This window comes from Myiozetetes cayanensis, unplaced genomic scaffold, assembly GCF_022539395.1.
Source record: "Myiozetetes cayanensis isolate MyiCay16 unplaced genomic scaffold, myiCay2020 scf5-8, whole genome shotgun sequence".
Classification (NCBI taxonomy): Eukaryota; Metazoa; Chordata; class Aves; order Passeriformes; family Tyrannidae; genus Myiozetetes; species Myiozetetes cayanensis.
The window spans coordinates 24,888,043-25,005,963 of NW_026087742.1; the positions used below are offsets into that span (position 1 = coordinate 24,888,043).

At 46.2% G+C, this 117,921-nt stretch overlaps 2 protein-coding genes across 2 annotated transcripts; both read right to left on the minus strand.

Annotated features, from left to right (window-relative positions):
- Positions 1 to 534: 534 nt before the first annotated feature.
- On the minus strand, positions 535 to 17,697 carry LRRC58 (leucine rich repeat containing 58). The gene is made up of 4 exons (XM_050331691.1): positions 17,196 to 17,697; positions 7,858 to 7,986; positions 6,265 to 6,542; positions 535 to 4,837 (listed from the first exon to the last, which is right to left on the minus strand). The coding sequence occupies exons 1-4, from the start codon at positions 17,663 to 17,665 to the stop codon at positions 4,629 to 4,631; spliced, it is 1,086 nt and encodes a 361-aa protein (XP_050187648.1). The 5' UTR covers positions 17,666 to 17,697; the 3' UTR covers positions 535 to 4,628.
- A 2,806-nt stretch (positions 17,698 to 20,503) lies between these two features.
- Positions 20,504 to 74,229, minus strand: FSTL1 (follistatin like 1). The gene is made up of 11 exons (XM_050331693.1): positions 74,099 to 74,229; positions 73,942 to 74,001; positions 35,983 to 36,087; positions 34,637 to 34,766; positions 33,449 to 33,481; positions 31,575 to 31,705; positions 27,974 to 28,092; positions 27,095 to 27,207; positions 25,790 to 25,900; positions 24,071 to 24,168; positions 20,504 to 23,787 (listed from the first exon to the last, which is right to left on the minus strand). Exons 1-11 carry the CDS (start codon positions 74,099 to 74,101, stop codon positions 23,743 to 23,745), a joined length of 948 nt encoding a protein of 315 aa, XP_050187650.1. The 5' UTR covers positions 74,102 to 74,229; the 3' UTR covers positions 20,504 to 23,742.
- Positions 74,230 to 117,921: the final 43,692 nt, after the last annotated feature.

A 117,921-nucleotide genomic window follows, 5' to 3' on the forward strand; every position in this document is an offset into this window, starting at 1 on the left:
TTTGGCAATAGATCACAAAACTCTTCAGGATGTAGGAGGAAACATGGGATTACTCAAGAAATGGGAACACATTACCCAGTTAACATGATCAGAGAATTAACATTCAAAAAGTCACTTACAGGTTTCAAGGGCTAGCATATTAAGAGAGAAACAATTCAAGAAGTTTAAAACTGTTGTTTCCTATTGCTGGAGAAGTCCACCATGACACCACCTTCTATTGTTTGTGTATTTATCTTGTTTATGAGTTTCTTCTACCTTTAAAAAGCAAATTTCTGCAACACTACACCAGAAGTAAAACAGGGTCTGGTTCTGTAACACACACCGGTCTTTCACAAGTGGGCTCCAGAAGCCAAGACTTTTAGCAGTCCCTTTGCAAGTCTCACCTACTCTTGCTTTTACACAGCACAGGTCAAATCTCATCTGCTCCCCAACCACGTACAGCCCCATTTTAATGAATACAGTCCCACAGGGGTTCTGCCTGCAGCAACACCAGAATTGAGATGTCGGCAAATAATGGACAGACAACAGCAGAAGTAACATTTTTAGTTTAGTGTTTGCAATTTGTTTTACAGCTTATAGTGAAATACTGTTAGAGATATTCTACATTCATATGTTTCAGGCAAAATGCAGTTTTAAAATCATAAGGCACTTTAAGACTTCCTAAAACAAATGCTCATGATAAAAATTCAACAAGAGGGCTGGATGAGAACCCTTTCTATTCTTAGTGTTCTACCCTCAGGTCAGTAAATGATCAATTCTCTAGTCAGGTAGGCAAGTGAAATAATCAATAAAAGGTTTCCAAGACAAAGTTACTGCTGTATTAGTGTGCATTCTGAAGCAGTCTATTTGAAGTGTCTTCAGTTGGGGAAGGAGGGCATGGTGTGAATAAGATGCATTGAAATAGTTCTTTGAACTGGGCAACAAAGATGCATTGCAAGGATTAAGTTTCATTACTTTCATTGGATTAAATTCCTTCCATTCATTATTGCCAACAAGAGTAAGGAACAAAAAGGAGCTGGTTCTCCCCTCCCTCCCCCCCACTCCCATTATAATTCAACACAAGATTTCAAAGACTTAAAATGACCAGGACAGAAGCTGATGAAAAACTGCATCTGGCCACTTCAGAGTATGTTTAAATATTCATTACTGACTTCCTCAGGTCTCACCTCTTATTAAAGAAAGAGAAACATAAAAGAATTGGCAACTCTCTAAGTTGCTTCCAGTCAAATTGATATTTTGCTTCTTTTTAACATGACCCCACTGTTCACATCAAGTACCTGCATTCAGAAAGGCACCAGCAGCTCCCCTTGGCAGAGGATGGCGGGGCAGAGGATGAATGCAGGCAGGACCCTGGGCCCCACGGGGAAGGAGGAATGAGCAACTTTGCTTCACACACTTGTGTCTCAGCTTAAGAACAGCTTCAAAAGCTGGACATGCTGGGCTGCTGTAGCAACAAGTGGACTGATACCAAAACACTGTCTGAAGACTTCACTTGGAGATGCATCTGTAGGAACTGCAATCTGATGAAAACTGACAGAAAGAGCTACAACGCTGGCAAAATCGCTGTGTGCTTCTCAGGGCCCCAGAGAAGGGAACAGTAGGAACTAGCCCCTACCATCCATGTATTTTCAAGTTGTGAATACCTATTATATTGCCCAGTACATTTTCGAGTCTTTTGGGACTAACAATTGCTGAAAAACTTGACTCCAGGGGGTTCAGTGTGTTAGGCAACACAGCACACACCTGCATCCTTAGTCCTCTCAAATATAACCTCTGAGGGAAAAAACCCCAAACCTAACCAACCAACTAACCAATCATTTGTTTTTCCTCCCAGTCCTTGATTGTTTTAAATTCTGACTTACTTGAATTGCACTTCAAAGTCCAGCAGCAAAAAGAAAACTTGGTAGCTATGTTCAGGAATATATATAAATTTTTAAGAGACAATATATGTTATCGAGTCTAAATATGCATAGATATATCAACTGCATAAGCTGTCAAGTTTTGACCTGGCTACTGTGAAGAAGCTGTGAAAAAAAAATTAACCTAATAAACCATAAAAAATTTGGGAAGAAAGGGGATGCCTGTTCAGTTAGGAAAGAAAATGCAGTTAATTATCAAGCTAAATTAGAACCAGCCACCATTGGTCTTAATTCATCACACACAGAGGTGCTACTGTGCAAACAGGAGCTGTGATGAAATCTAAATTTGTGAAGTGAAAAAATGCATGACTGCAAGGCAGTTGCTGCTCAAGAGAAGAAAGGGAGGTGGTACCTCATGGCCCTGAGCTCAAAAGATCTTGAGATCTCAACTTGTGTGGCTCATTTTCACCGGCAGGAGAGTCAAGCTCTAGATCACTCACTACTGTTATACCAGCAGGCAATTTAAAACTGTGGCTCTGGAATCAGCTTACTGTCCTTCAGCATTGCTGGGACGAGGTTCTTGTGGGACAGGAAAAAGCATCTGAAAGACAAGATGAACAAAACAGGCCACTCTCTGACTTGCAATTTAATGAGCAGCATGCAGTTGGTTTCTCTCAAAATCTGGGTTTTTCTTCCCATGCAAATCTCACAGAACTTGCTAAAGTGACATCCAGTTGCTTGGTACATATATCTTACTGTGTCTTAAAAATATACCTTTAAAAATTATTTGGAAAGGCATAGGCACATGCAATTAGTTCCCTACAGATCTGTGCATGTGGGGACCAAGTTGCAATGATTAACAAAGGACAGGGTAAAATTTTACAACTAGATCATTTCTTTCAAATTCCAGTTCTTTCCAAAGGAAACTGGGGAAATAAGGAATGCTGTCAAAGAAATGCAAGGCAAGAAATTCAACCTGCACATGAAGACAGACTGGAACATAAAAAGTTTCACAGACCTTGTTCTTCAGGTCACATGAAAGGAAAATATAGTCTAATTAAAAAAAAAAAATCACTAAAGCTAGTTGTAAAGAGTAGAATTATCAAAGTGCTTTAATACATAAAGTGTCAAAGATAATTAAACAGGACCATTAACACAGAGCTGCCCTAAGATGTTCAAATAGGTACATGTGTTTTCAGAATACAGGAGGGGAGCACAGGTTTTTAATTTCCCCTGTAGGGCCAAAGTGGGTTAAAAGAAGTTTTTCTTGTTCATTTCAGCTTCTTAACATAATGTTTTTTGCTCTGTTCATGCATTCAAAGGCACAGTTGGATTTGCTCTATCAGAAACTGCATCAAAAGGATTGTTTACCATGAAATATTAATAAAGGGGCAGCTCTCACTGAGCAAAACAAACAACAGCCTCATAAAGTAGATTTATAGATGCCTCTCAATTAATAATATTAATTTTATAAGGAATTTCTTGATGCATAAAAATTGTGAGCTGTTTTATGCAGCTTTCCTTTAAACATAGTTTAAGATAACTGAATGTGTTACTTGAACCATCCAACAGACTCTGCCACAACTATTAAACAAGAGCAAATGCAAACAAATAAATAAGGAAGACATTTCAAAACCACCTCGCGCAAGATGCTCAGACAACGTGCCTTTGCTTCCCTACTGGCTTTTCCTCTCATGTTCTGAATCAGGAGAAAATACACTCTCCACAGCACTTCCCTTGGTACTTCCATTAAGCTGTTGTGTATCTTAGTCAGATGACCTAAAAGACGGACAGTAACTCTACCAAGCACAGCAGAGCTAAGTGCAGCAGGGGAAACGTGGCTGTTTATAAACAAAGACTGTCAGTCAAGACCTTTCCTGCAATTCACAGATATAAAAGCAGACCTGCTCCGGGTAAGCTGAGGCTCAAAAGTGCAACACAGAGCACCACATCTGGTCCCTTGCACAGGCACACATGGACACAAGTCTTGAAGTGATACGAAGTCTCAGCAGAACAACTTCTCTGTTTTCTGAAGACATCATAAAGACAGCAACACTCCAGGTGTAATGGGAAGAGGCAAGGGGAAAAAAATAACAAGTACAGTTAGAATGAGACACTAAGAGTAGCTTAGTATAACAAGGGAGAAGAAAGGTGGTTCAGTTTTCTGATGGCTATAACACCTATAACAGTACAGAGATGCTAGACCTCTAGCAAAGGAAGAGTAACCAGGGCTTGAAATAGTCCTGAACAGAACATTTCAACTTTCATTTTCAGTGGATGGGTGTAAAATCTGTAACTGAAATCAAAGGAGACAGAAAAGAATGGAACTGCTGTACAGAACACTGGGGTCCATACATACTCACATGGCATCATTAGCCTGTTTTTGATTTACCACAGTGTTAAAGGATCTGGACAGTCTCCTTTCTATGCAGGATGACCAAAGTCCAGTGAAGTTTCGTGTATTAAAACCCTTCTGAATCCGCCAGTGAGAACAAATCCCCCTCCCCTGCCCCTCTGAGGGAGGGAGGGTGTCTCCCAGTCAGGAGACATTCCAAACAACCCCAGGCAACCTACAGGCAGTATGCTACTGAGTTAGATCTACTAAGTAGCACCGCACCAAGCAAGTCTAGGCTTGCTAAGATGTTCTGCCCCTTGCATGGACTTGAGGACAATTTCTCATGAGCCCTTCAGGCCAGTGACTCATGCTTCGCTGTTCCATTATTGCTTTTCAAATCTGTTTTCCTTCCTGTCTTCCCCTCTCGCTCCCTGTTATCCCAGAAGGACTTTCTGCATCCTGTGCGCAGCGACGCTGGCCTCGTCCTCAGAGTCAGACTCGCTCTGGGAAGTAGAGCTCTGGGAGGCAGAGCTGTAGGGAGAGGAGCACTCCGGGGAGCACAGGTAGTGCATCAGCGGGAGGCGATACTTCCCACAGAAGTCAACGAACTTGATTTGTCTGACGCAGCTGTCAAAGTAGACACCTGTAGGGGCAGAGGGAACAGGAAACACACGTGAGATCCCATGCCAAGAGACCTGTAAACTCTGCAAGGCTGTTGCGGCTGGTGCATGTGCCTCAAACTAGGATGTCATTGACATTGCGCTGGACACAGGAACACAAGGGATACTGAAGGAAGACAAGGGACCAGGATACCTCTGGAAAAGTAAAATTTCTGTAAAACTGTATTTGGTAGGTGATTCAGAATGGCACACTCTTCATGAAAAGACACAGGGCAGTTACTTCCAAATAATGTGGAAATTTCTTCTAACCATTAGGGAGAAAATTCAGGCTGGGACTTTGCAAACTTTTTAACTGCCAAATTAATTCATGCACTCTATTTTCAAACTTGTAAAACCTCTTCTACCAGCTAGTAAAAATGCATTCACAAACAGACCTTCACAGCTCTACTTTTCTTCTGCTTGAGTGAAGTCACCATGCTGAGCTTGGATGCTACTTTCCATGGCAACAGTCTTGCCGTAACACACAATTATGTTCTCTTCCTGTCAAAGCAAGTGATTTTAGACGCTGACATATTCAGAGCTTTCCAGCAGGGTTTTAAGTCCTAGCTGGTCAGGAGTAAGCTTTTTTTCCTGCAGCGCTAGAGCAACGCTGCAGTACTGTGCAAGTTCATAGGGCAATGTGAAAAAGCACAAAATCAATCCACTGTTATCCAGGCTGTGCAAAACTCTAAAAAAAAGAAACTTTTCTCTCCCTCACAACACAAGTTCCAGCCCTTCTGTCTTTGCTTATGGAGCATGCTATTGATATTGTAAGGAGATAACAGCCTGCATTATGACTGCAGGGTAGATACTAATTAATGATGTTTTTTCCTTAATCTTCTAAAGGCTAAATGCACAGATCGTTTATTCTGGATAAAGATTAAGCATTGAGCCAAATTAAACCCAAGCATTCCAGGCTTTTTTATGAAGTCCTTTCCTTCCAAGAACTACATGCTCGTAGTCCCAAGCTAGAGATAAACAAGTTGCTCCTGAAGACTGCTAAGCACTAGAGCCACTCTCCTCTTTTTTGACCCAGAAATGATGCTTGCTGTTCAGCAAGAGCGCTTGCAAAAGTTCTCATGTCCATTACTTACTCTGAATTATTTTAGGGCAGAAGGATCGGAAACTTCAGACCATAAAACCACAGAGGATTGCTGGGATGAGCTACAAAGACTCTGACAGAAGTGCTGTCTGACATTCCCATGCAAATACAGTAAACCAGCACAACAACTCTGAACACTGTTCCTCAGTGAACAAGGTTCCTTAAAGACAAGTTTGTAGGAAACCTGGAGCCAGAATGTGGACGCAACAACACATCGAACCTGACAGAGCTACTAAAGTCATGGCAAGTCAGAAGGAAAGGAAATCCATCAGCTAAAAGCAGGAAGCAGAGCTGTAAAGGTGAACTTACCCCCGCATTTAGGATTGGGACAGTTGCTGGCCAAGCTCAGATACCGGACAAGAGTCTCCGGGAGATCGCTGGGAGTGTAGGGAACATTGCGAGTTTTGACTGTGCGTCCTGCAAGTTCCTGAAGGCTCGGGGGGTTGTAGGTCAGGTCACGGACAAACCGAACCACCAGCGGGTTCCCACGCAAGCTCAGCTCCTCTAGGTGAACCAGGTTAAGGATCTCTCGAGGAAGGTAAGTCAGAAGGTTATTGTGCAGGCTAAGGGAACGCAAGGAATGCAGCCTAAGGATGGATGGAGATGGAAACCCAGTCAAGATGTGCAAGCAAAATTGTTCCACAACTGCATTATGCAAACCTGATTACTCTCCCCTCTTCCACCAATTTCTTTTTCTTTGGCTTCTCTCCCCTTTAAAACATAAATTCATGCTGTAAGAGCTGCTGTTACTCCAGCACTCGCAATGCACTAGAAAACTTGGCTCAGCTCCAGCATACCTGTTAAATAAACAGTCTTAAATATGCTGCTGTCCCTGCCAGTGTTCTCAACAATCCCCCAAAAAGGTAACTCAGAATAAAAGTGCACAAACTGAACAATTTCAGGGGACACAACACTTCCTTGTACCTAGTGCATGCATCAAGAGCAGTTCCATGCAATACTCTGAGTAAGTCACCTGCTTTCTCTTGTGCATTAAAGACGATTACTGGCAGGCAGCCAGCCCTGGAAAACCCCGTGTTTTCATTGCTTGCAGCTGCACCACCTTGTGCTGTGATACGACCAGATCCCAAAAGCTAAGCAGGGTCAGGCTGGGTTAGTGTCGGCACAGGTGACAAGCAATTTTTTTGGCTTTTGGAGGAGGCTTTTCCCTCTCAGGAAGCAAAGAGCAATACTTCAGCATGACATCCAGGGATCCAGGGATGCTCCCAAACCAGTCCAAGTTATAAGACAACTAGACATTTTCCATCAAGAATAATCCCACTACACCATCGAATTCCAACTCAGAAAACTCCATGTTGCCATTCAATTGCTTTTGAGGTTACAGCTACACCTTCCACCTTCACTTCCCAACTCAGGCTGCCCATACAGAGCTGCAGTGTCCTCTTTCCCCCATTACGAACAGATAAAGCAGGAACTTAGCCCCTAGAACTGAGCTGTAGGATTTAACAAACACTAAAACATTCTGAGATCCTAGAGTAAGGAATGCCAAGGGAACACATGGGATGGTACAAGACAAAAGCACACATAGAACGTATTGAGCATTCATCACTAAGAAAACGGTAGCATTCTTACTTCTTACAGTAGCAGTTTCTCTTTTCTGAGTTGCCCAGGTACTTCTTAGGGCCCACTATACAAATCTATTAATTCACCTTGAAGTGTAACCTAGGTGACATTTTTTTTCCATAACCCTTTGATTGAGTTTTCCATATCATATATTCATGGTCTGCCTGCAGTGCACCATGCCAAAGATTTTCTCATTCAAGGCTAGTCACATTAACAAACTAAAGGACAAATAGGTCCTCCCAGGTGCTTTTATCCACACACGCAGAAGAAAAAGTTCAAAGAGTTAATTACAGCTGGTGGCTAATGACAGTAAATACTCACTGTGCCAGCTGAGGTGGAATGCTCTGGATCTTGTTGTCACACAGAACTAGATACTTTAGAGAAGGCAGTTTTGCTAATTCAGGTGGGATTGAAGTAATGAAATTCCCTCCAAGGTATAGGAACTCTAAACTGAAAAAGAGAAGAGAAAACAGTGCATTATTTAATTAACATCATTTCAAGTTTCCTTTAACACCCAAGTCTTCACATCTCCTGCATTTCGTAAATAAAACTTACAGATGACTACATATGAGATAATTTGCTGAGAGAAAGGAAAAAAAAGGCTGAGTTGCACATAAAAATTACAACAGAGCTGCTGTTTCACAACAGATAATGTTGAGATTTACCTCCAGACTCCTGCAGTCACCATTACATTTGAAGGTAGGCACCAGACAACTGTGTATTCCTACACCAACACCATATGCAAAGGTCCTACTCCTTCCTGGTCTTCCCAGGAAGAACAGCCTGCACAGCCAGGGTCTGCAGCACCGACATAGATCCTGCTGCAGCCAGTGGGAGCTCTCAATTTCGGGAGAGTGAAGCAAGAGAGCAGTGTCTCTCCCTGCACAAGCACCAGTCGCTCTTTATGGTATCATTTGACTGCTCAGTGACTAACTGGAACCCTTCAGCATTAATCAGAGGCAGCCAGTCCCCCTTTGACACAGTTTGCAGATCAACACCACCACAGCTGCCACAGCACAGAGTGCACCCAAGTCACACAAGTACATGCACATAATTTCTCAGATCGGTTTCAGTATACTGAAGTCATGAAGCCCAAAGCTACCAAAACCATTAGCTGGACTTAACTGCACTTTGGGCCTAAATGAAAGAAAAGAATCGTTAGATGTTCTGCGATGGGAAACAGGATCAGAGAGATCCACTAGTTCCCTTCTGCCAGGTGGAGTAGCTGGTATTTGCTGTGGAAGAAGCAAATCTAGGAAGTAAAATTGGCAAGCACTTCTCTTCAACATAAGTTTCAAGTCCCTATTTCAAGAATTCAAATAGCTTTCCTTCCCTGTTCTCAGATCTTGTCTGGAAGAGGAGAAAAGGTAGGTTCAATCTGGGTACTTCTTGCTAATCACAGTCCAGACAAGGCTGTTTCTCATGCTTGAAAAAGTTGGATCCCACAGTCCTGGTTCAGTATCTCCAGTACACACTCAGGTTAGCTGCCAAACTACAATGTACATTAGCCTTCTCTGATCCACCAAGTATTCCTCACAGGTCAGGGAAAGTGAAGTCATCCAGGCTCCATCAGCCTTTCTTTATGAACAGGTTAAGCCTCCTCGGAATAGGAGACACATTCATCTCACCCCAGCAACTGAGAAATGGATACAACTGGCACAGAAACACATGAACAAAGCATCCAAGGGAGATGGTGGTCAACCCAGAGAAGGTTTGAACCCTGCAAGTCTGTGCCAGAGCATATGTGGAGCGCCACAGAAGCTCCTCCCTGAGGCTTCCCCTGGGATGGAGCAGAACAGTACAAAGTGTCTATTTGTGCAGTTCTTGCAGGAAACTTGAACCCCAAAGATCCAATAACAGCATCTGCTTGGGCTACAGAGGCCACTAATGCAGCACAAAGGTCCATCTGCCCAACAGCAGAGAAGAAAAGGACAGACCTCTGCCACACACTAGGAGATGCTCACAGAGCGTAACCTCCCCTGGATTCGCTTACCTTTGTAGAGTATGTCAAAGGCAAGGTAAATAACTGAAATTTGATGAAATGGCTATAAAGCTAAGCCTTAAACTGAATTTGATAATATGAAAGGAAGTAACTACACTTTCTTCAGCTGAGAGACACATTTGGAGGTTACTCTGAACATGCAAGAAAGTACACAAGGAAAAACTACCACCAATCCCCACTGCTCAAAAGCAGCCTCTTTTCTACCCTGACAACCTGTAGGTGGAGCAGGGGTATGAGGAAGGCTGCTGTGCAGAGACCACGTCAAGTAGAGATTATTTTTAATTAACTTTTGATCCCCTAACAAAGCCCTGAGTTTTAACCAAAATTCCTCCTTCAACCTCTATTGTTTCCCAAGGTGGATTTAAGGCTGCTTGGCTCTCATTAGGGACTTAACTCCTGACCAATCAATTCTTAGGCATATTTCAACTCCATGCCCTTGCTGGAGCCCACACCAAAATCTGTTGGACAAGGGAATTCTAGTAATGTGGATTTCAATATTTAAACAAGGTTTGGATGTGTACAAGTTTACACTTGTTACAAAAAGTGAATAATTAACTCCTCATTGGTGTTTCAGGACACCAATGCCTGTAAAGCCTCATGGCACAAAAACACTACCAGGGAAGGAGAAGAGGGGTGCAAACTATACAGTATAAATGTTTTGTTCAAGGCATAAAATGTGTAAGTTTCAAAAGCAGCTTACTGCAGAAACTCAGTGTGCAAAACCACTGCCTACAAACTACTTACTGCTTCAAATCCATTCTTTGTAAAGCCTGTGTAATGAGAATATTCTGTCATACCAGGTAGAATATAAAGCCCCAACATCAGAATACAAACTGTGTCTAACTGAAAATCCACAAATAAGACAACTCCTTCAGTGGCAACTAAGTGCTTCTTAAAAATTGTTTTATTTTTACGTATCTTCTGAATCACTTTTTTGAGGTCAGCAGATTATCAACTCACTGGGCCCAGTTTGGTGCAGCAAATTCAGAATTTCCACATCAACTTAAGATATTAATTATATGGTCATTCATTAAAAAAACAGATGGAGAAGGTTTTGAAACTATAAAGAAACTTATTGAAAACATATAAAACGTATTCTTATAGCTTCCACTGAAACACTGCTCAGTAGGCAACTGAAATCCATAACTCCAGTCCCTCAAAATACTATTTGCTAGAAAGAAGGATCTAGCCTAGTCTTGGCTAAGCAAGGTAAAGAAATTACCAACAGGCATTTCTGTATCACATTAAGTGTCAAGAATCATCTGAGCAATGCTAATCATGACACAGGAAAGGCTTTTCAAGAGACATGACCCTTTTATAAAAAGCACTGACCACATCACTGGGGCCCAAGGGTTGTTCCCAGCTCATCTACTTCTGGTCTGATTTTCACATCATACTAAGCCCGTATCTAGAGGCCAAGGTGATGCTGGCTCTCCAGCTGTCCTACTTGGGGCGGGGCAGTTTGTTGCTTGGTCAGACCAGCAGAAGCACTGCTGAGCTCTGCTCTCCTCAGATAAGGGCCTGTAGCAAGGCAATCTACAGCATTAATGTTTTTTCAGGACCACAGCAGAGATGGGACTGAGCTTAGTGAATACTTGCCTAACTAACCTTTCACACTAAGTCCTGGTTCTTCTGACAATCATTAATCTGTACAGTCACTTTGATCCATCAGCTAAGGCCTCACGCACGGCTGTGTACACAAGAGGGAGAGCTGGAATTTTTTCTGCACTTTCAAAAGTCAGTCCAGAAACTTCAAAATGCCAGAGAGCAACAAGTCTTAAACGAACACAAGCTCAGTTCCTATTTTTGAACCTAGAATAAATGATGTACTTCCAACCTGACACAAAGGCCCTGGCTGAATGAGTTTTAAGAGGGTACAAACACTAACAAAATCAAGCAACAAAAAAGGAAAAAAAACCCAACAACCATTTGACAGAGTAACTAATGAGGGTTGACACTTTCTCTCCTGCCTTTTAGCAATGTTTACAAATACACTAATAAAAGGCCAGAGTCCCTTTCAGCCTCATACCCAGCAGCCCCCTGCTCAGCACAGCCAGTAGTAATTGCTGCCAAGCAGCAGCCAGCCCACAGAGCCCATCATGTGTTGTTCCTTTCTAGCAGGGTATTTCACACCATCGGGCTGTAGTGTCGCAATGAAAACCCTTTTACATACTAGGAAAGGAGTGGAGAAATGCTCAAACAACTATGAATCAATTCAGGTAATGACAGCAAAGTTTAACCTGTCAAGAGACTCTTGCTTGAGTATGTCCTTGACGTTTTTGAGTCATCATACACCACAAATCAAACCAAAAAGCCCCAAAACATTCAGTAAACAAGAAGAGCGCACTCTGAGCACTAGAGCACATTTTTGATGCCCTGTCAACTACCACAGCACTCCCATAGTCATGTTTCAAGGGGAGAATGTCTTCTGCCATAGGAGATACTCAAATTTTCAATCCACCCTCTTTGCCCACAGATGCTTCTTTGAATAAAATCTAACAGCTGACATCAAACAGATGTATCTAAATAGGTAATCTAAAAAAAAAAACCTAAAAAAACAAACAACACACACACACAAAAAAACCAACTAACCAACAATGGTGCCTGAAATAGCTCCGGGTCTTTTTAAGATAAACTTTTAGCAAGAAATTTCCAGGGCAGTTTTGAGGCTCATGCAAGGGAGGAATTTCAAAGCAGCCAACAATACACTCCTGTTAACCCTGTTCTACGATTTGCTAATTCCTGAGAGAACTGCATAGCCTTTGCTGACACGCAAATTTAAGATCAAACGGTCGTCTAAAAACTATTTGCAAAACGTTTGAAGAGGGGAAGAAGAAGGAGGCAGCAAGCAGATTTCCTAATGCTGCATCTTTATCAAAGCTCCACTTGCCCTTTTTCCCACACTGTAACAGCCGTCCTTTAAGCGTATGCTTGTCTAACATGCTTAATACTACCCACGAATGAAAGCAAACACTCTGGTTTTCACTGCATCTAAGCCTTTACACAAAACCTGGATAAATCCAGTTAGGCCTTTGAGGTCTTTGATCTAAGCCCTGCACAACCAGGCTTTATTAGAGGAATACAAGCAAGAAGGAAAGGAACACGCACAGCTCTTCTCCAAGCTCTTTCTGCCTGCTCCTGGTGCTCTGCTGGCCATGAGAGTATTCCCTATAAGAGTGCAACTGAACCTGAAATTCACATCAGGAGGTTCAAAGTATTGACTGCGTTTCACTGAGCTCTTGAGAACTGTTCACTTTAAGGGATACTTGCAGGATGTTTCCCCAAGCATGCACACTCCATGCACCCTTCAGCCAAAAGACAACACTGCACGGTGAATTGCACAGAGCTGTCTTTTTACCACACTTGCCACACAACTTTTGTCCAGAATGGGCACAAGTAGATGTCCATGTTTCTAGCTCACCAGCTAAAATACACATTAGCCCGTAGTGCATCCCCAGCTGGATCAGCAGAGGAAGGATTTGCAGAACCAATACAGCAGTGGGATCTCTATGCAGATCACAGCTCAAGAGCTGCTGTGAATCGAGTCCGAGTGACTGATTACAGCATCTCCCACTGAAAACACAGCAAGGTCAAGAGGGAGAACTACAGGAAAGATAACACCTACCAAGCTCATATTTTATCCGGCAGGAGACAGGAAAGCAATGCAAAGAGGGCTGCTCTCACACGTCTGGTGCATTCACCACTCTATATTCACAGCAACAGCCAGTGCTCAGGTCTTGCACTGTACAGACAGGCATGGCTTCAACATGATTTAAAAAAGCGGGGCAACCACCCCTTAGCAGGGGCAACACCTACATTTCTCACACGAGGTTGTTGCCTGGCACCCTAGATGCTTGCAGTGGAATTAGGATGAAAGAGCATTGCATTTTCCTAATGGAAAACATGAAACAAAGGCTATTCATCCCTGGTGCCAGCAACCTATGATCAGCATCATCCTGCTGCCATCACCAGAGCAGTCGTGACCATACACTTATGGAAGCCATATGAAGAAAGCTTCAAGCATACAGGTGGTCATACCTCAGCAGCCTAGGAGGCAACTGATAGTCAGGACACAGCACTCACTTTCCACGCAGGATCTTGCACTGCACACAAAACATTTGTGTGGGCAAGAATGGGGCAGACGGCTGAAGCTGGAGGGAGTAAGACATGACGGCACAGGACTGGCTGTGGTTCTTATCACCAAGTTCATTAACTTGCGAAACCACCGGGAACATATGAGGGAAGAGTTTTTGCACAGAACACCTGAACCAACCCCCAGCTTGCTGTAAAATGGTGGATTTACTATCTTCCCGTGAATAGGAACGCATGGCATGTAATTCCCGTTCCAGGGCCTTTGCATGTGTAGTCACCAGCATCCAGTCATTCTCCTTTGGTTGATCAGACACATCAGCTTTGTATTCTTTCAACTTCACCACATACACAGAGTCCTTACCTGCTACATGTCTGGTCTTCACTAGAACTGATGTGCCACCCCTTCAAAAACTACAATAGGAAACTATGGGGTGCAAAGACATGAGGCTTAGTTATCAGGAATATTTTTTTAAAAAATCTCATCACAGGTCAGACATTCCCTGGAAACATTCAGAAGTATTTCTAGATCTCTGCAACTCCAGCCTGCTCAGTGACTGGAGCAAATGGGGAGCTTCCAGGGTTACAGGAGGAGAACAAGTGGCCTGAGGAATTCTGAGTACCAGCAGGAGGAACATGTCCAGTGAAAGTGCTGCCTGCATTCCTCTGTGGTCTCAGAGACCCCAAGATATAAGAAAAATTTCTTTTTATGGGAAGTTGCACATGGAAAAAGGCTCAAGGTCTTGGCTTGCCAGCAACAGCAAGATGGACATTTGCAGCTTAAGCTGTGACTTTAACAGGAGCCACAACACCACTTCCCACTTCCAAGTTCCAGAGTTCAGAAACTAACGGAGGTCTCCACGTTGCCCTGCCGTAACAACTGGCTCTGCTCTGTCCTTGCTCGGGCTCGTTTTACCCACTTTGACACCATGCGCACTCACACTGAGGGCACCTCTCTTGTTGGACGGCAGGAACGGGGTCTGGTAGTAGTTTTTCTCCAGAACATATTCAGTATGTTTTTGGCAAGGTTGTAAGGTCACTGCTTATCTGGCTCCCAATGAACAGATTCAGGATTCCCTGTAGAGGAACTTTAGATTATAAGGTACTGTTTTTCCCCAGTGCTGGCAAACAGTGCGGCTCCCTTTTGTTACCTCAGCAGTCCCAGATACAGAAGTCACTGATGGCATAGTGGTAAAGAAGCTTACAATCCTGGTGGGGCACAGATTTGCTATCTTGAACTAAAGTTCAATTATATTATGTTGACATGTTAGCAGAAGTTCAACGAGTTAGCAGTGGTGACGTGGGCAGCAGACACAATCTGGGTCTAGTCTGACTTTTCCACCTGACACATCACTTTGTAACGATAAATGGACAGTTCAATAGCCTTGTCCGAATTTGCCCTCTCAGAACTGTCATTCTGGGGGTTTCAGCACGACCAGCCCAAGAAAAGCTGCAGGACAGGACAAAGAGGAGCCCTGCCTCAGGGCAGGTCAGAGGAACAAAGCAGAGTAACCATGCAGCAGCAGTCTGCCAGGGGAAGCACAGTTCTGAGCCCGCTGGGGCACCATGTGCAGTGCTACACAGCCTGGTACCTTCCTGGGGACAGTGACATAAGGAAAAGCAGGGCTGAGGTTTGGGGGGGAAAAGAGAAAAGGGAGAGAGAAAAACCACAACCACAGACTGAGATCATGTAAACAGCAGCAGGGAGCCTTTGCCTCAGAGTTACGTGCAACAGTTGGATCCCAACCACATCCTGGATGCCACCAGACATGTTATGGAGACAATGTGCATCATCTTCCTCAGACAACTGCCCTCTTCCACTGGGCTCCTCTCCCATGAGGCTGGTGCATCATTTCCTTCTTGAAACATTTCCTTCCCTGAAGCAACTGCTCTTGGACAGAGAAAAAGCTGAGCTTCCACCTCCTTGTGACAGCCCCAACCCAGGGTGCATCCCAACTCTGCCAAGAAGGATATGGGCATTCTCTATCCCCCAAAATGCCTCGTAGCACCACTCAACCCAGAGAGTTTAGCCCAGAACTGATCCTCAACATGCATGCTATGCCACCCGGAGAAAAGCCACATACCCAACTGTATTATACTGCAGCAGGCAAAACCATTTCCCAATAGCAATGAAGCAGTTCTGGTACTTCCCACTTAGGCCCATGGGAGACATCACTCCACAAAGAACATCCTATGCTTCCACTGCATGCAGCTCTGCCGAGCCATCAGAGTGCCTCCAGCTACTTAGGGTCAAGGTTGCTGGAATCTGCATATGAGAGGCTGCCTCTGACAAGTCCCTTGGCGAAGAGCTGGAGCAAACAAAATTCAGATCCAAAGTCTTAGCACAGGGCCACACAGAGGCCAGCCTGAGGCTTGAGAATCCAGCAGAACGCACTGAGGTGCCTGTGTGTAACACTTAGGACACAGCACAGACTCTTGCCCGAGACAGCAGGCTTCAGAAGTACCGAGCCCAGGACAATGCAGGCAGCCAATACCCACTGCCATCTAAGGCCTGTGTCCACCCCATCAGCGTTCCTAACTGCTATGATTCAGCCACAGGCTTTTGTATCACCAGCCTGTGGTGGATGGATACCCCTGAGCCCGATGTACCATTGCAGCCGAGCACAGCCGAGGGCTCCACACTTTGGGTCTGTCAGACCTACAAAAGTCGATGGGTTGAGAGAAAAACCACAAAACCCCACCCATGACAGCAAGCGTCTCCCCTCCCAGATGAGACTGCAGCTGTATCAGCAGAAAGGCCCTATTGTTTGCATGAGCCACAAACACATCTTTATTCTCCCGGGCAGCCCATCATACAGCTGTGAGCTACATGAGCCCAGGGGGTCACCTCTGTGTCACCTAGAGATCTGCATCAGAGCAAAGCCACAGAGCCTTCCACATGCCAACACTCACACTGACCACACTGTCACCGGGAGAGCCTCCCCAGCACCAGGGCAGCCCAGGGACCGGGCAGGCCTGAAAGAGATGCCCAGTTTGCAAGCGCCGAAGGCCCATCATCACCTGAAGAATACAAAGAATACACAAGATCGGTCAGGTTGCAAAGGACCTCAGTGGGTCATCTAGTCCAACCACCCTGCTCAAGCAGGGTCATCCTAGAGCACATGGCACAGGATTGCATCCAGAGGGATCTTGAATATCTCTAGTGAAGGAGTGTCCACAACCTCTCTGGGCAATCTATTCCAGTGCTCGATCACCTGCAAAGTTATGATGGAACTCATGTTCAGGAGAAACTCCCCGTGCAACAGTTTCTGCCTGTTGTCTCTTGTCCCACTGCTTGAAAACACCGAGAAGAGCCTGGCTCTGTCCTCCTGGCACCTCCCTTCAGATACTTATAGACACTGCTGAGGTAAAGAACGTGCTGGCAACTCAACCTGCCGAAGGGGAAGAGCCACGCTGGCGGCAGCAGTGCTTTGAGACACCTGGGGCCGGGCAGGGCTGACCCCCGAGGGGGTTGCGTGGCACGGGGAGCGCTGCCCCGCTGCGCGGCAGGAAAATCCGGCCGGGTTTGCCGGGGCCGTCCCTGTTCCCGCGGGGGCCCGTCCCTCACCTGCGGAGCTCCTGGATGTCGGGCGGGATGCTGTGGAGGCGGTTGCCGCCGAGGCTGAGGCTGCGCAGCCCGCGGAGCCGCAGCAGCACGGGCGGCACGTCGGCGAAGCGGTTCCCGCTCAGGTTCAGGACGCGCAGGGAGCGCGCCAGCGGCGCCTGCCCCAGCCCCTTGGGCAGCGACCCGGGCCCGCCCAGCCGGTTGTTCTTGGCCAGCAGCGTGTGCAGGCACGGCAGGGACAGCAGCTCCGCGCCCATCTCCGTCAGCCCTGTCCCGCTCACGTCCAGCACCTCCAGCGCCGGGAACCACTGCGACAGCCCGGCGGGCAGCGGGCCCGACAGCCGCCGCGGCGACAGCACCAGCTGCCGCGTCTCCGCGCTGCGCCGCGCCGACAGCTCGGCCGCCAGCGCCAGCTCGGGCTCCGGCTCTGGCTCCGGCTCGGGCTCGGGCGAGCCGCGCCGCGGGGGCTCCATCTCCGGGCCGCCCCCGTCCGCCGCCGCCGCCATGCCGCCCGCACTGACCGACAGCCCCGCCGCCACCCGGGGGCTTCCGCGCCTCGCCCCGCCCCGGACCGCCCCGGAACCTGGATGGACCCGCCGGCCCCGCGCGGCCTCACGGCGTCATGCTCGATCCCGGGCGCGCAACCCGCGGAGGCGATAGCTGCCCCAGCGGGCGGAGGGGAGCGAGCGCTCCTATGCAGGTTGCGGGGCGCCCGCGGGTGAGCCCTTGGGCGGCCCCGGAACGAGCGCAGGGGTGCGGCGCGGTGGGTGTGGGAGCGGCCATGGCCGCGGGTCGGAGCTCCCAGCGGCGCTGATCGCCTCAGGGCACCGCCACAGCCCGCGCACGGCCCGGCCTGCCGCCTGAGGGAGAGCCGCTGGGTGCTCCCTGCAAAATGTGTTATACCAGGCTCGCAGGAGCCAAGACACCAGAGCTCCGAGCCCCTCTAACTGAAACATTAAATAATAGCTTTCCCCCTGCCCCTTTCGGTCACCCCTCAGAGTCCGAAGGAGAGGTGCTGCCTGGCCCCGTGTGCCCCAAGGGCTCTCCGTTGTGGCTGGCCCAGCATCCCTGGCCAGCCGGTGTTCCATCCAAAGGTTGATCTGCTTTGATCCTGCCCATGCCAGGGGAGTTTGGAACTGGGTATTCTTTAAGGTCCCTTCCAATCCAAACCATTCTATGAGAGCTGCTGCTGGCAGAGCACCGAAGGGCCTCCCAGAATTACCTCAGTGCGTGTCCCTGCCAGGGTGTGAAAAGACGGCATTAATCTCCCCTGGACACAAGTTAATAGCAGTGTAATCAGTAATCATAGGAAGAAGCAGCAGCAGCAATGTGTGATGAGAACGAGAAGATTCACAGCCCAAGGGAACTTCTGCCCTTAAAAAGTCCAGCCTTAGGAAACAGACTTGCTTCCTTGTGATGCATAAGGGAGCTGAAAAGAAGGCAGTGACAACCTCCCACCCACTCAAAACACTTCATATCCACAAAAGTCTCTATCATCTCAGACTGGAGGAAACAGAAGGAAATCAGTCCGCTTGTACCAGCCAAGAGCTTAAAAGTACATATGAAGTAGCAAAAATGATGAGTTCAAAGGTGTCCAGAACACTGGACAAAACCCATGGTCCACTTGCCCTTCCTTTGGTGCTCCTATGAACCCTGGATTTTACCACCACAGATATTTTGATGTGACAGCTCCTGTTCCCAAAAGCAAGAAGTTGCCAGGGCTGTGCCCAGCCTTCAAAAAAGTATGCCCCAGTGGGTGGGAATGAACAGGTCACCTTCCATTGGACTTGTTTCATTAGTTTTCCAAGCTTCTGTGGATTCACAGATGTAAGCCCTGATGTGAACCCAGAGACAGCTGTAGAACAGACATTGTACTGGTATTGTTATTTCTTTTCTACATAATTTTTTCCACTCTGCGAAGGTTGTGCTGTTTCAGCTGGATCAGGATAGTTTTAGGAGAGTTTATGTAAGCACAAGAGTAAGGTCATCTGGATTTAATTCTTGTCTTCTGCAGTGCTTTAATCCTGGTTGTCCCAAAGGTGTGTCCTGTGAACTGGTTCAGGAATCGAGTTTTATTATAGATCAGTTTCCTCCCATCCTCAGAACTAAAGTTAATAAATACCTTACAAATGCAGTTCAGAGTCTTGATCAACCACTTAAATAGCCTGTTTCTCAGCTTGAAGCTTAGCAGTGCTGGAGAACTGTGAATTGATTAGGTATATGTAGCTACAGTGCAGCAACTTAACACTCAGATGTGCTTAACTCTATAAAGAGGTCAGAGTTTTTCCCAGGCCTCTGCTAGCAGTGGGCAAAGGAGTTTTTTCTTTTCCTCTCTCCCACCTCAAAAACATTTTGCTTCAGTAAGTATGCATGATGCACAAGGCAAAATATTTATAGTGCCATCTAGCTAAATTTGTGTCTGATGCTTCCCTTCATTCCTTCTTAAAATCCTGGGAAATTCTGGCAGGAGAAATTGAAGTAATAAGGCAGTCCCACTTTGCAGTTGAGCAGTGAATGGGCAGGCAGTGCCACAGGAGACTGCAAGTGCAGCAGGTGCTACATGCTAAAGAGGCCATTTGGTGTGAAAAGTAACATGGTGAGGCAACATTAGTGGGTGGGTTTGGTTTTTTTTACACAGCTTTGGAAGGAGCACACCAAGGGAAAATAAGTAAGGCATCTTTCTCTTCTGTTGGACCAGCATTTACACAGAAGTGCTTACAGTAGTGGCATTACAGTTATGGGGGAGATGGATGGTAAGACATTATCCTTCTGTTATACACCACCATTAAAGGCTGTTTCATCATTCAGTTCAGCAAAGATGACATTAGCCTTTTAGCTAAGGTCATATTAGAAACAGAAGGTCTATGCCTGATAGCTGTTACTCCAGTATATTCTTAAAATCCATACAGGGAGGAAGTCTGTGTAATACAAGTCTGCGTCTTCCGGTTATTTGCTGTCCTTTGACATTCAGAAGCATTCCCTGATGTGTCCTCTGGATCTGTCTTGACTGCCACAGCTGAAGCTAGTGTCCCATCCACAACAGCCAGATGGGCATGTTCATCTTGGCAGCAGTCTCCACCTGAAGACATTTAGATCTTTCCTTCTTAACTGTCCCTATGGCTTTTGATCTGTCCTTGCAGGGCACATTTTCAAGGCCTTTAGTTATTATTTTTACTTGCCTATGGGTCCTTTCCACCTGATTCCTCAGCTATAAAAGAGAGACAGTCATGTTTCACATTTCTCAAGCACATTGAGATCTGTGTATGAATGTGCAGACTATTTTTTTTAAGAGAAAAATGAAGTCACATGGCTTGTGAGAAATAAATCAAACATGTATTACTTTTTAAATTTTGTTTCATTTATTTGGCAGTAATATCCAAACCCCCAGGCTTCAAAAAAAAAATTACAAAATCAAGTAAAATAAGTGCACTAAGGAAACCTACAGAATACTGATAAATTTCACACACGTACAGGAGGGACTATAGTGGGAGGAGTGGGATTTTTTTGTTGGTTGCTTAAATTTGGCTTTTTGGGAAAAAAAAAAAAAATAATGCTTTCTTCCCTGCCCCTTGTAGTCTGTACAGCAGTTGTCCCAGAGGGCAATGGCTGAAGTTCAGCACTCCCTTCCCCAGCAGCCACGTCACCCCGCAGGAGTTAGCGACCAACCAGCCTGCAGCGAGGTATAGTCTGGGCATGGCTCAGCCTGGGATGTCCTTCCTCTCTGTGCAGGGAGGCGAGATGTTTCAGTCCCCTTTGGCAACTGTAGCCCTTAGAATGGGCATCGCTTTCCACAGCTGCACATCCCTTTGGGGGCACGAGAAGGAGGGAAAGACTCCACAGGCAGCAGCCCTTTCCATGGAGGCGTAACTGCTGCACTCCCACCCTGCGGCCCCAGGCCACCCTAGGGTGTGTTGTATGGCTTCTCAGAGAGCTCAGCTTGCCTTGCTGGAGATGGCAGCCCATCCCTCCACCTTCAGTGCAAGAGCAAGCTCTGTAAACCTCAACTACCAACACACGCCTCTCCTTCTGCCCCCAGCAGCCACCCTTGTTTAAACAGCACATCCACAGCAGACAGGGAATGGGACTAGAGAACATATCACATAGTGCAGCCTACAGAAGCCCTTAAGCCATGGATTCGCCTTCCCTTCCTGTGCATGCTCTGGTTCTTACAGTTGGAAATATTCCTGACTGAACAAGATGTTATCCCCATCCACGGAAAGCCCTTAAGGCAAGCTGTTGTGTTTTCTCTAAGGCACTTGAATGATACAAGCTGGAAGGAAGAGAGCTGGGAGGCACTAACTTTTAGAGCAGGGTCAGAATAAAGCAAAACATTTATTAACAATATTCCTGTGACTCCAGATCCACCACATGAAGCCCTTTCACTCATACTGTTGGGAAGGAGCAAGGCTACATCTAATGGGTGCTCCTATTTCACCAAGCACTTCTTCCAGTGCCACTAGAACACAAACAGTGACTTCATCCCAGCGTAGCATTGCCCACATTACCCTCAGTTCCTATGGACTCATTCCCCTCACCTGCACAGATGACAGATCAAAGGTAAATCCAGGCTGTCATGAGAAAAAACCCCGAGAACTTCCTTCTGTATTTATGATGCCAGAACCTCTATAGCGGGGTACATCATGGTTCTCACTGGAAAAGTGGCACTATGCCAAAGTCAATGGAAGTCCTCTGGGTTCACATCAGGAAAAGAGCTCGAAGACCAGACAGCCTTTAACACATCTGGCTCATGGGAAAGAGCACAGGAGGGACCAAGCTTTCTTCTTTTCCTATACTTCTAGGTACCATCTCATTCTTCCTCTCCAAGGAAAGCACCGTGCAAAAAGGAGAAGGTTGGGACAAAAGTCCTGCTGATCTTCACTCAGGCAGGACATGCTTTTGCAGATGCAAGCGGAGTTCTGCTGGAGTAAGCACCAGGGACTGAAGGTCACCCAGCACAACTGCTGAAGTTGCTCACAAACAGAAAGATGGAAGTCATGAGCAGTCATCTCAGGGTACATGCAACTGCTTGGGAAGTACAGCAGGGGCATGAAGGGAACGTGGAGGTTCAGGTGTGGATGAAGTACATTTGACAATGGAGAAAATCAGCCAGGCTTGAGGCTACAGAGCTGATGATCAACCAAACACTGTTTCATTTATGTCTAGGAGCAATGCTCTGAGAAATGGGTCAGACGACACTAACCCATGAAGGGATGGGAGAGTGGTCAAAGACGGTCTGATCAATGACACTGTGAAATGTGTCAGTAATGAGGCTTCCAGCCCTGACTCCAAACTCATACCTGGAATCAAAGAATAATGCTACTGCCTCACCCCAGAGGAAGACGAAAAGCCCTAGATGGCGGTCAACGGCACAACTAAACAGTTTTCTATTAGGTTAAGCCTTTTAAGACACTCTACTGATGGGATTGCCTGGCCCCTCTGTCTCTAGACTGTTTGCAATTCCCTCTGGGCAACTTAGAGAGGCATGAGCAGACTTTGAGCACATGGTCAACGCTAGCTAAGGGAGTGAGAGCTAGAGAGCTGCAGTGTCCATCCATGTCTGGTGAAACTAATTACATCCAGCTCTGTCTCTTCTTCCCATGAGGGACACTGCTATCCCCAGCTGGGGAATACCCTGTAGTGCAAGGCTCACAAGTTGCTCATGGTGTGTGTGGTGGCCGAGCGCAGTGCGATACAAACTGTGCATGGGCATTACAGCACTGTCAATAACAAAAACCCACACGCTGGGTTTTCTTGAAACATCTACAGCTACAAAACATACAAAAGCTGAATTACTACCATAGGAAACAAAATAATAAAAAACCCAAAACAAAACAAAAAGAGGGAGTCAGCATGTGAATGTGATAAGAAAAAATTAAGATAGCACCTCTAAGGAGGGGGCAGGGAGAGTAAGAGTGAGATGAGGTCAAAAGGAACCATGTTGTGTTGGAGCCCACGATGTACTGGAGGAGCTGCTGGGGACAGTCTGGTGGAAAGCAAGGAGGAATGTGCTGGACTCATGCCAGCAGCATGGCACCACGGCTCCCAGGTGTCACACCAGGCTGACCAGCTTTGAGGAGCTTGAACCAAAGGGTAAGATCCTTGGCTGATGATGCCCTGCAGCACATGTGCTCAGCCACAGAACTGTCTGTATTTCTGCAGCCAAGGTTGGTGCTGACAATGGTACTGATTGAAGGCCCCCTTTTCTGTCCAGCACTGACCTCCGTCCTTTCCCCAGATCCAGGGGAACAAGAAATCCCTGTTAGTTCTTGGAGGGAGCAGCTGTCTGCTCTGCAGAAGGGTCACAGAGGCTGCTGTGAGTCCCTCCCAGCCTTCCAAGGTCCCAGCAATGAAGCTCCCTGAACAGGTGGGCTCTGCTCCCCTTCCCTGGCCCCATTCTCTGTGTATTACAAAACAAATAACCCATCGCTATACATGTAAATATCTGTGACTGGGCAACTGTAGTAGACACTTGTGCATACTGAGATCAGCACTGGAGGACAGGGTGGCAGGTTGGGCCCATCCTCCTGGGCTCTTCCGTTGTGGAGGCCCCTTACATCTCCTTGGTGCTCATTCTCTTGGTCTTCTCAGCCGTCTCCTAGAGAGAGAGAGAGCACAGAAGTGAAGCTCTGCACTGACACAGGAACTGGTAGTGCTCTGAAACCTTTGGTCCATTCACAGGCAATGCCAACAGTGCTCGTACCTCAAAGCCCCGCACCTGTATTTCTCCACACAGGCAAGAGATCCCCCTTTACTGTGCTCTCCTCTCCACCAGAAGTCTCCAAGTGACAGAAGCAGAGGGAACTCTTCTAGCAAGGCTCCTCTAGCAACTCCTCTAGGTAAGGCTTAGTGCAAACAGATCTTCCCAGCCTCACACTAACCTGGTGCTTCTGCAGTTCCTGAATGTATCTAGCCACCTCCTCCTCAGTCAGATCTTGATCAGGTCGGTGTCTCTGAGCAGGGCCCTTCTCATTCCTCCCTGCAAACAGAAACAGAGTTTACTACCATAAATAGCAAATGCAAATTTCAGAGGCTGAACCAGGTAGAACCAAAAGAGGCAGGTCTGCCACAGCCTCCCCAGGCTTAGGAAGGCTTTGCTGGAGGAAGGTATGGGTTGGCTTCTTAGGCAGAGAACAGGCCTTGCGGCTGCCTGAGACTTCAAAACCTGGGTGTCCAGCCTGTCCCTGTCTCTCCCACACACGATTGATAATAAAACCACAAGGAAGAGGCAGCATATTATTTAAAAAGAAACACCTCTAATAAGTTCAAACACCTTGGCCTCTTGTAGAGAATAAACGGAAGCTCAGTGCTATCCAAGTACAGTAACTGATGCCTAATGAAGAGCTAATTTTGCTCTTTTGCAACTTCCTGACGTATTTGAGCTCATTCTTCAGTTTCCTTAACAATGGCCTCTAACCCCTCTGCTGCTCTGACATGGACAGAAAGTCAAGGAATTGTTATCCCATTGCATGCTTCTGCCATGGATGCAGGGAACAAAGCAGGCAGCAAGAACAGGTGTTGCATAGCAACTTTGAACGTGGTTTCTGGGGAGGCAACAAAAAGAGTCTCTGAGACCTACCCACAGCTCCTCTGGCAGTTCTATTAATATTACAGTTATCTTTTCTCAGGTGAGTTCCTGCTGCCACAGCCAAGTCTGGGCTGAGGTGATCCTGAAGCCTCTGCAGCAGAAGGCCAGATAAACATGAAAAACTCTGCACACACCGCTGCTGTTCCCCTCTCTTCTACTCTGCCCAAGCCACTGACTATAAATGTACTGCTGACAGCTCCTGCACAGCACTGAAACAAAGCTCATGCAAGGGGCTGGTTTCTAGGGAAGAAGGCCAGAAAAATGCAGCACAGTACTGAGAGGATGGACGTGGCTCCTTGAGAAGAACCCATACATTTCCCAAGGCAGGGGAAACGCGGCTTTGCGCTGGCTCTGGGACTGTTTGTGAAAAGGCAAACCAGAGAGTTGTTCATAACAACACCATGACTTCTCACAATTGTAACTGGGCTGTGCAAACTTAAGAAGGGCCTCCCAAAGGAGAACAAACAACCCTGCCTTACTAGGAACACCACTTTCCTTCATCACCATTATTTTCTTCTACAGTTTCTATGACAAGAAGCTAAGGTGTTTTTCTGGGCATTGGATGGTTTCCTATCTCCCCTCAGGGGCAGGACAGGACCCTAGATCCTGCTTTACAGATACCATAAACACAGATACAGTGAGGATACAGCCACTTATACAGGAAAGATGACTTGTTCACACCTACATGTATGGTTGCAGACAGTGACTTATTTGGTCTGCACGTGCCCCAAGCCAGCTGGATGCAGAGTAGCTCTGGTCTGGAAGATTTGGCGCTGAATTTTCATGACACCAAATCCAAACTGCAAAGCCCAGCAGCATTGCTCCCAACCCAGTTACACACTTACTGACCTCTGGAACAGAACCAGTTTGGGTTTGACTAACCACCCATGGAGAAGCTGAGGAAAAGCTGGAGAGAGAAGAACCTGGATAGCTGGTGCCCTCAGACAGACAGAGAGTAAGAATTCGTTTTGTACAAAACCAAACACAGTAATTGTCTGGAGAGCGTACGGACCCTCGCACGTCATGGCAGTGCACACCCAGTTCCCACAGGCACAGACGCAGCGGTTGCATTCCACCTGGGTCTCTGCTCCGTCCTCATAGGTTTCATCTTCCAGGGCACACTCTAAAGAGGCACAAGACAAGGGCAGTGTTTGTGAGACAGCAAGCAGGCTAAAGGCAACATACTTTGGAGATGCTTTAGGAGAGAGAAGAGGTATGAGGTTTTGGGGGAAGCCTTCCTTCCCTTAACCACCAAAAGTTTCATAATGACTGAAATATTCATTCTGAATATGCTGTGTGAAATCAGCCAAAAAATAATTTGGGAAAGTCAAAAACTTCATTTTGCTTACTCAAAAGAACATATTTCAATTTCTCAATTCCACATGAAATGTCAATATTGATTTCGTTTGAATCTCCTAATATATTATACAAAGAAAAGAAATGAAAGTTTGGGTTATTCTGAAACAATTCCTGTTCCAAGCTGAGGTCAGCATTTCTGATTTCCATATTTTCTGTTTCCTTGAAAAAGGAAGGGGAAAAACACCAAGGTTTCTCATTTCAGCTCACATTTTTTCTTACAGTTCTATTATATGTTTAAGTCAAGGCTCCCAAAGCACTCAAGGGCTGTATGGTGTTAAGTGATAACCTGCTGCTGATGTTTTCTGGAGGAGGTGCAGCATCCCCACTTTCTCACTGAAACAGGCAGCAGAGGGTTCAACTTAATAGTCCACAGAAAGCATGGCCTCTGTCTGCTCCTCAGTGCCACTGCAGTGGGATGTAAATCTGGCACCTCTGGACCAGCACCCCCTGAGGAGACAATGAGATGACTGGCTAGGCATGCCTGCTCAGCAGAACACTAAGCTGCTTTCACATGAACTGTAGCACTAAGAAAGATTTGGAAGGATAGTGAACTTTGAGATGTTCAGAGACAGTCTCTCTGTGAAGACAGAGCATAGCAGGACTTTGGTCTGATCTGACTTTCGTAAGTAATCCAGGCATGAACTCCTCATGTGATTCATCTCTGCACTGCTAAATATGTGTCTTGACTTTAAAAGCATGCCATACGCATTCGACCTATGTCCTTGCTTCTAAAATCCAAACCTTTCTCATCATGAGAAATGCAAGGGCTCTGGGACAGAAAAAGCAGTACTTTGGACAATGCAGGGACAAGGCGTGCTGTTGGATGAGGCAGGCATATATGAAAATTATCTCTGGGAGTGGAGTTACAGCATCCCATGTCTGGCCCAAAGCTGGTCTCTTTTCTTTCTTCGCTTCTTAGGACCCCTTTTGTTCCCCAATATAAGTGAAGAGTTCCTACTTTTCTCTGGTGGATTGAACGATGGGCTGAGGCACTTGAGAAATTCATTGAAGCTGAGCTTCCAGTCAGCATTTTCATCTGACAGCTCGATGAGGGCATCTACGCAGAGTCCCCTGAAAAGAAACACAGAGGCATGTTCTACACAGAGCTCTACTAGGCTGGTCCTTGCTCTGCTGTCTTCAGAGTACGGATGAGTAAATCCAGTAATAACTAGGAAGGCTTCGAGATGTCTGGCAGAAGTGGCTTCTCTAAGGAAACCTCACTGGATCCATAGAAAAGAAAAACAGTCACAAAATACTTTCTGTCTGGCAACGGGCTGGGCAGTGGGGGGATATTCAGAACAGCAGGAATAGGACATCTTCATGTGTTCACATCTACATGCTGTGACAAGACTAGAGATACAAGCCCAGCATAACCACCAGCAGCCTTTTCTCCTCATTGTCTCACACACAGTGCTGCATGCAAAGAAAAAGGGAAACCTCTCAAACTATAGGCTGTGTATAAGTGGTGTTTTCCCACCATCTCTTCCTTCCACTAGATCTAGCTATTAGGCAAAAGGTGAGTGAAGTCCACTGGAAAGCAAATTTATTAAGAAATAAAAATAAAGAAGATAAATTTTCTGTCACCCAACTCACCTTTTGGCTGCACATATACTTGTTTTAACACAAAAGAGGGTTGGAATACATGCCTAATGTGAAGAGTAGGGGTGGGACTGCCCCTCTTGTGGTGTTCACACCTAATTAAGTGAGAAGCCACTTCACAGGCAGTTACCTTTGTTAGTGAAAACCCTAACTAATATTTACCATGAGTGGATTTTCATGCCCCATTCTACCACATCTGCCTCCTGTCCCTCCTTCTAGCATCCTATCCACCACCCACCTGAGCAACTTGTTGGTCTCCTGGTCCATGTAGGTAGTGATGTTGACAGCAGTCTCATTCTGCTCCACAAACTTCAGGAATTCAGTGGAGTCCAAACGAGAATCACCATCATCAAAGCTCTGTTGGGGAAGACGGGAAGATATAAGAGAGTCTGATATCAGTTCAAGATGCCCCTTATTTTCCCCTCTTCCAAAATTAAGCTTTAGTGAGACAGGCTGCATCATCCCTGTTTAGCAAAAAAAAAAAAGAGACTCAGAGAAAAGCTGCAACATATCCATATTAGCATCAGAACAGGAGAGATATGATCCTAGCCTTGTTCTCACAGATAAGCTACGCTGCCTCTCATTCACCTCCTGCTGCTTGATTTATGGCTCTAACCCTATTTCTTCTCTTTGTTCCAGTCAGCTCTTAGCCTTCTTACATACCTCCTGCCTTAAAGCAGACCAGTTGCATTCAAGGACGTGTCAGTTTTCCAATATGTGTAAATCCAAGGCTGTGCCTGAACTCTGACAGTGACAAAAGGGAAAAAATCACAGGAAGCAATTTTCTGTTGATACCAGAGAAGAAACAATTTAATGCAATAGCACAGCGCCTCATCACCAACTTCTTAAGCTCCTGACAGGACTTCTGGCACTGAAGAACAGCAATTTTAGCCCCAAAATCCTGGCTGTACTCCCAAAGAAGTAATTGCATTTTGCCTTCCTGTTTGGAGATGTGACACCACATCACACAGTGATGAGTGCCCACAGTGTTGGACACTCAGCAGGAACTCCTGTGCTCCCTCAGAGACAGCTGCATTGCTGTGAGGGGAAAATTAATCCTGCACAGACTGCTGCCACCTAATTTTTGCTGTGTGACTTGGGGCAGGTCACCGTGGCTCCTTGTGCAGTGCTTCCAGGAATGTTGAAAGAGACACTGCGTGTTGTTATCTCTATGTGGTTTAGAAGAAACCTGTAGGGCTAAGGAAATTACTCTGTATGCTGCATAACTCCTTCACTAACATGTCAGCTTACTACTAGACTTTGAAGCCTCTTGTCCAGCTATTTCTTGTGAAAGCAGCTGCAGCTCTCTTAATGACCCAGACAGTTAAGTGAGTTTTCTTGCCTTTCAGTGCTGTGTTCTTCATTAAGGTGTTAACTCTCCAAAACAGAGCAGCTTCCCACTACTGGCCTTGCTTGAAATAATGCCCTTCAAAGTCATGGCCTGCCTGATGAGCAATGCACATCCCAGTGATCCTCACAAGTCAGGCTTTCAGGAGGGAAATATCTTAATGCCACATCTACAAACCTACCCATCAAGGAGAAAAGGGAAAATCTTCATGCCATCTGTGTCTCCAGTGTTTAATACATGCAGGACAGGACTTAGGCCATTTGCAGAGCCCTGCAGCTTGGCACAACAAAATTCCTCCAGTGACAGTGGACAATCATTGGTGACACAAATCTGTGTGTGTTTGAAGCCATTTAGTTTGCTTTGCCTGGATTTGTCCCAAGTTGTTCCAAACCCTGAATTCTGCTTTAAAAATATTTTAAAGCTTTAAGGGCTGTTGGTATGATGGATTACCACCCCTGAAGAGAATCATAGAATCCTTAAGGTTGGAAAAGACCTCCGAATATCATCAAGCCAAAGCTTTGATTGAATACCACCTTGTCATTTAAACCATAGCACTAAGTGCCATGTCCAGTCCTTTCTTGGACACTTCCAGAGATGGTGACTTCCTGGGCAGCCCATTCTAATGCCTGACAACCCTTTAAGTGAAGAAATTTTTCCTGATGTCCAACTTGAATCTCCCCAGGCACAACTTGAGGCCATTTCCCTTTGTCCTGTCACTAGTTGACTGGGGGAAGAGACCGATCCCCACCTGGCTACAACCTCCTTTCAGATAGTTGTAGAGAGAGATGAGGTTCCCCCCTGAGCCTCCTCCATGCTAAACAACCCCAGCTCTGTCAGCTGCTCCTCATGGGACTTACTCTCCAGTCCCTGCACTGGCTTTGCTGCCCTTCTCTGGACTTGCTCCAGCCCCTCAATGACCTCCTTGCAGTGAGGGGCCCAGAACTGGACACAGAACTCGAGGTGTGGCCTCACCAGTGCTGAGTATATGGGGATGATCACTGCCCTGGTCCTCCTGGCTACACCATTGCTGATACAGGCCAGGATGCCATTGGCCTTTTTTGGTGGCTCATGTTCAGCCACTGTTGACCAGCACCTCCAGGTCCTTTTCCACCAGACAGCTTTCCAGCCACTCTGCCCTCAGCCTGTAGTGCTGCACGAGGTTGTTGTGACCCAAGTGCAGGACCTGGCAATTCATCTTACTGAATCTCATACTGTTGGCCTCAGCTACAGAAATTCCCCCTCTGTTCCAAGTAAAGGTGTTTCTTTGCCGTGGAAGTTTTCATCCAGTGGCTGGGATCAGTGCTCCCAAAAAAGTGGGACTGTACAGAGAACATGGGCTGCCTGCCTCTGAGCTGTGGCCACGGGACTTCACCAGCACACTGACAGGCATGGGGACAGTGGGTGTGACTGAGCTGTGCGGTCACAGTGGAGCAAGCCTGTGGCTCATGCATTTTAGCAAAGCCCATGAGCCGGGGAGACTCTGCAGAAGTGTCTGGGGCTGAGCAGCTGCATTCTGCAGGACACTGCAGCTTTTGGATGCTGGCCGGCAGTGACAGGAGTGCCTGAGGCAGTGGGCCACAGGCGGGTTTGCACAGACAGAGCAGCATTAATGGCTGCAAACGTGAAGATGCTCTCTGGAGCGAGGGGACCAGCTCTTCTGTCTCACCAGAGGGTGCCATTGCCATGGCAAATTTGCTCACAGTGCTAACTCCTGTCAGGCACCATTAATCTCTTGCTGTCAACAGCTTATGATTTAAACACTCTTCCCTTTTCCCCACCTGCTTCTCCAGCTCCATCCTGAATCCTTTGAAGTCTTTATCAAGAGCTAGCTGTGAGGGGGAGGGACACAGCAGTGAATGTGGCAGGAGCAGGGGATCTGCTGGTTACAGAAGGGGGTGGGCATGGGCTGAGGCACAGACTGACAGAGAGCAGGAAAGAAGAACAGGATTATTGCAGGGCCCGAGATTTGGGGTGGCTCCGCTCATGCTGCAGAGCACTAGGGAACTGCCAGCTCTCAGCCACAGCTGGGATGAAACCCCTTAAAGCCCCCCAGCATCCCCTATACCCATCTCAACATGGCTTTGGGACTGTCTGGAACAAAGAAACAGCAGCCACTGTCCCAGCTTCCTACATTTCCATCACTTTCACCCACCTTTTTTCCTCTGTCTATCTGTTGTCCCCAGAGGTTAGTTCTCTACCCTGCCACAGGCGCACCCGGTCTGCCCTTCTCCTTTTCCCCAGGGCAGGTCAGACACCAGGAGCCAGAGATGCTCCAGGTCTGGTTGTCACGAGCCATGCCAATGGCTCTGTCAGCAGCTGCTGCGGACAGCCGGTAACACATCAGGCTGTAGGACATATCAGACCTCCCTGGCCCCCAGTTTGACAGGTACATCACACACTGGAGCCTCGTGGTTGGGGGCACAGCGGCTGTTTTTCATCAACAAGGCAAGAAATGTTCTCTAGGCTTTGAGGCAGCTACTGCTCTACTTGCCTTGAAATACTTGTCCAGGACTTCGCTGTAGTTACTGCCCTTGGAGAACCACCCGTCTGGGATAATCTCAGCTTCCAGCCACTGGATGACGCGGCGACGAAGCTCGTCCCTGTCCGACTGGTAGCAGACAACTGTAATGGGAGACAATGCAGCAGAAGGAAAAACAAGGGTGAGACAAACAAAGTCGGCAGGGAGACCACAGAGAGAAGACTGGAAACAAAAGCCAGCCAGCCCGCCCTGATGGCAGATTGCAGCCCCTCTGTCCTTGGAGATACACCACTTGCAGAACCAAGCAGAGGGGAGCATGTGCTGACTGGTGGACGGGCTGCGGGTGACACCATGTGGCAAGGCTGGAAAACAACACTCCTGCCAAAGCTCTTTTTATTTCCTCTCCCGGAAGCTCGTGGAAGAACAACCCGGAGCTGACTCATGTTGGTGTGAAGAGTCCCAGACTGAGGGAGGAAGGTGACTGGAAGTGTCCCCAGACTTCCCACTGCTATTCAGAACTGGCATTCAGCTGTCAACCCTCAAACACCAAAACCTCTATCCTCTGCAAGGGCAAAGACTATCCTGAGCAAGCCTTTCTATCATGCTGTTGCCAAGTCTTGAATTTTAGGGCCTGTTATCTCGGGAGATTTTATTTCTTTAAAGTCCTATTTTGTCCACTCTGACTGGAAATGAGAGGGGGTCAAGTTAGGCTTGTTCACTCACAGTGTTTGCCAGTGTCACAGGTTTCTCTAGGTGGCCATCACTTTGTGTGCCAGTACCAAACCATGCATTTAGAAGCAAAATGGAAAGCCTAGATATGCATTGTCATCCCTGCCCAGAGGTCAATGAAGCCAGTACAGGAATCAGTGTCCATTCATGTCACTTACACACACTAAGATCTTCTGAATCCAGTGACAACAATCACAACCAGATGGACACACAGGAAAAAAACAATTCTGCAAGTTTAGTTTTAAAACTGCTTTAAATGGTGGCCGTGCTCTGACATGGTCCTTCCTCTTAAGTTTGTATGAGGGTTTGCTCTCATCTGTCCAAGAAGTTGATGATTATACAGCTCTAGCACTTAGAGGCCATGAATGGGAAAAAGATCCCCTGATGGAGGCACAAGTCATGACCCTAAAATCCATAGTTATAAGTTCTAAATTCATAGTTCATAGTTCTAAATTCATAGTTCTAAGTACACATGGTAATATATAAGGGGGGAAACCACGCACAGGGAACCAAAGAGACTTATCACTTAAATGATAAATCATTTAGGCGACATAGAACCATTTAGAACCATTTAGGTTCTATGATCTTTAAGATCAGCTATGATCTTTAAGATTATCTTGCTGGCTGATGAGGCAGTTCAGCTGTACTTCCTGACTCCCCTGAAAATGCCCCATTCATTGCCTAATGCTGCCTCTCTGCCTCTGCACCCATCAGTTCATCATTCCTAAAGCAAAGTCTCCTTTTAAAAGAGTGCTCTTGAAGTTGGGGGCAATAGTTTCACAGTTATTGTGCCTTAGGTCCCGAAGGAACTAGGTAAAAGGATTGCTCCCTCCCTCAGTCAGGGTGATAAGCACAGGTTGTGTCCCCAGGGACAAACTGGATTTCATTGCACCTTGTCCACGCTGAGTTCCTCAGACATCCCAGCACAGTGAAAAGCCCAGGAAATGTACGAGCTCTGAAAGGTTACCCAGGAGTAAAGAGCGGGGAAATCATATTTCAGCTGATTTATCAACTCAGACTCTGCTACAGCCAGTGCAGAGGAGTGAGTGACTTCTACACAGAGCTGTGCAACCCCTCCCCAGCACACCTTCCTGCCCATCTCCCAGTGCATACAAATGGATACAGAGACCTCAGCCAGAAAGGAGACAGCTTCTTACCTGGGCTTGCAGCTGGATTCTCAGACTTCTTCTCTGTTAACAGAAAGACAGAAGAGGATATTTCTGATGCAGTATGAAGCAATATGAACCTCTTCCCACCCTGGGTGCCACTTGGGCAAAAGCCAAGGAATTTGGGAATCTTTGGAAATAGGAGGGCCACATATATTATTAAGAGACTGGAATCCCCTAGACGTAGAGGGGAGCTTGAGGACAGTTTAGACTGAAGAAGAAAAGGCTCAGGAGAAATCTCATCAATGTTTATAAATCTAATGGAAGGAAATGAGGAAGACTGCACCAGACTTTCATCTATGGTATCCAACGACAGGGCAAGACACAGTGGGCACATATTTTAACACATGAAAATCTGAACACGAGAAAACTGTGCAGCTCATCTGGGTGTGAGTTAAACAGCCCCACTGATGAGGCAAAATCCTGCTCCTGAAGTTCTCGAGGTCCCTCATGAGCACGGATGATGGTATGGGCTTTGGGGGTTTATCCTGAGAGTATGACCTTTTGTCAGCAGGTAAAGTGAGACTCTAACTTGTCTAAATCCACAAGCTCAGAGAGAGGCACGCAGGAGCAAGAAGTTGCCCTGCTCTCCTGAGTGCTGCCCAACCCCCAGGGAGACAATAGCTCCAGGATCCCATCACAGCCACGGTATCAGGGTTTTGAGTGCACTTATGAGGGTGTTAATGGCCCTGCCAGCCTCACCTAGGACCTCCATCCACACTCTCTACCCATGAGCTCCATTTCATCTGGGATTATTATGTTGTTATTATTATTATGCCTGTCTCCAGGTTTGTTGCAAGCACTCTTGTACCTGCCATAGAGCCTGTTGATCCAGGCCCTGACCTGGTGTCTTCCCACCTTGATCTCAGCCCTGCTATAAACTGCATCACTATGGACTTGTCTGGTGATTACTGGCCTGTGTTTGATTCTGGTTACCATCCCCAGACCTAATTTCATGACTCAATTTCAGGCCTACTTCATCACTACCAACTTGCCTGGTGATCTGGACTCTTGGTTGAACCTAACTATTGCTCACAGGCTTGCCTTGTTTACCCCACTCAGCAACTGTGGGACAAGGTCTCGGCTGGTGAGGCCTCTGCCCTTCCTTGTTATCCTTCCAACTCTTCCCTTCCAAACTCTTCATCCCTTCGAGTAGCCAGCCCTCATTGCCAGGGTTACCTTTGCAGTGGCCATCATAATCCACCTGGATCTTGGAGCCAGTGAGACAGGCATCACGGTGCAGCTCACAGTGGTTCAGGTATGTCTTGCCGTTGCTGCCGCACACAGGCCTCTTGTGAGGTTTGCATTGCTGTGAGAGAGCCAGAGGAGACGAGCGTTTTACCTGCCTCCTTGAGACAGCTACAGGGAGGCAGGTGAGTCCCACCATCATCCCAGCTCCACAGAAGCCCTTGGCACAGCCCCCTTGGGCCTGTGTTTGGAACAGGCTGAACTCATCCATAATCACCCCAGAAAAACCTGCACAGGAAAGTCTGTGGGTGTGAGTTCAAAGGTTTGGCTCAAAGGAGTTCAAAGGTTTCAATCACCACTAGCACACCAGTTGTCTTTCCTAAAGCAGACCCCTGCAGAGAAATCAGAGTGTAATCCTGCGACTGCTGCTCTGTGTGCCTTGCATATGCCTGCCCAGATGTGTTTCTGTGAGTCTGGTCTGTGAACCTCTCCTTGCTTGGCTCCACTGCATCTTTTTGTAGACTCTGCTCCATCTTTCTGCAACCGAATGCAGAATAAACCCTCGGCCATGAACAAACAGCTCAGCTACAGCAGAGAGTGAGTTCACCAGTGCCACCGTTCACCTGTGGGCTTCTCTCTTCTGTTCTTTCTGGTCTGGCCAAGCGTATGCAGAGTGACACTCTCTTCCTGCAAACAGAACATTTCACTATCCAGTGCCCTGGCTGGCCATGTCTGCAGGCTCTGACGGGAGTGGGAACAAAGTGCCCATTCCCAGGAGCCAGGCAGAAATGGTTTGAAGGCATGGGGCAGAGCAGTGTAGGGAGACATTGTGTCTCTACAGCTGTGAAAGACTCTTCTAATCATCTCTGGCTCCCTGCTGGAAGAAGCTATTCATCCTCACAGCACTCTACCACAATTATTTCCATTTTACAAAAGCTGATTTTTAGTAGGGTGCTTGTAACCTCCTCAAACAAGATGCCTGTGAGGGCAGGCTGTCTTGGAGCTCGCAGACAACTGCCTAGAATGCCCTCGTAAGCCAGCTGTATATCTGTATCCTACTGGGCTTTCCCAACAAAAGACCCCCATCCAAGTTTCCTGTGAGTGTAAAGACCCTAGGCAGTCCTTCAAGCAGCACAGCTGCGAGCCCCAGACAATATCACAGGGCTCTTCCTCGACACGACACTGGAAATAATTCTGTTGTTTGAAAAGCTGCTGTGAATTTGCATCTGCTCCAGAGCAGCCACAGCCTTATTCCATCATGAGATTGTTTCAGCAACAGAAACCCAGCTGGGGGGTGACGGTGACACCTGTCCCAGACACAGAACCTGCCCCCATACCTCAATGCAGAGGCAGGTTGGCTCTCCCTTCTCAGTCACTGCACACTCCCGACCAGCTCCACAGAAAACATTGGCACAGATTTTGGATTTGCTCCTTAGCTCTTCCTGCAAGATACAAAGTAAGAGACACAAAATACATCGTTACCCAGAAGAGCAGCAACACAGCTTTAAAAAAATTTAACTGGTATCAGGACCAGGGAGCACCAAGGTGGTAAGAAGATGACAGAACAAGAGAGACATGACTGCAATAGATAAACAGCTCAGACATTAAGCAGGAGTAGACACAAGAATGAGGGCTACAGTGCCAGCAACAGAGGGCTTCCTTGAGGTCATTCCTGGAAAATCACCTAGGAGAATTGGAGCAAACATGAGCAAGAGGAAATCTAACCAGAACATCAAGAATAATTTGCTCATGTGAAGGACTGCTGTCTTTAAAATTTTTTTTCACGGAGGGTAGGGAGCAGAAATGTCTTTGCTTGAAACATTTAAGAAGTAGGTGAACATATCCCTAGAGAAAGGTGTGATAGCAAACAAGTGGAAGAACTTGCCATGAGGCGTCAGATAATGCTCTTGTCATAAAAAAAATTAACAAAACCACAGGACCCATTATCTTGCTTCCACTGGTCAAGATTAAACACTTCAAAGGACGAAACACTGTCAGAGATAAGATAATTATACAGTAACCTTCCCATAGCGAAAATTTCTTCCTGGTCCCTGACAGCCTGCAGTTGACTTATGCCCTGCAGCACAATTTATACGCTTCACAGTTTTCTCCTAGCCAAAGTCATCATGACTTTTCTTTTTTTTCCTGTAACTGTCAAATCCTTTTTATTTTTTTTTTTTTTTGAGTCCCACTTCATTCCTAAACTAGTGACAGCTAGCATGGAAGACTTCCACAGGTTAATCATGTTTTCAATAAAACCACAATTTACTTTTATCAGTTTACTGTCTTTTTTTTTTTTAATATAGACTTTTAAAAGAGAAGATGGTTCCAGGGGTTTGGACTTTGGAGACCCTGTTTTAATTCCCTGCTTTGTCATTAATTTCCTTTGCGACTCTCATTTCATCTAACATTTTCCATTGGCACACTGAGTATTTGGCTCAGGCTAGCCAATTGTCACAGTTTTGTATCACAGAAAGAACACTGAGGAACGTAAGATCATCAGTGGGGTAGGTCAATCACATCTGCTGTGTTTCTACCCTATAATACACAAAGGCTTTTTCACCTTCTCATCTATTATTCTTAACCTCTGCTCATTTGTGGTACCTTTGTACCTCCATAATCTGCTTTTGAAAGTAGGTAATGAAAAAAGGAGCAGAATATGTTTGAGGAAGAGGCATTATTGATAGATACAATGATAAATTCTGAGCACATTTTTTCTCCTGTTTCTTCTTTATCCTAATTTTCTTTTCCTTTGTTGTTATTTTACTTTTAAACCACAATTTTACAGTGAGTTGCTGTCTTTACTGAACAGCTCACAGAGAGCTGATCATTTTTTGAATGACCTTGCCCTGGTCTTGAGAATAGTTTGTCTGCTGGTTTACTGCACAGTTCATCAAGCCCAAGAAGGTCTTTCCAAAGCACTGCAGGATTCCCTCCAGGTCCACATAGTGACAAACACCTCTCCTACTCTCTGCAAGCATTCCTACTTTGCTGCTCATCCTGTAAAATACAGTATTCAGACATACCAGTCTTAGCTGAGAAAGGTACACACCCTGTCCCAGGCCTGCTCTCCCTATGAGCATCGTTTTCCTCTCTCTGCCTTTACATATCCTTTCATATATTGTTTCTGAGCTACAAAAGGTACACCATCCCTTCTCCTGCATCCACCTCTCTCTAGTCTCCTTGCGGTGGAGGGCTGAGGTAAGTGATCTGGGCACTTCTGGGGTGGGATGGGGCAACACGAATGCTTCACTGCACAAAGTGAGCTCATGCAACTCAGGACAGGGAAGGAAGAATAACTCATTTTGCAAAATGCACAAAATAAAACCAAATTTTACCAGGCTGTAGTCTGACTTAGGGCACTCAGACACCTAAAATGCACTGTAGCCACCTAAGTGCTGATCCATTTAAAGGGTTTTGAACCATGTGTCAATCCCTTCACCCAGCCAAAGACCACAAAGAAAACCAGCTAAACACAGCTTTAAATTGCCACTCTGTAATCCAGGTGCTTGGCAATAGATGGCAGTACTCTGCCTCTCCCTACCCATGGACAGGCAGGACTGCCAGCAGCAATCTCCAGTACATGCCACCGATGCCAAACCTGGCTCTTGACTCCTGGGCTGATACTTAACAGCACTGCTACAACTGCAGCCGGCTCAACAATCATCCACAATGACCTAGCTCAAGACTCCTCTCCCCATGCCAGCTCACTTGGAAACCTGGCCTGTGATGTGGCTGTCTTGGCCACAGCGCCCTCCCCAGAAGTGCCAGAGGCCAGGAGATATCCCACAGCTCTTCCACTGGGATGTGGGCCAGGGATGCCAGCAGGGTGACACCACCAGAACAGTTTCTGCATACAACCAGCCACCTGCCATGCTACAAGACCACATTGCTCTGGTTTTTCTTATTAATCAAGCAATACAATTTGCTGGTTGATTCTTCTTGTTGCTTTAAGCCATCCTAGGCTGGCAGTGGGTTGGAGCTGGTTGCCATTTTCAGCCACATTCCAGCATGGCTTTCTCCACCTCAGGGTTCTGCCAGACAAAGAAAGGAATCAAGCTGTTCTGCTTGCCTGCCCTCTCACTCCCACAGGGTTTCTCAGACCCAGCTTGCTCCTCCTCCCTCCTGGTATCTCTAACTTTGACACACACACACTGGGCTGTGTGCTGGCTCCACCTTTAGGGAAAACCACTCTCAGCTTCCACCCTAGTTCCCTCAGTTCTCTGTGCCTCCCTTCATTGCAATGCTGACCCCATAACCTATACTTTATCCATCTACAACCTACCAACCATAGCCCCTTATAGGCCTCTGCCTTCCTCCCAAAATCCTTTAGACCCTCACCTCCTTCCTTCACCAAACATCACATCTCCTACCAGATAACTGCACCTGACCTTGCACCTGCAACCTGACCCACTGTGGCACTCCTCTGCCAGGCACTAGCAGCTGCTGATACATATCCTGCCCTCACCTCTTGCCAGAGCCAGAAAATCCTTCCTCTCCACCAGCGTGCACACAGATGAACTTAGGAGTTACCACTGCTCCTGGTTGGTACAGCCACATAGCTCTGAGGTGGTTTATGGCACACCACGTGGTGGGAGCTCTCTCTAGCTGCTCCTTCCCAGCAAACACTGGAGTCTCCTGCATGTAACTGGGAGTGTAACAGAGATGGTAGTGGGTGAATGGACAAGTATGGTGGGGGATCTGTGAATGAGCCTTTATAAACTCCCAATTCTCCGGTGACCTTCTAGAAGCTACCAGCCAAAGCAGATTCTTGTGGTCAGATATTTTGGTCTTACCTTGGACCTTGCCATGCTTGCTTTTTATCAAGCTCCATCTGCTGGAGTCATGTAAGTGAGGATGGCAGCTGCCACTTTAATATTAAATAGCTGATGTTTGCCCCTGCCATGTAAAAGCTTGAAAATATGAACTGCAAAGTTTTAAATGCAAGGTCACACACACACACAGACACACACACACACACAGACACAAAAGACTCCACAGTGTTTCAGTGTTGTTGCCCTTAAATTAATTAATGTCAGGATTCAGGGGCTGGAATCACAGTTTTTACACTACTTCCTCCCTGAGAGCTGCCACTGCCTTTTGTGTCACCATGGGCTTGGGAAGTGTCACTCGTTCCAGCAGACAGCGCGCTCGGGCAGGCGGAAGGGAAAGGGCAGAGAGTCGTTATTAATTGCTGCACGGTGGCATTTACACCACAAGCCTTGACAAGGCAGTCCCTCTCTTCTGCCTCGAGTGAGATGCCCAAGCTCTCTCTCTGTCTGGGCAATGCTTTTACTTACTCCTCTGCTGCCCAGAGAGCAAGTGGGAAGGTGCATGAGCAGTGAGAATGAAGCCGGGGCAGGAGTGCAGCTCTGGAGTGTCTGCCATGGCACAGGAGCACTCCAGCTTTTCACCCCACAGCCTCCACAGAGGGATAACCTTCCCAGACATCTTCTCTGGCAAAGACCACAGAGAAAGTTGTTCCCAACGATTCAAGGGCAGTGTCATGTATGCATAGACCAGCTTATCTGCCAGATGGGGATGGGAATGCACACCGCTTTTGGAGCGCTGGGAGATGTAACTGATGAAGGTTCTTGCATGTGAGTGGGCAAACACTAAGCAGAACACCTGAACAGACAGTGCAGCAAGCCATGTGCAATGCTTCTGCCTCAGCTGTTGCTTCCTGGGGAGCAAGGAGGAAAAAGAGACATTTCCAAGGCACCAGCGGGCAAGAAAGCGGAAGCGCCGGTGGTGAGGGATCACCATGGCAACCAGCAATGCAGGGCCTCAAGGTGGAGAGCTAAAATTAGGAAATTGGGCAGCGGAAAGGGCTGTTTCTCATCTCCAGCAGCATCCAGTGCTTAGGAGTTGGCTCCCAACACAGAGTAAGTGCAGATGTCAGGAGCATTTCCGAGTCCCTGCCTGCACCCAGATGTCCAGAGCCGAGTGTGACTTGACACGCCAACATGGTGCCACATGTGGGTCTGCATGGGGTCACAAGGTCCTGTGAGGTGCTGGGCCTGCATGGAAGCAGTGTGGTGCCTGCAGCAAGAGTGATTGTACATGTGACAGAAAAGAGGCATCGTGACTCCTCGCCTTGGTGAGGGAACTGCTCACTGCAGCTCTCCCTTGGCTGCTCCCACCCCTGGCGCCTGCTGAGCTATGGCTGCTGTCACTTGGCGGGAATGGGGACTTTCCCAATGAGCCTGTGAAAGCTGAAACCATGAACAATTCAGTGACAAAACACCTCTGTAAGGAAGAACAAGCTTCTACCTACAGAGAAGAGCTGTACAACTAGCTCCATGTCCACGGAGTCCCACTGCCCAAGGGGAGAAGCAGGAATTTCTGCCATTACACATATTCTGGGAAACAAGCAGCACCCTGCTATGAGGTGGGGAGTTAACATGCTTCAAAACAACCCCTCGGATGACTTTCTCCTTTCTGCACATCTTTCCATTAAAAATCTCCTCTTGGAAATCTCAAAAGTTTTTTTCTCAGCAGCCTACACTGCTGGAGAAATACTATGTACCATCATACTGCTACTGACACAAGTAGAAACCTTTTCTGCTATCAGCAGTGATGGCAGGTTTTTTGCCTCTTCTGGCATCACTTTGTGGAAATCCATAAAATGACTTGGCCCTCACATAATTCTCCGTGCTGCTTGCTCTAAAATCAAGGCTTTGTGTTTTTGCCTTGTGTGGTGTGCAAGGAAATCAAAGTGCTCTAAAGCTGCAGCACTGAAAGCTCCTGTGGGAGGCAATCCCACGTATCATATAAACTTCCGTACTACACAGATAAGGCAAAACTAAAGGGCACCAAAATCATGTCTGGTGTTGCAAGACATACACAAATTCTCATGCCTCAGGGAAGGCAGCAGCAAAAGCTGGTGGGAAGTTTTCAGATACAATCAGTACAATTCACAATAGGCTCCCTCCATGCAGACAGGGAGAAACAAGCTGTGCAGCTAAGTATTTCAGTCAGTCCAGCCTACATCTTTCCATCCACATCCCTTTTGCCTGTTCCCTGCCATGACTAATGGGAGTAGGGATACAAGCGGTCTCCGAACATGCCAAGATGCCACCTATAAATAGCACTGCCTGCACAATTTCAAAACCAACTCAACATCCAGCCATGAAATCTAGCACTTTATCCAGCTGTTGTCTTGGCAATGTTTGCTTCTCAATGCTGAAAGATTTGGAGACACAATGCCAACAATGGTCAACAATGCAGAAAGCTGAAACGAGAAACTATATCTCCTGACTCCCAACCCTCGCTCCTGTTGTGGGGCTGGGAGGAAGAAGCATTGCATTGTGCTGCAACATTCAAAAGGAGAGGACTGGGCAGCAGAGCAGCTCAGGGGAGTCAGGAAAATTTAGCAACTCCTGGCACTGAGAAAGCATTTGGCTTCTGCATTTCATCCCATTACCCAAGTGTGCCTCCGGGCAGAACAGCTCTTTCAGCAGCACGCCTTCCTGCAGAGCTCCAGGAGAGCAGATCCCATGTTTGCTGGAGGGCAGGAACAGGCAGCCAGCTTGTCACCTCTGGTCATTTGTGCAGCTGGTTCTGGCAGCACGTTTATCCTGTTGTTCTGGCTTGCAACGAACAGGAAAAGCATTCGGCCCTCCCCACAAACCTGACCTAATTCCTGTGGCAGCTCCCTGGATCCGCTAACACTCTGGTGTGATGGGGCGGAAATTTGGCAGCAGCATAAACTGAGCAGATCAGCGTGAAACAAGCAGGCACCCCTGACATTGGGTTTGCCATAAATAGATAGGTAGGGCGAGCATTACAATTTCTCTTCCTTTGGGCTATTGCCTCAGGATATCTGTAGACTCTGGAAGAAAACCCACACAAATTACCCGTAATATCTTACTTGGAAGGTTTGAGATTCATTTAGCAAAGAAAAGATGGAGATAAGCCCAGCTAGTGGGCATTGAATCATATCTGATTCCCACTTCAGCTCTCCAATAAAACCTACATCCCAGGACATCATCACTGTAAGGATGATACGGTAGGCTTTGAAATGATCCATACTCTCTACTCTCAAGGAAAACTGCTGTCAGGGGTTGCTGAGCAAACTGGTGCAGGCTCATCCATTGCACACTTTCTCTGGTCTGGTGTTATGTGGACTCGAAGTGGCACCTTCTGGAGCTATCCCCTCCCCTGCCCCAGGAGTTCCCCACCCTTGCATCTGGGAGGCACATGGTACCTGTCCTGCTGCTCAGACCAGCAGAGGTATCTGATGGGCAGCTCAGAAGGCTTGAAAACAGGTTGTCTCCAAGCTAGTTAGTTAAAAAGGAAGAGATGTTTGCCAGGCAAAGTCTAGTCCAGGGCTGGATTCCCCAGGAGACTGTGACCAGACGCTTTGACTACATTCCCAATGCTAACAATATCCTATTTGAAGGGTGTCAGCGTGAGGCCTGTGATGGATGCAAAGGGGTCCAGTGCATTTAAACAGCATGATTCTTCTTCCCCCAAATCCTAAAACCATCCTGCAAGCAGCAGAACTAATGAAGCACAATTTCCAACAGCTCTCTCTGCACGGCCTGTCTGCCAGGTAGTTACAGGGCAGTTCATGGACACCTTCTGCAGGGGAGGTCTTCACAGGCCCCTCTCATTAAGCCAGTCACCTAGAGTCACAAAACCAGCTGGATCCCATTATCTCGGAGGCCTCCACCGCTTTATCAGCTGTGGCGGAAACAGGCTGATAGAGTCAAGACTTGCTGGAGGCCAGAGACAGGCGGGGCAGACAGGCAGCCTGCTGACATAGCTTTGCTTCCTTAGGGAACCTGGCTGTAATTCCCTTGCAGAGCCCCACAAAGCAGTTCTGTCTTAGCCTCTATCTTGACAGACTCAACACCACTGCTGCCTGCAGTCCGGAGGGCAGGTTCTCACTCCAGCCCCCGCCCCGTCATGAATCCAGGCCCCTTGCAGTCTCCCCACCACTGACTCTTGTGCTCCCTCCCCAGTGTTTTCCTCGTGTTGGAGGACTGACCCCATCTCTCTTCTGCCCCCTCAGAGCTCCCATCGCTAAGGTATTTCAGCCAGCTGCAACTGAGGGCTGTGGACAGCCATCTGGACACAGTGCCAGGAGCTGCTGCACTCCCTGCAGGATGTCTTCCACAGAGGAGCATGTGCCCCAAACAATCAATCCCCCCCCCCAAAGACCTCAGACATAACCCAACCCTCTTACCCAAATCTTTGCCCATATCTCCTTCTATTCTCAACTGACATTCAGGACAGGCCCTTTAAATACATCACACAACAAAGTGCAACCCTGTAAAGGCTTTTGAATGCTTAACAGATGAATATTTAATGGTAGCTGACTTTTGCTAATGGGAAATAAGCCAGAGCATACCTCTCTACCCATGCAGGGAATCAGGGAGTGTTCCCAGAAAACCTGGATGCAGAGACACACAGGCAATAGAGGAATGGAACTGCAACTCCCAGAGCCTGGAGGAGGTTCCCTCTCTGCAAAACCCGTACCTCACCCATTTGTGTGTGACTTTCCCTGACTTACTGGCTGCTCAGTCCATGATCCATGGACTGGATGTGCCCATCACATCAGAGCAATGAGCAGGAGAGTGGCTGAGCTCTGTGATAAAGGGGGCCCATCAGGACAGTGACCTCTGCATGGGGCCATGGAAAAACAACATTGCTCGTGGAAGCCTGCATGTAGGAATTTGTCCATGGCTCTATCAAGGAGATGAAGATATCTCATGCTCATACTGCTACAAAACAGACTGCCTGGACAGCACTGCCTTGCGGAGATTGGCAGGGTGGATACAGAGAGCTCTGCCTCCCCACTGCCCCCATGGGTACATGGCCTGGACCCCTGGCAGGGACTGCAGCCCTAACACACCAGCCGTGGCTTTCTCACGTCGCACAGTGAGCAGGCAGAAGTTGGTGCCTGCAAAGAAAGGGAAGCAGGAATTGGGAGGAAGGAGGCTTTTCTCCCCACAACCTAATCAAGAGCAGAAAGGCATCTGCCAAACAGCTGATGTCTCTTACAGCATGGTGCTGTTACCAGTTACAGAGCCAGGCACACCTCTCAGGGACTCCACTGTGCAAGGACTCTGTTTTCCTTTTTAAGCTGGAAGGAATGTCTGTGCTCTGGCCCTCACAACCTCACATTTTCCACCACAAGGCAATGACTGGTGAGGCCCCATTAAGGGAACAATGACATGAGAGTCTGGGGAAGAGGAAATCTCTACTGCAAACAAGTCTGGAAAATGGCTGCTAGAAGAAAGGGAGCTTGCATCTGGCAGTGCTCTGTGCTGCAGCCTCACTCGGCTGCTTTCACAAAAACACTCCTCATACTCACAGCTTCCAAAATGTCATGGCCCAAAACTACACTGTCTCTTAGCACTGTTCCCTCCACCCATCCCTGCAGCACTTCTGGAATAAGGAGCTCAATTCCCTCCTGCTGCATCATGCGGTGAATCTGCCAGCTTTTCTGCAACCACCAGGATCTTTCTTGCTAGTGCTGGCTCCCAGCAAGGCACGGAGGCAGGAGTTCAGAGACTGACTGATTTGCATGTGCCAAACCAGCTGAAGATGCTTCAGCTGTGAGCAGGGCAGAGCCATTCCCACAGGAGAGGACGTGGTGCTGCTGCTGCACCCTGGTTCTTAGGGGGAGGAATCCACTTAATCACTTTGTATTTGGATAGAAGAATAACCCTCGTGCACAGGGAAGCATCTCAGTGCACATGAAAGGTCCTAAATTAAATAAGTTCCACAGTACCTTTGGGATGAGATGGGTATTATCCTCTTCATGTGACAGACTGAAAAAGAAAGGTCCAAGGGAGAAGACACTTGCTCAAGAATGACCAAAAGACAGCAGCTCAGCTCCCTCTGCATTCTGGTCTGGAGCCAGGACCACTTCACAGTCTAATACACAAGTCATACATACTCTTCACTGGGGCACGACTTTCCTTCCCAGATCCTGACTGCCCTGGGCCAGGCTCTGTTTTGCCAAGGCTGAGCTCCTGGGAAATGCAATTCTCCATCTTGTTTTGTTTAAAGCAAGAATAAAACCAAGACCAGCACTGACTCCTGAATTTCAACAGGAGGGGGCCATTCTGTATGTGGCAGCACACAAGACAAGTCACAGCACCTCAGCAGTGGTCAACATGAGAGTGTATGAAGGAGGAGGATGAGGAAGAATTCATCCTCATGGCAGGCAGGCAGAGCTTGAGCACTGTCCCTGGCCTCCAGACCAGAGAAGAGCTGTGGACCACAGATTACTGTTAAATTAGCAATTGAACATAGACGCCATCAGCTCTCTCTAAGCACACCCAGGCTCAGCTGTAAACGGAAGGTTTCTCTGCCAGATGGCATTTTCCCAGTGGCATGCATCCCTGCAGGATGCAAGAAGTCAGTCTGCAGAGCCCAGCACTTCAGCCCTGAGATCATCTGCCCCATTCTGAGGTGCTTTCACTCTGCTGCCCCCCACCCCGCTCCCGTTACCCAAAGTGAGGCAGTTTGTGTCATACCAAGCCTCAAATTTTCCCTTTCCACCCATAATTCTGTGTTGACCCACAGCTCCTTCTGTATCACGGCAGTCCCCCTTTTGTCATCCTTCATCCCCCTAGTTTCCCACACTCTAAAGTCCTGCAGATTTTTACTCATCCTGCTGGTAAGTTTTGTTGCCTCTTTTTTTCTGACCAGGTGGGATGACTTATTTCTGAATGGGATCCAAATCTTGGCATATTTTTCAGCCATCACCTGGCTCCAACAGAAAGAAGGGAAGAGTGAGCTAAGCAGTGGGAGGAAAGTTAGAATTTACAACCCTATGGCATATCCACACCTCTTCCAGTAACTGGATACACAAGAGGAATGTAAATTGCAGGAAATGCTGAGGTTTACCAGCAGCATCCAGCTTCTTGTGCAAGAGACCTCAGTGGTTTTGTTCCCATCACTGGAATGGCAATCCAATTGCAATGGATTTGATGATTCCTCTTCCAAACTGTGACCCTTAGTCCTTCTTTACTTGCCTTCTACCACAGCACATTGCAAAAAACACAAATGGAAATCGCTACGTGATTGGAGGGAAGCAATGAGTCAGCCTCAGAGTGGGAGAGAGAATGAGAACAGAACTGGACATAGGCCAGTTTTGCACTTCCTAACTTCTAGTCTCGGTGAAGAATTTGCTCAGCTCCTTGTTAATATGAAACAGCTTCAGGGCTGCTCCACCCAGTGGCTCTGCTGGAGATGGCTCTGCAAGAGCAGATCCCCAGGGGACAGTGCTCTGTCACAGTCACTCCTTTCCTCTGAAGCTTCTTTACCATATGGAAAATCATGAGATCCCCTTTACACAGTGGGAACAGTGAGGAAGGGTCAGAAAACCTCCCATTATTAAGCATTATTTTGTCTAGACAACTCTTCTTGGCCTGTGGTATTGACAGAGCACCCTATTCCTGAAATCATATAGTCAGGAATAGTTATCAGACTAACAGGAACACCTGAAAATAGAAGTGATGTAAAACAAACCTGCAAGAGGGGAAAAGTTTGGGTAGGCTGGGGAACAAACCTGGAGGCTGCTCATCAGTGGTACATCTGCCAAAAAGGCACAGCCCCATCAAAGGTTAAACTGTGTCCCTACAGTCAGAGGGAGCCGAAGGTAAGTCTGCCAAAGCTCTATCATACTACAGTCTACAAAATGCAAACCAGCATTTCAGGAAGCAGACAGACACAAAGAAAGCTCTCTAGGTTCTTGTAACCTCAGTAACCTTGTAACCTGAAGACCTGATAACTGGCAGAAAAGTGTGTGCACCTGAGCTTATCTCAGTTGGTTAGAGCATGGTGCTAATAACGCCAGGATTGTTGGTTCAAATCTGGTATGGGCCATTCACTTTGGAGCTGGACTGGATGATCCTTGTGGGTCCCTTTCAACTCAGAATATTCTGTGAGATCTATGAAATTTGTACTGAAAAGGGAAGAAAAACACTGCTGTAAAAACTAAGTGAAAGTCCTTGCTGCAAAAAGGAACATGGGAAGGGCTGCACAGGCACACAGGGAGAGATGTGCATGTGTTCTTCTCTACTCTCAGAAACATCACATCAGCAACAAGAAAATCCCATTAAACTGCAAGGGTAGTCACCCCACAGCCCCACACCGTGACCAGAGTAGCAGTGTTGGGCCATCCAGGACCCATCACAAGGGGAACTGTGACCCCTGAGTTATGATCAGCACATTCTTTTCAACTCCTGCTGCCCCTATTATCCTTCAGAAAGCCTCCAGCCCACGCACTAGCACCTGAAACCGTCCTGGTGTAGAGCTAACACCATTTCACACCTACCTTGGAGAGGCTTCCCTCTGTGGTAGGGAAAGCTCTCTAAGTCTCTCTGACTTGTGCTTAATGGCTGAACTCTTTACTGAGACAGCCAAGAGGAAACTCCAATAAGGCGAGAAGGCCATGAGAAAACTGGCAGCATCACTATGAAATATGCTACAAAATCCAGTCACTATGGCAACTGCCACAGCTGGAAGGAAAGAAGAAAACTTCCAAAGTCCCAGGCTATCCCTGAGGAAGATGGATAGTATTTGCCCCCCTGACCTGTTAGCTTATGATCTGTTGCTTGCAAGGTATACCTGTTACAACTGTAATCCCTCTCACAGCAGAGGAGCAGTATATACAATGAAGGGGAAACAAAACTGAGTGGCGAAAAAGCTCTGCTGTGCTCATTATAAGTGGCACATCCCACACCCACAACGTGTCGTCTCAAGGAAGCAGACTCATCACCCCCACTTCTCCCAGAGCAGAGCCTCCCTTCTGTCCCCATGGCCTCTGTGCCAGGCTGACAGCACAGACTAGCCAGCATTTGCAGCCTGAGGGCAGTTCTGTGTTTAAGAAACAAGAAAAGTCACTATTGATTTCCTATAACTGCTAAGTAAGGCTGAGTAACATTTTTCAGACAGAGAGCTAATTCACTAGAAAATGCAATCTGAGGTAGACCAAAACTATTTGGATTTTGTGCCTAGTTTGGGGAACAGTTTTGATTCCAAAATTATTTATGAGATGAAGTGAACTATTTTCCCTTTTTTGTTATTAAATATGTTTCATGAAGTTATGCATGTAAGCTTAAAGGTCAAAGAATAGAAACATGTTTTTGTAAGCTTAGCAACTTCTTGTTTGCCCAGTCCTTTTTTTTCCCTGTTGAGAATAAAACATGAGTTTCAGCTGACCTGAAATGAAATTTTTGGTTTGATTTTGTCTGATTCAGCTAGGAAATTAAAAAAATCCAAACCAATAAGTTATTCCAATGGCTTTACTCCTAAAACACTGTTATTTGGTGTCTAAAGAAACCTATTCTTCTCATTCTTTCATCTTCTTCCATCTGGCTCTTTGTGACCGTGTCTGGAAATAACGAAGAACTGTTGCAGACATCTCTCTCCCGCCTCTCTCTACAAGCATGGAATTTTTTCCTGTCTGGTTGGGAAGACTGCTGATGCTGACTCCCATGGCTTGGTTTTCAAAAACAAACAGAAAAACAAAGCTGCTGCTCCATTTGGTGGTTACGATAACCCAGATAGATGCTGCTTCAGGGAAAGCATCCCCTCCTCTGAGTCACTCCAGCAAAGCAGTGATTTAATGAGGCAGCTCCCTGTCAGAACTGTACCAGGGCTTCAAACGCCCCTCCTGCTCTGCTCTGGTCCCCTCTCAAACACTCAGTCCTGTCCCATCGCTTCTCAGCCTTTAGACCCTGAGGAGCCTGTGCCTGCCTCCTGGCTGACACATACAGTGAGCGCTGCAGTTGTCAGCGGAGGAGAATATCACTGCCCTGCTGGCACCTCCAAACCCAGCTGGCAAGCTAATGGGTGTCAGGAGGTTTGCATGCAGAAACTGAAATGGGAAGCCGATACCCACCCTACAGAGCTACTCAGGTTTGCCTTGAGAAGCAGAATGTACTCAGGACTCATGCAGAGACAACACAGCCTGTGGCTGAAGAGCAGGTGCTGGGGTCTTCTTCCAGCTCTCATTCCCTGATGGGCAATTTGAAGAGACACTCTCATCGCCTCTACAAACACCCAGAGGTGGCTCAACCTGCAGAGATGTAAAGGACCAGAGTGCATCACTGCAGTCACTTAAAAACGGGGCTTTTGAACTTCAGTAGCCTACCTGGCCCCAGACCAGTAAGGGCAGGAAATCGGTGCCAGCCAGATGCAACAATGACAACCGACAACCCGAGCACTTGCTTGTCTCTCTTTTCTCACTGCCCTGGAGGCAGTGACAAGGTATTAGGGACTTGCTACTAGCTTTAGTAATGCCCTGGGCTAGGAGGAGAGGGCTCCAAGCCCTGCTAGTGACCCTGAGGCTCTCCACGCCTCCTGCAGCCTGCGTTCCTAGAAAAGGGATCACTGCTTGAATCATCTCCAAAAGCATGAACTATTCTCTAATACTTCCTGAGCTCTTCCCAGGACATTTTGCTTTCTGCCTTGTGGCCTTGCTGGGCCGCATTTCAGAGATGAAAGGCTGTGAGCTCGCACAGATGCCGGCATCCTTACGCATTCCTGGCTCCAAGGCTTTCCTCGAAGCAGCTGCTGGTGCACTGCCAGGGAGGAGCAGCTGCCTCCCTGCCCAGAGAGAGGGCTGCCACTGTGCCTGCTGGCAAACCTCAACTTGCCAGGTATGCTGCAAGGTCCCAGCACAAACGCCTCTGCTCTGGGGCCAGCTGTGAGCCCCTGGGGCCCCCAACCAGCCCAGCAGAAAAACCAAGGCAGCTTTCCTGTTTTTCTTAAGGGCTACAACTGCCTTAAGGAGACCTGGTGCACAATGTAGAGGCCATGATGCTATCAGCACGCAAACTTGCTCAATAAAAACATGTGTTTCTCATCTATTTTTCCCCATGGCTCCTAGAGCACGTCACAGATCAGGCATGTGAAGCATCACTGCCCACAGCTGGGAAACGTGTGCTATAGGGAGGAAACCCAAAGAGCACTTGAGGTCTTGGGCAGAAAACTCAGGATTTGTGCAACATCAAAGCAGTCAGCAGGCACTGGGGGACTGCAATACAGACATCTGCATGCATCCCATCTCTAACGCAAGCCAAACCAAATTCCCAATCCCAAACACTGGAGGGAAGCCTGCTCACAGTCTCAGTGTGCAGCTCAGCCCCATCTCGATGTTAAAGGGAGAGTCTGCCCGTGCTCTGGCAGAATATCAGCCCAACATACTGTCCCTACCAGTGGCTCCCACTTAAATTCTGGCATTGGTGCAGGAGCTCAGCCTTGACCCTCCAAAACCAACAAGAGCAGGGACCTCCCTGGATGATGGCCTCCCCTGCAACCCTCCGGACCCACCCCTTCTCTCTGACAGGGAGAAGCTGGCACAGCTCAGGAGAGTCAAAGGCAGCTCTCAAGAATCACAGCAGCCTGCAGCACAGGCTGCTGGCAGAGATAAGCTCAGAGTCTGGGTGGAAACTGCAGCCCTCTCTCTCTCACACACACCAAGACAAGGAACACATCCTTATTAAGGAAAACAACAACAACAAACAAACAAAACCACAAAACCACCAGAGACTGTGGAAGAGTTTGGATCCACTGCTGGATCCAAAGGGAAACGTCTCAGCCTCACTGAAAGAAGAGGTGAAACTCCTTCTGTCTTGTGGGGATCTCAATGCCCTCCTTGCTTGGTGCATGCAAATCTGAGGCACACCAACACACTTGGGGCAGGGACTGCCTAGAAAATCCATGGTATTCCCTTAGCAGGCCACTATGTCCATTTCTTTGTGCAAGGGAGCCCCTGTCACTGGGGCCAGCCTGTTCCTGATGCAAGTGCTCTGAAAAGCAGTGTCCTTGCAGTTTCTGTGTATCTTATGGTTTGAGGAAAGTGCTCCCCTATTTCCCTCCACTGTCATGACTCAGATAAGCACACAAGACAGACTATAACCAGTAAAGGAAGAGTGAGTAAAGAAGTGGCTCTTTTTGGGTGTCCTCTTTAGGCAGGTCCTTTCTGCTAGTACCTTCACAAGACAATTATCGTTACTGTTTCACACCACATGGGCAGTCAAATGGCCCTGCTCCCACACCACCTCACTGAAATTACAGTGCAAGAAAAGGTGGCTTTGTGCCACCCAGCTGATCACTTACACTACTCATGGCTGCTCTGGGAGCTGTGGCTGGCACAGCCCTCCCTGTCCCTGCATCCCAATGCCGCTGAAACTAGGCCCCCTGGCACCATCCTTTCCACTCCCAGTGTTGCCCTGGACAAAGAATTCCAGGCAGGAGCAGCAAAGGCACCATTCCAGAGGAGATATTTGTTGTTTCCTTCACACCACAACTGCAGTGTGAGGTTTTCAGCAAGGATGCTCTTGGTAACAAACTCAATCATCTGGGGTGTCTCTCAGCTACACAACCCTTTCTGCTGTCCACAGGCTGTTTAATTTCTCTCTCTCGAGTGCCAGACTTCTGTTCATTAGCACTGAACTTTTTCTAGTTGCCAGCAGCTCTCATTGCTCTGTGTTGTCAAACTGAAGACTGCTTTCCATCCCATACCACCCCCTGTCCTCAATCTCCATCCCCTCTGTGATTGATTTTTCACTCCTGTAACTTTGTACTGATGAAAAATTCAGTTTTCTCAAGGTGTTTGGGCTGTCATGATCTTTGAACTCTTTCTAATGCTTTGGAGTAAGAGGTCTAGCTCCCCGCTCCCTGCCTGCCTAGATGACTTTCCTCACCCCTTTCCCAACACGCTGCTCCTACTGCCCTCTGGCACTACTCTCTATCTCCAACACTTGCCTTTAAGCAACACTGCAAAGTTCCCAATGGGATCACACATGTGCAGGAAGCACACAGGACTGGGAGGCACCTTGTGAGTCACCAAGTCCATCCCCATGCTACCAGTGTTCCCTCTATGTGCAACTCCACCTACACAGTACTGATCAAGGGCTGTTATTTTTGGCTGTCTTTGACCCACTGAAAGCCTGGTCACAAAACCCTGTTATAGTTAGAGCCTTCCCCTAATGTCAAGACTAATGGTATTCATGGCCAATTCATACCTGTTTATTAACACTGGCATAGGAATACATACTATGCTTTAACAACTTATATTTCGTTCCCTTGTCCTGCCCAGCATAAAGGAGGAAAAGAGAAAGAAACAGCAGATGTCTGACTTAATCAATAATGCTCTTTTAAAAAAGTAATTTCTGTTCTAATTGTTATCAACAACAACTTTTAAAGAAGCATGAGATCCAAGAATCTTCCACTGCAGTGGAAATCTGGGGAACAGGCCAAACCAGGGATGAAAATATGCAGTTGAACACAATTTTGTGGCCAGAATAGGGCAAAGAAAAGTTTCAAAACTGAATTTAATATTTTTGCTACAGTACAAGCTTAGCCAGGATTATAATCAGGACAGTAAGTCACGATCATCAAATTCCTGTTCCTTCCAGGGAAAAAGAATCCTCTGTACAACAAGATGTGACATGCAAGATTAGGGATGGAGACAGAAAGCATAACGCATTTGCTCTTGTTGCATTAGCCTGGGAACCAACAGAACAACATGAGGCAGCTCTAGCTGTGTTTCAGAGAGGGAGCAGCCCCCTACAGAACTAAGTACCCGACTGTTTTGAAGCTGCTGATATCCATTATTAGCCATGCTGCTATTTCAACGGGCACCTGAAAGACAATAGGCAGCATTTTCCCCACATTAATAACCCTCTCCAATAAACCAGGGCTATGTTAATATGGTCTGTAATTGCCTGTAAAACTGCAATTAAAAATACCATGCTATAGGCAACAATTGCCATGGATGTTTGGGATCTCTGCAGGTATCTAAATGCTTGTGCCCCCACAGCTGGAGTATGCAGAGGGCCCAGGAACAATTCCCAGGAGAGAGGGAGGAAGAGGGTAGAGGTGCTGGCACAGACCAGCTCGTATTTGGCTCTCCCAATTTGTTCCCCTAGCTTTAATTCTCACAGAAAGAAACAATTCTTTTTGTGCAGCCTTTTGCAAAACATCTTCAGCATGAACACACGTTCATCCTCCTTGTTCCTTGAACAGCCCTTGTGACCCTGCTTCCCAGAAGGATGGTTAAGCACAGATGGATTGAGTCATCCTTGCCAGCCACAGTCCAGGAAGGCATCCAATGCTTCTCCCAGCATGGGGACCTGACCCTGAGGAGCTGGAGACCTCCAGCAAACCCTCTGCTTCTGCTGGCATCTCCAACAGAAGGCAGCAGACCACACAGACTTAGCTGTCCTCTCCTCAATGAAGAATGATCCCTTCCGGGCAAACCTGAGGCTTGTTTTGGGAATGCAGAGGATAGAGAAAAAGGGAGGGAGGAAGGTTGCATTGTTGTCTCTCCACTCTTGGCTGCTCTTTGGGTAAATAATGGACTTCTGTCTCCAGGGCTGCTAATCAGCCCTAAATGCCCTCAAAGAAAGCAAACAACAGCACAATAGGGAAGCCTAGAAATAAATTCATTTCATTATAAATTCATTTTGTTTTCATTCCATTTTTCTTGCTAGTAAGAAATTTAGGTTAAGCTAAGCACTTTCTTTTCCCAGCAATCTCTGCTGGCTGTCGGCTAACGCAACAGAAAATTAAGCTTTTGACAGTATAATGGTTTTGTTATGAAAAAAATACAATTATATTATTTCCCAAGACAAATTCTACGGTATTAAATGCAGAGCAATGCAGCATTGTCCTTGAAACTGTTGGTGAAGGAATTTTACATGAAGAAATAGCAGGACAAACAGCTTTCATGGGAGATGTATTTTACTGCATAGGTCTCCACTGCTCAGGAACACAGACATGATTTCGTAGCAGTGACACAACCTGTATGCCAGACAACTGAGTTATGCAAGCTTTTGCCTCTAAGCTGCTTACAATTGTGTCACCAGAACTAAAAATTGTAACTGTCTGAAGACTCCTCCCTGGCACACAACAAGCTGTGTCAATTCATCAGTGTCAGCTCATCTCCATGCTGGTGTTTCTAACAACTCATTAGCAATAGCTAAAGCTCATAATCCAGGAGTAAGGAGAAAGAGTTTAGACTACCAAATGGAGTGAATTCATAGCAGATATCACAGATATTTCAGTAATCATCCATGTCTAGGCTAATCCCAGCAAAACTTCTTGAAGTTCAGCCACGGACAGGAATAACCCCAGGCAGCGGGAGAAGCCACCTAAGGCTGACTGAGCGCAAGCCCCTCCTGAACACCACAGAGAAAGGGAAAAATCAAGGCAACTGTGTGGTTTTGGGACAGGTACAGAGCACCAAGAGCCTGCACTTACCTTGGAAAATTCAAGAGGGACAGGCACTAGCAGGAAAGTCTCAGGCACCCAAGCTCAAAGTGGGAATAGGACCACTGGTGTGGTTTCAGACACGGTTTAGGGATTAGCACAGACCACTAGTAACCAAGAAGTAGTTCCTGCTTAGGGATGCTGTGTGTGAATTAAGACAGTATAACAGCATAGACGTGTGCCATTCAGTCTTGCCTGGCCTCACAGCTGGCAAACAACCCTGTGCATGTTTAGTTTAATAATGCACACATTGCCAAAGCCATGGCAGAATCTCAGCTACAATCTGCAAGGAGTTAAGCACCATGATGGGGAATCCAGTAACGGCCAAGGCACCACTTTCCACTCATCTGGTATTTCTGAGACCTTATTGGGGCTGGAAAAGACAAAGACATGCCAAACTGTGTATGTGAAACAGCAGCTCTGACCCACCTCCAACTTTGCTTGTGTTTGTACTTCGCAGTCTGACCTCCTCTGGAGGTCCTCCTGAAGAATAGAGAGCAGCTGAGCCAGCTAATTCACAGAAGTCAAGGCGTCACCCCTGACTATGGGTGGAACAGGTAGCACCCCAATGCTTAAAAGCAGCCTGACGCTTCCCCTTACGAAACTGTCTTTTCCGCTGCTAAGAACTTTGCCAGCACTGAACTGCTCAGGTTGAAATTCTTCCATGTCAGGAGCTTGCCTCAGGCTGACTTTTCCTTTTAAAATGTCAACAGAAGAAGGTCAGGGGTTTCCAAGAACAAGATTCAGTAAGTTGTTTTGTCCATGTTCAAGGAATTGTTAAAGCTGCTGTGCTCAGAATGCAGAGCAGAGCTCAGCACCTCTGCAAGAGCCTGAATTTGCTGAGAGAGTTGCACTGGTGCCTCTTGCTTGTGGGGAGATAGCCACATCCATCAAAGATTATAGCAATTTTGTGTCAGGGTTTGTTCATGGAAATCACCAGTTTACACACACCCAGTGACCATTCTAGCATCTGTTGACTTCTGAAACTTCATTCCCTGCTGAGAACAATCCTTACTCTTACAGCTCACAGATCCCAATTACATTGCCCAAACACCATCTGAACATGATGACCAAGCGAGCCCTGTTCCGGGATTGCAGGATTTCACAGGCAGCTGCTGCTTGGGGTACAGCATGGAGCAATGAAATGAAAGGCAGGGGACTGCATCTCCCTTGCAGGTCATCAGTCATTACAGCCAACAGGGCTGATGCCAGAAGAAAACAGTAATTTAGGACAAATAGTACAAGGGTGGAGAACTGAATCAGCAGATGGTTTGCATAAAAGAGGCAGGGTCAGGACACGACAGACCAGAGAGAAGAGGGCAGGGAGGTAGGACATGACCATCCCCTGGAGCCAGAGCCCGATGTGAGACCTGGATTTTGTGGCAGAAGGTCCCAGTGCGTGTTTTATGTTCCCTCATCAAGCAACCGCGTGATGGGATGTAACTTGGAGCCTGCAGCAGTCTGAATGCACAGGTACTACAAATGCTTTGTCTGTGAAGGTGGCTGAGCTACTGCTACTCCACTGATGAAACCACTGTCCCTCGCAGTCACTCAGTAAGCAAGAGCTGTGGATCCAGGAGCCACGCACACAGGCAGCTCACACCCCCATCTCTGACCTTCAACTTTTCTCCTTCATATTTTCTCAAAAGAGAAGCATAGCCCTGTGCTCTTAATGACACAGAGTCAATAGTTGCCTCCACCTCTCCAGAGAGAGGATGAAAACCACCTGGAGGTGACGGCTTTATTTGCTTGATTTTGGCTGCCGTAAGAGAGATGTAATAACAGCCTACCTTACAGAAGTTTGACAGCAGCTTAAGTAATTAAGCAGCAAATTAAGCAGGAAAAACTCTGGTGGCTAGTGATAGGACCTTCCGGAATGGCATGAAACTGTGTCAGGGGAGGTTTAGGTTGGATATTAGGAAAAGGCTCTTCACCCAGAGGGTGGCTGAGCACTGGAACAGGCTCCCCAGGGATATGATCACAGCACCAAGCCTGTCTGAGTTCAAGAAGCACTTGGTCAAGTTTCTCAGGCACATGCTGTGATTCTTAGTGTGATCTGTGCAGAGTTAGGAGTCAGACTCAATGATCCTTGTGAGCCCCTTCCAACTCAGAAAATTCTACAATTCTAAATGCTCTAATGGGCTGAGATAGATGATGCAGCAGACAGCAAAATGAAATTACAAATGCTCTGTTCCACAAAAGCAAAAAAGATTGTCAAATGCCAAAGCAACTGCAGCCACAGTTCAGCAGTACGGATCCCAGGCATCTTCCTTCCCAACAGCAGAACAGCTCTCACCTGGTACTACTCACTCCTAGAAGGGCCAGGATCCTTCAGGACAGCCAGGTCTTACCAACACAAGGCACCACCTCCAAGGGCCATTTGCCCTGATCACACAAACAGCAGCCACCCAAGCAGCACAGATCTCCCAACAGAAATTAGCTTTTCATGACAACTGGAGCTGCAGCTCAGTGGATTTATACCCTGGAGCTCAAGGGTATGAGATGAGGGGATATTCAAGGCAAAACAAAGGTGGTAGAGAAAGACAAATGACAAGGAAATGGCCCACACAGATGTAAACAGCACCTGCACCGCAGCCATTCCTCCCTGAGCAATGAAGGTGATTGTGCTAGATTTTGGGAAATGTCCCAGAAACCTGAGTTTATAGAGGCAACAGAAGCCAGAATCTCTGCACAGACAACAGATCTCCAATTACCCAAGCCAGCTCAGTTGGCTTAGTGACAGGTTATTTCCATGGGTTTTTCTTTGCTTGCTCATTTAATGATTACATTTTTACGTGTCTCTGATTTCCCATGCAACAGCAAGAAGCCAGACATCATGAATTTTTGTTAGGACTCCCTAATCAGAGGGAGTATCTGTGACACAACTGGCAAACACAACCCTACCCATGCTTTCAACCACTGGGGTTCCCATTTGCTACTCCTTGAATCAGAAGTGACACCACTGACCATCTGAAGTTGGCTTCCCATCCTCCTGGGAACTATACTACACAACACTGACATTCTCCTTTTTACCTTTTTGTATCCACTCCTGCATGACTCCCTCTAACCTCGCCCCTCAAAGAGAAAATCATCTGATATGCTTTGGTTCTTTTGCCAGGGCAGAACATTCCTCCCAACAGCCCAGCATTCACAGAAGCTGGAAATGCTTAGTGATACAGAAAGGAAACAAAAGCCTTCAGCCTCGCTGGAAACCCAGCCCACAGGACCAGCCTAACGCTGCCTGAAAATATCCCCTGTGATCTGAAGTGCTCAGCTCCACAAAGTGAGGGCAGCAGCCATGCTCTTCTCCCTTTCCTGGCAACAATGCAGAAATGGCTGAGTTCTTGTTTCTCCACAACCCCCCTTGTTTGTAAAATTGTATAGACGCCCCAGAGACATCTGTGGCAGTCTGAAACTTGGTGTTTTACATGCTTTATGTCAAAATCAAATCAAAGACAGAAGAGCACACTTAGTTTGGACATATTTTAAGTTAAACAAGGATAAAATATTTGGCAAACTTCCCTTGCTTAATGCAGTATAAACAATTTTGGTATTAGACAGAAAATGTCCCGTTTAACGAATGCAGCGAGTAACTGAAGAGAAGGTCACATTATTCTTGCAGTCTTAATTAAGCACAGGACAGCCCAAGCTTCTGCTGCAACTTTAGCAAAGTCCACGTGCAATGTCCAGCGGCTCATTTGCAGCCAGGGCTGCACTGGGAGGTGAGGGGAAATATCCCTGTAGGACCATAGGTTTTCCTATAGCACCCAAGTGAAAACAAGCAGATTTTTGCCATTACTTTCAGAGGGAAAAAATTAACTCCAATAGACATAAAACTGAGGCAGACTAAGGGTTTCAGAAGGGAGCCTCTGGCAAATCCAACTGCAGCAGTTTAAGACATTAGCTTGCACAGCTGTCTGCCAGCCTTGGCTGTCCACCTTGTCGGCCAGCCAGAATTTATTGCTCCTCTAATAAAGTCAGCAGGAAGAAATACACACGCCTGTGCCTCAGCCACTACAGTTCGCAGCCCAGCGTGTCAGACTGAACTGCTGACGATCGCTGGTTTTCAGTAAGATCTCAGACTCACAGATGTATATCCAAGGAGGGGAAGATCAGACGAGAACAGAACAAAATGTCTTCCTTGCAGTGAAAGGCTTAGAAGAGGCTTGAAAGAAAACAGGCAAATAAAGGGGCTAAAGAACTTATGAAAGATGTTTATTCTACAGAATCGCTGCAGCGTTGCTGTCCTGCACCCTTTGCTGTAGGAAAGGCTGCTTTGGTTGTCTACTGCTTGTGCCAGGGAAAGATAAAAAGATAAAGCCGGGTCTGGCAAGAGTTATCACCACTGCTCATGCTCATCATCACTAGCCCAGAGCACACTGTAAGAGTGGGAGCATCCTCCAGCGCCTGCAGCTAGAATCAGGTTTAAGAAAGCTAAAAGCTCTCCTGACCCTAATGCCTGCACTATTGACACTGCCCTCCCCTTCCCAGGGCTCCACTCCAGGAATGAATGACATCACCCGAATGTATAAGCATTCTGTTACAATTCCTAATGCAACCAGACACTCTTTTTCTATGCAGAAAAGATTTCAGTGGTAAAATGCAATGCGGTGAAAGAAATTAAGATAGGAAACTTAGAAGGGACAATAGGTTTTCTTTTTCAACAAAGATTTATGAAAATCCAGGAAATTCACACACCCAAAGCATTTATTAAAATGTGTCCCTAGAGCTGGCTTTGACTTAAGCACACCAGGAAATCAGTGGTAGCTTTTTGAATACTGAGAACAAACTTTGAAAGTGTGTATGATTGTGTATGTGTAGACGTTAATCTCATGTACTGGATGTCACACTTGCCTTATTAAACAAAGCTATCTGAGATGCTGCCTGGGCAAACTGTGCAGGCTGGAGGAAACATATTAATATAACATGATCTGTTTCATCCCAAGCAATTTTAAAATTAGCGTGTGATACTGTAACAATGTACTGAGCCACAGTTAACTGATGTAGGGTGCTGCAGGCCACCTGGAGGTTTTGCAATAACTGAAAGTCTGAGACCACGCAATGAAAGGTTCAGTAACACAACACTGAGCTTTTTGAGTAAAACCTCTTGGTTTGTTTTCAAAAGAAAGCAAATCTTACTATTCAGCTCCCCAGTAAAGTGGGTTAGTTCAGTTTGAAATAAATTAAAAATAAGAAAACAAACAAACCCAAAAACACCACTCAAAACCCCCTCACTATCCAAAGAAGCTCCTTATTGCAGGTGTAACAGCCCTTCTAGCAGAAAATTTGCCCCAGTCCTTCCCTACCAAACACACAGACCCTGTGAGGGTGTAGGCACTTCAGGTCAGATGCACAGGTAGGACACCAGCTCTAGAAAAGTTATCTCACCGAGCTAAAGGGATGGTATGTATATGCTCCTTTAGCCTATGGCAAAAGTACGGTAAGAGAAATAATCTTAGCCTGCAATGGAAGACTTATTGCAATCACAACATCTTACAACTTCATCACTGCCCACGCAAATCCAGCTGCTGGCTCTGACTCCCTGTTTGCATTTTAAGTGCTGTAGAAATTACAAGACCTGAGCCACTTCAGTGCAGTAACTCAGAATAAAACAGCCCTGACCAAAGAGAGGCTAAGTGCCTTACTGTGAACATGAATGTCTATCATATTTGTGCTCATCTTTAAGAGCCTGTCACTCAAGGAGGCTTGACACCAATTCTCACTTACCATGTGAACCACAAAACCCTTACCCATGCAAGTATTACTTGCTTGTGTGCTTGGCAACCCTGACACCGTGAAACCCGTACACAAACACAGTCTAGTCCCAGCAGTGAACTTTAATACAAGAAGCCTTTAATGTTTCAGTCAGCAACATCTAGTCCAGGGTGTAGACGAAAATCAAGTCTGTAAAAGGGATACTGTTTGTGACTGCTTCCTTTAGGAATGAACACTCGCTCTACAGCAAAGGTACCCAAACTGGCTGTGAAGCAGTGCCTGACACGTTGCAGATCACTGCTTCATCGTCCCATTAAATCTTGTTGTTCCTTCCCTTTCTCATGTCATCGCACTAAGCAACAGTTCATAAGACACATGCTTTACTTCTGCATGCTCCACGCATGGAGTTCACTGTGTTTCTTCTTCTCACCTGAGTTTTGCATCTTCATCTGAGCCAAGACATTGTAATTCCTCTCCTCCCTGCTTCCCTGTCGGAACTCATGCAACTGCAGAGATCAGACTACACTAACACTGGGACAGCAGCCAGCAGTACATGGTGTGCCTGGCTTTTAACAGCTAAATCCTATAAAACATAATGATGCAAATACGGGCATTCCTCCCCAAGACATCCTAATGCTTTCAACAACCTCTTAGGAACACATAATGCTGCTGGATGGGACAGAGGCTGAAAGGAACTAATTTGGGACTCCTGGTACTTACTGTGTGAACACCTGCTGGTTGAACAAACAGGCCTAGGTCTGAAAATCAAGATAGCTGTATGCACTTTCTCTACTGCTGTATGAGATAGCTGCTCCCTGAAAGCAGGCATGAACTGCACTGCATTGTCACCTAAATGCAGTCACGGGGTGGAAAACTCTTCTTTAGGAATCTCATGCACTGACATAGGACCAGAAAAATTCTTGGTTTCCACCAAAACACCCTGAGTACACCTTGAGGCACTTGGGCCCAGGCTGCTATCACCATTTAGGAGACTAACTCCCCTATTCTCTATGAACCTTAGATATATTATATATGCAGTGCCTCGGGTTTCAGCGCTTATCCAATACCACAGAGGAAGTCTGTGGTAAGCAAAATTGCCTTGCAAGTCCTGCCAGGTAAAGCCCATCCTCACCCTTCTGCCAACAACTGCAGTTGGTCCAGGACACTATCCTGCCCATGCACTGCACAAGTAGGAGCAAGGACACACGGCCCCTCCCACACAGAATTAAGCTGATGGATGCTTCTGCATCCATCCATCCATCCTTCAGTAGTGGTCCCCTGTGTCCTTAAGTACAGCACCTAGTGCCTTCTGCAGTCTGCCACTGCAGTAAGTGAACACTTGACAAGTTCCCCATCCCAGCAGGAGACCTGGGCAAGTGTCCTGTGGGAATGTGGAAATCTCCCCCTCGCCACTGTATGCTGCTGGAGGCTCTGAAGGAGAGGTTTTGTAGGATAGGAATGAAGGGAACAGACCACAGTTTCTCTGAAAAAGCACTCATGCTCTCCTGCATCCAAAAACCAGAGCAGCTAGGAAAAGGGCTTCTCTCACAGGGGCTGTAGGGGATGTGATGGGTCACCTCCTTTCCCCTCACCACACTCTATTTTCCACTGTTTTCTCTCATACCTGTGCAAAGATAAAAAATTAAAAGCTATGTTCCCTCTCCTCCCCATCACCCAGAGTTATTGCAAGGGCAGAGTTCAGTTTTCAGCTGCCTAAGGGCAGAGGCAGAAGAAGAAGGAGCACAAAGACAAAGCAGCATGGGAGGTGTTTGCCTTTTTTCAGGGCAGCTCATGGGCAGAGCAACTCACACCTGCTCTGTAACCACTCCTTTAGATGCATGTTCAAGGAAGCTTGGCTACAAGTCTAAAAATCACAGCCCCAAGAAATACAAGGCTTTGTTGCCTCTTCCAGGCTTTTAATAAAAATGGATTGCGAGCTCGCAGCAGAGCCCAGAGTGAAAACATCGCCTCAGGAGAGGGAACTGCCTCCTCTCATCACTGACAAAAAAAGAAGGACATCCAACTAGCTTGCCCATAGAAAAAGTACATGAGCTCTCTTTATCTGAATGCCTCTGCTACCCAGTTAAGGCTGCCTTGTAGGAAGATGCCTTAAAACCATGAAAGCACAAACACTCAGCCTAGCACATTTGGTCCTCCAGAAGTGTGAACTGGAAGGGACCTGGGAACAAGAAATGCGGAGAGATTTCTACTTTCTCTCAGAGGAGAAAAAAATGTGACATCTCTATTTAAAGACAAAAGTGGAAATGGAAAGATATACAAAAAAGGGGTATTTTAATAACCCCTGTATGCTTATTATGCCCTTTTAGAACAGAAGCTTCTTGAGGTCCAAGCCAAGATCCAGCCCAGTCTGTGACAAACTCTTCAACAGCATCTCAGAAGAGAGTTTGTGTCCCTGTGACAGCAAGCAATCAAAATCTGCTCTTGGAAGAAATTAACAATTTATATTGCAAATATTTACGAATTCCCAGTAACAAGTACTTGGAGATGCCCTGCCACCCCATGGTGAGGGAGCACTAACAGACCAACAAAGAGGATGCACTGTGTGGAAGATCCAGTACTGAGCGAGATTAGAAAACACACCTTACCAAGGGATGGCTTGAGGAGCTCAGACTGTTTAGTTTGCCAAAGACAAACCCAGGAGCAGTCCTTGTGCAGACCAACCACTGTTACAGCAGTGGGGAATAGACATAATGTACTAAAGGCCTCTTCTGTTCAGTGGATTAAACAGAAGATTCAGATTCTGGAGATCAAAACTAGAAAAATACAAGCCAGAAATGATGTGTAGCAGCAAGTGGGTAATTAACCACTGCATCAACATACCAAACGCAGTGGTATTTTCCATTTGTAATTACTTAATCAAGACTAGATGTTTTTTTAAGACACATTTTAGAGTCCAGAGCAAATGGAATTAATAAAAAAAGCCAGATATATGGGCTGTATTATGCAAGAGGGCAGAACTAAAGCACAATAGCTCCTGCTGGCCTCACCATCTACTAATCCATGGATAAAATGGGCCTTTTTAGCATCAGTGGAGTTGACAGACAGCCATATTTTTAATGACAAGACAGGCTGATGTTTACATGAAGTGCTAATATGTTGTATTACACCCACACCTCTAATCTGAAATTCTCTAAGCTTTTACCGTCACTGTGTCACCAAGCCTGACAACTCACTGGTTGATAAATTGGCATTATCATCCCCCTTTCATCCAGCTTGTGATTTTTCAGAGTAGCTAACCATCTGCTTATCATTTTCATGGGAAACAGTACACTCAGGCTACCTGTCACCTTGGGCACCCTACTTTTAGGCCTCTTGGCGAGAAGACAGTCACATGGGTGTCTTGCAGAAGGTCTCAGGGTAAAAAGCATCTCAGCACTCAGAACTGCCCAGCAGCTGCCCTATTCCGAATACTCATCCCCAGTACATACCTTACAGCACTCAAAAACTCTGTATAACCACCCTGGAAGAATTCTGCTAACAAAGAACTTTGTAAGACCAGAAGTCAGCAATTAAACTGTTAAAAAAAAAAAAAAAAAAAAAAGAGAGAGAAAAATGCTCCCTAGTTATTTTAACAAACATCATCATATATGACAGACACACCAAAAAGAAAAAAAAAAAAGCATAATTTCCATTAGTTTCCATGACAACCAATGGAAATCGCTAACCCATCTTCTCTGCCTTATCAACCTTTGGCAGACCTGTCAGGGAAAGCAAGGGACTATGCCCTGTGTAAGACTCTCTGCTTAACTAGACCATAGGAAAATCTACACTGCCATACTGTTAAGCGTTCCCCTTACAGCGCAACTCCAGGTATCTCCTATGAGATATGGATGGAAAGATGCTTATTGCTTCCCTCCCAGAGGAAACACACTCCATAAAGGCAATCCCCCCTGAGACACCTCAGCTCTCCTACATTGTGCCCTAACTCTTTCTCTCTCTGGCTCCATCAAAACATTCAATCATCTCCTCCTTCCCATCTGTGGGCCACTGGCTCACATCCTAAATGTGGCCCATACGAGCCCTTTTTGCACATCTTTACTGCATGCTAGTATCACACAGCAATTCTGGTCTGCATTTTGTCTCCAATGATGACTATTGTTGTTATTGTGGGTAAGGATAATAACCTTCTGCAATGCCTGTTGCACCTTCTACATGAGAGCTTTTAAACTTGTCTTAACAGGAACACATTCAGCTTCACAAACTCTTCTGAGAGGCACAGCATTTTCATTATCCTTGTTTTACAGAGGTAAGCATCGCAGCTCAGAGGAATAAGGTGCCTTGCCCAAAGCCTACATACAAATCATGGTATAATGCTCAGAGTGACAACAAATAGGTCTAAATAAAAGAGTCTGCTTGCAATTTCTTGATACCTGCAGGCTTTGAAGGTGTTTGAACCACCACATCTGCTCAGAGTCTGCTGTAGTCCCTCCACTCCATCAAAACCCCACTGCAAATAAATACAAACCTGGAAAATAATCCCCAAACCCCATGTGGTTGTCTCTGTTTAATGCTGGTTTACTGTTGACCTTGCATTGGCAGCCAGGATGGCCTAACTGACCCCAGCATCTGGACATGTGCTGCTGCACTGCAGAAGAGCTTGGCAGTGATTTGTGAGGAAGTATTACTGCCCAGCTGCTCTCCCATCTCTTTCCAATTTCATGTGCACAAAGTTAGGAGCAGCCCAGGTACTGCGCTGGCACCGTGTGGTTTCAAGCTATTCACATACCACAGCGAGATTCAACACTCACCCAGTAAGATATGAAATCCCCAAATAATCCACATGGACTGCAATGGATTGCATCCTTCGCTCTCCCACCCCAGGTCTGGGCTGCAGCAGTTACAGGGCTGAGAACAGTGGCTCTGTGTGATGGGTGTAGGCACACACAAGGTGTAACAAAGCATGTTCTGTGCCCTGTGATTAGCCACGCTTTGGGGCAGTTTCCTCCACAACACCCTCCCAGGGGACTGCCCACAGCTCTGAGCACCAAAGAGAGGATAAACCATAAAGTTCAAAGCAGAGCAACAGTAAGTTCTTCTACAAACTGCTTCCCATAGATTCCTGTCTTGAGGCTGACAGCATTTAGTGGCTGTGAAGTTATGAACTACAATCAATGGGGAACACTCATAAATAGCTTCTGTGGTCTGTAGTAAAAGCTGATTTCATGCTCAAGCTTTTCCCTCAGGTAGGGCAGTAACTACTGTACCACAGTTGCATATTTTTACAAAAGTTAGAGGAACGCAGTATCTTGTAGGAAATTAATACACTTCGCTAAATATGGTCGAATCTGGTTGTTTGGTTTAAAAGTTAATTTGAGAAGGTTCAAAGGTAACAACAAACAGAGAACAAGATCACATACATCTCTATTCCTTTCCTGCTTTGTCAGGAGGGAGAGAGCTACAAGAAAAAAAAAGGTGGGCTAAGCACGAAGTGGAGCTGAGGGGCCTCATAAACTGGCCACATGTACAAGGTGGAGAGAACTGCATGGGGGATGTATTGCTTATCATTGAACACCAGGGTGTAATTAGGACCACTGGGAGAGAATAAAAAGATTCATGGTTTACTTGCTCATAGAAGAGGACCATGAAGATAAACTTACTAACTTTGAGATACACCAGAGCATGCTATCATTTTTCACAGAACAGGAAGGAGGCATCACTTATCAGGGATGTGTAAAACTGGATTTGACAAGACACTAATGGCTATGGCTTGTACAAGCAGCTACTAATCCCAGGGCACGCAGCCGATACCTTGTAGAAGACACAGTCTGTTTTTCTGAACAAGAATAAAAAAGTACTCCCTTCTTAACCCACTCCTTATCCTCACACATCATCCTCTACCAATGGGTCCAAGCCTCAGCTCTGGGGATGTGAGAAAAGCAACCTTGTGAGAAATAGAGCTTCTGTTGCAACCTGACTTCTGTGTTATCCATTCGCGGGGCAACTGGAGAGGGGGAGCACCGCCTGAAGAAGATTCGGCTGACACTACTCATGTGGCATTCGTTGTCTTAGGGCTGGAATACCCCAGAGCTTGCATCGTGTGCAGCAAACACGCTGTCCTCAGACAGGAGTACCGCAGCTTCTCTGCCAAGTTGAAGACGATGCCTTCGACATGAATGCTTGGTCCCGTGCCACCTTAATCTTCCAGTGCCCTGGGTTTGAATGCATGAGCTGCAGACCAGAGCTGGGTCACAACCTTTATGGTTATCCCTGAGGAATTTTACTCACCCAGACAACTAAATGATCCAGACATTGTAAAAATTCCCCAGTTAAATCGCTTCCTCCTACATATAGGAAATGAGACAACAATTCCAATCCCTCATACTTAAGCTTCCTCAAACATAAACACGAAAAAGCAGCCAAAATGCAGGAGGGAAAAGAAAGTCCCAGAGCAGCAAGAAGTACATATGCAAAGAGTTACGTCATGCAGAAGGAAAGCTCTTGGCTTCAGGCTACAATTACCAGCACTCAAATGGCAAGGGCTGCTCTAGCACAGAGGGCACCTCCCCAGGATCAGTCACCAGTCCTCCAGATCAATCCACTGTCAGGAAAATGGCAACAGGCTCTGCTGTCAAAACTATCCCTGGACAACATGGTGCTGGAGGCCAACTTGGTTATTGCCCATCCTGGTGAATGGACAGAAATTCCTCATTCTGCCCCTCTAACACTCAAGCCCCAAAATATCTTACCCTGGCAGCAGCATGAAAAGGGAAGAGCAGCCAAGAACAGCATTTCTGATGGCAGGAGGCGCACCCAGCCCACAGGCTCCTGCTTAAGTCAAGGTTCACCAGTACATCTCTCCATCGTAGCAGGTAACTTTGGCAGCCCATGCCTGTCACTCCACTTTTGCTTCCCTCTTATACAAGATTTCAACATCCTCTTCTCCCCTCCCTGACTTGGAAGACTTAAGACCATTTCAGGCTTCAGTCATACTCCTGCCACAGGTACCTCACAGCAAGTCTTTCCATGACCTTCTTAAGTCTCCTCACAGATACAGAAACAAAGAAGTTGTTTCTGTCTGTAAACAATCTTTGAAGCTATCACTATTTCTTGAAAACTTCCATTATGAGGGGAAAGCTGACTAACCATTGGAAGCTCCAACAGCATTCATATTCCCAAGATCCTGTCTTAGGACTCTAAGGAAGGAGCAGGGAGGGGAGCAAAAGGGACATGTACTGGCTAGGAACAACCATCAGTGGTTGCCAAATAGCCATCCAGCTGGTCATTCTATGTTGGAACATAAGGTGGGCAAACCCTCTCTTCCTACCAATGAAACCCAGCTGCTTTGTCTTGGTGTTTTTATGTGTTTCTCTCCATTGTTCCTTCAAGCTGGTTTGTTGCTCTTTGCATTGCAAAAGGGAAGGGAAGGATAAAGGAGAAGGAACAACCAGAAAATCTGGTTACTATAGGGTCCATTACACAGTATTACAATATTTTGAGAAAGTGGTTAGAGGTCCATCTCTGGGACAGCAGTCAACAGGATACAGCCAAGGGAAACACTGCACAGCCAGCCATCCTGCAGTGCCCACGCAGAGATGAATGGGTTCTAACAGGTATTCCCTCTCAACCTCCTGATTTTCCTAGCACACTGGGTGTTGCACTCAGAAGTGAGACAAAACCCAGATTCCAGTCTTCAAGCAGTGTTTAATTTCTTCTCCCAAAATATATGCTTAACTGTCAAACAGTAGAAATGTGGGATCCACCTATATCTGAAGCTAATGAGATACAAAACCCCTCCCCAGACATCCACCCCAAATCCCTTGGTTTTTTTCTAATGTGTTGGTCCAAGATACAGACCTCCTGATGCACTCCAAAGAAGGTGGCAGATGTCGTCAAGAAATTTCACATTTGCAGACTGGAGCATGAGCTTGCTTTTCTTCATCTCTCACAGGCAGCTTACATCTAAACCACTGCCCCAAGCAACCAGAGAGCCCATGTCAAAACCAAGAGGTACAATATAATAAGTGAGAAAACTAAGGCACAGAGCAGATAGGAAGATTTCACAGCAACTTATATGATCTTCACTTCTAGGTAGCAAGTTTGCAAGGCAGAGAAGGGACAGTCACTCATAAATGCCGGCTGGTGTCTCCTACACAGATCAGAAATGAAGCACACTTGAAAACAAGTAGCAAGAAAATGCCACACAGCCACAGCTTGTGCTACAGTTATCTGTGCTTTAACAAAGCATCTAAGCCTGCAGACTTGCTTATCTGCATGTTTATTTACTGCCTAGGAAGTGCAATCAGAACCCCACCGTGAGAGCAAATATGCCCCTGCTCTAACCAGCTCACACTTAACTCTGTACACTCGTTGTGGCAACATCTACAGCCTCTGGTAAAGTCAAGATGTATACAACTCCTTGTCCACCACCCAGATGCACTCTGGAAGGAAGTACGCCTCCACAGCACAATAGCAATCTGCTCTTTTCATTCGCTAAACCCAGAGACAACACTGTGAGAGATAAATCTCTCCAAGGAATTGCTGGTTATTCACAGATTAGCATTGCTACCACAGCAGAGCCGAAGCTGACCTCCTTGCAAAGACAGATGCAACCCAGCTAAACAAGGCATTCCTGGGAAACAATTTCATCTAGCTCACAGGATATGTGGCAGAAACACAGCCTGGTTAATGGGAGTCTCATAGTCCGGGAAGACACATCTAGCTGAGACTTGTGACAAACTCTCTTCTATACAAAGAGAAACATTCCCCAGATCACGTAACATCACACAAGAAAGATCAAAGGTGCCCCGGTGCCTCCTGATGGGTAAGCAGCTGTACTAATAACAGCAGCTGGAAAATACAACAGGAGACTCAGCCAGTCCCTTCCTCCTGTGCTGGGAGCAGAGTCGCCTCCTCGGCAGCCCCCAGCAGCAGCCCCCTGTTAATTACCGGCAAGGAATTTGCACTCTGGCAGATAAAGTCACTCACTCAGCCACTGGCACGTTTGCACAAAGCAGCTCAGGTCTGACAGCAGCTCCATCTGAGAAGCACCATCAGGGTGCCATGCACATGTATGTGCTACACAGCACTGCTCCTGCTTTCAGAGCCCGTGCCACACATGCTGCTGCTCAGAGGTTACGGTCCCTTCAGAACAGGCAGGGAGGTTGTTTAAACACTCATACACAGGGCATTTGGCCTGTGACTTCAGCCCAACGTGAAGTACCTCAGATAGAACCGCTTGGTTCGTCTCCCAGACTCCGATCCCCGGAACCATCTGCAGCACAGCAGCTGCCTGACGGCACAGCACGCACCTTAAAAAATAGGCTTTGTGCAGATGAGCCTTTGCTGTGCTCCCAGGGTAGAATCACTTCTTCCCTGCCTCCCCATTTAAAATACGCTTATCACCTTGAGGCACAACTCCAGCAATGCCTGGTCTGGCACTCAAGGGAAGGATTTCAAGGAGGAAGACACCTATCACTCCAAAACCAGCGCAAGGAAGAAAAAAATGAATGCAATTTTTCCTTCCACTGAAGATGTACTTCCCAGACTAGACCTGGGAAGTTAGTTTTATCATAATAACGTGTTACTGTTGGGTTTTATTGCACAAAGCCAGTGTATAACAAAAACAGCCTGAGTTATCCACATGATTGGCACTCCACTGCCTTTGCCAAATTATCAGTGAAAGGAGGACTGAACTATCTACAAAGTCTCTATCACTTAATTTCAAAGGCAAATTAATACTTCTTAAAGTGATGGCTTCATGGCCAAATACAGCTATGCAATTACATCAGTATCTCAACTTCAATTTATTCAGTTTCATTTTTTTAAGACACTAGTTTTTAGATTTTCTCCATTATAAAAATGTGGGAAAAGTTTAACCAAAGCAAGCTGATGATGCTGGCCAGACTGTGTGAACAGCCCCATAGGAGGAAGTACATCAGGCCCTGGTCCAGTGAAGACCAGCTGAATTCCCAGTTCCAGCTCCACCTTCCCTGGTACACACGAGCACTCTGCTGGCAATGGGGCACAGGTCCTGGAAAGCGTCAAGTGCTGCCCTTCTTACACAAAAAAGCAGTCAAGTCAGATCAAGAGGAAGCACTTAGCTTAGTTAAGCAAACAGAAATTCTTGCCTTTTCTCTCCTGTATAACATGCCTTTTCCAGCTTTTCACATGGAAAAATTACACTGAGGGAAATGGAGGTGAGGTGAAAAAAATTCATCCCAAGGTTACAACACTACAAACACCATGCCATTTGAAAAGGTTACAAATCCACCTTTATATGCTCATCATCACTCTGTTACTAGGGGGTTACAGCCCCTTAGATCTGTCAGTAGATCTCCTCGTAAGAGGAGACTCACTAGCCCTCCTCCTCTAGGATTTTTTTGGCCAAAATGAGACAAGCTGGATTAAACTGTTTACGTAACTCTTTCCAAAGGTTGGCTCATTTGGACAGAAAAGGGTTAAGGATAGTTCAGGAGAACAGCTACAGGTCCAAGAGATTCATCTGAATGGCCAGAAAACTGGCAAGGAGCAGGGGGCAGGCCAGGTCAATGACCTCTTGGCAAGGCTGGATTCAAGAAAAGACTTCTGTCCACAGCCCAATATACTCATGCTGGCATAAACCTCTTTGCTAACATCTAAAATTCATGGTGAAAATAACTTTCTTGATGAATCAGGTTTAAGCCAAAACGAAAAAGAGAAAACCCCTTGCTCTTATTTTGAAATAAGTATCCCGGAGGGACATAGAACGATGCTGGAATAAGTACAGTGGTACTACCCGTGGCATTAGTCCCACACATCGCCCTTCAGACCTCACTGACACAGTCAAACAGCAACTGGACTCCTCTCCAGTGTTAACTAGGTAACTTACTCCAGCAGGATGTGAACAACTGATTGACTTTTAATACATTCAACAGACATTTCAAGCCTCTCCCTTTTCCTCTGTCGTGATGGATGCTTCCCAAAAATCACTCCATCTGCTTCGGGAGCCCCAGCTGAGAACACGAGCAACTTCATGTCTGTAGCATCCCTGTTAATAGGAGTGAACGGCCGCCTCATTGAGCCTGACCCAGGAAGAGAGAGATAAAAAGGGCTGTCTGAAGCTGGTGGTTGGCTTCCATCCGAGGAATACAGTTCACCGTCTATTGCTCTTATGACTATTACTGAACCAGGCCAAGAAAAGCTCCCAAGTTTTGGCACGTCTCAGATTTTCCAGTCTGCACGAAGTCATGCCAGGAACATTTACTGAAGCAATTTCTTTCTTTCTTTAAAGACTCTAATTATGCAGCTAACAATGTTGTAGAAATAAGTGTTGTACAAAAAACCGCAGTACAGCTCAGATACAGTTTTGCCGACAAAAGGATTAGAAGCTTAAGGCTCAGTGTTAATATTCTGAATGTACTGAAAGGTACAAAATGCAGCAGAAACAGAAGGAGTAGAGAGGTTATCACTTCCAAAATCTGGAAAGGGAAAACCACACAGGAAAATGCCACACTAATCTTTCTGAATGGCAGTGGTGCAGCAGAGTGGTAACAAGAAACATTTAGAAGTGGGCAACCCTCAAAGCTGTCTCTGAATTCCAAGCAGCTCACCTTCAAGGACAGCCCACTCCCTAGAAAAATGAGAAGATCTAGATACCCTAGAGGGTGAGATGCTACCCCTGAATGAAATGATGTTCACCACTTGGCAGATACCAGCGAGGAGGAATCAAACTGAACCCCAAAACAAAAGTTGCCTGAAGTGTCAATTTTCCCTGAAACCAGAGCCAGACCTCAGTCATCACTCTCAAGTTTTGCTGAACTTAGACTGGAATCAAGCCAAAATGTTCACTGGTTTGCTGCCTGGACCATTACCTCTGAAGCCAGTCAAATAATTCATTTATTCACTCAAGCATGAACCGGCCTTTAAAACCAGATTTTGAACAAGATGGCTGTACATTTTTCTTACTCTCAGTTTGCAGGTGAGGCACAGAAACATGACAGTACTTACATCTGGGAAGCTGTCCAGGTACTCCAAATTAGAGTACATTAGGCAAAAAGCAGGACTTAGCACTTTGGCCATTAACACAACGTTAGTGACACCAGTGAAATTACAAATCCAGGGCCAAACACATCTTGGCTATGCTTCTCTGGGTTACTGATCCCAGAAGGCTTTACTCAGACCAGTGCCATCGCTATATAGCTGTTATTATCATTCATCTTATTGATGCACTGCTGTGTGCTTCCTTCCAACAGAGGTTTTGCTGTATATTGACCAGAACCAGTTAAGGTTTATTTAGGGTTCCCAAGGAAATGAATAAACACGATTTTGCTTTTTCAGGACAGTGTAGGAGAGGATGCATGGAAATGCTCACTTCCTAAGTATGTCACGCCTCGGGAAGAAAGTGTGTTTCAAAATTATCATGTACAGGCAGATGTGAAATGCTAGTCCATGCTACAGTTCAGTTCCACTCCCCTTGGTTTTCACAACAGCTGTGAGTAGAGCTGGACAGTGCTGGATCACAACCACTCTGTCTCACCTCTGCTCCTCACCTGGCAGTTGCAAGAAGTCCACCGAAGAGCTTTGCTTATGGAGACAGAGCAACAGCAATGGGCTCCATCCTAAACCCCACTCTTTGTCATAGCCCGGGAAGCACAGTCCACGGGTGGGAGGCAGAAAAAGTGGGAATCAGACGCGTTATGCTTTTTTTTTTTTTTGCACAGAGCCAAACTGTGATGCTCTAGGGTGGGTCTTGCCATCTGGGAAAAATATGTAGGGAGAAAAAACACAAGCAGGGAGGACGCCCCCCGAGCAGGACCGCTTCCCTCCGAAGGCAGGCTCGGCCTCCCTCCCCAGCCCAGCTTGAGTTCATTTTCCTCAAATCACTTCCACATTTCCCCTGCCGTAATTATCAAATATTTTGTTTCTGACTTCACTTTTTAGGGAGGCCACCGCAACCGGGAAAGCAGGCACCGTTTGTTTTCTGTCAACAGAGCTGGGGGGGTTGCAGCTGGGGGCTTTCAAAGGTTTTCAATGTCATTGCAGTGAAAGAAAGGAAGAAAAGAAGAGCAGGAGAAAGAGCGCGAGGGAGAGATGGAGGGTGGGAAAGCGGGAGGGAGGGATGGAGTGAGGGAGGAAGGGAAGGCGCTGCCCCGGGGAGCCTGGCCCGGTGGCGGGTTGCGGGGGTCCGGCCCCGGCGGGGACGCAGCCCCCTCGCCCCCACCGAAGTGCCCGGCGGCCCCGCAACTTCCCTGCTCGCCCCGGCTTCCACTTTCCCCGCTCCCCGCCGCTCCCCCGCCGCGCTCCCGGTGCCGCGGAGCTCCCGCTGCCCCCGTCCCGTCCCGTCCCATCCCATCCCGCTCCGTCCCCCCGTCCTGCCGCCGGGGCCCCGCGCCTACCTCGGCTCGCAGGCGGGCGGCGGCCAGCAGGGCGCAGAGCAGCGGGAGAGTTTTCCAGATCTGCAAGAGAGGGAGCGGGGGGCGGTGAGCGCGGGCCGGGCCGGGGACGGCGGGGCCGCCGCGGCCGCCGAACTTCCCGCCGGGAGAGCCGGCTCACCATGCTGCGGGCGGCGGGCGGCACCGGCGGGGCACGAGGACTTGCGGAGGCGCCTTCCCCGGCTCCGGCTCGCTCGGGAAGGGAAGGGGAGGGGAGGGCTCCCCCTCTCCCCGACCCGCCAGCCCGCGGCTCCACCCTCGGCCCGGCCCGACCCCCGCCCCGGGGCCGACTCCTCCCCGGCCCCCGCCCGCTCCCCGCCGCCCCTCGGCGGTGCCCCCGTCCCTCCTGCCGCTGGCCCCTCGCCGCCCCTCGCCGACCTTAGAAGGCAGCCGAGAGCTGAGGGGCGTCCAGGGGACGAGGCTGCTGCCCCACGCCACCCGGCTTCACAGCCCGGCCGGGCAGGACATGGGTCCGGGGGCGCTCCCCGAGCCCTGCGCTGGTGTGGCTTCGGGGGAAGCTGGAACAGCCGAGCCGGGATGCAGCTGCCCGCCACACTGTCACAAAAATGGGGAAACTGAGGCGCGAGGTGGCTGCTCCGCTCATGCACTCAACACACTGTTCCCACATGCATGTTCCCACATGCTCCGACCCTCAGGCCACGCTGAAGTCCCGGCCACAGCTGCAGGTGCCACCCGTATTGGGGTGCGGGGAGATTTAAAAGTAAGGGTTTAAACCCACGTGTGTTAGGATCCAAATGGCGTTGGCTGAGCAAAACGGGCTGTTTTGCCAGGCACAGAAAACCCACATGAAATGCCTGGCGGTGCTCATTTGTGTATAAATACCTGTGATCCTCTTCTTTAATCTCTTCATCTCTGAATTTCAGTAGTCTCAGGTAGCTAGAAGGAAGGATCTGACAATGCAAAGAGATCTGATAGCCCCAGGCTCATACAGAAATCTCTGTCACAGGCAAGCAACGCTATGATGCCAGTTGTCAAGGGCTTTTCCTCGAGTTTTGAGGTTTTGTAACCAAAAATGACACCGCTGGCTTTGAAATACCATCTAACTGTGACCAAGCATGCCCATAAGCCATCTATCTTCTTGCCCTGCTTTATTCTGTGCCTTCAACACAGGCAGGCACCAAGGGAGATGCTTGCATGTGCAACCTCCTCATTCACCAAGACCAAAGATTATATTCCAGCATCCTAGTAGAAGGAGAAAACTCTGGGAAGAGTTATCCTAGATCAGCCCACATCTGGTCCGTTCATGGCAGCTGTGCCATTTTTCTGTGCTTCCTCAGGCTCTGCTTCCTCACTCAATTTTGCTATTAGGACTACTGTTATTGACTTTGCACCCTTCCCAGCAAGTTCTGCTTCTGTCTGTGAGTGGTGTTAGCCTATAAATCTGTCATGAAAAGATGTCCAATTATTTCACTGCTGATGCTGAGCCATGTGGGTTTGTTTGTTTGTTTTAAACTCACCTTTCAGGATGTACCTCTTTGTTTTGGAGTCATTAACGGCCTTGCCTCACGACACAGAGCAGGCACAGTTATGGCTGAAATCAGCTGACTTCTAGTTTGGCAGAAGCATCATAGGGCTGGGTTCACCCTGAGTCACTCTGATGTGAGTGCCACGATAGGAAAAAAACAAATGCCAAATGATAAATACATTTTAAAAGATTCATCAATTTCTGGCCCCTTGACACTCACTCAGCTCTGTGGAAGCTGTGCTACATGAGGAGGGGAGGCTCTCTATTTCTAGAGACTAAAAGTGACTCATACCTCTCTTGGGAACAGAGCACTAGCAGGGGTCTCCTGTGCCTGCAGTCCCTCCCTGATACCACGGGCAGTCACCTCATGTAAGTGTGATTAGCCACTTTGTGGATTATGTAGGTCACCGTGAGCATGGGCTTTTCTTCTGTGTACTTAAAAGGACTGAATATGAAACAGAAGGTAAAGGATTAACTCACACATTATGTGCTGACATTCAGGTACATGAAAATGTGTTTCTTCAAGTTAGTTTCTATTATGTGGAAATGGGTAGAAGAGGAAACCAAAAAGCATCTCTCACACATGCATCAGAGAGGGTGAGCACGGGACAGGCACCCACAAGGGGAGAGAGGCATTTGTGCAGCTACTCCTCTAAATCAGGTAAAACGTTTGTGTGCAGATGAGGCCTGACTATCTCTGATAGACTGGGGTGGGGGGGGAAGAACAGCCCTTAGCCCTTTGCTGGAAAGATGATGACAGTGATGGAGCTGGAGTTGTTTGTGGGAGTGTGGATGTCTGCCATGACAGGAAACTTATCGAGTCAGGGAAAAGGTGTGTTATCTCTTCCATCACAGGCAGCACAAAACAATCGCAGGCACAGACACTGGAGCTTTAAGCTGTGTACAAGGGCACACATTTTATAACCGAAAACATGATAGCTGACAAATTGTTCACTTATTATTCCAAACTTTCACCATTTAAAGCTGTAAGCTGCAAAGAAACAGTTTGTACTACCTGAGTGCATGAGAAATAAATCTGATGGGAATCTTTGCTCTTCAGTGATGGACACAAAACAGGGAGCTTGAATCACAAGCATCAGAATAAGGGGAAAGCGAATGCATTTACAGTTGTGGTTTCAAGCTGTGGCCATAATGGATAAGGTAATTCATCACTGCTGGCTATACAACTGAAGTAGTATCATAAAAATGCTTTCAGCTAAAAGCTTCATTATAAGGGTGAACGATACTTGCCTGAAATTTTGAAGGTTGCAATGCTCTGGTGGGCCAAAGAAATTGGGAATCATTGCTCTACGGAGAAGATGTTATTCTATTACATACATCAGTATTTTATTTCTGCTGACACTTACTTTCCAGTCACTGGTATTTCTAAAACAAACATTTTGTTATGCATATGGGATTGCAAATTTTGAGATACGTGCCCCAGTGGCTGCACAACTGAAATCCAGTGACAAACAGTTGCCTGAGAAGCAGAGTGAACGAAGCCTGGACTCATGCAAATGTACATCTCACGGGTGGATACATTCTCTTGTGTTTAATAAAAGGCAGGCTCCGACCGAGGCTTTCTCTGTTCTTGGGGCACTGTCAAGATCACTCCCCTGGATCTCTGGTGTCTCATGAGGGTTACTCTGAAGCTGCAGCCTCTCCCTTATGACAGCATGTGCACACATATACACCCAAAGTGATATTGTAAGCCTCGTTTCCCTGGGAAATGAGGCTAAACACATGTCAATAAATTACTTCTTAAGCCCTCACCCAGCCCTTGTGGCCATACCATGATATCACCCTCTCCACATTACCTCACCCCCATTTGACACTCACATCCTTCACGTCTCCTCCTTTCCCCCTCCACATGAAACATCTACCCTAAGGGATGGGGTTGTGCTCACAGTGCTGTGCTGAAAGTCAGTGATCACCGCACCTGCACTGCATTTTAGGTGACAATTCAGGAAACCAAGTTGTTTGGTGAGTGGCCTGCATGATGGGGCAATAATTTGTTCCACTGAAGGTTAAGAAATTTGCAGCAGCATTATTTGGTGGAATTAAGAAGCAGGGCACCAGAGACACCATGTTGTGTTGAGCTACATGAGCAGTGATACCTCATGGACCAGACTGCCAGTGCCTAAGGAAGGGCCAAAGGACACCTGGGCTTTGGGGGGAAAGCCTAGGGCGGGGTTACACCCTCAAAGGTGTGGGCATCAAACCCAAATGAAGTCTAGGGTGATGGCAAGGCTGTTGTGAGCCAGCCAGTCCCCAGGGCTGTCACACAAGGATCACCTGTGGCATTTGTACTAATCATGATTCCTTAAAGCTCCATTTCAGAACTAATGTAATAAAGTGCCATAACTTCCCCTTTCTTCCCCTGGCAGATGTCTTTATTTTGCAGGTTGTACTGGGGACATTGCTGACCAAAGGGCACACAGGTCTGGCGCTAGCAGGCATGTGGCTTGTATAAAATGCATTCTTCAATGGCTAATGTGTTCGATGGGCTTTAGGAAGTTCCATTAGCTAGAGCAGTAAAATGCCTAAATACCTTTGACAACTTGGCCCTTTAACTTCATCCTTGATATTCCTGATTCAAGGTGAAGTTTTCTACTCTAAGACAAGCTCCCAAGGCATCATTTCCTCACAGCGTTCATCCAGACCCAGCATCCAGGTGCAATCATCCAGCTAAGCTGTGTCCATCAGGAGTGGGCACAGAACTGCACTCATGCCCAGCCAGGGTAACCATATCCACTTTGCATTTGCCACAGCCTGGCCAAGGGTAACTTGGTGTTCACAGTGCCTCATAGGTTCAAATTACACTAGATCTAAGTCATGGTGTAAAATCTGCCTCAAAACCTCAGTGTGGAAACAGTCACTCTTTCCTGAACAGCATAACATGTTCCTTGTGCCAGTTCACTCCAGGTGCTCCCAGACCATCATGGAGCACAGGTAAGTGAAATACTCCTGGTTTTGACTCTGCTATTGTGCATGCCCTGTGTAAAGAGGCTGAGGGCACAAGGCTTATTCACCTGAGAAGAGACTCTGTTTGGAGTGGGAGGATAGATTGAGATCTCTTCCAACCTGAATTATCAAATGAACTTGTGAGTCCTATAACTTTGGTAAAGTCTTCAAACTATAAGCACTCTCACAAACCTGAGATTAGCTCAGTTGGTCAGAGCATGCTGCTGATAACACCAAGGCTGTGGGTTTGATCCCTGATCCATTCACCTAAGAGTTGGACTTGATGATCCTTGTAGGTCCCTTTCAACTTAGAACATTCTGTGGTTTCTGTGGAAAGAAGTCCCACCTATCCAGAAGCAGATTGGTACCATGCCCTGAAAATGCCCCACAGGATGCCACTGGTCTGTGGCCAAACAGCTCAGAGCTGACAAGTCCATTAGCTGTGCTCTGGAGATACGGTCTTGTCAGAATTGCCGTGATTCCTTATGCACAACAAATATGGCTCACACATCTGGAGGAACAGCTGTCATGAAGGAAACAGGGTTCCCAGGCAGTCCTATGGCCCCTACTGGCACCTACAAGGCTGCCCTCCAGCCTTATGTGGAATATGTGGTATCCCAGCTGCCAGATATGTGCCCCTACCATCGTGTAGATATTGACTGGTAATTGATATCACAAGAGGCAACTGCAGGAGCCTGGCAAAATAAGTCTGGGGACTGGTATCAAGGTAAGGTGAGTTGTCCATCTTACAGGCAGATGGATGGGTCTGTCCAGCTCATAAGATGGATTTGCTCATGGGTAATGCTACAACACAAACCAGCATTCAGGCGTGTATTGTCATGGAGATATACTGCAAGGCACAGTCCCAGCTTGCCTCCACACCTGCTCATGTCACAGGCATTATTCTCTGTAAAAGTGAGGAAATAATCATCACTGCTTTACACTTCCTTCCCCATTATCTCCCTCATTTTCCAGACATATTTACACTGAGGAGTTGCTAAGGTCATTTCTAGCAGAGCACAGAATGAAACCCAGGACTCCTCTGTAGCCAGATAAAATTTCAGCTACTTTGGCCTTCTGCATCATTGAGGTACAAAGATGTATGTGGCCCTGCCATATTCCATACAATAACCCAGGCATCCCATCCACAACAGGCTATTGCTGTGGAGCAAGCGGTTATCTGCCACCAGCATATCCTGAATCACACAATTAAGAGCACTTTCTCCATCAGCTGAAACAGTAGGGGGTTTGTGCTCGTGAATGTAGCAGGAAATCAACCCAGGATGTCTTAAGCTCAGACACAGGCCATTATAATCTATCAATTATATCACAACAAAACACAAGTGCTCCACATGCCACTCACTTGTCTCACCTCTCAATTGCTGCTGTCATGCAGTGGCAGGCTTAACATTTGAATGAAATATCCAGAAAAAATTCCTGGAGGTGTGCTAACACCTGACATCCTGCTGTGAAGAAGCAAGGTGTTCTCTCTTCAGCAGCCACAGGTCATCACTTGTGGTCTGGCTGAGGGACTCACAGATCTTGACTACCAAGTCAGAGCACCAAGTGCCAGAAGAGCCAGTGGGCATTTCAACGGTATATGCTGGTTACACCCATGCTACGCTCGCTCAGATGTGCCCTTCTCTCCTCCCTGCAGTATTTGGACACCTCTCAAGCACTGCTTGCAGCCAAAGCTGAATCCAGTGCTGCGCAGAGAAGTTGCCGTGGAAGAGCACCTGGAGAAGGATACTTCAGAGCATGGTGGAAAAGTGTCTGCTGGTGGGAGCAGATTGGTGGGGAGAATCAAATTCTTCAAACTAAAGAAGCTGGTGAGAAAGGTCTATCAGATTTCCCACAGCTGAGGCAACAGGGCTGAGTTGCACCTGTATTAATATGAACAGCACAGGAGACACTGGGGTTTGTGGAGCCAGCCCTGTTTTGGGAAGGGAGGGCAAGGACACAGAGCTAACAAGCCTGCTGAAGTGTGGGGGATTTTGTGCAGAGGCTTTCGTGTGCCTCAACACCATGCAATCCATCTGTGAGAGATGGGAGCTCAGCGACTGCTGAGGTGACCCTCTGCAGAGCAGCTCTGCCTGGGGATGTCTCCTAACATGCATAATTTGTCCACAGCTCTTGTGACAGTAGAAACTGAGTACACTTCAGGATGCCACCAATCCATTCAAACAATTGCCACAGCAAATCCTGGCTCTCAACACTGCTACAGGAGTGTCAGAGAACATCTCAAACTCATGTCCCATAGGTACCTGCTTCTTACTCTTACATTAAACATATGCAAAACCCTCCCATGGACTGTGCCAACCACTTGTACACTTCAGAGGGCACAAGTTCCTGGGCTCTCCTATCAACACTGAATAATTTTGCTAGCCATTTCTCATCCTCCTAAGGCTGAGCAATCCGCTAGCACAGAACATGCTAACACACACTCAGCTATTTGTCCCAGCCCTTGGCAGAGCCTGGGATACTTGCTAGAAGGCGTTCAGGAATTTTGCTGCCCAAAATGTGTTTGAGTTATGTGAGTTGCTCCTGGGTCAGTGGGGGCTGGGTGTGGAACAGCAGCTCTGTGAGTCACCAGGGGTCTGTGAGACCAGAAGGAAATGTTGGCACAGCTTTATTTAACTGCAGACTGTTGCGGTGCTCTGTACACAGATTCAGGATGTCTGTTCTGGTGGTATATATGAGAAGGCTTGGGAGTTGGCCATGTAAATTTGGACAGCTGACCTAGAACATAAACATGAGTTCAGGGACTCTTATAAAATGAGAAACTATGCTGTTAAGCAAGAAAATGTGCAACGTGTTAGTAAACACAGCTTACCCTAGAGACTAGCTCTTGTCATTGCTTAGAAATGCTATGAAATCATATATTCCCCTCCCAACCTTGGGCTAAACAATGGAAAGCAAGGGGTTTTAGTTTCCCTCCATACAAAGGTACAATGCCTGTCTTCAACCAGAGCTTTCATTCCCTAGGAGATGCTAAGCACCCTTGGCCCCACTGTAGAGGTTAGCAAGTGTAGTTGCTGAGCACCTGAAAATATGGTTGTTGCATTAGGTGGTAAGTATGGAGAGAGAGCCTGACCTTAGACATCTGTATTTGAACATGCTGGCCTTTAATTGCTGCAGCCAAGCTGCCCCAGTGGGTCAGGATTTATGCCAGAGCTTTCACATGTAAGAAGAGGATAAATAGCTGTAAACAAAGCCAACCCAAAGGAAAAGGTCATTGCTTTCAATCTGTGTGAGAGAAAGCTTTTGGATTGGAAATGTTAGTGATAGGAAGCAAAGTGGATAAGAAGCTGTGATTGCAAAGCAAATGAGTTGTCCCAGGAGAAGGGAAACTGGGAGAGCTGGGTGGGCAAGCTCAGATGATGTACTCACTACTCTGGGCCAGTGCAGTGCTGCAGAGACCACTGAACTCTGTTAGATAGCAAGGCAAAGGAGGTGAAAGATGCCTTTCTGGCAGAACAACAACTGGAAGAGATGAGCAAAGCAAGCCATGAGCAAAAAGAAAGGGTAAAAGCACCATCAGAGGGCTTGGAAAGGAGACAGGCAGGTTCCGGCTGAATGGCACAGATTTGGAGAGGTCTGCCTGGCTCTGAAAAGCCAAGGGGAGGGATAAATTCACAGTGGAAGTGTTGCATCTTCTCAGATCCCATCTGGACAACCAATACTCACAAGTTCATTAACTTTAACAGACTCCCACCTGTAGAATCGGAGTGTGGATCTGAATTTTTGACTCTGTTTAAATCTCTATGCTCATGACTTCCTACAGCAAGAGGTGAACTGATCACTGAACCCAGATCTCTAGTATCTTTCACAAGCTTGCCTCTATCTTCATTTAGCAAGTATAAGGTCATCTGCTCCAGACAAAACATCTGGCTTGGCAGTTTTGGCTCGTATGGGTACCTATCCCACTCTGGGGGGAGAAGCTCAACAGACAGGTGACACAGGCAGCTCTGCATAGAGCCATGCTTTGCAACTCTGTGCCCATGCAAATCTGTACATCGTGTACACAGCATCTCTCCAGAAGCTCTGGGGCAGGGCTTTTAAAGGCCTCTCCCACCATCCCACTCCCCAGGAAATGCAAACCTGGGAATGGCATGACTCTGAGTTAATGTGGAGCCTGGAAATGACAAATTAACATCAGCTGTGAATTTACATACTTTTTACAGCCATTTATGGCCTTGTCTGAGCTTAAATAAAAGCCATGGTCCCTGGAAAATTTGGGTCTGTCTGTCAGTGAGGCATTCCAGAGAAAACATCACGTGTTCACTTCATGAAGTGAAATAAGATCTTTGTTCTGCATGCTTTCCCCTCCCCCCTCCCCTTTTTCTGAATGAGGCAGTTTTGTCCAGGGATTACAAGCCAATGTTCCAATCCCTCACAGACGTTTTCCATTATCAGAGCTGCCTCTTGTCCTCCAAATCATTTTCCACAGGACTCCTGTAACTTGGGCTGGGAAATGAAGCCAGGAGCTCAGAAGAAAGGACACTATTCCAGGCTGCTGACAAGACTGAAAAATGCTGCAGGGTGTTGCCGGGACCACCCAGCCTGAAGCATCCTCAGCAGGGGAGCAGCTGAAAAAGATGCTAGTGGTGGGAGGAGGCTCAATGTACTGTACAGCCATTTAAACAGCTCGGTAAATTAACTTTGATGAGGTATAATCACATTGTGTGGAACTGACTATAGAGACTGGTGGTAGACAACTGTGATTGATGATTAACTCCACAGCGTATAGCACAAAGGGCCTTTGTGTTGAACCCTTGAGACTTACTCATATTTTGTGAGACCCCTCTGTCTGGGGGTCAAATTGCCCCTGCTGTAGAGGGGCAAACAGAGCTGGAAGAAGGGAGGGAAAATTCAAGGGAGGCTTTCTGTTTGGATTCTTCTTTTCCCACCTCAAAGCATCATCCTTTGCTGGGGGGAGCTGCATGTGTGGAGCTGGACCACCTACTTACTGCAGAGACCCGAGCAGCTCCCTTTCTGCAAACAGAAACCAGCTACAGGAATGGCATCAGGTCTGCTCTGCAGACTCCCTGTTCCATTGAGCTCAGCCGCAGAGGAGGTCCCCAAGCTGGGAGGGCACATCTGAAGAATCCACAAAATCCCTTTCTGCATCCTCAAACATCTTTGCCATTCTGGTCCTTGGGAATCCTTTGCTGAAGCTTCTCCGACCATTGAGATCTCATCTGCCTTGAGAAGGAAAATCTCCAATACCTTACTTCAAGTCTGCAAGAAAGTTAAGAAGCTACTTGGAGAGAACCATCCAGAAATTAGGTTCCCTACATGTCCCTGTCCATCCAGCTCAGCTCTAGGAACTGAAAAAAACCTACAACAGACATGTAAAAAAGGGGTGCTCACAATCACATCTTACACTGCTGCAGGAAGGTTTGCAAGGACTCCTCTGCCAGCACCCTAATCAGAAAGGAGTGGGGTTCTGCTGTTTCAAGAGAAAGGGCTGCCCTAGGACAAGAGGGATCTGAGCAGAACTATTCTATTCCCAATTGCTATATTCTGCATTTTATCAGGAGGTTCTGGGAAGCAAAAAACACAGACAGGCCTGGTTTCCAGGATCAGAGTTCATGACCCCTACTTTCTGGACCAGACCTTGTTTCAACTGGCTGGATGAATTTGACTTATTCTCACTTTTAAGCCTCAAGATTTCAACAAAAGGGCTGGAAAATTCCTTATCTCTTTTATTTTTTTTTTCCATCCTAAGCCTAGCAGCATGTCTCATCAACTCCATATAAATGCTCCAAGCACTTGGTTAGATGGTGAAAGATGGAGAGAAACTGTCTCCTCGGCAGCTGTTTTGCAGAGTTGAACTGACTATCAAAGTGAAGATGATGTGATCTGAGCACCTCTGCCAGGCTGGACCTCCATGAAGATTTGGGCTGACCTGCAGAATCATGGAAATGCCAGCCTGGAAGGGATCTTGGTGGCTGTGTAGTTCAGCCTCCTACCTGAAGCAGGGCTATTGCCAACATGCCTTTGGCTGGCCATGCCTCTGTCTAGCCAAATCTTAAAGATCTCAGCAGATGGAGACTCCACCACCTTCCTGGGCACTTATTGCAGTGCCGCACCGCTGTCACAGCAAATCCTTTAGTATTCATCTGCCACCCCTAAACTTATTCTCACCCCTTCTTATGTCCCCAGACATGAGGTTCCTCAACATCTATATGGGTCTCCCTATGTGGGAGATCAATGATCTGAAATGGAGCTGTTGATTGCTCTGAGAAATCTCCTGGACCCGGATAGATCTTGGTCATAGATGACTTGAGTCACTGGTGAAGTCACTCTGGCACTACACGCTACTTGACATCAGGAATTAGTTTGAAATATGCTACGGCTCCAAATTAGGAATTGTGATCATTATATAATTTTGTGTTCAAACATTAATAGTGTAAGGTTGCTGCAAACCTAAAAATAATGTGAAATGCTGACTGAAAATGCATAACTAACTACATTAATTCTTGTCTACAAATTCTTTCACTTGCATTTCCTTCAATAATAGTGTGTAAATAGGCAATCAACTGCACAGAGACACCTGCTCCTATTCTCCTTCCCTGATCAGGCAACAGTGGGAAAACCTGGCAAATTTAGCTAAGACTAATGGTCTACTTCACCTAGTTGATTCTGTCTCCCCTTTAGGGGTCATATCTTGTTCATTCTTTTCTTCTTTCACGTAATGTTTCAACTGTAAGTTAAACAAAGTTAAAAAAACTTGATTACATTGTTCAATCACAGCAAAGATCAGAGATTTCCCCCAAAGCTATGATGGTTTCTTTGGTCTGCTAAGAAATACTGCAACTCTCTCAGCTGAGGCGGTACAGGGATGGGGGGGTCACAGATGATTTTGCTTCTGGGCAGAGACTCAGCTTCTGTAACGCTCAGAAACTCCAGACTACGCGGATATCAAGACAGCAGAGGGCACACTGCAATCGCTGCAGGTACGCGTGGCTCGGGAGTAGCCCCTGGTTAGACCACACGACAAGCACACACAGATATCTCCTGATGTATCTGTTCAGGGAAGAAGCAGAGCGTGCCACCCAGAGGAGACAGATGTGAGCCCAGAAACAGGGAGTGAAGAGAAAGGGAAGTGGGGAGCAGTGGTGTCCTAGCTGAGGTGGCAGCACACAGGCTAGCACAGGCCATGTATATGGAGTTCCTGAGGAGCAAGTGATGTGAGGGGTCACTTGGGGTGTCACTTTCATAACTTTCCACGTCCTGGTGGTTCAAAGCATTTTAACTTGGCAAGGCTCTCATCTGTCCCATCTTCCAAAACAATAAAGTAAAAAACAACAACAACGAAACCCACTCAAAAGCAACAAAACAAACCCCGACACTGTGGTATCAGATGGATCACCACCCAGAACAATAGTGGGGCTGGAGCAATTTCCAAGAGAGAGAGAAAGAGGGCACAGACATTTTTTTGGAACATACTGGACTCCATCTGAAAAAATACCTGCTACTTCACCACCATAACAGCCTTATGGAGCATATTCTGCAAAAGAAAAAACATTCCAACCGGCACATTCTTTTCTTTCCTTAGAAATCTGAGCATTGGTAGAGCCAACAAGACAACCCCTCTCTTACAGTGCATTACAAAACCTTGTCCTGGCTGCCAAACACTCACCGTTTGTTTGTACTGAAATTTTCCATTCTTGCTCTCTGTCTCAGACATGTATTTCCTTTTAAGTCCTTACAGAAATAGCATCCCTGTGTTCTGAAAGGGGTCTTGGGAAAAGAATAGTTTTAACAGTGCAGATTTGTTTTTTCAACCATTCCAAAAAGAAGTAGAAATTCAGGGAGCTGAAGCAAGACTTTACATGAGAGAGAGGACCCATTCCCTTCATTTTTTACTTTCAGATCCTCAGCTGACCTTATCAGACCCCACAGGAAAATGTTTGAATTTATCAGCACAAATACCAGTCTTTCTGGACTACAACAACTGGTTTCTGTGGCCAACTGTTAGAAATAACTAGTGTACCCTGGCTGAAAACTGGATCCTGATTCCTTTGATTTTACAGAGGAGTTCACACTCCTAAAACTTGGCATCCTGGTACATTCTTTAGTCTAAAATAAAAAAGCTCTTCCCTCACACTTTCACGACTTTCCTTTTTCTTGCAATACTTGCAGTGTTGTAGCAAGTCTATGAAATGTGGCAGGGTACATAAGTCAGGGAAAGATAACTTTTTTAATATGGTCTCATGAAAATCTGTTCAGATTTTGGGTTGAAGTACAAAATGTCACAAATTTCTATTTCCCATCTGTGACTGGCATAGCACAGCTTGTGTTTCTGGCCACTTGCCACAAGCCCCTGACAGTTTTACTGCCATGTGTAAGTTCTGGCCCTGTGTCCCACTCTACCACTTTCCAGAGAGCTTTGGTCCAGCTGATCTATTGCCAGCTGAGAAGATGTAGCCAAATGTGATCCAGGTAAACTCTTTGATGACTGCTGTCTATGAGCCTGCATGTTCCTTCCTCACCAAATTAAGTGTTGGATTACTAGAACATTGGGCCATAGTATCCTTGTAGCCAACACAGGGTGGTATTGACTGGATGAGTGAACTACAAAGTGAGTAAAAAACAGGCTGGAGGGGTGAACTCGAAAGGTAGAGTTCAACATTTCAAAGTCTAATTGGAAGCCACTTATGAGTAACATTTCTCTAGGGAGAGAGAAATGTCCCTTCTCATGCAGGGACGAATACCATTTAACAGAGGAAGAGAACACCTTGAAAAGTTCACAGATGATACAAACCCAGAGTAGCGTTGAGTATGCTGGAGGTCAGTGCTGCCATTCAGAAGAATCTGGAGAAGAGGGCTGGCAGAAGCCTCACAAAGTTCAACAGCGATAAGGGCAACGTTTTGCCCTTCTTTCCAGTGCAGGATGGCTGCTGACCATCCAGAAAACACCTTTGCAGAAAAAGGCCTTAGGCTCCCAGAAGACTACCAGTCAAAGTCAGAAGTGCACTCAGCAGCCATGTATGCCAAGTGCATACTGGACTGCACAAGCCAGAGAGCAAGTCAAAGGAATGGATTATTTCCCTTTATTCAATACTCATAAGGCTACATCTGGAGCATGAATGATATTGATATGCTGAGTGGGGTCCACCAAGAAAATCAGGAATCTGGAGTACTCAATGCATAAGGAGAAGTTGAGGAACCTGGGTTTGTTCCTGCTGGAGAAATGAAGGTTGTAGGGGACCTACTTGCTGTCTTTGACTAAAGGGAGGGTTGTGGGAGAGTCACACTCTTCACAGAGGTCCAAGCCGAAAGGATGAGTGGCAATGGATGTAGATTATGGCAAAGGAAATTCCACGAGTTTATGATCTGGAGTAGTAAGTGCATATTCCTAGACTCATTCCCTTTGTATGACACCAATTCTTTGCCTGTGGACCTTCTTTCCCACCAACTCTGTCCTCTAAAACCAATACTTGAGACATCTGAGCCCTAACAGTTAAGTAACCCCACTGTCTGGGAGCTTAGCCTGTAAATACCTTAAATGTTCAAATTACAGACTTTTGAAAACAACAGAAGTCCCATGAGATGCTGGTATTTTTGGTGAGTCTAGCACTTTTGGATGAGCTGGGACTGACTTGTATTTTGCAAATGCATACTGGATGTGTTATTGGTTGGCCCACTTTTCAAATAAACTCTCTTTTCTCCTCCTTGCATGCTCTGGTTGGAGAACAAGGATGCACAGTCCTGATGGCCATCTCCCTTCCCTTGCAAAACTGTTGCATTTCTGTTATGATGGACCAAAAATTAGGTGACAGCTTGGGCCAATGCAACATAGAATTTGGTGTTTAAAGGGAAGATAAAATCATTACCCCTTTATTTTGACACCTGTTGCAGATGACGAGCCATTCCTGATTCAGTACTTGTTTGTCCCCTCATGGAAATGTGGGAAATTTGGAGGTTTCATGCTGGGCTTTCAGAGAAACAGATGAGTTGGCAAAGTTTTTCTTTTGTCTCTTACTCTTTGGTTCTATCTGGGTCACATTTTACATTTTTTGGTCTGAAACCACAAGTTTCTTCTTCGATTGAGTCCAACTGTAATCTTAGCCAAGTCCCACAAAACCATGTCGCTAAATTGCAGTAGTCAGTCTCTGACACTTTTGATATCATATCAAATGCCCAAAATCTTGCATTGCCTCAGGTGCTATTGCCCTCAGAAAATGGTGATCAGCACTGAATTAAGTCAACATTTCAAGCCCTGCTTCCACCCCATGGCTCAGTTCATCTTCACACACATCTGTACGCAAACAAGAGGAAATGGGATCCCAGGATTGCTTGCTCAGTCTCTCTTAAAAGTCACCTCCCCATTTTACATCTCATCTGCAAATGGGAAAAAGCTCAGAGCATGACATATGTTGCCATTTGATTCAAATAACGGGCAGCTGGAGAAAATAGTGGACAGAAGAGGAAGAGGTTGCCATTACATTTGAACTCTGCTGTGTCATTTCGTGAGCACAGCCCTTGTGGTGTAAATGGCCTCTCTGCTGGTGACAATGTTTCCAAGGTCAGCTCAGAAACTGCAGATGATAATTAACAGTACAGCTCTGTGCGTGTCTCCACCAATAGCTGGCTCCCAGCTCCTCACTGTTTGCCCCCACCCTCCCGACGCATTAATCACACAGACAGCAGTTGACATCCCAAGAACTTCTCCTGGACCCTCTTACACCTCTCTATCTGTATACTGATTGTATGTTGCCTTTGTGGGATTCAACTGAAGCTAAACAAAAGCTGCCTTTTGACAATAATTCATGATAAATAGGTTGTGATATCTCTCCTAATTGTCAGTTTCTGCCGATAACACAAACTGTGATCCATCTCTGGCAGCACTGTTTCTGTTTGAGCTGCAAATGTCCAATATTTCCTTCTACCCTTGCTTTTGCACTGTGTCAAAAACTTGTGATTTCTTTTATTTTCTTTTCCTAAAGCACTGTAGCAAAATGCCCTTTACCCATCTTTTTTTATTATTATTTTTTATATATATATATATATCCATTTTTCTAGGAATCACTGTTTCTCCTCACCTTTCAGCCTTAGTCTTTTCTCTGCGGACTGTGTTTTTCTCATTCCAAAAGTCTGTGATAGCCAAGGGAGCTTGTTATTCTTGTGCAGGTCACTCTGCTCTCTTTGCTTCCTTTTAAAATCCAGCACATCCCACGCTATACTTTCTCTTGCTCTTTCTGATAACTTAAATGCAGACACTGTTAAGTGTTAGACTATCAATATGGATTCCTTCCTCAAACTCTTTTTTTCCTATTCCATATGAAATTTCAAGATATGCCAGAAGAACTCATCTTCCCCTGATTATATTTTCCCTTTCAATTTGAGTCTTTCCAGGTTGAGAGTTATACATGAATTACTTGGTTGTACAGAAGCACGAGACTTGTGAAGAACATCTGCTAAGGGACTGTGAATTGCTTGCACTGTTAGCCTGTGGTCCAGTACGGTGTCAGAGAAAAATATGACATCCAAACAGATGCTTTTCTAGGAATATAGTTTTGCAGCATTGGCTTCAGTTCATCCATATGCTACCTGAGGTCTGATGTGGTATTTTCCTTGCTTTTGTTGAGTGGGAGGTCTTGTTCAGTGCTTCCTTGCCAATGCCCCTTCTAAGCCTTCCTCATTTATATCCTTCCCCAGTTCACAAGCCATGCATTTATGCAGCTCATGGTATAAATCTTGAGAGGTATGTCAATATTCCTTGTGCATTTGCTGACTTTGAGAGGAAAGCTGCTGTTCATTAGCTGCTTTCTTTACTTTGAATCAAATCTGATGTCTCCTCTTTCTGCAGTGTGGACAAAATAATTCAGTTCCTTTGCATGGATTTGCATTTTGCTGTGACTCAATTTTAGGCTGCACTCTCTGCTTCATGTAGGTAATGCTGTTGGTTTGGGGGGTTTTTGTCATGTTTTTCTCTGGATCTGTCATGCCTAAGAATATCATCAAGAGTGACTCCCACCCTTCACCAGCTTTGTGTTATTTTGGGACTCTTTTGGGAAATATCTCCAGGATAGGCAGAATTTCAAGAGGCAGACTCTTGAAATGCTGTCTTCTTAAAGTCAGTGCCATTCTGCTTTCTTGGTCCAGCCTGAATTGCTTGTGCCCACATGGAGCATTTAGTACATGTAGCACATTTGGTGTAGAAAGCAGATAGGTGATCACATCTCGCGGATGTAAAGAGCAATGCTTTGTTGCTTTATTTGTCTCAGAAGCCTATGCAGCAACAGATTATAATGATGTTTCTCTCTTTCCCTGTGATTATTAGGCAAAATCATTCCAGAGCTTTCTCCACTTGCTTAATTGTCTTTAGCTGTGGCACAGGCTTTGCTCCCCAGCTCTTTCTGAGTCTTGCTGGTGGTGGATGCCATGGTGTGCGTTCATAATTTCAGGCAGTAGCTGCTCTCTTGCAGGGAGGGATTATGTTGGAATCCCAAGGGAGCCTGGGATGTCATCTTCAGTGATTCCTGCTGATTCAATTTCCCTGCAGCAGAGGAGATATCATCCATCATTTTCCACTGCAACACAGATCCATTGCTGGACAAGTGCCCCTGTCCCAGCCTGGCAGGCACAGTGAAACCATAACAGGGAGCAGCAACGCCCAAAGTGATGAGGCAGGATTGAGGTTCAGCCAGGAAATCAAGAGCCTGTGGCAGGGTCAGGGCTCCCATCAGCAGGGTACCAGCTTGGCACCAACATAGCCATGGCGCAGCACAGGCAGGAGCCAAGCATGAGAGAGCCATGACTTAAAAGCAGTTCCCAGGCTAAGGAGGGAGGATCTCCCATGAAAGCTTCTCAGCAGAGCTATGCAGGGGATCCTCCACGGCAGCTTCTTCCAGCTCTTTTTTCCTCACCAGTTCCGGCCAGCCAGCTGGTCTGGAACTGCCAGCCAAAATCCTAGAAGAGGGAGGGTGCACTCAGGGCCCTGACAAACTATTCATCCCGTGTTTTCAAAATCCAGGAAAGCACTTGATTTGCTCTACTGGGAGGTAGGCTTTAAGATTTTTTATCAAATTTCAGGAACTGAAGGCTTTTTGTCCCAGGACTGCTTTTGCTGGCATTTCTGTATCACAGAACCGGAGACGTTTGACAGATTGATTTATATCTGTCTGAGACACTGCATTTCCCTGTTGTGCCAAATGCAGCTGACTGCATCCTGCCAGTCTCACACTGGTGTTCATGGGACAGGTCAGGCTGTGCTTCTACTTTCTACACGACTCTGTCCCAGGGTGGTGGCTGGCCTGTTCCCCCATGAGAAGATCTGATATCATCAGTGTGCCTCCTAGGCCTTGTTATCAGAAATAGAGATGCCTCACCAATTTTTTTTCCTGCTCTGTGCAGTGTCAGGAAGAGTGCAATGTCACTGCTGCTGAACTGCTGTCCTTGGAGGTTCTCTGCAGTCACACATGTGGGTAGGGCCAGGTACCTTTCCATCTGCTCAAATGACAAGCTCTCACCTGGACTCTGGAGAGCCAGGTCTGCTTGTTGCTTTCCATGGTGCAATGCACCACACCAACATCGTGCTGATGTTCCTCTGCTGCTGGCTTTGCTTTAACTGCTGGATGTAACTCAGGACCTTTGCTACCCTCTCCCTCTCTCAGCAATACCTATGGCATTCTGCTGTCCTTTGCTCTCCATTTTATGAGGCACCACCGCCCCCATTCTTCTTCTAGATGCCTGTGCTCTCTGAGTCCTCTCTGTTCAATTGCTACATGGCTCTTCATCACTAATTTTACTTGTGCCCCTTTCCGTTTTGACCCTGTTAAAATCTTCTCCATCAGCAATTTTCCTTATAGCCTCAAATCTCCACTCACCTCTGGGGTCTTCCTGCCCATTTTTTTTCCCCTTTTTCCTCAATTATTCCATGCAGAAATGTGTTCATGCCGAAATGTTTTCCCTTGGTGAGCTTTGTCTCCTCTTCATTTGCACTGAGTTTCTCACCAGCCCCCAGAGGCCACAAAGCATTCAGCTCCAGCCCACATCTTTTGCTGTCTTTTCAGAAAATCCCCGTGCCCCTGCTCCCCTCTGTTCCTTCCTCATCTCCTGAAGTCCTCCCATGCAATGCTTGCATTTCCACCCACACCAAGGATGGACTCAATATCTTACCAGCTACTACTCAGAGGACATTTAACTGTGGGTTGCCAGCAGCTGAAGCCATCCCACTCCTGCACCTCTCCCCATCATTGCATAGCTGAGCAGTAACTCAGACCAGCACACTCACCCCATGGACATTTTCCTGGGATGATTTCTAGCCAAATAAGTCAGTTGATCTGATTCACTCACAACCTCTCATGTCAGGTCCTAGTTGGGGGATAAGAGGGGGCCAAAAGCCCCCAGGGGAGCGGAAGAGAAGTGGGACAACTCCTTCTGTCAGCACTGCAGCATCAGGGTAGCTAAACAGGACCATGCATCTTGCCTCAGGACAAATCAGTGACAAGGGGATGCTATTTGGCTTCTTTGAGCAGCCCAATGACTATTACAGGTCTTTTGCCTTGCAGGAAGAGGTTCAGACATCTTTCTTTCTGAGGAACACTATCAGGGGACCAGCAAATGATGCCATATAGAGGTAATTATGCTCAAAAGCACAATTAGAAATAAAAATGTGCCACTGGCTCTGCAGGCATGAAGTCCAGCGTCAGCAATAGTAAACATGGGCCCCAAGCCATAATAAAAATAATAAATAACAGCACCAATGAGGTCTGCTTTTCTTTTGTTAATGTGGGGAAACTCTACTGGGACACCGCCTTGGTAGGGGTTATAAAATGTTTGTGAAGTGAGAGCAGAATGAAGAGTATGGCTCTTACTTCATGTGGGAAAGGCTGTTCAAGAACTCCCTGAAATCAGAGGAAAGTCATTGTATTGCTTGGCACCTGCCCAAAGTGATTTCATTTTCTGTTCAGAATTAAGATGCATTAATAGCCTGAGGGCAGCAGTTTCTTTGCCAAAAAATGCCTTTCTCCCTCCACCCCCGCCTCCCCTCCTGGCTTGTTTTAAATATGAGGGCTTGCAGGTCAGGAGTGAACACTCAGCGAGTATTACTTGAATTATCAAATAAAAGTGCAGCAATATAATTTTCTTTCAAGCAAACACTGAGTTAATTAAAACATGCGCCCTGAACTTGGCAAATTTCACATTATTCATGAGAAAGTTATGGGTCTGTCTATTGCAAAGGCAAACTAAAAATAATCAGATATGGAACCAGAATGGCTGCTGTTAAGAGTAAGGCACTCTAGAAGTTTTTCTGGTGAAGCTCTATCTCCAGGAGCGTATTTACCCTCAGTCCCTTCTCTAGCCCTGATCAATATAGCAAAGCTGGCAAAAACCTTCATGTGAATTTGATCATGCTGGCCAGAAAATCTTTTGGCCAGAAAGCTGTGCTCTCTCTGGGGAAACAGCATAAGCTGTATGGGCCAAAGCATTCCTGCTGACCAAACTGTGCCCCAAGAGGGAGCAAGACTGGTACACTAGGTGGAGACAGCCTTCAAAGGCTGCAGGGAGAAAGTTTTCCAGCTCTTGGAGGCCTGGTCCAGCAAACAAGGCCTTCTGCCACCAAGTTGTGGACTCCTGTTCTTCCATTGAGTGGTTTTTTCCATAGCAGAGCCACAATAACAGGAAGCACATCTGCTGTCACCTGCATCTGTGTATCACTGAGGGTACCTGTGCAGGTCTCACTTCGTGTTTCCACCAGGAATCGAGGGCCCAGACAGCCAGTATGAGCAGTGGGACTGGGCAGACGTGAGGCAAAAGAACTGGAGTGCCCAGCACCACCAGTACTGACAGTGAGCAAAAGTGGCAGCAATTTCCATGTTGACGGAGCGAAAGCATTTGTACCTTAAGGTTTTGTGCAAAGGACACTGAAAAGGGAGGGGGATGATAGAACTTATCTTGAATTCCACATTCATAAAAGTTTATATACAGACTAAAGAAAATACTTACCCTTTCTTCTCCTTCCAAACTCCTCTCTATTGCTTTGCTCTTAGAATCTGAGATCAATTGATTTATGTAGTGGCATCCCAGGATGAAATTTGCCTTCTCTCCACTGTCATTCTCCAGCAGACTGATCTGAAAACACAAAGTCATGTTAGTCATCTGAAAATCTCAAGCAAGATGTTTTCTTTCTTACTTGTGTAAATTTAGGTCAATCTCATCTGCTTCAACACAGTCATTTGAAAGCTGATGGAAGCCAAATAGCTATCTTAAAAGTATGTAGACAAGGAAGTTGGCCAGTTTGCAGTACATCCAAGCCAGCTCAAGAGCAAAGGCTTTCTTGTGAGATGACTTGGTCTACTTGTTTAAATTTTGCCCTTATCCCTAGCTTGGAAGAACTGGAGGAATACTTATAACAGATGCTTAGAGAGGATCTGGTAGGTGGAGGTGGGGTATTCCTGCAGCAAGTTGTGGTAGAGACACTGTAAATCTTGATGAACTATTTTGTCTAGGTTTATGTTAAAGAAAAAAATGTCTGCTCATCAGTAACTCTGGGAATGGTAGTTCCTTATGTCTAGCTAGGAAAACAGGCTGTCAAACAAATAAAAACCAAATACCTTTCCCAATCCTCCATGCAGGTAAATCAGAAGGGTAGAAATCTCCTGGCAGTAGATGAAAACTGTTAGGTGTGGAGGCAGGATAGCCATCAGCACACCACATCCATCCCAGAGGCACTGCCAGAAAGTCTGGGGCTGTAGCAGCCATGGGGGGACAGGGGAACTGTTGTTGCACAGATATCGCACTGCAGAGACCGCAGGAAGTATCTCTGACCTAAGGTTGAGCATAAGAGCATGGCCAGCGGTTGGCATCAAGTCTACACCAGGAGTCAGGGAGGGATCCCTCCCTCATCTTTCAGAGCAGGAGCTCCAGGAAATGGGTTCTCCAGTATGGGCTGGGTACCACAGAAGTACTCTGCAGCCTAGCTACGCCATCCTGGTCTGCTGGGAAGCATCTGGTCATCCCCCAAAAATTCTTCACTTGCGTCCGCCTCTCCCTCCACAAAGGAAACAGGAGTGTGTGGTGAATTTGCTGCATCTATTCTGTGTTGAGTGAAGAACAGAAGAGCATTTGTCTCTCCTCTGAGAGCACCATCTGCAATGGACATCACTCTTGCAGACACTGTAAGGCTGCAGGAGGTATGTTGGAAGAAGTGTAGGCATTAAGCAGAATAAAGTATTTTCACTGTAAGGAAGATTTCAACACAAAGGAAGGTGAACCAACATCCAGCTACAAAATAAAATTACTAAGAAAGGAGTTATTTTGTTGTTTTTTTTTTTTATCTCTAAAGGCATCCAGAATGAGAGGAATTCGTGTTGTGCATTGAAATCCCTAAAGGCTCATACCAGGAGCACATTAGTATAGGTACCCTTGTAGAATGAAAACAAAACAGCTCTTCAAGAGCTTGCTGAAATAACAGGCACATAATAGCTCTCTTGGGGCACCAGGTTTTAAGACGGTGCTTATCTTGATTGAGAAAGTATCTGAAGGTATGAATGGGCAGAGTGCCATGCTTCTGTGGAGAACACCACATCTGATCCTAACAGCCTGGAACAGCTGGAGGCAAGGGAGATTAGATTGTGGGTGTAGCTACAACCTTGAAACTCAATGTTTTTTGTGATGCAGGTGGACACCAGACCACTGGACCATGACATGGGCAGGATGTGAGAGAAGAAGGCAGAAATGCCTATTGTAGGTGGCAAGGAGTCTCTGAAACATCTTATTTCATAGAGAATAGAGAAAAAGGAAGCTCTGATTATATGTCACCAGTATCTCAGGAATCCAAGTGAGAATCAGGATCCTTTTGGGCTGGATACTTCCCACTGGCCAATATGTCCATATGCTGTGGATATTTAGCAATCCCATACCATTTCTTGGCAGCTTTCTCCCACTCTTTGAGGTGTGACTCTCCCTTCAGTGGCTGTCCCATTCTGAGGGCTAAATTTGTGAAGCAGTATCAGGCTGCTACAGTTGGATACACTGCTGAAAGCTCTGCAAAGGGAAGGTGGGGTCAGAGCAAATATCGACTCTGCTCAAACAACAGCGAGTTCAAAAGAGACAGGCAGGAGAGAGAGCCATTTTACAGCAGCATCTTACCCCTAGTTCTCCTCCTGCCTGCCTCCCTACCACAGCCAGAGACATCCAGCTCTGGCTCTGGGCCTGGCAGGCCACTGACTATGGCACCTGCCTCTGCTCCTTGTCACCAGCCTCTTCTCCAGGCTGTGCTACTTATTAAGGTTGTAAGAGACCCGTGGCCAGTCAATAGCATGAACATTTGATATGCTCAAGCACTCTGCCATCCTTGCAGGCTTGCCTGGCTTAATTTTTCTAGCCGGGTGAAGCAGAGCTGTTTTTGTAACTTGATCTTCTCCATTTTCTCACTTTTTTTTTTCCATTTTTCTCATCAAAAAGCTCAGCAGCTGCTGTTGCCTTCAGGGTGAATGTTAATCCTGTAATCTGCTGCAGATTTTGTTTGTGTTGAACCATCACCTGTGTAAACTTCTCTCTGCTCAGGCCGTGAAGAGTTTGGTTCGCGGAGCCTTGCATTTTGGGAGGCCAAATGGGAAATGAGAAAGAAGTAGCTTCCAAAAAGCATCACAAAAGATGCCAGTCAGTGGCACAGCAGAGTGAAAGGAGACTTGCTGAAAGCTGTCTCATGGCAGGCAGGTGAGTCTTCTGCACTGGCCGCCGTATTGCCTCTGTACTGGTGAACAAAGGCCATCACCATCACCCTCCCTCCTTGCATGGGAAGGCTGTGCCTCTGGCAGCAGCAGGACTGCCTGGGAGCTGTTGTCCTCACCACAGCCGCAGCCAAGCGATGATCCTCTCAATATCTGGTTGCATCTATGTTATGAAATAAAACCAGGTGAGAGGTCTAAAGCCTGAGGGCATGAGTCATGTCAAGCCATTTAAATTCTCCACCAAAACAGGATGGCTGTGTCCAAACCCCTCTTGCCTGCTGAGATGTCCATAGACCTAGAGATGCTGTCAAACACTAGGAAAGCTGCCACCTATATTGATGCAATAAGTTCTTCAGAGCCTTAAAAGTGAATCCTGGGCTTGATCTCAGATCTGTCCAGGGCCCTCTGATGTGAACAGAAACTGACACCAGACTCTGGGCTAATTCATTCATAAAGAAATAAATGGGAACTTCTCCTTAATAAGTTCTTTCTCAAATTGTGTCCGGGTCTTTTTTAGGCTAGAGCTGACTGGCACAGGCCAAAAAGATGGCCAGGGAGCATGCTAACCATGAAATCATACAGATGTTTGGATTTTCTAGTATGGATGAAACCTCTGCCAACAGAGCTGGTCAAACCTGGCACACTTCTGCAGGGGCTCTGACTGACTAGTAGCCCAATGCAATCAGCCAAGGGCAAACCATGACCCTGGAAGCAAGTCATAACAATAAACAGATAACATATTTTTAAGGAAAACTAACTCAATTTAAAACCTAAAAAGTAGGGCTGTCTGTGTGTGTCAAGCAAGATCACTTAGCACAAAGAAGGTGTCATGGTTTTGCCCACCAGCCCATCCCTGGGGCTGAGGATGGTTTTGTCCAGGTGATTTCCGGACAAAAAACCAATCAAAAAGATCAGTGACGCCTTTGCTAATTACATCTTTAAGAAAACGGAAGAGAAGGTTGTGGCGCAGTTGAAATTAGGAACAGCAGCCATGTAGAAGGGTAGCGGGCCCGAGGAGGGCCAAAGCCCCCTCCTCCCCCTGCTTGGGCCGGCGGGGGGGGGGGCAGGTGCAACACTGAAGCCTCCCTTCTCTCTTGTGAGAGAGTGAAGAAAAAAAAAGGTTTAAAAGACGAACTGCTTAGATGAGAAACCGCTGCAGAAGAATTCCAGCCATGAGATAACAAGACCTCCAAGGTCAAAGCTAGCAGTTGCAGGAGAGAGAAGAAAAGTTTGAAGAGGGGAGAGCTGCTTTTTCTCCTTTTCGCTCTCCCTCCCTTCAGCAGGGTAAAGACTGAAAAATAAAACCCTGCCACTTGTAAAAGTTTGTTGGGGTGAAAAGACCCCCCCATGCGGCTCACAGAGGAGCTTGTGGATGTACCAGAGATTTGTGACTTTAACAGAAAAAGAAAAGCCTTATGCTGGAGCAGGAGCGGCTCAGATGAGGCAGAGTCCTGTTAAAGACTTTGTAACCCTCGAAGGAGACGATGCTTATGCTGGAGCGAGACGGCTCAGATAAGCTTGGGATCTCAGTGAGAGATCCATGCTGCTGGTGCTGGAGATTTGTGATCCTGAGAGAACCTACGCTGGAGCAGAAAAACGGCTCGGGTAGGGATGTTGAAAATTTATGACCCTGAGGGGAATGAGAGAGCCTTACGCTGGAGCAGGAATGGCTCAGGTAAGGATGTTGGGATCCACGCGTAGGATCCAGACTAGACCCATGCCGAGAAGTCAATCAAGGACTGTTCTCCCATGGGGAGGGACCTCCATAGGGAAACAGGGGTGAACTCTTAAACCATTATCCCCTGTAACCCTGTGGAAGAAGATCCATAGTAAGCAAGTGTCCCCTTGCAAGTCTATGGAAGGAGATCCTTCAGGACCTGGGTAACCCTCAGCCTTCGGTTTTAACCCAGGAGGGGGGTAGACCCAGCCCTGGAGGCCAACACAGAATGAGAGAGAGAGATAAAGAAATTCCAGCTGCGACAAAAGTGCTGCAGAGTTACTGGAGAGAGAGAAAGCTAGAATTCTGAGAACAAAAAAGGACTACTTCTCCTCCTTGGACTGATATAAAGGGAGGTGGGGGGAGAAGTATCTTCTGTAAATACATAATACCTTTTACTTAAGTAAAATTATTGTAGATATAATTCTTTAGTTTTAATTTGATAATAATAATAATAACTCATACTTTTTTCCCAATTCAGTCTCTTTTTGTCTACATAAACCTTCTCTCAACTGATAGTAATCATATGGGGAGTGTAAAAGTAAATTGAGCCAGGGCAAAACCACGACAGAAGGCATGACAAGTATCCCTGGCTGAGATGCCATGAAACCTCCTGGAAGCCCAAAGCTCATTTCATTAATTCTTCTGCATGCAGAAGCAAAACCATATGCCAAGCACTAGCTGCAAATTGAAGAGTCTAATCTCCCTCCTGACCAAGTGAAATGTCCCAGCCTTGTGAACAAAGGCATTGTTTAAGACTGGAAGCAGGCTGGCATGTTTGAAATAAGGAATAGCTCCAAAAACATTTGGTTTTCCTTCAAATTTTATCTTTTCCCTCACAGTCAATGCAGGCTGTTGAAATAAAAGCATGACAAAAACAAAAGAATGGCAGAAACAAAAATTTCTGCCATTCTGGGGAGCACAGCTCCACTCAGGGAGGTGAAGAGTTGCTCATGCAGAAGCATAGGAGAAACAGACCTTTTGCAGACTCCTTCACCAACCTCTGCTGATGCACTTCATCCCTCATCTCTACTAAGTCCACTCCTCCAGTACAGAGGCAGATGTGAGGTGAGAGCACACTGGTACTGCTGGCACTCACACAAGTGGAGCGGTCGCATCTTTTGTCTTTCCTCCAGCCAAGCGCTCTGGGAGATGGAGGTGCTTGCAGGAGGGGCTCTCTGGGCATTGCACACCTCTCCTCACCATCCTGTTACACTGCAGAAGGGAAACTTTGAAGAAGAGTTACTTCACCCTTAGAATCATAGTGTCATAGAATCGTTTGGGTTAGCAGGGACCTTAAAGATCATCGAGTTCCAACCCCCCTGCCTTGGGTAGGGACACCTTCCATTAGATCAGGTCTCTTAGGTCCAACAGGGCCTTGAACACTTCCAGGAAGGGAGCATCCAAACCTTCTCTGGGCAACCCATTCCACTACCTCACCACGCTCACAGTAAAGAATTTCATACTAATATCTAATCCAAACCTACCATCGCTCAGTTTAAAGCCATTAGGGACAAGCCTGTCTCTTGTGTGGGCATGACAGTCAAACCGGGTAGCTGCCAGCCCAAAATCCCTATGGCAGAGCCAGCATGAGACAGAGGAGGGAAATGTTCAGGATGCAAGTGGCAGAGGAACCAAGGCAGTTCCCCTCACCAGCAGGGTGAAGGGTATTAATAAACTCACCTTCAAGCCTGGTTAGGAATTTATGCTGCATTTTGCAGAAGCCTGGGGGCATCCCCAATGCAGCATGGGGTGAAATGGGAATCAACACCTGGATGTGTAGGGTAGCCTGAATTTGCTTTAAAAATAAACCTTCTTTAGTACATTTCTTCTTTACTTTCACCTCCTCTGAACTCCTCCAGTTCTCCCTCTTTTAGATTTTTACTAAAAACTGCAACAAACTTCTTTTTCTCCCACAGACCAAAGTCATTCCCTGCCATCTCATCTCCCCTCCCTCATCCTGTTCTGTAAGTACCAGGCAGCAAGAGCTTGTCCAGCCCCTGGCTCCCTTGTCCTTGCAGGACATGATGTGCTTCAAATGCAGTTAGCTGGCCTGCACACACATCTGCCAGGAGAAGGGGGTGAGAGGAGGCCAGGGGAGATGTGAAAGGCAGCAGCAGAGGTTGTGCAGGGCTTCACAGACCACCAAGGACTGCTTTGGGTTCTAGCACTGTGTCCGTGAAAACATGCACCCAAATTCCAGACCTCATTGCTATAGTACCTGAGCAATGTAATTTTGCTCCCCACATGCCAGGAAATTGATCAGTAATATGTTGTATTACAGATCAGCAACCAAGTCAGAGCAAGAGCAAACAATTTCCCAAGAACCATGAAGGGAATTTACAGCAGGACAAAGGACTGAATCTGATGTTTCCAATCCTACCTTTGCCTTTTGCAGCTAAAGCAGGTGAAAACAGCTAGAACAGCATGTGAAGTTTCTTTCATAAGTTGAAGGTGTTCTTTGAAAGTGACAAGATGACACAAGATTGCAACAGCCACTAAAAAACATATATTTAAAGGTACCAGAGATGAGTAATTTTGCATTTTGTTCTTGCCATCTGGGTGCAGGTAATGAGGACATAATGAAATATAGGAGCCCAGTAAGAGCCTTTAATCTATTGCATACTGTAGTAAATGAAGGAATCTTTCCTAAAGAACAGATATTTTTTACTAAGCCACCTTCTAATGCCTCAGATACAGTAGATTGCCCATGAGTGACTAGTCTGGCACTAAAATGAGTGTTTCAGCGTGGCTGAAGCAGGCACTACAAGTAAAGGAATTCAAAGATATCAAAACCATCAGCCATGTTGCCTCTCTCACAGAAGAAGCCTCCCAGTATCAGGCTGCTTCCTGAGGTCCTCCACTACACACAAAAGGAGCATCTTCCACAAAATTGCATTTCCCCATCAGCTGCAAAGAGACACAGACTTTCCACATGTTTTGCCACTGTATTATTGCTATGATTCTATGGGGACCACTGAACTGAGTATTTTAATATCTACTTATAAAAAATCCCTTTACAAGTTGAATGTACATAGCCCAGATAATTATTTAGGTAGAAAAGGCTGGCTCTAAATATATCATGAATTAGATAAATAATTTAAAGGTTTAACATACTGAGTGCATGACACAAAAATACCTCCCCAAACAAGAAAAATCTATGCAAACCTGAAGGATAGAATGGAAACTGAGAATACTAGCAATTCAGAATCCATAAAAATTGCTTCCAGATGGCAAGAATAGCTTTTGCTTCTTGTGCAAAAAGAGGAGCTGAAAATCCTCCTCCAAACAGCTTTTTTTTTTTTTTTTTTGTCCTGTTAGGTGCTTACATGATGAATTCTGAAGATATTACAAAGATAATACACCAGTGAGCACAAGTTTCAATTGAGAAGTTATTTCCATTGCTATTAATCTGTTAAAATTATTTTCATTTGCTTTATGTTAAAAAAGTTTAGTTCAAATGACAAACAATTATATATATATAATATATATATAATATATATAATATATATATAAATTTTCGAGTCTTTCAGTTCAGAACTGACAACATTCTTATTCCTTAGAATCACAGAATCAACAAGGATGGAAAAGACCTCTGAGATCATCGAGTCCAGCTTATGACCCATCTTTTGTTCATCTGTTTTGCCTCCTCCCTCCCCCAGTAACAAGGAGGGATTTAAGGAATACAGACACCAACTTTAAAAAATAAGTACGTTAAGCTTACTATAGTGCAAAACAGCAAAGAATCACAAAAGAAGCAGTGCCTTATGAAAGGATACACTTAGCAATGCATCTAATCATTAGTACAGAGAAAGTGTCCTACAGTGATTAAGAGACAGACACATCACCAGTTACCCGGAGTACTTAACATCATCCAGACCACACATCAGCTGGGAAGGCCCCAAACACAACAAAAGTCTGAACCTCTTTGTGGTAACTGGGAAACCCTAATCAGCCTCCATCTCTGCTGTGAGAGGGTCCAGCTTATATAGTTTTAAACAAACCAGCTTACATCATTCAGCTGGTGTGGAAAACAGTCTCTGTTGGTATTCCCCTTAGGCCATGCCAAGGCCCAAAGGGAGACCAAGGGAGTTGATTTGGACCATCTACTATCCAGTGCCCCATGGCCTTGACTAGGCTCTAAATACAGAACTGTGGCTACATTGATATCTCAAATATGAACCAGCTGCAACTACGTGAGGTCCTACTGGTTTTCCTGACCTTGTCTGCAAAGAAAAGGCATATTTACAACACATACAAGCCTTACTAGTTATTGATAATATGCTGTGCTAGCATAAATGTCTATTCTTAAAGCATTACTAAGGATTATATAGCATCTTGGTTAATAAGCAGATATGTGGCTAAACACAATACTAGGTTGGAGAGTTCAGCTTATAGGTCAGCTTTGGCTCAGGGTGGTTCTTCAGGCCCCAGCATTACAGACCCAGCAGCACCTTGTCAAGTAGACCATGGCCCTGATTGCCACATCCAATCTCTTCTTAAATACCTCCGGGGAGTCATGCAGTGACTGATCCTCTAGGAAAACTTTGCTTGTGGTGTTTAGCAAGGAGATCTGCAGGCATCAAAGGACTTGACAGAGTATTTCAGATTACGAATGATAACAACAGCAGAACCCTTGATTTCAAAGAGTTTATGAAAGGATTAAATGATTATGCCATGATGCTAGACAAGGAAGAAGCACAAGAGATTTCCCATATATTTGATAAAGATGGCAGCGGAACAATTGATTTTGACAAACTTCTTTTTCTTGTTTCTTGTCTGAGACGTCCCATGTCAAGTGCAAGAAAAGAGATCATCATGCAGGCACTTCAAAAGTTAGTCAAGACTGGAAATGGTGTCATAACAATTGAAGACTTACGAGGCGTGTATAATCCCAAACACCATGCCAGAAATCCAAATGGAGGTCACACAGCGAGATTCAAACTCCTGGATTCCTTAAAAGAAGTTGTTGCAGGACAAAACCTTCTAAATTTCCTCTTCAGAGCCCTAGAAAACAACCACAGAATATGTCAACTTGGAAGGGACCCACAAGGGCCATCAAGTCCAACTCCAGGCCCTGCACAGGACCTACTAACACCCTCACCAATCCTCAGTGGAGAGAGACATTTATATCCCCTGAGCAACAGCACCCACCTGATTATTGGGAACAGCTGAAGTTACCCAGGTTTAATTTGCTGCTTATCACAGAAACGAAGAAGCAAACTCCTTTCACTGGAATTTCTAGAACAAGCTTCAGCTGCTTATTTCTTATTGTTCCACTGTCCTCAGCCAGTATTTATTATTATGTACCGCTCAACTATTCAAAGCCACTTTAATTTACCTACAGATCATATTACCTAGCCCACATTTTCAGATTTGTATCTCAAATGGTCTCTTCTTGCAGTGCCTAGTGATGTGACTGGATCCTGCTGATGTGATGGATGAGCCACAAACACTTGGTGGTTCAATTGAATATGAGAATCAGGGAAAATGCAGAGTTTTTTTTACTTCTATGTAATTGTCCAAAACCACAGAAGTCTACAAATCTTGACTTGCAATATCAGATCCATGTATGATTTCACTGCTGGAGATTCAGCAAAACCCCTAAAAAGTCAATGAAACTAGAGGCTTTGCATTCCCACTTGAAAGCAAAAATGAAGCAGGAAAAAACCCCAAACACTAAGACAACAAGACAATAGTTTTAGGCTCTTAAAGCATTTTGTGAAGAAATAGAATGCCTGTGACTGTGAACTCTGTTCCTGTTTCTGGGACACCTATAAAATAAATCTCAATCTATCCTTTTATCGTTTGAAACCAATATCCCCCAGGTCCACAGGGTTTAGTGAACTGAGCAGCCTGCTATGCATGGAGTGAGAAGAATAATTTCTGAGCTAACAGACTATTGCACCAGCCTTCCCTGGCAATTCATTTTAGGTGTGATTAACCATAGAGTCTTCTCACAAGAGAAGTTTTAATTGTTTTAATTGTTTACTTGTTTTAATTATTTCAAAGATAGCTATACACCAAAATATAATATCCAACCACAAACAGCTCCACTTGATAAGATACCCTTGCAGCCACAGTTACATGCAAGCCTTTTCAGCTATCTATGAACACGTCCCGTGTTTCTCCATGTAACAAGAGTCATGCCAAGCACCAGGCTATGGGCTTGCTTTTGTGGAAAATGGAGACCACGACAGAGAGATGCCTTTTGATGAAAGCTGTCCTTGCTCTATTGCTCTATACTGCTGAAATGCTGAAGGTGAGGCAGATAGGGGAAAACCGTGTGAAGTTTTCACTTGGAAAGTTCTTTTAAAGTCAGCAGGTCTAAGGTATTCAACTGCAGCTAGTGACAACTTGCCTGTGCACTGATGAGGAAACAGATCTGGGGACCTGATGCTTCAGGAATTACTTTCCTCTTTCTGTCACTTCTAACTCCACACACTGATTCCTGGCATGACTCTGTGTGGCCTGCACTCAACTGTCTGTGCAAACAAAGATGCAGGAGGGGAGCGTTCAGCAGTGGAGGTTTTGCAGCAAAATGGGCTCTGCTGTCATCCTCTAGTGACAAAGTTAATAGGCATGAGGAGTTAGCAGGGTCTTTTTGGAGGCTCTGTACGCCTAGGAACAACAACAGCATTTCATTCAGGATTCAAGAAGTCTGCAAACTGAGGACCCTCAAACTTTGGTCACAAGATCACTTCAGCAGGAGTGGCTGCAACAGCAGTGGCTCCTTCCTGTGCTGTGCTGCATCTATAGCGTAATGGAAGGGGATGGTCAGTTGCTCAAGCAACATACAGATGCTGTGCTGAGGTAGCTCACACATAACGCCTTTGCCGTGCTCCTCTAGGTCTGCAGCAACTGCAAAAAACTCATTCTTCAGGGACAAAAGGCTTAACAGTTGGATAAACAGCTCACTCACTCTAATCACAGGTGTTGTTGCCAAAATCTATCTGGTCTGTGCTTTCCCTGCAAGCAAAACTCTTCTGCTTGCTTTTCTCCCACATCTGAATCTTAATAAACTTAATCCTGCAGCATGACCTATTAAAAGCTTTCTAACTCTGCCATGTGACAGGCTTATTATAAAGCTCTGAGAGCAGGTATCAAAGAACTCAAATGCTGACAGCCCTGGCCACGTACTTTGACCCACAATGGCTGTCATGGTCAGGGGCATGCTGTCCATGAATAGCTGGAAGACTCCTCCAAAATGTGCCATTCCACCTGGACAATGCCATGCCCAACACAGGCGAGCCTCTGACTGCAGCAAGGAAACCCTGACTGCACGGGGGACCCCCCCTCACATGGGAGCTGCTTGAATTTCAAAGGCAGTACAAGCCTAACGAGAGGTCAAATATTTTGGCAGGGGTCAGAGTGTGCAGAATCTGCCTTTATGTCTGTCCCTGGACTGGATATATGGAAAGGTTTTAAACTTTCTCCCCTGTTCTGCCACCAGAGGGCACGGCTCCCTTCTCTGCCAGGGGAAGCATCAGCCAGGAAGGGAAAGGGGATTCCTGCTGGAGAAGTTTGACGTCCTTTTTCTCCCACCTCCCCCTATACCTGCATTTCTGCCTCTTGGCTGGACCTGAAACCCTGTCTGAGAAGAAAGAACCTGAGAACTTTTCCCCAGGTGGAAGAGAGCCAGTTGTCACTTCACATGGCTTGGGACAGCATGAACATCTCGATGCTACGTGGATCCCATTTAGAAGCAGCTCTGCCAAACACACCCTGTCTCCTGTCTCAGCCCTGCCCCGTTTGCACCGTAGCACAGGTTTGTGCAGCAACCACAGCCCTGCCTGAGAGTCAGTGAGGCATCAGGCGGAGACTGGGGCACGCGTAGGTGAGCCTTGTTGCAGCTCTTGACCTGTGGGAAGCAAGCTGGGTACTGAACCAGATGCTCACTCCTCCTTCACTGCCACTTCAAAACCTCAGCATTCAGGGCAGAGGGTAACAGGACACTGACCTTTTGCTGCAATGACCATTTGGTAAACAGCACGTTCTATTTTATTTCTTCTCCAACAGCCACTGCCAGCACACTGTGACAACCAGCATTCCCTCTGCTTTGATGTGACAACAAAAATCTAACCAGAGCAGCCGCAGACTTAAACCACTTTCATCTTATTCCTTTTTTCTTTTGCCATAAATAAAGTTCAGGCTAAAATACAGGATGTTAGTGATGCCTTCGGGAAGTCAGAATAAGGTGAGTTCAGGAGCGCTGACAGTGAAACAATAAAGAAACACTGTGTGTATGGTAATTTGCACTAGGCTGAGGCTCAGTTTAACTCAGTTTACAGTGAGGCTTTCCAACAGCCATTGTAAAGCAAAAAAATTTAACTTGTAGCAAAGCTCTTCACATTTTCTCTACAAAAGCATTTCCAAAACCAGCATGGCTTTTTGAAGCTGTATGAGGACTTAAGACTAACTTCCCAGAGGTATTTCTCACTGATGAGAGTTCATTCAGGAACTTCTGCAAATGCATTTCAGGCTGTAAGGTGCTGGGAAATAATTTGCTGTTCCTAAGAAGGCACATATGCCTTGTCTCCAACAGTGGCATCTTCAGGTTTTTGGTTCGATGATTAGAAAAGCAAAACTTTATTTTTAGAGATTAGAAGTCAGAAGAAACAAAAGTAGTGAAACTTTTGGTTTAGTCTGATAAACTAAGATTTCATTTATCCTTAGTTACTACTAGAACAAGATGGATATAGTTGTTCGGATGTAAATATGTATGGGGTTATAAATAACTGTAATTTTCCATCCATATGAACAAACGTCCATGCATAATAGGCAAACATGATCTTACCAAAGCAGCCACTTAATATATTGAGGAAGAAATATAGTAAACGTTCTTTTTATTTTTTGCAGATAAAATGGGTATGAACTGGAATTTAGCAATTCAGTGGTTAAAACAAAAATAAAAGACAGTCTAAGACATTGCTATGTCCAAGTGCCAGGTATCAGAGCCCGTTGTGATAGAAAAGGTTAGAAGTCTGAAAGCGGTGACTTTAGACATACAATTTTTCCAAGCAACCAAGACTGTATTCCCATGGAAATTATTAGGCTGCTAAAAATGCAGGGCAATTTAAAGGATCAGCTTTATATAAGCAGAAGCATACACAAATCAGGCACTATCTGGTCTTTTATGGGTGTCTTAAACATCTGCTTTCACCCTCTTTCCCTGATAAGTTGTCTCTGTACATGCGCCAGATGCCTCCAAGGCTGTGGAGCTGCCAGGCAGTCATCCCTGGAGACTCAGAAAGGGAAAGGCAATTATCACCAGCAAAGAGGAGCACAACATGGATGAGAGGTGCCTTCCCAGTAGGCTGGTGGAGTTGCTCCCAAAGGATGCTCAAAATTTGAGCATTAGAACTAGGGGCTGCAAAAGCCCAATGCAGGGCTCCAGGGACGTGGTGGGCACGGTGCAGTACAGCCACCACTCCTCCTCCATGCTTGACCTCCAGCCTGGGAGTGCAGGCCCACCACAAGAAGCAATGAGAATCCATCACCACCAAGGTGAAACCTTTGTGATGTGATCTGTGATTTCTTTTGGTATCTCCTGCCTAGTATAAGGCAACTACAAATATTTGCTCTGTCCCCTTTTAAACCTATATACTCCACTTGCCAAATGGCTCTTACTCTTCTCTGACAATGGCACAATAGAGATGGTACTGAGGAGCTTTGATGTGGCAGCACTGTGGTACCTCTTGGATGAAAATGCCTGGTGCTATAAATGCTTCTATATATGTATTTCCAAATAATAGGTAATGTGGGTAACGGGGCAAAACTTCTGAATTAGGAACTCAGAAAAAGCTGGACTGTCTCCTGACCTTGTGCACTAAGGACCTAGATAACTCAGATGTCAAATTCTCTTTCTACACAGACTTTTAGCCTATTGAGATTCTGCTCTAGTGGTCCTTTTGTAGTGACCAGAGGGGAACCTTAACTAAACTTCCCATTTTTTGCTTCAGTTCTTAGACATAGGGCTATGCTTCCCTTGTGACAGTAAGATCAAGTCTCATGGTGATTATGTAGCAACCATGACATTCCAGACTTAGTCCTGGGTTCTTTTGAAAACTGAACATGCAATCTCCGTTAAGAAATTCCTGCATGTGGGATGCAGTCCACTTGTTATTCCCCAAACCATCAACAAAGATGGACAAAAATATTATAACAATTGTATAGGCAGGGAAACTGAAGGAGGCAAGGACAGGCATTTCCCAGGGTGAGAAAGAGAGCCAAGAACAAAATCAGGCCTCACACTGCTTGCAGTTAGACACAACCCACTAGGCTGCAGCTGGTAGTGGTGAAGGATAAATGAGCATCCCTACAAAGGAGATGGACAGCCACTGCTGTAAAAGCTCATCAGTCACATTGGTTAATGGGTAAGAATAACAGACCTCTCCAAACTTGACTGTCCCACTGATAATGCTGAAGGGAGCCATGGGCTGCACTGCACATCAGTGGGAAAAGTCCATCATCATGTATGAAGCCTCTTGACATTTCCCAGCAGGCAGCAGGGCTGCACAGCCCTGCCCTGTCAGGAGCTCTTCTGCCTCGAAGAAATGGCACAGGGCTCCTACTCATCCCTTCACAGCATGACGTGTTGTGCATGGATCTCTCGAAGCAGCCCCAAAGAATGAGTTTTGGTCCCATCCTCGGGTGGCAAGGTGTTTTGACATTTAATAATCCACCCGGACTTGGGCTAGAAGTGTATTTTTTTTTCTTTCCAGTCCTCCCACACGTTGCATCATTACAACAGGTGTTGGCTACCAGACCAAGCAGAGGGAAATTGCTTTTGTCATTTTTCCTTTGTGCTTTTTTGCAGGGCCAACACACCAGCTTGTTCTTTCTGGTGAAGGATCCTTCATTTCATTCCCAAGGAGACATCTGAGAACCCTCTGCCAGGGATGCCTCTGGACAGATCCCTGAAGCTCTGTCTCAATTTGGCTCGAGATCTTACGTATTCAGTGTTGCTACATGGGGTTCTGTGTAATCAAGGCCCATATGTTTTCATTTTCCCTCCATGTTGTTTTCTTTGAGAAAGCTAAACAGCAACTGGAAGAGTTCTACTGCAACCTTAATATTGTTTTCTGAACCAGATGCTTATTTTAACACAGAAACAACAGGAAGTTCCTCTAGAAGTGATGGCACTGCAGCTTCTTCAAAGCAATCAGTATTTTTGGCAGTGGCTATTTTTACCCACCAAATGCAACTCAGGGTTAAGAATGAAGGTGCAGAAGAAACATTACTGATCACAGCTACAGTTTAGTTGGTGCTTCTATTATAAACCTTTATATTTTCCCCTTAGGAATTTTGCTTTGGGCTGAAAACCAGCATACCGGTCAGAATTACTTCTGATCGTTATTACTTTTACTGCTTCAGCTGAGACACATCTTGAAAATATACATTAAGTTTTGAATTAGATCAGAGATCCCTTCCTTTTTGAGCCCTTCACTATTTTACTAGTTTGGGACTGCATTGTACAATCTCCCTTCCCCATTTAGCTCTGCATAATTGTTGGCTACCTAGTGGAAAAGTATTCTAGAGCTTAACAAAGAGCAATATTTTTGCTATAAGATGTTTGATACCACCTGAAGGAGTACAGAGCTTGTTTTGACTCCTTGGTCTCTGCAAGGCAGTGTGAACCCTTGCAGAAAATATCTCCTTTGTCTAAGAAACAGTTTTGCTGCATCACTGCTGTTCACCTCCTGCTTTCTGCAGAGCTTCACTGATTTCATCTCAGGAAAGGAAGCTGAAGGTTCACATCAATAATAATCCTCTTGGAGCAGGACTCCAGCACCTACCAGACCAGTCTATGTAGAATCTCGTGAGGCTTTGGTCACTAATGCAGAAAGGACCAACCTAAAGTTACTTTGTAAAGTGAAACAGCAGCTATGGATAATTGTGAAGAAAATAATTAGGATTTGCTCTTTACTATTGGTTTTCTGCAGTTCTAAAACTAAACTAGCAACATTGTCAGGAGCCAACATTGTCTGGATACCTCATGCTACTCTGCCTTTGCTACACTCAGGGACACACCATGCAGCAGGAATTGATTTGAGAAAGCACAGAGAATCAGCAGCTTTTGCTGAAAGGACTTTTCTTGTATTTTTATCACGATGATATTTCTGGGTTTGCTTGAAAAAGTTTATCCAAAATAACAAAACCTGAATTGCTTTATTTCCCTTTATCCCTCTCACTTTTCTCTCTTGTTTACTCGTCTGTTTCCCTTAGCAACTGGTATTAAGAGGAGAAAAGGAAGTGAAAAATAAACAAACAAAAATATTTTTTTAACGGGAGAGAAAATGCTTCTGTTTCTGCCAAATAAAACAGAAATGTTGCATCCAAACAGAAAATATATGAAAGTGGTTGTTGGGGTAAATTTTGTCAGACTATTTTTATTGGTATTTTTATCACCATCATCATTAACCCACTATGCTTTCAGCACTACCTCTCACTGCTAGGAAAGACTGATGACTTCTTCAGAAATCATGGACTGGAGCCAAAGATTTCAAGTCCTGAGACAGGATTAGGCCATAAAAGCAAGAGAGTTGTCAAGCAGTGTTGCAAGGGCAACTCCAGCTGTGGAGTTGGTGATTCACTTCTCCTGCCCTGAACTAAAGACCACCTTTTCCTCATCACATCCTGGCCTTTCACTGCCACAGAGCACAAACAACAACCAAGAAAGTAATTCTTTGCCAGAATCACCTCAAAATCTCTATGCTCAGATCAACTCATGTTCTCTCCAAGGGACATCCAATCCTGACTTTTCTTTTTCTCCAAGAATAAGTTATCAGGCAAGGACAAGCCAATGCTAAAAACATCATCAGCCCTAAAGTGCTAGGGACATCCCTCTGCAGGAGGCTGGGCTGCATGCTGTGCCCTGAGGTGTCCTTAGGGCCACCCTCTGTAGGAAACTGCTTGAACTCAGGCCTGATCAAATCTGTGGCTGTCTGGACTCTAGGACCAAGAAATACTTTTACACCTTTGATTCTGAACAAGGTCGAGATAACGCAGTGAGTGACAGCTTCTCCCTCCAAGAGGTCCAAGGGCAGAGACCTCCCACCACAGTGTCACATCTTGCAGTAGTTGGGTTCCTGTGCACCAGCACAGTGCATCTAAAAAGTCTGCATAAGTAGTATACCTTATGATAGGCAAGTCAGAAGAATTTGTCCCAAATCTTGTAAAAAATATAGATGTAGCTGCTGGTCAGGTTCACCCAATGTTTGATAAAGCTGGTGCCAAATAGGTCCACTCAGACAATACAGAGATGCTGGTATTTGGGAGAAGTTGGGCTGTGAAAAAATATGATAAAAGTCCATAAGCTGTCAACTGAAGTTGTCAACTGCTTGACAACTGTCAGAGAGGGGAGGGTACAGCCAGAGGTAACTCTGCTCTGAGACTGCTCTGCAGCTCAGAAAAACATTTTCCATCATTGCCTGACAAAAGGGTAGCATTGCTTTCAGAAGCAGATCTCACCTCTGCGATCCAACTACAAAAACTATGTCCAAGAACAAGGAAACCAAAGCTTCATAATTTCACTTTAAAAATCTTTAAAAATATGCAGGAGTCTTTCAAGATTAGGAGCTCCGTTTTCCTGCTTTGTCCAAGCTCTTTATACAGTGAAGTAAAATCAGGAAGGGTCAAGGAGTCAATGCAGCCCCACAAGGCAAAGCTAAGGGATGTGAAATGGGGGTTTGCTCTCTGCTAGGGAGGAGTCATACAACTGTAAAGAAAAAGCATTTTGACTTTGGCAACTGTTGTGAGGAGTGAGCAATTCATCGTATTTCAAATGTTAGTTTAGATTTTAGACAAACAGATTTTGGCATATTAGCTTCTCCCACAGGCATACCCCAGACATTCTCAATCCTTGGTGGGAAGGACTATCCTGGAAATAATTAGGCAGGTTGAGGTATGAGTCACCACCCTTTTTCCTTCAATTGATGAGATGTGTTCAGTCCTCAGGGAAAATATGGAGAAATGCAACCTTCCTGTTAATGGGAAGAGACATTTTAGCCAGCTGTGAAAGACTGATACAGACATAATAGCACTAGGCTTTGCAATTTCCCTGAGACTCATTTAGTTTGTGACCATGTGCTGGGGGCAGCTCTGGTCACTGCAGTGACTGGTGGATCAAGAGGGAGCTGCCTCCCTGGAGCTTGCAGGAAGACCAACACAGCAACAGTAGGTGGGGATATTCTGCCTGTGCCTGAGCAATGAAAAACTCACTCCTGACAGCACATTTCACACAAAGAAAAGAAGGATTAACCTTGAAAAGCCTTGGTGCAGAGATGGATGGGTCCTTCCCCATAGCTTGCACCATTGCACTGCTCTGTAAAACTGAAAGGCTGGTTGTAGAAACTGATCATGTGCTGAGATCCAGCAAGCAGTATGATGGCTGCTTGCACTTCCATTGGCTTCAGTTTTCCCTTCCATGGGAAGACTCTAAAGTAACTGAAAGCAAAGGACAAAGAACATGAATGCCCCTGCTCCCAGTGTGCTATGTACACATTGCTTGACACAGGGAAGATGAGAAGGAACAGGGAGCAGAGTACTGCAAAGTTGTCAGTTGTCATCTGTTAAGCATTTTGCAAGTGGCTGCCAACACAACTGGATCTTCCTTTGAATCAAGATTCTTGGAAGAAAGTGAGCAAGATACGTCCAGAAGAGAGCAAGGAGAAGACTGAGCAGCAAGTGAAGCAGGCAGAGGAAGTTAAAGTAGGTTCAAGGAGTAAAGAGCCCTTCAGCAGTGATGGCAGTGTGGGAGAAGAGGATTGGGTAGGGCAAAAACATCTGCAGGTGAGTAGGGAGGAAGCAGACACATGCAAGGTGATGGAGTCAGGGGTAGTAGGAGAGCAGGAAAAGCATTGTGTCTAAAGAGCCCCACAAGGATCACACCAAAAAGAAATCTTTGCTTTAAGGATTGCAAATCACAATTACACTGGTTGGATTAGGGGGACATGGTACTGTAAATATGAGTGGTTTATACAAACAGCAAACCTCTTTGCTAAAAGGTTATCCAGAGAAGTATGGAGACATTAATTCAGGAGGTAATTTTTAACCTTGGCAGCTGCCTTACCCATTCTCCCCAACTAGGCAGATGAAGCCCGATGGATACAGGGTTCTGCAATGCTACCGGGTTTTTCTTGTTTAGTGAATATTCCTGATTTATGCCATGATAACAAGAGCCCAGGGAAAGCACTGCTCTGCTTTTCTATTTCTATAGGTCACAAGTTTCAAGTTTTAGTAGTACCACCATTTTTTAAAAAGATTGAAATACCCAGGCTGGACACTGTGTATCTTTCCTGGTATCTGGCACTCTGCAGCAACAGCCTCATTTGTATTCTGTCTTTTACTTCAGCAAAAAAATCTCCACTCTGCATTGCCACAACTAAGTACTTCCTCACTGCAATACAGAGGTTGCCAAACAGTCACACTAAATTCAACATGTCCCTACTAACATATTTTATTCATACTGATAGTCTGCTTCACAGTGTGTTCCCAAAGACTTGATTTAAAATTTAAGCTCCAGACTTATAACAAAATATATAAAGCAAAACAAAATGAGTATCTTTTTCTATGTAGCTGTACCACAGAGCTGCCTCTCCTTCAAAGCTGATCTATCACAGATTTCAGGCTGGAGTTTTTTTCCTCACACAGGGCTTGAGTGTCTTCCTGTAGAAAGGAAAAAATTGGGACTTCTTAAAGAGTAATTGTTTAAAAGGTCCTGCTTCTTTATCTAGTTAAAAAATTAATTTCATGCAGTGGAGAAGCCTGGAGTAGATGATTCAACAAAGTGAGGCCTCCTCCAAAATAGTGTTCTTGAGTGGACCCTACCATGACAGGCCAACTCCCTAACAGCAAACCAACCCTTGGGGCACTGTATTTCTGTCTTGAGAAGCAGGATTTGTCATATCTGTTGGAAATTAAAGTTTCACTGGCCCATCCTGTTTGGATCTTCACACAGCAGGCTTTTCCTTACACTCTAGTTTTGTCTGTGAAAGGAAATCCACCTGAACCCATAAGGTAACTTCAAGTGAGGCATTGAAAGGAAACTGAAGGCCTTGTGGGCCAGAGCCATTTTTCACAGGGCTTTCCTTTGCCCAGGGTTTTACCTGTGTGTCTGGGAATCACTTACAGGAGCATCCTCCAGATGCAATAAGGCTGCGTAACACTTGGTTCCAAGCTACACAAGCCACAGCACTCTTGTCACACATGGGATACTCAGGGAGCTGGGAAATATCTGGGCTACACTAAATTCTTTCCACAACCCACACGGAAAAAATGGATCTCCAAGAGATATGCTTTAGGGCAGGAGGCTGAGCACTGTTTCATGAGTGACAGTGCAGCTCAGGGATGGCAAGACTGGGATGAGCTGGGAGCCAGACAAGGCGTGGGGCCAGGTCCAGTGGCAATAACCGTGTCCGGGCAAGGCCAAAGTAACAAGGAAGGTCTAAGGTCAAGCTGGGAACTCGAGCCACGGCGAGATACAACACACATTTCTCACAGCTCAGGCCAGCACTAAGGCCAAGGATCTGAGCTTCAATGCTACTCCTGAGCCAGCAGGTAATGGAGAATCAGGAGAAGGTTGGTTGGAGCAATGACAGCTTGCTGGAGAACTCCAGTTCCTGACAGCCATCGTCACGGGAAGTCTAGGAATAGCATTGCCACTTAACTGGTTAAGCACTTCTAACACTTCAACAATAACAGGACTTACCCTGAGACACTCAGCTTTTTAATTGCCACCCTACTTTATTCTAAGACCTCTTCCTCTCCCACTCTTCAATGTTACATGACTATTAATAGTTTCTTATGCAAGGAGCTGGAAGCAGAGGGAGACCTAAGAATATTATACCACAAGATGGTACAATCAATGACCTGCAAAGGAGTGGAGACGAGATGCTTGCTGCCAGCTTCTCCTTCTCCCACCAGGGCCGCCTAAGCGGCACCAGCTCCCTGGCTCGGGAAGCTCAGCCGCAGCTGTAATTCACTGTGAGTCAAACATTTTATTTTGACAGGGAAAGCTGAAACAGCAGAGGGCTTCTTGTCACCGTCTCTGGACAAGCCAAGGAGAGGCAGAAATGGCTTGTTTAATGTCATCTCTCATTATTCCTGGCGCTTTATGACTCATTAAGTGTCCTGGTTTTGTAACTAACTCCTGCTGAGCTCAACATTCGATACACATTTATGGGTGGCCTGTTGGCTGTACTAATGATTCATAATTCCCCTAATCATGTTAACTCCTTCCTTTGCATGACAGGCTTCCTTTAAACAACTATAAGATAAAGCTACTGGGGACCTCAGTTCTTAACACAGAACGAATTACATTTATCTGGACAATTTAATAACATACCTGTATGCTGCAGTCAGACACACTTGTTCTGAGCTCAGATAAACTACGCTGTGTCCTAACACTTCTTACACTGCTTCCCTTCTGTATCCATTTGGCTTTTTACCATGGATGTATACATGCAGATGGATGCCTGATACTGATCCCCCTTCAGAAGAAGGTCAGCAGCACACACATCAGAATTTATTCACTTGTATGGAACAGGAACAGGAGCCAAATGACTCTTCTTGCCCATTACATGTGAGAACTAGAAGTTAGGGACCTCTGTTCAGGAACCTTCTTGTGATATGAGTGATTTTGTCAGCTTCTTCCCTGTTTTCCAGCTTGCTTTTTTGCAAAAGGTCAGTGAGGATTCACAACAGAGCCCAGCAACACGTCGATCCAGCTTGACAGCTGATGCAAACAGAGCAACCGCAAGCACTCAGCACAAGTTTGACAGGCACAAGTATTTTTGACATGACAGCACATTTAACCTGTCTCTTCTGAAAGTGTCATGCGTGATCACCTTGGAGATAGGACAGGTCTGTGATTTAAGTTAATTTTTCTCTCATTCACTTGAAGCACAGAGTCACTTATTCTGGTCACTCTGAAAAGATGTGGCTTTGTGTATATAGTCTAAAACATTCAGTCTTTGTGCATTTTGGGGCACTAAAAACTCACCAGAAAAATCACACAGCTCTAAACTGAAGGTCAGTACCTGGTGTTACTTTAAACTCAGGGTGGAAGTTATTTGCAGCTTCAATCAAAAAATATCATAGAACTGTGTCTGATTTCAGGGTAATTCATATGGGAATGGTCTCAGAAATTCAGTGGTGTGTCAGACAGCATTCAAACTGGCTTTTTACTAGGTTTGGTTGGGATGGAGTTAAACTTCACAGCAGCCTGTCTAGCCTGTGCCTTGCATCTGTGGCTAAAATAGCACTGGTAACACACCAAGTTTGGGTATTGCTGAGCAGTGCTTGCACAACCTCAACTCTTTCCCTCCAACACCCCACCACCAACTTTAAAGGTCTGTATGCTGGAGATGGACAAGAGATTGGGAGGGGGAATCACTGGGACAGCTGCTACAAATAACCCAAGGGATATCCATGCTATATGATGTCCTGCTCAGAAACACAAGCTGAGGGAAAAGAGGATGATGGGAGGACATTTGTGGTGATGTCATTTGTCTTCCCAAGCAACTATATGCTTGGGAATAGCAGCTCTATATGCTATGCATATAAAGGCCCTGCTTCCCTTAAAGTAGCTGGACATTTGTCTGCTGATTGGGATGCAGTGAATGATTTCCTCCTTTTACTTTGCTTCCTTGTGCAGCTTTTGCTTTTCTTAGGAATTGCACTTATATCAACCCATGAGATTTTCCATGTAATTTTTTCCCCCAGTCATTTTGAGGAGAGGAGTGAGAAAGCAGCTTGGGTGGAAATCTGGCATCCAGTCAAGGTCAACCCTCCACAGGGTTCTGGACAAAGATTAATTGTCTTGACTGGTTCTTTCCATGTTGGTTAATGCTAATGGCAAAGAAAACAGATGATGTAAACTTCAAAGGCATTTTCCTAGGAGAACTGTCAATTTCATTTAATACTGCCAATCTCGAACATTCAATAAACATCAGCCCTGATAAAAAAAAGAAAAAACACTTGGGGTCTTACTTGTTAAGCCTCGGTATGTGAACCCAAAAGGATGTGGTTTTATGACCAGCATATTCTTGTTCCAGCCTGTGTTGCCTGCCTGAGAGTGGCCC

What these genes read in the sequence shown, in the direction of transcription:
- LRRC58 (XM_050331691.1), bottom strand. Translation starts at nt 17,665, where the DNA reads ATGGAGCCCCCGCGGCGCGGCTCGCCCGAGCCCGAGCCGGAGCCAGAG. An exon ending in ATTCCACCTCAGCTGGCACA is followed by an intron (nt 6,543 to 7,857) that starts GTGAGTATTTAC and finishes ATCCATCCTTAG; the next exon opens with GCTGCATTCCTTGCGTTCCC. An exon ending in TCCCAATCCTAAATGCGGGG is followed by an intron (nt 4,838 to 6,264) that starts GTAAGTTCACCT and finishes CTGCCCCTACAG; the next exon opens with GTGTCTACTTTGACAGCTGC.
- FSTL1 (XM_050331693.1), bottom strand. An exon ending in CCGCCCGCCTGCGAGCCGAG is followed by an intron (nt 36,088 to 73,941) that starts GTAGGCGCGGGG and finishes TGTATCTTGCAG; the next exon opens with GAAGAGCTAAGGAGCAAATC. An exon ending in CAACCTGCCTCTGCATTGAG is followed by an intron (nt 34,767 to 35,982) that starts GTATGGGGGCAG and finishes GCTCTCTCACAG; the next exon opens with CAATGCAAACCTCACAAGAG.